The sequence below is a fragment of the Tenrec ecaudatus genome, chromosome 18, assembly GCF_050624435.1.
Source record: "Tenrec ecaudatus isolate mTenEca1 chromosome 18, mTenEca1.hap1, whole genome shotgun sequence".
NCBI lineage: Eukaryota > Metazoa > Chordata > Mammalia > Afrosoricida > Tenrecidae > Tenrec > Tenrec ecaudatus.
The window spans coordinates 57,540,222-57,648,710 of record NC_134547.1 but is presented as its reverse complement, the minus strand read 5'-3'; the positions used below and the strand labels follow the sequence as shown (position 1 = coordinate 57,648,710).

The window sequence follows — 108,489 nt, the reverse complement described above, 5'->3', positions numbered from 1 at the left end:
CTCTGCCCTTGGGCCTGGGTCATCTGCACAAGGGGATGGGCTGCGGGCTGGAAGTGGAGCCGCAGGTGAAGTTAGGGATGAGTCCACTGCCCCAGCAGGTCCAAGCCCCCTTGCGCTTCACACACATGAATGATTGATAAACACATCGTAGGGGGCCCATTCAGAAAGGCAGAGAAAGGGGGGTACTGGAGAGGACACCATTAGGCTGGGGCGTAGAACCACTCTGGAGAGCCGTCAGTGAATTCCTGCCTCGGGTCTTGGCTGCACCCCACACACCACCGATGGACCTCCAACTCCCGACCCTGGACTGACCCCCTCCAGGCACATGCTGGCCTGTCCACTCTCCCTCCAACAGTCCCTGGGGCGGTGGGGTGGGACTTGCTGTCTCAGGCACCCTGAGCTGCTGAAGGTAAATCACGGGGAAGGGAGAAAAACAACTTCTGTGGGGCCCAGGGCCTATTTTTAGGAGGTCAGCTCGCCACTCCTGGCAGATGCTGTGGGACCGAGGCCAAGCCCAGCCAAAAGGGACGGGAGGGGCACGGGCCTGGCCCATAGGAGCCTTGGCGCCTCATGCAGGGTCCAGACATCCCCCACTGGAGGCTCAACCCCAGTCCAAGGGAGCTCCATGCTCCTCCCAGCATCCTCTGCTGGGCGTGCACACCCTCACAAGTCCTCTGAGTACAGAGCTCTTTGCAGGCAGCCTCCTATCTTACCCTCTGTCTACCCCAAGGGCCGGCTCTCGGGCCCAGCTTCCCAGTGCAGGGGACTGGAGGCCCAGGAGGTTCAGCACGGCAGGCTTGGAAGCAGGGCACAGGGAGGACTGTGGGTGGTGCTTCTCCAGCAGTATCCACAGCCCTCCTCTGGCTCCAGATGCCACAAGGACCCCCAGAAGGGCCTCGAAGACCCCCTGGGAGGGCAGCTCCATGAGAAGCTGGGAAAGCCGATGCCAGCGAGGTGGAAGTACCTTCCTGAGTTTATGCCGCCACCAGCTGAACGGGGACCCTCGCGTCACCCTGCTTTCTGAGTTCTGGTGCTGATGGGTGGCTAGGTGGGCGGGTGGGTGAGCAGGGGGACCAACAAAGCAAAGAATGGATCCAGGGAGACCAGGGAAAATCCAGATGTCTGCCCCAGTTTGAAGGGTTCTCCAGCCCCCAGGCCGCTCCCTGACCAAGGGGCTGACCACAGGTCCACAAACCCCTGCCCCTGGGTCAAGGAAAGACTCCATCCACCTGAGCAGCATGGTCATCAACTCCCCCTTCCCTCCTGTGGGTCTGGGTCTGCAGAGGAAGTTGAGGGTCAGGGATGGCACCTGGCGTGTCCCTAGGGTGCACAGGGCGTGGAAGCTGCGGCTGTTACTGCTCTCTAGCTTGGCCAGGGGTTCATGAGCGTGAGCCCAGGCCCTGCGAGGACAAGGTGGGGGGACAGCTTGGAGGAAGTGAGCGGTTCTCCCTTGATCTTGCTGTGCACGCCCAGGCAAGTCTCTGTACCTCTCTGAGCCTCGAGTGGCTTGGTAGAATGGCTCTCACTGCAGGGACTGCAGAGGGAGGGTTGCATGCCATTGTCCTGCAGTGCAGTGCAGCGCAGCAGATGTCCAGTACATGTGGCCGTCCCCACTGCTGCTTTCAGGAGGAGGCATGCGAGGGGCCCTTCTGGGTGAGACACCTTCCTGCCTCCAAGCTCAGCTCGCTCCTATTCTGTGGTCCCCAGGGGTCTCCCAGTCCTGGAGCTAGAAGGGGTCATGGGGTAGGCCAGCCCGGGGCTCCCGCTCCCTGTCTCCCAGGCCTTTTCCAGAGGCACAAAGCCTGATCAAAGGGACCTGGCACTGGGGCGCAGGAGGCAGGCAGGGAAGAATGTAAACACGAGGGTATTTTTAACCTTTATCCAGCCCCTCATGAGTAGGGCTCTTGGAGGGAAAGTCCCAGGGGTCCTGTCAGCCTTCACTCTCAAAGATCAGGACCTCAGAGACCCCCATCCACAGTCCCCTACAGCTCTTGCCTCACTCCCACTCTAGCTCGGGCCTCAGCGAGGAAGTTCTTTCTCTGATCTCACCACCAAGCCTCCTGCTGCTGCAGGGACACACCTGGGTTTCTAAGAGAGGGCCTCAGAGACATGGGAGGACACACAGGCTGCAGAGGTAGCGGGGGTAGGGGGGTGGGGTGGGGCTATATGGTCAAACCAAAGTTCCTGCATCAGCCCCATCCCAGGGCAAGCATTCCAGCTTGCCCTGCTGAGCCATTCTGAAGGTCCCAGAGACGCTGTCTGAGAGCGGGGCTTGGAGCAGAGTCAGCGAAGTAGGAGCAGCAGGGGCAGGGGCCAGGCCATGGGAGCTGAGGGGCTACTGACCTGCGACTGGGGACTGGACTGCCACCCCAACCCCAGGTGCCATGGTGACTTGGGAACTTGGGAACGAGGCTCCTTAGGTCCCCCTCCCCTTCCTTCCGGTGTCATGGTGATGCCCACCGTGGGTGCCATGACAACAGAGTGACTCGGCCGCCCTCGCACACTGGAACACAATGGCGTGTAGCCACAGGGGACGCATCAACGCAGGGACTCAGCCACACGTGTCCACCCACCCCATGATATCATCCAAGGGCCCCCATGAGTGGGGGCCTTCCATCCATCCACCTCCCTGCTGACCAATCAGCCAGCATTCAGCAGCCAGGCCAGCTGCTGCCACCAGGATGACAAGGGACCCTCGTCCTAGCTCTGAGGCAGGCTGTCTCCCACCCACCAGAGGACGTCTGTCCCACCTCAGCCTACTTATGGGCCCAGAGACTGTCTGCACTCCTCACTGGGGGCAGGGCTCGGGCCCCAGGCTGGCGCCCCTCCAGAGTCAGCTGGGGCAGGGGACAAGCTCCTACTGTACCACAAGGTACTGTGGGTCTTTGAGCCCAGAACAATGGGGCTGGACTGATGGGGAAGGAGGTCTGGGCTGCTGGCGTGGATGCTGCTGGGCCCTGCATGTGAGCACCCTAGCCTGCCCTGTTGCTATTCTTACTGTCGAGGCAGCAGCAGGGTCAGAGATAGTGGCTGGGTGGGAGGGAGTCATGAGCACCAGGCCTTATCTGACACACTGCCTGGAAACTTGGCAAGGGCTCTGAGGCTCTGGGGACCCTGGCAGGGTAGGGAGAGGAGGTGGCCACAGGGACAGAGGGAGAGGAGAGGTGGTGACTTCTGCAGCCAGGCAAGGGTGTCTCCAGGAGCATGTCTCTCCCGGTGGGCATTGGGACCCTTCAGTCATCCTCAGCCTGATTGCCCTGTGCCACCTAGAATGTCCGGTCTCTGAGCGCCTGCCCAGCAGAGGACAGGTGTTGGCTTCCCCTTGGGTGGGGGCTGCCTCTCTCAAGAGCCCTGGACCGTGAACCAGTGGGGAGTGGGGATCAAGGCCACTGTCCTAGCCGTGTGATCTCAAACAAGTCATGTCCCCTCTCTGAGCTTCAGTGTTCTTGTCCTTTTCTCAGGGGTTGTAAGCATGACAAGGTCCAGCTGTGAGGAAGACAGGCTAAGTGTGCGCGCGCATGTATGTGCCCACATGTGCATGCATGCGTGCACGTGTGTGAGTGTGCACATCTCCGTGTGTGCTTGCGTGTGGGTGTGTGCATACATGTGTGCCCGTGCGTGTGTACATGTATGTCTGTGTGTGCATATGTGTCTGCGTGTGCTCAAGTCCATGTACTCAGGGGTGGGGGGCTGGCTGAGGAGAGGGGACACGTGGGACTCCCACCTGGAAAGTTCCCACCCCATGGATTTTCCATTGGCACGTCGGCACCTTCTCCCCGAAAATAGGCCCTACGAGCCGTGCGCGACAGAGCCCAGACAGAGGAGCCTGTTTTTAGCTGCCCTTTGATTGTCAGCTCTCCAGCAGCAGCTATTTCCAGCCCCAGTCCCTGGAGGAGCAGGGCCAAGGCGGGGGTCGGGATCAGATCACCCGGCCTGGCTGGCTCCCTGAAGGCATCCCCGAGGGGCCCCCCTGCCCTCTCTCGCCCAGCCTGCTGGCCGCAAGGACACAGCATCTCTTTGGACTGAGTCTGTGAGTTTACCTAGCCACCTTCAGGGACGCCGTAGACGTGGCTGGAGCCCACCACAGTACAGCACCCATCCACGGGCCACTAGTCACCCCCTTCCCTCCAGAGAATAGCCCGTTGTGGAGAATGACTGGGATCAGACAAGCGCAGGCCTGTCACTCAACAGCCCCCCACACCATGGAAGCAGCTCCTGAATTGTTGTTGTTGCTACAGCAGCAATCATGTTTGTTGGTTTTGTTACCATAGCAACATGTTTTTTTAACCTGGTTTCCTTCCAGTCCCTTTTCTTTCATTTTAAAAAAATATTTTATTGGGGGATTGTTCAACTCGTATCACAGTCCACACATACACCCGTTGTGTCAAGCACATTTGTACATTTGTTACCTCCAGACTTTTTTCTATGCATGTATCTTATGTAGCTGGGTTTAGGTCATGACATTACACACACACACACACACACACACACACAAATGCCTCAGTCTAGGCATCCCGGGGTCCCACCCCCTCCATACATAACCTTTGGGGCTGTAGCTCCTGAGATTGCATTGGACCTCTCGGGGGGTATGTGGCTGTGCCTACGGCTTCTGTCATCTCAAAGGGGCACGGGATCCCCATATGCCACCAGCTCCTGCCCTGTAGAATGTCAGGATCCCAGATTCTGACAGTCCACTTCTAGATGCTGTATTCCCCGCAGCCCTTTCCCTGGGGCCGCAGGACCCTCAGCTGAACTGGTGCCTGAGGACTGGGCTTGTCTCGGAGCTACCTATGAGATTGTCTGGTTGTCCAGGTGCAGAAGACTTGGCCGTGGATCATAAGGACAAAGGAAGATGCTTCTGGCTTTATGGTCATCGTGTGTGTGTGTGTGTGTGTGTGTGTGTGTGCATGTGAAGGGCGGAAGCATGCATCACCAAGAAGAGGGGACAAGAGCGAGGAAGCCAGATTCAGGGAAGTGGTTGGAGCAGGGAGCAGGAGGGAGCGTGGCGGAGCCAGTGGAGGCCACTCCCCAGCAGGGCAGTAAGGTCAGCTGAGAATGGGAGGTCACATGACTCAATCCCTGCTCCCAATGGTTCCTGAGCCAGGTGTCACCATAAAGGCAAAAATAGGTCCCAGGTGATGGCCTGAACTCCATGCCCACAGCTGCCAGGGTTATTCTGGGGTGGCAGGCAGGAACCAGGCCTCGGTCAGGTGGGACTGAGCTGGAAGTAGCATCCGTAGCCTGTGGGCTCATGCTGCCCTTCGGTGGGGGGAGGGGGAGAGGATCCTGCTGGCAGATGGGTAGGGACTGCAGCCACGAGCAGGCTGACTCTTCATAGGTGGGGGCTCGAATCCTAGCTCACCTACCTGGCCTTGGGCCAGCCTCTGCCCCAAAAGATGGGGACCCTGGTCCCAGCCTCTCAGGATGGCAAGGGAACTCCCTGAAGCTGACCTCCAGTAGACCCAGGGCTTCAGAGAGGGCAAGGAGCTTGCCTGTGTTATCCAGGAAGACTGCCTCCCCTCCAGGTCCAAGGGAGCCTGAGTCAGGCCCATCAGCACGTTTCTGGAAGGACTTCTGGGGATTTTTCCAAGGGTGACTCCATCTAGCTGGAGAATTCCATTCCTCGCTTGCTTGGCTTCCCAGAGCCCAGCCTGAGGAGAGAACATTCCAGTTCATTCTGGTTCTGCCCAGCGCCAGTTCCTTGCTTATAAGACCTCGGTCCAGAATGCCTCAGCCTTGTTCCCCAGCTATTTGCTGTGTGGCCTGAGGGGCCGCAGGCCGTGGCTCAGGTGCACTGGGCACACAGAGGGTTCCCCTCTGACCCTGCTCCTTCCTCCCCTTCTTCCACCCAACATGTCCTAGAATTTCCCCTGGATCCAGCCCCTCCCCTCAGAGTTACCCCTAAATGCACTTGGACAAGCCAGCGCTGGTGGAGAGACGCCCCCGACCCAGCTCCGACAGAGAATGTGTGCAGCAAACACAGCTGGAGAGGGAAGTATGGCCGGGCTGGGCGATGGCCTGGTCCAAGGCTCCGAGGTGGGCGAAAGCTTAGGGAGGGTGGGAAGCATTGCATTTTTACCCTACGGCTGGAACAGAGGTTTGAGGGAACCTCGGGGGCCTTGAATTCGGGAGCACAGAGAGGAAGTGGTTGGCTGCTAACCAGAAGTTTGATAGTTCAAACCCACCCAATGGACTCTGCTGGACAGAGTCCTGGTGACCTGTCTCCATGAAGTGTAGAGCCTTGGACACCCTAAAGGGCTGTCCCACACCGTCACACAGGGTCTCTGGGAGTTGGACATGATCCAATGGCATACAGCATCCACCTGGGCTGGAGGCCAGGGGTGGGAATCGCCCTCAACTCTGTCATCTGCCGAGCTGGTGCAGATGCTGTGTCTCCTCTCGGCCCAAGCCTCTTCCCTCCAAAGAGAGCCCCCCGCTGGGGTTTCTCTGGGTTTTCTCCTGGGAAGGCCAGGTTGGAAGACTTCACCCTACCAAAGCTTCGAAGGTAGCTCAGCTCCTCCCAAGAGGGTTGCCTTCTCAAAGATTCCTGAGCCCACAAACCCCACTTTCTTCTCACGCACACTCTTGGACACACCCATTTTTGCTGGGGACAAAGTCCTCCTAAGGCTCTAGCAGGACCCCGGGGACCCCCAACCTCATTTGGCACTCGATTTCAACTCCGACCCAGCAGCACCCATGCCCGTGGAGCTCCAGCCCCTCTCTCTGCCCCTGAGGCGGGAGGGGACCTTTGTATCCCCCGCTGGCTGGCGCCAAGGTTTACGAGCTAACTCGAAAACCTCTGCGAGTGAGCACAGCCGTGGAAAAAGTTACCCGGTTCTAAATCTGCCTCTCTCCAGTGACCTCATCCCCTTCCCAATATAGCTGTGCCGCGACCCCCTCCCCCGGCCGCCAGCGGGTGGGCCAACGGGACGAATCACATGGGAGCTGAGGGGGGCAGTGTGGGGCTGGGGGGAAAGGGTCCCACGGTCGGAGGGGGTGTGTCCCATGGTGCACGCTGCTTAGAGGCCCTCCCCCTCCTCCAGGTACACAGCATGCAGCATTTTCTGAGTGATACCTAGCCTAGCTATCGTTAACAGTCACCGGGATGGAAGGGCCCAGCACTCTCCGTGTCCCCTGCCCAGGGGTGTCCAATTTCTCCCTTCCAAGCCTCAGCAGCCCTGAGCAAGTTTGTGACAAGCCCCTTGGGAAGCTCTCGCTCTCGCTCGTGCTCTCTCTAGCCCTGGCAAGTACCAGGTGAGGTGGCACGGCAGGCCCCACCCACTGTGAGACTAAAGAGCTCTGGGTGCCTCCCCAAGTCAGGGGTGCCAGGGCTGGGAGAAGCCAGAGATCAGTTCAAGGCCATGAGGTCAGGGGAGTAGGGCAGCCTTGGGCATGGTGCTCCCAGCCGCCTGCTTTCCACTGGCACACCGCTGCCCCAGCATCCCTCTCTCCTCTTGCTCCCAGCCTCGGAGGCAGGCGGCCTGGGCCCTGGCGAGGAACTATCTGCAGGCACTGTCTGACCTGGGCTGGAGGGGCTGTGGGTCCTCGGGCCTCTCCCCCACCAGGTGCCTGCGGAGAGGCCAGCCTCAGGCTCCCCCCGGCTTCTGGGGGTCACATGAGGCCCGTGTTCTAAAAGAAGTACTCCAGCTTGTGCCTCTCATTCTTTTCAGCAGCTCCTCCCCAAATGCTTGTGCCCTGCTGGGGTCCCTTGAGGACCCAGAGGGGAATCCGCCAGCTCCTTGGTGCTGTCGGAAGAGTAGAAGAGACGGACAGACAGCTAGCTATCTGAGATGGGATGGAGGTTCCCCAAAAACCCAACTTCCTTCTGTCGAGTCCATTCCGACTCACAGGGGCCCTGTAGGGCAGGGCAGAACTGGCCCTGTGGGTTTCCAAGGCTATAATTCTTTACCGGAGTTGAAAGCCCGGTATCACTCCCTCAGAGCAGCTGGTGGTTTCAAACTGCCGACCTTGCGGTTGGCAGCCCAAGAGTAATCAGGACCACTGGGGTTCCTTGATGGGGCCCCCAGTGGTACAGGAATCAGAGGAGGTATCCGCCCCTCCCAGGGAGTCAGGAAAGCCTCCCCGAGGAGCTGATGGGTCCGTGGAATTGCACTGAGTAAGCCAGGAGGAGGATGGGGCGGTGGGTGAGGAACACTAAAGCCAAGGCCTGGAAGGTTCCGGGGCCATGGAACCCCGAGTGACCTTAGTGTTCACACACCCAGGAAGGGGGCTGTCCCAGAGAAGGGGTGTCTTTCTGGGCATTCTCCCCAGGGTGAGTGGAAGCCCTCCAGGCTTCTGAGCACAGAAGTAACAAGATCAAGTTTGAGTCTGGCCCAGCTCGGTGATGGGTAGAGTTGACTAGAAAGGCCAGCCATTGTTTGAATGGGAGAGGGTGGTGGGGGCAGGAAGAAAGGGACCCCAGGACTGGAGTGTGGTGTGGGGACTGGCTACAAGGGTGGGGGTTGGGGTGGCATTCAAAAGTGTAGGCAGCTTGCAGAGGGGAACACACACATTGGGGGATACTGAGAGAGTCTGGACAAGGTGGTAGCTATTCTCCCACCATCTATAGTCCCACCCACCTCCCCACCCAGGTGCCCTTCCTCACCAGGTAGGGCTAAATGGCCACGTAGGTGGGCATTTCCTTCATCCCAGCCTCTGCCCCATCCCTGAAGACATCTGAGCCCCATTGACACCCTGCTGAGGGCCACATCTCCCCAAGAACTGATTGTCCTCTGCATTCCGGCTGCAGGGGATTCCAGCCATGGCGAGATGTCGCCATCTAATGGCACCTTCTGGCCTCACACCACCACCGCTGGAGTTCACCCAGCCCACTGCCACCCAGTGACGCTACTGTAGCATAGAGATGCCCCTCTGTATTTCTGAGGCTTCAAATCTTTCACTGGATTGAAAATAATAAGAATGTTTCAAGGGGTCACCAGGGTGGGGATGGGGTTTAGTCCAGGTAGACTAGAGAAACAGAATTCATAGACCCTCATATTTTATGAGAGAGCTTTATATAAAGGGTAAGTGTACATTAAGAAAGCATCCCAACCCAGTGCTGCCCAAGCCCGTAAGTCCGACATTAGCCTATATGTCCGACACCAATCCACAAAGCCCTCCTCCATCTCACAAAACACATACAATGATGTCGACTGCAGGAGGAAAGCCGAATCAGTGAACCTGTAAGAATCTCAGCGCTGGCAGGGGTCTCCACATGGCTGCTCCAGCACCCAAGGCTGCATCAGGGTAGGTCCATGTGGCTTCTCCTCAGGGATGTCTTGCAGGAAGTGAGCCTTGCCAGCTGAAGCAGAGAACGAGTTAAAGCACCCGCGCCTGGTTCCATCATCAAATAATGATGGCAACATATGTACAAATATGCTTGACATCATGGATGTATGGATTGTTATAAGAGCTGTAAGAACCCCCAATAACATGATCTTTTGATTAAAAAAAAGCTTCTTTACCAGAGCAGAAAGCCTCATCTTTCTCCCTCACAGTGGCTGATGGGCTCGAACTGCTGACCTTGTGGTTAGCAGCCAAACCCATAACCCAGTCAGCCTTCACCAGGGCTTCCACCAAGCTCAAGGGCACCCCTTTCCTACCAAACCCAACGAACTCCAAAGCAAGCTGCCTAGGAGGGCCCCTCGGGCTGGGCCTCTGAGAAGTTGGTTGACTTCACAGAGTCCCCCCACCCCACCCCACCCTACCTATTGCCCCAGAAGCCCTAGAGAAGACTCTATGGGCACACCCACTGAGCTGTCTTAGTGAGTCATTCTGGAAGCTCAACCAAGCCCTCCTCCTGTTGGAGAGCTGTGTTCTACCCCCATCTGGCCACCCAGGCCCCTGCTGTGTCCTGGGCCAGTTTCCCCTCTGCCTTCACTGCAGTTCACCCCCTCCCCACCCTACCCCACAGTGTTCTTGGGTGCTGCCCTGTGCCTCATGGTCTGCCTCTTCCCCTGGTCGACCTCTCCCTATGCTCCTTGTGCCTCATGTCCCGGGCTTTCCCACCCTTGAAAGTTCCACTCGCCGGGTCCTGGGGACTGCCAGGGTTATGCAGGGTGGACTGGGTAGATCAGCAACCTAGGGCGGGCATTCCCCTGTTCACAAAAGGAGCACCACTGGACACATGGGGGGATTTCCAAACCCTCAGGGAAGGCAGGTAGAGCTGTGATCTGAGACAGATGGGCTTTGGAGAGTCCCAAGGCCCCGGCTCTCACACCCTCTTGTAACTTCCAGCAAGCGATCGGGAGAGGCCATGCAAGTGATTGGTCGGTTTTGTCATCCCACGAAGCTTACAATGAGCCATCACAGAGGTGGGAAGGGGGACCAGAGCCTCACAATCACCAAAGAGAAGAGATGGGAGTGGAGTTGGTCCTTTGATCCTGGGATTCCTGTGCCGAGGACTTCTGGATCCAGGAGACAGAGATACACAGACAGAGGGAGAACTAGAGACGGTGAACTGGCCAGCAGAAATATGCCAGAGGCAGGTGATACCAGAGGCAGCAGAACCAGGATATCAGCAGGAGAGAGCTCTGCACCTTTGGGCAGGAGGGAAACTTATCAGTGGAGATAAAGAGCTTTGCATTACTTGCTGAAGAAGGGCAGGAACACACCAAGGGGCTGATGGGAAGAGGGGCCAGGAAGAGGCATGCCTGCAAGCCTGGCTGAAAAAAGCTGTCGAAGGAAGGAAGGATGGGAGAAAGGGAGGGAGGGAGATAGTAGCTGTCCTAATGGAAGAGCTGTATCCTGAGTCATTTCTGATCATAAATTGTAACCCGTTACCTCCCTCATTAAACCATAACCATGAAGCTGTGAGTTATTTGTGATCATTGCAATGAATTACTAAACCCAGAAGAAAAGTAGAAAGTGCCGCCATGAGAAGGATGGTTGGTGTCATTGGGCAGAGAGGTGGGTGGGTGGTGGCATATCTGACCTCTGTTTCGCAGGCATCATGTGGTTGGTGCTGTGCATGGTTCTGGCTCCCCGATCATGCAGGTAGGAGATTGCATGTCCTGCCACCACGCCATCCTAAGGCCCTCCACAGGCTTTTCTGGTGGATGAGGGTCGGTCACGCGCCCAGTCCGCTTACTCCGCCACTAGCATGTCAGAACTGGAAACCTGGTCCTCAAACTCCGGCTTCCTCCTTTGTTCCTCCCTGTCAGGGGATTTTCCAGACTAAGACACGTCCCCTGGTAAATAAGCAAGGCCAAGGGCCAACACTTGGACCCATAGGAGAACCAAAAAGGCTTGATTACACTTGAAAGGATGGCTTGGAGAGCTGTCTGTCCACAAGCCTTCAGGTCAACCGGTGGTTACTGCGTTACTATTTAAGGCCATAGACTAGCCTCAAGTTAAATGGAAACAAAACTAACTGAACACTGTGCCATGGCGGTGCGCTCAGTTCCAGATCTGATGGGCGACTGTGTTAGGCCAGATTAACCAGAGAAACAAATCCAGTGACACTCATATACAAGAGACAGCTTTCCCACAAGAAGTAATTGTATATTAAGAAAACATCCCAACCCAAATCCAGATCAAGTCAAGAAGCCTGACACCAGTCCATAATTCCCTCCTCAGACTCACGCAGCCACATACAACAATACACAATGCAGGAACATCACAGGCCGGTCCGTGCAAAGTCTTGTGGATCCAATGGCGGTGGCAGCATCAGAGGGCTCCAGCAGCTCCCAGTGTGCTTCAACAGGAGGTTGAAGGAGAGAGAGAAAGAGAGAGAGAGAGAGAGAGAGAGAGAGAGAGAGAGAGAGAGAGAGAGAGAGAGAGAGAGGAGGTTCCCAGGACACGCCTTATGAGAAAGCCACACTCACAAGAAGACATCATTGTCAGGCTAAACTCCGCCCCTTCACACTTAAGTGGCAAATTGACAACAGATTATGTAACTACTACAGCATGTGACTCAGTTGTTGTTTGTTGATAACGAATCCCCTTAGGCTCCCAATGAAGCTATGTCTAACAGACCCAAACACCTCCCGCTCCCGCACCATTTTCCCAGTTGTGTTTGTGCAAAATTGTTGCGGCCCCTGTGTCAACCCATCTTGTTAAGTGTCTTCCTCTTTTTTGTGGATCCTCTACGTTACCAAGCAAATGCCCTTTTCTAGGAATTGGTCTCTTCTAATAGCTTGTCCAAAGCACATGGGACAGCTCTGTGCATAAGAGTCGCAGAGGGGTCTAGGGGAGGAGATGAGTCGGTCAGGGTGCGACGTAGCACCGATGAAGAATACAGCTTTCCCCCAGATCCTAAATGCTTTCTACCCCACAACTACCATGATCTGAATTCTACCTTGCAAGTCTGGATAGAGCAGAGGATGTACACTGGTGCAGATAGGAGCTGGAGGCACAGGGAATCCAGGGCGGATGATACCTCCAGGACCAGGGGTGTGAGGGGTGATACTGGGAGGATAGAGGGAGAGGGGGGTTGGAAAGGGGAACCGATGACAAGGATCCACATGTTACCTCCCCACGGGGGATGGAAAACAGAAAAGGGGGTGAAGGGAGACGTGGGATAGGGCAAGATATGACAAACTAATAATTTATAAATTAAATTATCCAGGGCTCATGAGGGAGGGGAGAGCAGGGAGGGAAGAGGAAAAAATGAGGACCTGATGCAAAGGGTTTATGTGGAGAGCAAGTGCTTTGAAATTGATGAGGGCAATGAATGTACAGATGTGTTTTACACAATTGTATGTATGGATTGTGATCAGAGTTGTATGAGCCCCTAATAAAATGTTTAAAAAAAAAAAAGAGTCACCTCAGACAGAAAGAATTCCCAGGATCCCCAGAAGAGTGCATTCGAGAGCTGTGAGTGTGTGCCACCGTGGAGGAGACCAGAGGCACCAGCAACTGCGGCCTGGGACCTAGAGGGGGTGTGCTGAGACATGGGAATGTGAGAGACACGACAGGCAGGCTGGCCTCCTGGCCCATCAGGGCAAAAACCAAGGGACCATATGGCTGAGAGGACAGGAAAGAGACGGGGCTGCTGGCTGAGAAGAGGTGTTGCTTACTGGTTACTGATCCTGACTTGGGCAACCTGTTTTAAGTTCCCCAATAAACTCCCTTCAAAAAGACACTTGCGAAGTCTCCCCATCCTGCTTCTAGGGAGGATGCTTCTGGCAGCACTTCCTCTGAGACAATGGCTGGTCCGGTTTTCTGGCCGTCCCTGGTACTTTCAATGCTCTAGACAAAAGTGCAACTTAAAACACATCCATTCTTCCCTGATCCTCCTCATTCGCTTCCCGGCTTTCACAGACACTGGTCCAACACCAAACCTGCAGACGGGAAGGAGGTAACTGCCTGAAGATTGGTGGGAAGGTGATTGAAAATATCCTGGTGTGCATCAGGCACATTTTAGTCTTCAGAGTTTTTTAATGGACTGTTCATTGTGAATTAGGGGTGTGTGTGTTACATTACAGACCACCAACTAACTCTACATTCAACAGTTCAAACCACTCTTTAAACCCCCCCCTCCACCGATTTCTATCCCCAACCCCACCCTACTCCGGCTCCCCCCCCCCCATTTCACTTCTCTCACCCCGTTATGGGCCTCTATCCTGCCAGTTTGGAATTCTTTTTTTTAAACATTTTTTTACACCATGTTCAAAGATGATGGGACCTTGAAATGTGTGACCATTACATGCAGCTTGATTAGTAAGGGCTCAAGTCTTCCTCAGAACTGACCGACACAAAGACCAAAGTCCCGGCCCTGTGTCAGTTCAGGACTCACAGTGACCCTATAGCTCATGGTAGAAGCACCACAGCAGGCTTCTATGAAATGGCAACTCCTCACAAGGGTAGAAAGCCCCACGAGGCCACTGGCGCTTCCTCATTCTCAGCCATGGCCATTAACCCCAGTTTTCGAGCACCACCAACCTTTCCTCCCACCCCCAGCCCTTAGGGCAAACTTGTACCAGGAGTGTTTTCAGACATTGCCTCCTTCCCTTCTGCAAGTTCAGTGTTGAAACAAACACACACGCTCTGAATTTGATTTAAAATATGGTCCTACATGGGATCCAGCATCCATGCTCATGGGAGCAGCAGTCAAGAGATCAAAGGACATTGGGGGAATCTGCTGCACAAGACTTCTTTGGAGTGTTGAGAGGCAAGGGTGTTACTTTAAGGACTAGCCAGGCATCTTCAAACTACGGCCCGCAGGCCACATGTGGCCTTCCAAGGACATTTATCCAGCCCACCGGGTGTTTTTGCCCCGTTTCATTTTTACTTCAAAGTAAGATATGTGCAGTGTGCATAGGAATTTGTTCAGTTTGTTTTTAAGCTATAGTCCGGGCCTCCAACGGGTCTGAGGGACAGTGAATTGGCCCCGTTTAAAAAGTTTGAGGACCCCTGGACTAAGCAGTGCCTGCTCCGAGCCAGGGTGCGTTCACTAGCCTCATCCGCTTGTGAAAATTAGACGTTGAATAAGGAAGATTGAAGAGTGAATGGATTTGAATTATGGTTGTGGTGGTTACATAATCTCCTGTTAACCTGGGAAGGGGTGGAATCTAGCCTGTCAATCAGGCCATAGCCAATGAGGCCTCTTATGTGGGCATGGCCTTCTGAGGATTCTGGGAAGCCCTGTCTTTCTCCCTGGAGGGGGGACACAGATTCTCTGCTACACATTCCTGTTGACAAGCAGGGTACACACTGATACACACTGATGAAGTCAAAGCCCTGGAGCTGGAGCAACCACATGGAGATCCCTGCTAGCACTGAGATGCTTCCACTGCCACTGGATCCACAAGACTTTCTATTCACAGGCCTGTGATCTTCCTGCATGTGTTATATGAGTCTGAAGAGGAATTTATAGACTGGTATCGGACATATGGGCTAATATCAGACTTACACTGGATCTGGACTGGGCTGGCATGTTTTTTCAATATTTAATTTCTCTGGTCTATAAGGTTCTTTCTTACACACACGAGTGTCTGAGAATTTGTTTCTCTAGTCAACCTAGACTAACACAAACAGGTGCTTCTTGAAATGCAGCTCCACCTAGGCTTGTCCTTTTGCCCAGAACAGCCTCTGCACTGAATATGAACTCAGAAGCCGGCCTTTATAAACTGGTTTTCAAACTCGGCGAGATAACATCAAAGTCCAGCAGGCCTTGCGTGGAGTGTTCGGACCGTAACCAAGAAAGTTCTCATCTTTGTCTTGCTCTTTTCAGGCCCACACAGCTGGCAAATGGATGGTCAGCAGCCCCCAAGCCACCAAACTCCTCTTCTGGGTGGACACCTGGATAAGCTATCTGGTCCATCAGGGCCAGATAAGGTTGGTGACCCACAGGATGACTAGATCTAGTACCTTAAGGTCTCTTTAAAATAAATAAGTAAATAGATAGATAGATAGATAGATAGAGGAATAGATAGATAATAAATAAATAAATAAATAAATAGTATTCGGACCCAAAGCAGCCTTCATTTTTGCTTCTTTTATTTACAGGTTGTATTTAAATATCTCTAATAGTTAGAAATCAGTGTCAAGTACAAATGGTGGTATACTGCTTAAAACACAAATGTCAGTCATTATTAAAGAACATGGTTAATCATTTCCCCAAGTAGATGCTTCAGAAATATTTTTTCAGGAAGCAAGGTGCCCAGGGTGAAAGGGGCTGAGTCTCTAGCACCTCCCAAGTAGGCGTTTCCACTCAAACGGTACCAGCAGCCTCCATCACCCAGTTCCAAGATCCTGCAGGCCTGTTTGCAGTCACAGTGAGAGACCAATGAAGCTCGGCTCAGTTCCGGCCACTCTGGCTTAACCTGGGAAGAGTCACGCTGGCTGCACTGCAGGCACGCCTCCACGCGTGTATTTGTTCCACACAATGAATTATCCCAAGTTTTAACTCAAGTCGGAGCTGCTAACATGTAATCTATGCAGAAAAGGGACCCAACCCAATGGTCTCCAAGCAGAATTTTACCCAGCGTACCTACCTGAAGGATCTTTCAGGCCAGACCCACTTCTCAGAAAACCATGTTTGTGTTTAGCAAGCACGCTTCAGAGTTCACATTTCCATCATGAATACCAGTCTATGTCACAGAAAGCAGCTTAGGAAGGTGAATCAAAAGAACTTGATTAGCATATTCCTTTCGATTGTGAATGCCCATTTGGATCAAGTCCCAGAATCAGTAGGGCTGAATGATTTATACATAAAGCATCTAAATTATGCCAGTATTACCAATGTTTCTCACCTAAAATGATAAATATGCCGTTTGAAGCACCAAAGCATATATATTGTCTTCCCAAGTGTGCCGTCTCTATTATTAAAACACTTAGTCTTCAATTCAAGCATCTCCACATTGACCTTGCTGTCGATTAAAGGGGTGATGAATCATCTGAAGGAGCTGGGACGTGTGACCAACGCTCTCAAATCCCAGGGACCTCAGGAAAACCACAGGGCAGGATCCTGGCTCACCCAGGAGGGAGGTGGGGCGCCAGGGAGCGTCCCTGGGAAGAAGGGGCAGGCCTCACTATGAGAAAAAGCAAGCCAGTCCAACTAGCCTTTCTCCTCTCAACCTATCAACTAGAACAGAGGAAGAGAAAGAGAAAGCAAACCAGACACACTTGAAGAAACTGACGGAGTCGTCTGGATTGTCTCTGTGGTCCCATATGCTGCTGAATCAGATATATTGGTGACCCCACATTAGACTCCAAAACAGAACTCAGTCACTGTTGTCTGGGTAACTGCTCCAGGGGCTGGTCAGTAGAAAGAACAGAAGAGTTGGCCTGGTCCTTGGTTCTAGCAGTCAACTTCTCTGCAAGCAGAATGGCCATGATTCACATTGACTTCTGAGTGAAGCTCAAAGAGGTCAGAAAGAATCCTAATGACTTTGGAAGGAAAGAGCCGGAGGCATAAGCCCTGGAGCGGGTTTCTTAGATGAGGTCCTAGGTCCTGAAAGCCTTGCTTCAGGGAGCCCACTGCTGGATGTCAGCTGGGTCAGACTGAAAGGCAGTCTCCATCCAGTTTAGTCGGTCTCCCAATTCTAGGAGCAGCGAGGTGAGCGGGAGGGGACCGACTGGTATGGGCCAACTCAGTCCCATGCGGTGCAGGAAAAGAACACTCTGCCTTGTGGGGGGTTACTTGTCATTCCTTCCTGTGTTTAAGCACCCACGGGCTCTCCCAGAAGCATCCAAATGTCTCCATTTCTGCGTCGGTGCAATGACCCAGCTGCCTACAGAAACCATTACTCGCTCCGTTTTGTTCTGTCCCAGTTGCCAAGCTACGCTGGTCAACTTCCTGAGAGAGGAGCAATGAGGCTGTTCTCTCCCCGGATCTAGACTGTTCCTCCCGCCTCTCCAGGGAGCCTCCTTCAGTGATTGGTCTCCCCCTTCGAGGTCTCCCCTCTTGGCATTTAAGCGAGGCCCCCAGCGTACTGGCTAAGTTTGCCCTGCCTACATCCATGTGTATCAATAACTACCGAACGCAATCACAACCACTAGCTCCCGGGAACCATTTGAAAGGAGGGCCTGCGAGCACATTTCCCCAGAGTCTTGTGCCTGCAGCTGGGGTGGGTGGGGGTGGGGAGGGGGGTAATCCCCCCACCAGAGGTCGGAGGATGGCAGTGAATTTGGACTTCGCAGGACTTTGAGAGGCAGCATCAGAAAGATTAAGAACAACACTCCCATCCCATCCCTCATCCCCGAGGTAAAATCCAGGAGGCAATCTTCCCCTGCAGGGAAGACCAGGAGCGAAGGAGTCACAGGCGTCTTTTTCCAAAGGCTCAGGGTCATAGTACTCAGCCAAGGGCAGCCCCAGGCCCTCCTGCCCCTCGGCTGACAGCCAGGACAAGCCTGCTTGCAGCAAGGCAAGGGCGTCCTGGCCACAGGACTTGTTTTCTAACGAGAATGCCTCATCGCCAAGGGTTCTGCAAATGGAATCAGACTGGCGGTTCTCAACCTGTGGGCTGCGACCCCTTTGGGGGTAGCAATGAAAACAATTGTATGGTGGGGGGGGTCACCGTCACATGAGGAACTGTATGAAAGTGTCGAGGCGTGAGGAAGGTTGAGAACCACTGAGCTAGACTATTGCATAGAAGAGAGCCCTGTGAGATGGCTTGTAAACTGAGGCCACAGCTGGGAAAAAGCAAACATGTCCCCCCCCCCTTTTCCATGGCCAGACGTCCATGGCTGTGAGATCAGAATGGTGAGTGTGCAGGGTTTTCGGCAAGACCACAGAAGGCCCGGCAGCATTCTTAGATGGGTGATTGGATTTCCACCGGGGGTGGGTGAGGGGGGCCCTGTTTCACGACCAAGTGGCTCTTTAAAAGGACTTAGGCTTTGTGACACCCCCCCCCCCAAGCCATTCCCATGTCTCTCCTCTCTGCCTGCACCGCACAGAGGGCTGACCCAGGTCACCCATGCTTTTGTCTCGAACCCTAAGTTCAGTGTATGTCCCTCCTGTGAACCAGCTTTTCCACAAGCTACGTAGTCAGCCGCCCTGGCTCAGAAATGTCTCAGGAGAACAATTTACCATGGCCTTGGCCGTTGAGCGGGCAGCTCCTGGCGCCCCCTGTGATGGGCATCAATCGAGTCAGAGTCGAAATACACCACGGTGATGGTGATGTCGTCCCTGTACATGCGCGCCAAGTCCTCGGGCAGCGTCAGCATGGCGGCCAGGCGCTCCGGCTCCAGCTCCCCGTACTCATTGGTCCCGATGGCGTGCCGGATCAGGTGGGTGGCTGCGTTGTGGTCGGCGGCATGGAGCCCCTTAGCTTTCCTCTGCAGCAGCAGGTCCTGCATGAGGCCCAGCTTGGTGGGTCGCTGGGCCACGTCGGGCTGGTGGCAGCCGGCCTCGGTCAGGTGCTCCACCACCAGCCTGACCACAGCGTCATTGTCCAGCACGTCCCACAGCCCGTCGGAGGCCAGCACCAGGAACCTGTCCTGGGGCCTCAGCCGGTGGTACGTGACCTCGGGCTCTGCCGTCAGGTAGGGGGGTGTGTAGTAGTGGGGGGGCGTGAACTGGTAGATGTTGAGGGCCTCAGTGTCGAAGCCCCGCTCCAGGACGCTGCGCTGCAGCTCTCTGCTCCACTTGAGCTGGACGTCGCCGAAGGCCCTGCAGGGCATGAGGACACCAAGCAGCCGGTCATCCATGATGATGGTCCGGTCCTCCGACTCCGGGTGCTCCCTCTTGAGCCGTGACAGCTCAGCCTGGTTCCAGGCATTGTGGTCCTGGGTGAGGGGCACGCAGGACCACCCACCACTGTCCTCCTGGACGCCCAGGATGGCCCGGCAATCACCAGTGTTGGCCACGTGCAGGTGAACCCCCTCGACGTGGGCCAGGCAAGCCGTTGCCCCCGAGAAAGCCACCTGGAGCGAGAGGTTCCTGGTCACCTCGTCCTCCAGGGGGGCCTGGATCTCCAGCGAGATGTCAGAGTCCAGCCTCCGGAAGGAGTAGGTGAGTGCCTCTTCCATGCCCAGCCCCGCTTCCATGTGCAGGTCCAGCAGCTCCTGCCAGTAGACGCGGAGGTGGTCGAGGTGCACCGACGTGACATCCTTGTAGATGCTGGCCCCCGGGTGCTTGTGCCACTGCAGGATGGGCAGCAGGGGCTTCATGCTCTCCATCGCCGCCTCCATCTGCTCCAGGGTTTGGTGGGACATGAGGGACACGGCCACGTAGTAGAAGAGCCTCTCGCTCACTGCCTGGGCACACGCGTGGCCGCCATGTCCATCGAAGATGCCAAACATCAACCCACCGGTCTGCAGGCAGGCGGCTACCCCCCGCCGGTCCTCCACGGGGGAGTTGGCGGCCAGCTGGTTGCTCTCAAACCGCAACACTGCATTTGGGGCTCTACGGTCAAGGTCGAGAATCTTGAGGGCCGACTCCCCAGCACGCAGCACTTCATTCACCTGCGCAGGGCTCAGCTGCAAGTGGAAGTCGTCCTCCTCCGTGGACGTGTGCCTGTAAGCTTTCGGAGTCCCGAAGCCGCTGCTGCGTGGGGGCATGATTCTCGGCGGGGGCAGCGCCTGGGAGAAGAACCTGCATTTTGACTTAGTCCTACTTGAGATCCACCTGGAGTAGAAACGCCTGCTCCCCTGGACGGTGGCAATGCTGTTCCGCGCAGAATTGAAGACCCAGCAGGACACAGTGGTGCACATTCTGCAAGCAGGCTAGTCCAGATGCTCCTTCAGCAAGAGGGATGTTCTAAACGTCTGAAAAATGAAAGGGTATAGAGGGACGTTTCAGACTGGATTTTGGTGAAAATATTACTGGCATCCTGAACAAGAGTGATGGAGACTATTGCAAAAACCTCACTGCTATTAAAGTCGATGACCCTATAGGACAGGGTAGAACTGTCCCCCATGCATTTCTAAGACTGTAACTCTTTATGGGATTAGGAAGCCTTGTCTTTCTTTCTCCCTTGAAGTGGCTGGTGGTTTCGAACTGCTGACCTTGCAGACCGCAGCTCAATAGGTAACCACGCCACCACTAACTAGGGTGCCTCTGTTATAAAGAGTTGACTAAATTAAAAATAAGTCAGCCTCCCTTACTCAACCCCACCCTTCATTATAACATATTCTAGAAAACTGGGAGTTTCTTAGCAACTCCCTGCTCTTAGAGGATCTTAGAGGCCTTCTGCACAGGGCCCAGTCTGTCTCCTCGGCTGGCCAAGGGACCTTTTTTCGTCTGCCCAAAATCCTTCCCTGCATGGAGTCTACTTACTGTCTAGCTCCCAGGCCTGCACTCACCTCAGCAGATGAGCTAAGTGTTTAACAATCTGCTGCCCCACCGGTCTATAAATTGCCAGGTATCAAGAACTATCATTCTCTTGACTCAAAAACACCAAACTCACAGACAGAGAACTGGGTCGCAGTGACCCTGTAGGACACGGTCGAACTGCCCCTGTGAGTTTCTGAGACTTTTTACAGCATGGAGAGCCCCCTTCTTTTGCAGAGCAGTGGAGTCAGTGACCACTATGCCACCAGAGCTCCCTTCTAGAGTTGACCCTAAAATACTGGCTAAATTGGGCATAGTCAGAAGTCCCACAGCATACTGGGACAACACGAGCATCTAGTCTACCATCGGCCACCTGCTCATTGAAGCGCCCGTTGTCCAACAGCAGGATGGGAATCACTCAGCCACCTAAGGCTCTAGGACAGCGGTTCTCAATCATCCTAATGCCACGACCCTTTCATGCAGGTCCTCATGTTGTGGTGACCACCCCCCACCCCGCAACCATACAATTATTTTCGTTGCTACTTCATAGCTATAATTTTGCTACCGTTATGAATCGGGCAGTCCCTGTGAAAGGGTTGTTGGACGCCCAAAGGGGTCTCGACCCACAGGTTGAGAACTGCTGCTCTAGCAGGATTTCACACAATATGACCATCTGCCCAGATCACAAAGGAAGTTCTTATTTTCATCATTAGGTACATGCCCCTCTAGGCCTTCGGTATCAACTTTTACAGAGTCGTAAGCAAGCACAGTTTTAGAGCCCTGAGGGTGAAGGGAGGTAATCATTCGACGGCTAACCACAAGGACAGTGGTTCAAGCCAATTCATCGGGCTCCTGGGAGAAAACAGAGGCTATTGGCTGCAGGAAAGATTTACAGCCTGGGCCATCAGTGTAGTGTCACCTGCTATAAGTCTGAATCAAGTCTGTGGCAGTGGGTGCTCTGGTTGAGCAATCTGGAGGCTGGGATTCCTCCAAGGGTATTTTCCATGTTACATTGAATGACTGGCCAGTCCCCCAGGTCAGTAGAAACGTCCCGATTCTCTAACTCTTCTTACCTGTAAGGAGAAAGACCAGGCTTTCTACTCCCATGAAGAGCTACAGTCTCAGAAACCCCAGGGGCAGTCTGCCCTGTTCTGTAGGGCAGCTAGGTGTCAGATTTAATGACAGTGAGTTTTGGGGGGCGGTTCTGCACTGGGGGCTGGGAAGTCACAGCTGGTTGTTTACAAAGCACCTAGGTGCAGGCCTTGTGCAGTATGTCGACAGCTACCTTTTCCCCACTGAGGTTCATGCTGGACTTATTTCCTAAGGAAGGAATCAGTAGGACAGAGGGTGCTCACTCCTACTGCCAAACGGATTGCCAGAAGGTTCTACTTGCCCTCCCAAGGGCATAAAGGAACCAGTTCCCAAGAACCTCCAACAGCCTCCAGGGCTTCCCCTTAGACCTAAAAAGATCACGGGATGGGAGGGTGGTTGGGGGAAGAGGGGTGGTTGGGGAGGAAGCGCTTCCCACGTTTTCCGAATTCATAAATGAATTCTGCCCTCCCAAAGTCCAAGTCCACCTGCCGGAGCTCCCAGCACTGAAGAAGCCCCCTCCTCAGCTCACCCCACTGAGCTTGGGGAGAAGTGGTCAGGCAGGAGGGCGCCTGCTGCGAGGGCGCCCTGCAATGTCAGACTAGAGGCTGTCCGGGCCGATTTCAGCCGCTTATAAAAATAAACGGGTCCCAAGTTCAAGTCTCTGGCCATAGCCTAGGAGATAGAAGCGGGTGCTCATGAGACCACTCAGCCAGGTCTCCTCCCAACCCAGTCACGTCCCTGCAAGATGCTCTCTGGCACCCCCGGTTCGGTGTCTAGAAGCCTGACCTGTAAAATGGGGAGACCCAGTGAAGACACCGAGTGAACGGGGCTCACTTAAAGAGCTAACCTTGCGAGTCCAGTCGGGGTGGCCGGCAAGGACCACGGGCGAGTACGCTAGCCCACGTGGCGCGGGAGCGCAAGTGGGGTGACTGCGGCCGCCGACCCGCCCCCTCACCTCACTTCCACTCGCCCCACCTGGGCCGGGGCCGCGGGCCCGGGGAGAGCCAGGTGCCGGGAAAGCCTGGCATGGGTGGAAGTGTCCTGACCCCGCATCGTGCCCTTACCTACCTGGGACGCCCGCCGTACTTTTTCACCAGTCTACACCGCCTCCACCCGGTCCACCCCGTCAGCCCAGTTCGCTCTGCGCCTGCGCAAAGCCACCGCCGGCGTTTTCGGGGCTCGGGACTCACCTTCCTGAAGCTGCCCCTTGGCAGGACACAGATGGAGAAGGAAGAGCCCGCCCGACAGCCTTGATTGGTATATATTCAGAGGCGGTACCTTGACGGACAGCATGACTGCCCAATCACTAACGAAAACGAAAAAAGCAGGCAGAGAGGGGCTGGGCGGAGCCAAGTCCCGCCCTTCAACTCTGATGGCTCGGAGCCTGAGGCTGCTGGAACTAGTAGCCTGTCACGTGTTAGAGACCCCCCACGTGACTGCGCCTACTCTGCAACCCCCCCACTGCGCGATCTTCAATTGCTTAGTCCTTAATCCTCCTCGCTGGTCTGAGGCCACCTCTTGCTGACCAGGGAAGCCTCATTTCCCAGGACCTCCTTTCTACATGGGCACTCACAAGACATCAGGTTTTCACCAACTCTCCCAGCATCGGGGCAGATGTCATGGCAGACGGAAACTGGCTGCTGGCATCTCATGCCCTCCAGACTCAAGAGCATTCCAGAACCCAGCTTCCCCCACACTCCATACGAGGTCTTCCTTAGGGCGCGAAGGAGGCCGAGGCTCTCGCTGGAATCACCAGCGAGCACCTCTGCAAAAGGGCCCCCCCCCCGCCCCCACCACAGGTCGTTCCGTTGTTTCAAAAACCGTTTTGCTTCCTTCTGGTTTCTCCTCTGTATATAAAAGTGATGCTAAAGCAGAGTGATGTAGATTGTTTAAAAAAAAACAAAACCAAAATTGAGATGTCTCCTTTTGACTGGCTTTTTAGGATAAACTAAAATAAGTACAACGAGTGGATCGAAGGTGTATGATCATTAAGGGTAGCTTCAATTCAACTTCCCCTCATTGGCGATGCCCACTCACCCACATGAGGTATTGCGGGTGGTTTCGTGTTTGTCAGGATGATTGACAAAAAGGCAATAGTTCATTTTCTTAGTTTTGAGGGAGGCTAAATATCTAGTTCTACACATCTTTTCAGAAGATTCCAGTTGAACTGCGGGGTTTGAGTTTGCAAAGGAGAAGTTTTTTTCCTGTAATTTTTTTTAAAATAAGGAGTTGGTCTGGGCATCATATAAGTATTTGCTGAGGCATGTAAAGTTCTCAAGGGTGCATTTTTGCTTCGGGGGTGTCGTATGTGTGGTAACCCAGCTAAGCCATGTGGATTCAGACTTAGCCAGGTGATAAGCTGTGTAGTGGTTTTTTATTTTTAAAGCAAAATGGCTGGGCAACCATCTGTGTCTCTCCATCTGTGTCTGACACCGTGCAGGCCCTCCCAGAGGTCTCTAAAAAGATTTAATGAACCCCGACCCACTGCCATCAGGTTGATTCTGACTCATAGTGACCATATACGCAGTACAGGATTTTTGAGACTTTTTAAATGCGGGAAACAGAAAAGTTATTCCCAAGATGACCCCCCATAATATATGCCAAAGCTAAGGTGCTGACTATTAAAGGTGATCTGCCTGAATGTTTGTCAGCCATCTAAAGCAATCAGACCCTATAACCTGTCCCACCCTAAGTAGAGCCCACTGCCTTCTAATAAGGATACTGGATTGTTCCCCTGAAGGAGAACCCAAAGAGTGTAAGGTCAAGCCAACTCAGGGGTGACCAAGGTTAGGCTGCCATCTTGACTCTAGAGTCTGCCTGGCTTGTATACCTTCCTGTCACATGTATGGCTCTAGTTCATCCCCTTCCTGTCCTGTGTATGCCCACTGTACAACTCCTTCCTGTTATGCATATGGTTACCTGTAACTAGGGGGACTGGCACACCCCTAGAGTGTTTATAATCAGCCTTGGTAGGAAATATATTCTGTGTGTGGATCTAGCTGCTGAAATCATGATCTTCCAAGAGGTGAGAATTTGCATGTTTCATCTTGTCTCATGTCACTTTAATTTTACCCCTCATTTATACAACCGCCCCCTTGGACCCAGTCAATTGTGGGGGCTGGCACCCCACACTTAAAGTCTTTACTAGGGCAGATAACTCCTTCATCCTTGAAGCAGCTAGTGGTTTGAACTGCTGACCTTGCAATTCAGTGTTTGACCTCCTGTGACCTACCCAATAAACTATCTGGGCAAGAGATGAGTGATTCTCAGTTCTCTTACACGCATATATTTAGAATCCCTTGGAGTTGGTTCCAGTTTGGGTCTGAGATGCCTCATTAGCCAGCAAGGGTGAGTGGCAGAATAAGGATCGTACAGGGGAAGGTCTAACAGGAATAATTTGATTGCAGGCCACTCGCTGGGCCCATGTAGGCTAGCCTGGCTTCTTAGGTAAACCAATGTGTTTGTGCTGCCGAAGACCACAATCTCTGGGGTCCATGTGTTCTATTTTTTCATCTCCTATCTTTCTTGGTCCCCAGGAAAAGTCTGCTTAACAGACCACCTGGAAGAGTGTCAATAAAATACAAGGAAGCAAGAGGCAATGAGAATCATGTTGGGACCAACAGGAGCTGAGGGTATATGTGGTGTCCTGAATCTCCGCCTTTCTCAATCTACCAACCATTAACCATGCTGACATCACCGTCAGCGCCACCAGGGCAGTGTGATTGTCCGTTCAAGGTCCAACGGTTCATGAGGACTTTAGAGCAGGAAAGGTTTTAGGGAGTTGTTCTGGCTGCTCTGTAGAGGAAGGAGGCTGGGATCAGTCCAAGCTGAAGGAAGGTAGGGAAATCAAGTGAGGGCTTTGGGATAGAGGAGTGGGGGAGCTGGAAGCACAGGGGAGGTTGGAGACTTTTAGAAAACAAGATGGACTTAGATGCCTGAGAAGAGTGAAAGGAGTAGGTTGTGTCCAAATGGGTGGATGGTAGGGAGGCAAGGAAGAGCAGGTTTGGCAAGAAGATGAGTTCAGGGTCAACGTGGGTGTCAGACAGCCATGGGCGTACTCCCCACTGCAACTGAGTCCATTACGACTCAGAGCGACCCCCAGAGTACAGGGTAGAACTGGCTCTTTGGGTTTCTGAGACTTGAAATCTGTGTGGGAGGAGATCTCACTTTCTCCCACTGAGCAGCTGGTGAGATCCAACTGTTGACCATGCGGTTCACAGCCCAATCCGGAACCCATTCTACCACCAGGGATCCTTGGGGGTCCTCCTCGATGGCTGAGTCATCAGAGTGGACAGAAGGGTCTTGGGAAAGGAGGCTTCCCGGGTTGGCACAGAAGTGGAGGGGGTGCTGTGGAGCTGGGCGAGAACCAGTTACTGACCAACAATCAGAAGGGTTGGCCCTTGCAGGGGTTTTGAAGGCCTTTACACCGCTGTAGTAGTTGTTAGCCTGACATCCTTTCAGGCTCAGTTTGATTCCAAGTGTGAAAAGCAGACAGCTTCGTGGGAGTTTCAAGGCTGGGGTCTTTCCAAAGATCTCCCAGGTCAGTGTCAGATTGCCCGCCAGAAGCAGCTAAGCATGGACTGACTTGTGCTTGCTTAGTCATCTGTAGTGAGCCATTCACCATTTTCTGGGTTTTTTTCCCCCACCATCATCAGAGAGTGCTTCTAGGTTTCCCAGCCCCACAGCAGCTTCCTACATACCCAAAAGCCTCCTGTCCAATGGAATCCCAGACAGGGAATGAGGTAAAGTACCTAGTAAGCAAACGCCACATTTTCCCACTACAGAAACTTGGGACACTTCACAGTAGACCGATAAAACACAAATGAGCATAAATCAACGGATTCATCCATCTGTAGTGAACAGTTTCCCATGTTTCTGTGGTGGGAAAAAGGTGAAGCGATATGGGTGAGTAAATAAATAATTACAAGTAAACCCATGTTTACATCACCACCACCACCATCACCCCCACCCTCATGGGGCCTCTGTTGGGAGGCTTCTGGATGAGTATATACCACGGAGTTTTAGACCAGTAGTGGAGCACATGACTGTGTCACTTAGAGACCCATCATTCCACTCCTAAAATGTAGTCAGTTACTTACTATGACCATAATCCTTCCAGCCATAATCCCTTATGTCTGTGGTTATAATCCCATTTTGGAGGGAGCTCTCACCATGCTAAGGACCCAGATTAAGGTAGGTGTAAGTCTCTATTTAGTAGAGGGTGTGAACTGGATCACCACCCTTCGGGGTCTAGTCTCCTCAAAGGCAAAAAAACCACACCTCCATCAAAGCCGTTCCTCTGTGTCTCAGCGCCATCTCAGAAACAGGAACCCAGGAGAGAAGTCCAAGGCCATCTGCAGTAGAGAGACTGTGTGACATCTCCATCCGAGACCCCGGGGACTGTGGCACACAGCCCAGGAGCAATGTGGAGACTGAGGCAGAGAGGCAGAGCACTGGGCGCAGCACCATTCCAAGCCAAGGAGGCTTCTTGGCCCCTGGAATCGTGTGGCTAAGAAGCTGAGGACAAGAGAGACTTGTCTAGGGTCTGAGGAGGTGTTGCCGTGGGCCAATGGCTACTCTTAATGTTTACTGATCCTGACTTGGGGTTTCCATAACTTCCCTCATGCAAACAAAATCCCTTAACAGCACTGCTTTGAATCGATGCCGACTCGTAGCGACCCTGTAGAACAAGATACAACTGCCTCCGTGAGTTTTCAAGAGTGTAACTCAGCATTGTACAAATGTGCTGGACACAATGGATGCATGGATGGATGGATAGATGGATGGATGGATGGATGGATGGATGCATGGATGGATGGATGCATGGATGCATGGATGCATGGATGGATGGATAGATGGATGGATGGATGGATGGATGCATGGATGGATGGATGGATGGATGGATGGATGGATGCATGCATGGATGCATGGATGGATGGATAGATGGATGGATGGATGGATGGATGGATGGATGGATGGATGGATGGATGCATGGATGGATGGATGGATGGATGGATGGATGGATGCATGGATGGATGGATAGATGGATGGATGGATGGATTGTGATAAGAGCTGTATGAGCCCCCAATGAAATTATTTTTTTAAAGAGTATAAGTTTTTAAAAATTTGTTTAAGTGTTTTGGTTTTGGTTTTTTTCTTTTCTTTAAGTTAAAGACCTTCATGGCACAATTTCTTTCTAGCAGTCATGTTTTTAGTTTATATCAGTTACAACACAAGGACAACCAGTGGGAGGTAGGGGAAATAAACACCCTTCAGACTTTGTGTTAGACAGGACAATAAACTATTGCAGATTTCAAACCTAAAAAAAAGGGGGGATTCAAACTGTAAAACACCCACAAAACCTTTCAGAGCTCATTGCCAGCACAATGGTCTCATATTGGCATCAGACTTCTTGCCATCTATTTAGACACAGGGAGTGCTGGGAAGACTAACTCCTTCTAGGAGCAGAAAGTCCCCTTTCTCCCGTGGAGTGGAGTGGCTGGTGGTTTTGAACTGCTGACTTTGCAGTTAAACAGCCAACCTCATAACCACTATGCCACCAACGCTCAATTTCCCGAATGTTCTTACTGCTGGGTGCCATCAAGTTGGCTCCAACCCACGTGACCCTGCATGCCACACAAGGAACCACTGCGTGGCCCTGTGCCATCCTCGCCCTTGTACCCACGGTGCAGCCACTGTGTCAATCCATCTTGTCCAGGGAGGGCCTTCCTCTTGTTCGATGCCCCTCTACTTTACCAAGTGTGATGTCATTCTCCAGGGACTAGTCTGTCCTGAAAACATGTCCAAAGTCCACCACACAAAGTCTCACCACCTTTGCCTCAAAGGGGCATTTCTGGCTGTACTTCTTCCCGGACAGATCGGTTTGTTCTTTTGGCGGTCCGTGGGACTCTTAATACTCTTCTCTGGCCTTCCATTCTCCAGTCTTCCCTGCTCCAGCCCCCGAGCCGCGTTGACTTCCCTGGACCTGAGCAGGGAGGGGCCAGCACTTAAATGGAGCTGTTGATGGGGACAGAAGATCCCATGGAGAAGGCCAGGTACCATGAAGCTGGGGTGCTCCCATAGTGATAATGATGGTGCTTTGTTTAGGGATCTATCCTCCTGCCCCCCATCTCATGCTGCCAATGGTTACCAGGACTTGTTGTTGGGTCATGAAACTTTGGAGAAGTTTTCCTAACCTTTACCTTTCCAGTTATGTGCTTAAAAACAAAACACCTCTTAGCATGTACTTAATAATCTGGCGGGGGGGCGGGGGGTGGAGCAAAGAATAACAATAATGACATCCTATCCACATCCTTTCTCTGACCCTCTCTCTGCTGTACTAAGCATGACGCCCTTTCTCCAGAAATGAGTCCCTCTTGAAAGTGTCCAAAGTTCATGATAGCCAGTCTCTCCAGTCTCAGGGCTACAGAGCGTTCTGGCTCTACTTCTTCTAAGACAGGTGTGTCTGGTCCTCTGGCTGTCGGTGGGAGAGGCAATCTGCTTTGCCGATGCCATAACTCAAACGTGCCACTTCTTTGTTCTTCCGTGTTCATTCATTATCAGACTGGGTCAAGCAGGGTCGGTGAAAAGAGAAGACTCCAAGAGCCACATGGTCAGCGGCTGCCCACAGTGGGTGCCAGCACGGTGGGGATGGTGAGGGCGATGCAGGATCGGGCAACGCGAAACACAGGGCTGCTAAGAGCTGAGTGCACAGCGTCTCACGACAATCACAGACCAGGAGCCGGCTAGCCTCTACTGTGAACCACAAGGTGGGCAGTCTGAACCCCACCAAGTACTCCACAAGAGAAAGCCTGTGAAATGACCGTCTAGAAAAACCCTACCTTCACCTGGATTGCCCTGAGTTGGACTTGACCCCACCGCCCTCAACCCCACACGTTTGTACCCATAAAAGTGAAAGGGTTACGTATCTGGAGTGGCTTTGACCTCTGTTCTTGCTTTGCAATGCTGAAAGAATTCGTGCAGAAGCACTTTTGTAAATGCAAGGGACTTTTATGAGGAAAGGAGAAGTTTCAGGTATTCACAGGAGATCCCAGGTGCCAAGAGCAGGAAATCCCAAATGAACGCCCCGAACGGGAGCTCTGGCCCCAGGGCTTGGGTGCCTGTGTGAGCACCCCACCCCCACCCCACCTGCAAGGAAGCACGGGAACAACAGAGGAGTCCAAGACACTTGGCCTACCTGTGACAGGCTCTTATCTCAACTGGTGTGGTTGAAAGTATTGGCTGATCTCATTGGCTGAGTTTGAAGAGCACCTGTGTGACGTCATGTGGCTGGGCCTAGTCTGTGCACCCAGGTGGACCTAGGGGACTTGGGTGTGAGCATGCTCAGTTTGGATCGTTCCATAGGTGTCTAATGAACATGCCTGATTCCTTTCCAACCCCTTTGTTGTGTCCCTATGCAGGCGCTGGGGAGACAACCCCCACAGAATAGTCCCTATTTTGGCGACCTAAGAAAAACTCACTGCCATTGAGTCAATCCTGGCTTACAGAGATTCTAAGCAGGGGTCCTCAAACTTTTTAAACCAGGGACCAGTTCACTGTCCCTCAGACTCATTGGAGGGCCGGACTATAGTTTTAAAAAAAAAAAAACTGTGAACAAATTCCTATGCACACTGCACATATCTTATTTTGAAGTAAAAAAACAAACGGGGAAAAAACACCTGGCGGGCTGTAGTTTGAGGTCACCTGCATGAGGATGAAGTAGAACTGCCCCATTTGAGTTTCTGAGCCTTCAAAGCTTCAAGGGAACAGAAAGCCTCATCTTTTCACCTGTGCAGTGGCTGGTGTGTTCCAACAGCAGACCTTGTGGTTAGCAACCCAACGTGAAACCCCACTACACCACACCACACTATGTTAGGTAGGATAGTGCAGGGTTAGGGAATGTCCATTAACGCATGCCCAGAGAGCCAAGCATGGGAACAAAGGAGTGGCCCACTACACATGCTCAGAGGTTCGGATTTCCCGCAGGTAGGCATAGGTGGGCGCTAAACCTGGATTGGCCCACGTAGGCCACCTGGACTAGCCCACCTAGGCCAGGTGAATTCAATTCAGCCAATGGGGTCAATTGGGGGTCGTCCACCACACCTCCCGTGAAATCCTTGAAAAGGCAGGAGCCCAGAGGTAAGAGAGACTTTGTCTGCATGACGCTGAGCAGCTTCCACCAGGCTGCGTGGTCGGGAGGAGTCCTATGGGTGCCGTGTACACCTGAAACTTCTTCTCACTCTCAAAAAACTCACTTGGATTACGAACCAGGCTTCGGCGTGAATTCTTTCTCACGTGGGGCCAAGGACCGAGGTATAGCTCTAGCTCCAGCGAGATCTAGCAATCACACCGAGAGTACAAGGGGTAAGAATGCACTTGGTCACTACCGGACAAAATAGGTTTCTGGGGAGAAGTCTGGCCCACTCCCTAGCACCACAGGTGGGACTGAAGAGGGAGTAGCTTAGATGAAGAACCAGTGCAGGTTCCTCAGGGAAGAGGTCAGGCCACCTGTAGGAAGAGATCTGAAGGACACAGGTGTCTGGGAAGGGAGTAGGGGTGAGCATTCCAAGGGGAAAATGGCAGGGACAAAGGTCCTGGCCTTGGGGGCAAGGGAAGGGCAGACGTTTTATAACTCGGCGCCAACTCTGGGCCAGGAATAGAGAGGCTTTGAGAAGGCATCTCATGCAGGCTTGCTTGCTTGCTTTTTATTCTAAATTTCATTCCTTTTGCTGCTGTTATTGAGAATACGCACAGCAAAACAAACACATTCAAGCCTCCACTTGTTCGCTCTAGGGACGTTGATCATAGTCTTGGAGTTGTGCAATGATGCTTACCCTTCTTTTCTGCACTCTTCCTATCCTTGTTAATGTAAACTCACTGCCCTCCTAGTTCCTATTCTTTGAGTTTCTGTGGTCAATTTGATTCTATATAAACCTCCCAAAGACCAAACCCCCGCCTATCCAGTCAATTCCAACACAGTGACCCCCAGAGAGGGTTTGTAAGACAGTAAATCTTTATCAAGCAGACAGCCTCCTCTTTCTCCTGTGGAGCACCTGGTGGGTGCGAGCAGCAAGCTCTGTGGTTATCAGTTCGTGTTGCCAGTCATGCTCAAGGTCAGCCATTCATATCCACCAGCAGCTTCATGGGAAGTAAAGTTTTCTACACCTGTAATGATAAGCATCTTCAGAAGCCCAGAGGGGTAATTCTACCCTGTCCGTTGAGACACCCTTATACCTGTGTGTTTGTGGAGGTGTGATGTTGGTGGTGTTTTGTTTTGCTCTGTAAAAGGGGTTGGGAGTGGTTGGGCGGGAAGTCTGGAGAACTGAGCTTGTGGCTAAAAGGGATTGGGTTTCTGCTCTCAGGAATGTCGTCGGCAACTATTCCAGGTGTTTCTTACTCACAGTAATAGCCTTAGGGGCCATTTTGTAAACCAAACCAAACTCGCTGTCCTCATGTCAATTCTGACTCATAGCAACAGGACATGACAAAGAAGCACTTCCCCCAGAGGCTGTCAATCTTTACAAGAGCAGAAAATCTCATCTGGTGGGTTGGCTGACCACTCATTCCACAGCACCGCTAGACTTCTTAGGTCCCTCCAGGGCCAGAGGGCAAGCTCATGTGTAGTCCTCCAGGGAAAACGGGTATCTCTCCTTGCCCCTGCATGCTGTGATTTTGTTTAATTATCCTTAGGTTTCCTTAGGCAGGATTCTTAGGGAAAAGAGGTTTCCACTAAAGGCCTGCTGAACAAAAATTAATTGGCCATGCCACAAATAAAGGGCTTCCTTTCCAAAGAAAACTGGGCATTCATTATTTCAGAGAAACTGAAATAAAGACTCACAGCTTGGGCGTGTGAAGTAAGGGCCGGTTATCACACATGCACCTTTATGCACACCTACTCAGCTTGAGCATGCCCAGTATCCACTAAGAATCCACCAATACACACAACCATGCCCTCCAAGTGAATGTGGGAGACCAGTCGGAGCAGGAAGAGGTGGAAAACGGAAAAGGTTATTCCCCAGGATGTCCCCCCATACTACATGCCAAAGCGAGGGTGCTGACTATACACTCGGAGGTCAGCTCCTTAAAGGTGATCCCCCTGAATGTCAGCCAGCTAGGGCACTCAGACCCTATCGTCTGTCCCACCCCTAATAGAGCCCACTCCCTTCTGTTAAGGATAATGAATTGTTCCCCTGAAGGAGAACCCAAAGACACCCAAGGTCATGCCAACTCTGGGATGACCAAGGTTGGGTTGTCATCTTGACTCTCAGCGGTTCTCAACCTGTGGGTCTTAACCCCTATGGAGGCCAAACGACCCTTTCTCAGGGGTCGCCGAAGGCCATATTTCTGGTGGTCTTAGGAACCAAGACATTGCTCCTCTATCCATCTCCAGGTGGGTCTGCCCACCTGCAGATACGCCCACATACTGGCTCACCACAACATGAAGTGTATTAAAGGGTTGTGGCATCAGGAAGCTTGAGAACCACTGCTCTAGAGCCTGTATGCCTCTAGTATTTCTTCTTCCTCTTACGTGTATACCCCTAGCTTGTCCCCCTCCTGTACAACCCCTTCCTGTCACGCATATGGTTACCTGTAATTTGGGGTACTGGAGCTCCCCTAGAGTGTGTATAAGCCCTGGTTGGAAACACATTTCTCTCTCTCTCTCTCTCTCTCTCTCTCTTTCTCTCTGTGGGTCTGGCTACTACAATCATGGCTGTCCAGGAGATGAGCATTCACATGATTTATCTTGCCTCATGTCTCTTTAATTTTACCCCTAAATTAGACAACCACCCATTGGACCCATTCGATTGTGGGGGGCTGGCACCCCACAGGAAGATATATAAGCTAAGTCACAACCTCAGGTTTCTCGCTTTTTGTTGCACCTGCCCCCCTCTTTGTCCACCCTTTCTAGGGATGGCACACTCTGTGGGGTTCCATCTCCACACTCTTCCCTTGTGTCTCCCCACTTACAGATCTGGCAAGTTCTCTCCTGTCCGTTCCACTACCCCTCTTTTCCTGGTCTCTACGTGGCCCTGCATGCTTTCCAGAGACAGCCCATCTTTGTCTCTGAGAACGCACTCTCAAAGGCGTAACATTCACTCATAGAGGTTTTCTTTGACTTGCAGTTGTGCTTCCGCATGGGAACTCTTTCTACACAGAGAATGAAAGAAAACCATCCCAAGCCTAACAGTTTTGGTGCCGTGGCTTGGCTGTTCCTCCTGACTTCCTAATTCCGTCCTCTGAGGAAAGCTACCCAGGCTCAGGACAACACTTTCCTGTCGCTGGAGCTGGGTGTGAATTTCAGCGTCACCTTCTGTTCAACTTCCTTTTTCTCACATCTCATGTTCACCACTTAAGTAGAAACAGAGGAGCTCGGGCGAGGTGGCTGGTTGTGTGTCTGACTTTTAACTGCAAGGGCTGCTTTTTGAAACCTCTCTGTGGGAGGATGAGACTCTCTGCTCCCACCCTTGTCCTGTGGAGTTGCTATAAGTCAAAGTCAACTCAAAGGCAGTGAGTTTGTAGCCTACTCTTCCTGGAGGCACCCGTGCTCTGGCTCAATGGCTGCTCCAGACCTATATCTGACCACCCGCCCCACGTGCCTGCCTTTCTACTCTCCTATGCAGTTCCTGCTTCCATGTATTGCTCCATGCACACCCTTGGGCCTCCTTGTCTATTATGCCTTTGGAAGAAGGTTGCCTGTGGATCTCCTGTTTCCGAGTCCTCCTTCCACCTTCTGTTTCCTTCCTGGGAGATTACAGAACCCCCTTTTGGCTGACTTCAACGTATGTTACTGCTACTGGACTGTGCTGCTTAATTACTATTAGTCTCTCTTTGCGAGTCTACTCACTCCTCCCCACATTATTTTAATCTTCTGGCTTGTCTAAAATTTTACTGGAGAGCTAGGCATATGGTCCTCTTCAGCCTCATTACAAAAATGGACACCCCTCCCCATAGACAGTCACTCACTGGCTCAGCCACCTGCTAGCGGAAGTTAAACTCATTGGTCATCGCTTTCCTGAGCCTCGGGACATCTTTCCTCCAATTTATCACCATGGGCAAGAAGGGGCCTGAGTTTTCCTGAGTTCAGCTCTGTTTTGTTTTGGGTTCTTTCTCCATTAAAAGGTATAGTACCTGGAGCTGGGAGCCCCTCAGCCCCTAGCCCAACTGCACTGCCCACCTAGGCTGGGCCTACAGAGCCTACCCAAACAAACAAAACCACACCCCAAAGAAACCTGGAAAGAAGTTTCCCTCCACAGTTCTACCTTTAGTAGAGATAGATGGAGAATTTGGTGCCTGAATGAGTCATAAGCCCTTCACCCTAGTTCAACTCAAGCAGATTAAAAGTGACCTAGGAAGCTACTCAGATTATCCAGAACAATCTGCAGTTGCCTCTCAGTGACTCACTCTGACCTATGACTTGGCCTGGAAGGATGTCATGATAAGTCTAGGATAAGCTATGACATACTTTGAGACAGAGCGAGGACTAAAGGCTGCTAAGAAATTGGCAGATGGCTTCCATGTGATTAATGAGAAGTGTCCAGTGGGAGACGCAGCTGTGCTCCCAATGGACCCCCATCTGGGACTGGGACGATTCCACTGAACTGCGGGCATGAGAGCAAGTTCTAGTGTGTATCAAGCCTGGACTAACGTCAGGGCAGCAAGAGGCCATCAATTACTCTGAAATAACTCCTTCAACCAGGAGCCTAATGAGAGCCCTGTAAACTTCTTAGAGCGGCCCGGAGAAGCCCTGGTTAGACACACCACTTTAGATTAGACCCCCATGAAGGCCAGCTCATACTAAAAGATAAGTTTCTCACACAGGCTACATCACCTATTCAGAAGAAGCTCCAGAAGTTAGTGCGGGAGCTTAGGGGAGCTACTCTAGACCAGGTAGCTACTATCGCCAATGTTACTTTCTACATACTGACAGAAACAAGAGACTCAGGAGGGGCAATGGAAAGCAACTAAGCATGCGCAGGTCCTGGCCCCCATCGCTAAGCAACGCCCATCTGCTGCCTCCCTGGTTCCAAAGACCCCTGCCCTGGACACAAAGTGCCATTCTGTGCTGGCATTTGGGTCACTGGGTCAGTAGTCTTTCAGGAGGGCCATGCTATCACAGTAAACAAGCTGGCCACTGAGTGGCGCGCTGTCCTATTGGGAAAGACCAAAGAGGAGAGCAGTTTGCCAGTGAATCTCTAACCCCTAGTCCAAGACTGGGGTGGCCTGGCCCAGATGGCTCAGCAGCAAGAAACTGTCATTACTGGTCTGGAGCCCTAGTTGAGCATGGATGTGGCAGGTAAGCCATTGAAGTTTTTCCTAGATGGGGCCACCTACCTCCTTCCTCAGACCCCTTACAGTATCTCAACACTTAGGTCTAAGACCTTACCATCTCCACTCTCCTTGGAGACCACAATCCTCAGGTTAAGTAGAAAGAATTAGTCAACACTTAAGACTGACCCTTAGGAAATTAACACAAAAAACTCAAATGAACTTGAAGAATGATGTATTTCCAGTACCTCAGCTCTGTCTCAGAATTGGCCCATGCCACCCTACATGTTTAAACCCTTATGAAGTTTTCTAAGGGTGACCCTTCCTTGTAATCGAGCCAGCTGTCGATACGAAGTGTCCTGAATACAGCAATAGGCCTTAAGAAGAGCCCAATGCCTCCAGCCCAGAATCAACAAAGCCCACGTGGAAGCAGCACACAAACACGAGTCATCATTAAGGGCCGAGGGAACCAGGTTTCAAGCACCAAAGGCGGCGGGGTGGGAATATCATCGTGAATGGCAGGAGTGTGTGATGAAGACCCAATGCCCATCTGTAGACAACTGGACATCACTTGCAGAGGGGTAGTGGGGAGGAGATGAGTCACTCAGGGTTCAGTGTAGCAATAATGAAACTCACAACCTTCCTCTAGTTCTTAAACACTTCCTCCCGGCAACTATCATGATCCCAATTCTACCTTGCAAACCTGATTAGACCAGAGGATGCACAATGGTACAGATGGGAACTGGAAACACAGGAAATCTAGGACAGATGAACCCCTCAGGGCCAGCAGTCAGAGTGATGATCCCGGGAGGGAGAGGGGTAGAAAGGGGGAACCGATCACAAGGATCTACATATAACCTCCTCTCTGGGAATGCACACAGAAAAGTGGGTGAAGGGAGATGCTGGGCAGTATAAGATAAAATAATTTTAAATTATTAAAGGTTCGTGAGGGAGGGGGGAGCATGGAGGGAGAGGGAGGGGAAAAAGGAAAATGAGCTGATTCCAGGAACCCAAGCGGAAAGTGAATTTTGAGAATGATGAGGGCAACGGATGTATAAGTGCGCTTTACACAATTGATGTATGTATGGATTGTGATAAGAGTTATATGAGCCCCAATAAAATGATTAAAAAAAAAGAAGAGCCCAATGCCAAAAGACATTCGATCCATATGGGCTTACCCAGACCCAAGGGACAAAAAACTCCCCCACCTTGTGCCTTCCTGGAGACCTCGTTGTTAGAGTAGACCAGCCTCTGACATCCATGGGGTCTGTAGAAGCAACTGTACAGTTATGATACATAAAGATCCTAGTAGAGTCATCGAAGAGAGGAGAGAGTGAAATAAAGAAGTCAGACAAATCTTACGGTAGCATGCTGACCTCCCGGACAGCCATGATCTCAGCATCCAGGTCCGAGGAGAGAGCACCTGCTCTTTATTTCTAACCAAGGCCTACACATACTTAGGGGCGTGATTCCAGGTAACCACACACATTACAGGAAGGGTCTGTACAATAGGCATATGCGTCACAGGAAGGGGATGAGCCAAGGGTGTACATGCAATAGGAAGGGGAGGGATTAGGGGTACCCATGTGACAAGATAGGCAGACCCTGGACTCAAGATGGCAGCCTAACCTTGGTCAACCTTGAGTGGGTTCAACCTGGCCTCTAGGCTCTCCTTCAAGGAAACAATCCACTACCCTTATCAGAAGGGAGTGGGCCCTACTTAGGGTGGGACAGACTATACGGTCTGATTGCTCTAGATGGCTGATAACCTTTAGGGAAAATAACCTTTAAGCAGCTTGCACCTTGTACCTCCAAGTGTACAATCATTTACCATGTGATGCAAGCAGCGTCTTAGGTTTGGCATATATTTGGGGGAGACAACCTGGGGAAAACCCCTTTTGCATCCCACACCTAGTCCTTATAAGAACTTGAAAAAATGAGTACCCAAAGTCCCAACTCTAGCCAGTCTGGAAAAGTCTATTCCCAGTAATTCTGTCTACCCCTACTGCTGTGTTAATGTCATGGGACAAAGTGCGTGGATCCACCAGTCACGAGGGAAGTGGTGGAAGCCATCAGTAGTGGTCCCCTCAGACTCGGGCCTCAGATCAAGGTACACATGTGAACCATTAGGTGGCCTCAAGGTGGTGGTTTGTGGGCACCCTGAGACAGATACCGTATATATTCCAGTATAAGCTGACCCAAATATAAGCCAAGGCACCTAATTTTACCACAAAACTGGGAAACTTATTGACTTGAGTATAAGCCTGGGGTAGGAAATAAAGCAGTGTTAGGCAGACAAGCACAGGGCTAAAAGATGTCCATTAACGCATGTCCAGAGAGCCAAGCACGGGAACAAGGAGTGGTGCACTGCACATGCTCAGAGGCTCAGGTTTCCCACTGGTGGGCATGGGTGGGCGCTAAACCTGGATTGGCCCACCTAGGCCAGGTGAATTCAATTCAGCCAATGGGGTTGATCAGGGGTCGTTCACCATGCCTATCATGGAATCCTTGAAAAGGCAGGAGCCCAGAGTCAAGACACGCTTTTCTGCGTGACGCTGAGCAGTTTCCGCCAGGCTGCATGGTCTGGAGGTGTCTTATGGGTGCCGTGTAAACCTGAAACTTCTTCTCTCATAAAACTCACTTGGATCACGAACCAGGCTTCGGCGTGAATTCTTTCTCGCATGGAGCCAAGGACCAAGATATAACTCTAGCTCCAAAGAGATCTAACAGCAGCTACTGGTAAATTTCAAAATAAAAATAGATACCAATAAAATTACATTAGTGGAGGCATCAGTAGGTTGAATGTTTTTTAATATTTCAAAGAAAAACAGTAAACTAGCTCTGTAAGTGGAAAAGAGGGTCAACAAAAACAATGCGGTATCAACAATAACTTTAAAAGTACAAAAACCTTAGCTCAATCAGCAACCAAGCTAAAACACAAGAGTTAAAAGCCTCCAAAACTAGATTTTTCTGTGGGATACAGAAAGATTTATCCCAAGTTGTCTCCCCCAAATATATGCCAAACTTTAGCTGCTTGCTACACATGGCAAGCACTTGGAGGTCCATGAAAATAGGTCAGAGGTTATCCCTAAGGGTTATCAGCTGTCTAGAGCAATCAGACTGTATAGTCTGTCCCACCCTAAGCAGGGCCCCCTCCCTTCTGATAAGAATAATAGATTGTTTCCCTGAAGGAGAGTCCAGGGAGGTCAAGCCCACTCAAGAATGACCAAGGTTAGGCTGCCATATTGAGTCTAGGGTCTGCCCTTGTCACATGTCTGCCCCTAGTTCCTCCTCTTCCTGTAGGGTAGACACCCCTAGCTCATCCCCTTCCTGTGATGTGTTTGCCTATAGTACAACACCTTCCTGTGACATATGTCTTTACCTGTAATCAGAGCGCTTGCAGGCCCCCAAAAGATAGATAAGCCTTGGTTAGTAATAAATCTCTGACTTTCTCCTGCCCTCTCTGCCCACGCTGTGCTCAGACCTGGCTGTTGAGATCATGGCCATCCAGGAGGTGACCATGCTACCATGAAATATGTTTGACTCCTTTATTTCAATCTCTCTTCTCTCTCTTATTCACGATGGCTTTACTATAATCTTTACGTATCTTAACCATACAATTGTGCTTACTGAACGCATGATAGTGAGAGGGGCTGGCTTCCCCCACATTTCCCCTCATCTGTCTGTCCAAACACAGCTTCAGCTTGAGCTGGTGTGAGGTGATCAGCATAGACATGGTCGTCATCACTGAGTTCTCAGTCATCACCATCGCTGCTGTCGTTCTCATCCAGAGCGCTATCTTCACTGCCATCCATAACATTACTAATGCGACATTTCTTGAAGGCGTGTTGCACTGTGTCCTCTGGAATCCCTTCCCGTGCATCACGAACCCGCTCTGCTATCACTTCTATGTCGGACTTCATCAGATTTCCAACTTTTGTCAGTCGGGCTTGACCAGATGACATCCATTCATGCCACATATTTTGCATATGGTTTTTGAAAGGTTTATTTAAACACACACCTAGGGGCTACGATACAGATATAAGCCCACCTGGAATAACGGCCAAAGTCATAGGGTCAACACTGGGTCCAGATAGGGGTTAATAAGAAAATAAAAAGTAAAATATAACAGACTAAGTACTGTAAATAAACGTACTGTGTATCTAAGATCAGAGATATACCAGTATTGTATTCAGCAATGCTTGGGTGGAGCAAGGGGGCGTGACCAAGCACTGTAAGACTGGAAAGGCTACTCACTGGTCACAGCCCTTGAGAAGAGCAGGAGAAGAAGAGCGGTAGCCTCCGACATCTGACAAGGATGCAGTGCGCCTCAGGTACCAGCACACAGAGGCGGACAGGTTCTTCCCCAGTACCGCAGACAACACAGAGGCTGCCGGCGTGCGGGAGCAAAGAGTGGCAATATCAGCAGTCATTGGACCACCCACAGAGGATGCAGGCGCCTGCTGATGAGCAGGAGAGACCAGAGAACACCCGCTCTGCACGGGAGAACAGATAAGTGGGACCCTCACTCGAGTATAAGCCGAGGGGGCTTTTTCAGCATTAAAATGTGCTGGAAACCTCGGCTTATACACGAGTGTATACAGTAAGCGCTGTGTTACTCTGGGTAAACTAGAGAAACAAATTTATAATGGACATCAGGTACACGTTAGAAGGCTATGGGAAGACAGGTAGGCAGTAAAAGGCCCAAGCTCGGCATGTGCAGTAAGGAACGGTTACATCACATGCATCCTGATGCGCTGCTCACTCAGTTTGGGCTTGCGCAGTAAGAGATAGCAACACTGTACCACACACATGTGGGAGCATATCCACTAAGAATCCCAAATACACACAACCCCGCTTCCAGTTGCATAAGCAAGTGAAGTAGGAGACCAGTTAGGCAGGGAAGGTAGTTAAGCAATGAATTGACCTCAAGTCTCTCTCTTGGTTTACCTGGCCCTGCCCCTTTGACTCCACCCTTTCTGGAGACGGCACTGGCTATCACTCCTTTCCTGGTCTCTTTACGTCTCTCTCCACGTGGTCTGGCATACTTCCCAGAGAGAATCCATTTTGGCTTGTGAGAATGTACTATCAAAAGCTTAACTTTCACTCATAAAAGTTTACTTTGACTTGTAATCATGCTTCTGCTATGTGAATTCTTTCTGTGTAGAGAAGCCAAAACCAAGGAAAACCAGCCCAAACCCAACAGGTTGTGGCTATAATTGAAAAGCATCTTCAGCCTCCCTTGGTGCTAACAATGTACAGTTGAACCCCAGAGCTGAACACTAATCCGTTCTAGAAGGACCGTCGAGCCGCAACATAGTCGAGTTTTGAATCAGTTTTTCCCGTAAGAAATAACTAAAACTGGATTAATCCATTCTCGGCCACCAAGTTTGACCCTAACCTTCCCTTTTTATGCAAAACACTACTCAGAAATTTCAAAGTAATTAAGTTCAGCGTTAAATAACATAATTTAAATAAGAAACACAACATTAGAAAAATTTAAAACAACTGCGGTATGGCCCATACTTTGAGATTGATGAGGATCTGTATCTGTGGACACAGATGTGGAGCGGAGGGATGGAGAGAGTCATTGCTTGGAAGGGGAATCCCCTTCCATAAAATCAACTGGTAGCTGCTTTTCAGGAGTTTCCCCCCCATTTTTTTGCCTTTTCTCACTAGGACCTGGCTTCCTTTGTCTAATAATAATAATAATAATGATCTGCCTAATGTGGTCTGCTGTTGGCATTTCCTTAATTATTTTCATTTTTTACAAATTTTTTTTAATTTACATTTTTTTCTTTTTTTTAATCGTTTTATTAGGGGCTCGTACAACTCTTATCACAATCCATACATACATCAGTTGTGTAAAGCACATTTGTACATTCATTACCCTCATCATTCTCAAAGCATTTGCTCTCCACTTAAGCCCCTGGCATCAGGTCCTCATATTTTCCCCTCCCTCCCCCCTCCCCCGTCCCTCATGAGCCCTTGATAATTTATAAATTATTATTTTGTCATATCTTGCCCTGTCCGATGTCTCCCTTCGCCCACTTTTCTGTTGTCCATCCCCCAGGGAGGATGTCACATGGAGATCCTTATAATCGGTTCCCCCTTTCCAACCTACCCTCCCTCTACCCTCCCAGTATCGCCACTCACACCGCTGGCCCTGAAGGGATCATCTGCCCTGGATTCCCTGTGTTTCCAGTTCCTATCTGTACTAGAGTATATCCTCTGGTCTAGCCAGACTTGCAAGGTAGAATTCGGATCATGATAGGGGCGGGGAGCATTTAGGAACTAGAGGAAAGTTGTATTTTTCATCCTTGCTACATCACATCTTGACTGGGACCACAGAGCAGCGCTGCCCAGTCCTGCATAGTCCCCACACCGGAGCCTTCTGTTGCCATGGCGTGTCAACTAACCCACAGCAACCACCCAGTCCTAGAGCCTCCGTGTGAGCACCCAACTTCTAAAGGGTTGGTTCCCACCTTTCTAATGCCACGACTTTTTCATAGTTCCTCACGTTGTGGTGACCCCCAGCCATAACATTATTTTCATTGCTACTTCATCACTGTCATTTTGCTATGGTTATGAATCAAGCGACCCTTGTGAAAGAGTCGTTTGCCCCCCCAGGGGGTCGCGACCCACAGGTTGAGAACCGCGGTTCTAAACCTTCCCAGAATGAATGGACTGAACCTTCCCAGAATGAATGGGCTGGGAGCTTGCTTCTCCTCTCTTGAGGTCAGGGAGGCGCCCAGGGTGGGGGGGCGGGCGGGGGCACAGTCATGACACAATCCGCTGCTAGTGAAAAAATCAGTAGTCCAAACTCACCAGCGCCTTCTGCGGGAGAGGAGGTGGCCGTCGGCTTCTGCGAAGCCGAAGCCTGCCAGCCTTGGATGCCCTGTGGGGCAGTTCTGTTCCGTCCTGTGGAGCCACCAGGAGTCAGGCAGTAAGGGGTCTGGAGGACTGGGAAGACACTGGGGCCTTGGGCTCCTTTGTAAAGTGCCAGCCCCCCCCCCCCCCCCCGCCGCCCGCATAGTTTGTGCCCACTTTCCCCAAAGGCAAGCGCCCCCTTGCCAGTGGGGCTATGGGTGGGGCGTGGAGAGGTGCTGCTGGAATCAAACAGGCAGCGCATGTCGGCACAGCCATGGACTGGATGTGGGACTTGGAGCAGGCGTCGGAGGGAAACTTGGAGTCTGTTTTCCGAGTGTTGAGTGGGGCCCTCCTTCCCTTGTATGCCATGGGGCAGACTCCCTTCTAGTTGTGTAGTGGCTACAGAATGGGAGCAGGGAGTGGGGGGAGGTGAGGGGTGTTAGTGGGGGGGGGGCACAGAGAACTGTCCTCCTTTCCTCAGCTCCAGGGCTATTTCTGTCTGAAGAACTAGGACCTGTCGCTGCAACTGGGGCAGCCTCGTCCCCGGCTGCACTGAAGACTGGGTCAAGCTTAATTCTGGTCTGAGTCCCATGGAACCGCCTCCAGGCCTTTGTGCTGATGCCCTGCCTAGGGTGCCCTCCGTTGCCATCTCTGCCTTCGGGCATCAGCCCTCGTTCAGTGAGCACCCATTCCCCGGTAGCTCAGCGGTGCTGACCAGATGTCCACTCTGCCCAGTCAGGATGTGGTCCCCAGGGCTCAATTGAAGCAGGAGCACCAACAATAGCAAAGATACCGTAGTTGATGTTTCACCAAAAAAAACCAGTGACCTCGTCACCTGCTGGGCTGGGGTCAGGGTGCTCCCCAGTGCAGCCAGGTTTGACTCTAGCCCCTCCAAAACACGAAGCCCACTACCAACGAGGCAATTCTGACTCATAGCCCCTCTGTAGGACAGAGAAGAATCACGCCTTTGGGTCTCAGGCTACAAATCTTACAGGAGTTTAAAAAGCTCCGTGGCCAAGCTCCGTGGCCACTAGTTAAGAGTGGACCTGAGAACAAACTCCAGTTTTACATGCGGCCACTAGGGTGCGTAACCAGACTGTGTGAAGCACCAGAGCCGCTTCTTGGCCCAGGAGAGGAGGGAGAGGAGGGGAAGGGAAGGGGAGAAGAGAGGGAGGGGAGGAAGAAAAGGGTGTGTGCGTGTTTGTCCGTGTCCAACCAAGACCTTTCACAGCACAGTCTGACAAGTGACAGGAGTGACAGGAAAGCCCACTACACATACACACTATGGGGCAGCTCTATTCTGTCCTATAGAGTCTCTAATCAGAATTGACTTGACAGCTGTGGGTTGGGTGTGTGATTTTAGGGTGTGATGACCAGGCCTAGCTCTGACGTAGGCCAATCCTGGTCTCAGCAACTCCTGCCTGTGTGACCAAGAGCAAGTGTCTCAACCAATCCGTTCCTTAACACCCTCAGCTATAAAATAAGAAGACAGGTAAGCACCCCCCCCTCCACTCCGACCCACACCCCCACCGGCCCCACTACACACACTGCTTACAATGTATTCAAGCCACCATGAACCTCTCTGTGTTCGGCTTTAGTACATTCTTTTTAAATTTTTTCAATCATTTTATTGGGGGCTCATACAACTCTTACCACAGTCCATACATATATCCATGGTGTCAAGCACATTTGTACATTTGTTGCCATCATCGTTTTCAAAACATTTTCTTTCTACTTGAGCCCTTGGTATCAGCTCCTTGTTTTTTTTCCCTTCCTCCCCCACCCTCCCTCCTGAACACTTGATCATTTATAAATTATTACTTTTTCATGTCTTACATTGACTGATATCTCCCTTCACCCACCTTTCTGTTGTCCGTCCCCCTGGGAGAGGATGATATGTAGATTTTTTTTTAATCATGTTACTGGGGGCTCGTACAACCCTTACCACAATCCATACATCCATCCATTCAGTCAAGCACATTTGTACTTATGTTGTCATCATCATTCTCAAAACATTTGCTTTCTACTTGAGCCCTTGTTATCAGCTCCTCATTTTTCTCCTCCCTCCCCGCCCCGCTGTAGATTCTTATTGTCAGGGATATGTGCTACATCCAAGGCTGCACTGTGCAACTTGCCAATGATCATAAAAGCTCATGATAATGAAAACCTTAATACAAAAATAAGGTATCATTTGACTTCTGTGAGAACTGGCTTAGGGATGAGTCCTTGGAACTCAATCTTGTCACAATTAGGGAGTCTCTGTAGGACCTCCTTGAAAGTCCTCGGTGTGATGATGTGAGTCAGTTATGGGTGATGTTCATTGCTGGGTCCCTCCATAGACACGTGCTTGTTCTTGGGGGCCCCAGAGGTAGATGCTTTAAAATAATTTGCTATTTAATGTTTTAACATTTTATTAAAAAAATAAAATCAGAATTATGTTTATCTGTAGTGTAGGAGCCCTAGTGGGCTAAAAGAGAAGCCCTGGTGTAGGTATTCAGTTGCTAGCCCCAAGGTCAGTAGTTCAAAACCACCAGCTGCTCCTCAGGAGAAAGATGAAGTTTTCTGTCTCAGAAAGCCACAGGGGCAGTTCTCCCCTGTCCTAGAGGGTCCCTTTGAGTCAGAATTGACTTGATGGCAGGGAGTTTGGTTTAGTTTTGAGTGGGCTAAGTATTAGGCTGAGATTTAAACCCACCAGCAACTTCATGGAAGAAAGATGAGGCTCCCTGCTCCCATGAAGATTACCACGTCAGAGACTCTAAGGAGCAGATCCCCTCTGTCCACGAGGCTCATTATGAGTCAGAATAATGGACTTGTGGCAGTGACTTTAGCTTATTTATTTATTTTTAGTTGTTCGTAGCTATCTGCTGGTTTAGTACATCAAAACCTGCAAGAGCCAGAACTTGTGTAAGAGATTCCATCAGAGAAGGAAAGCTAAAGTATTTTCTACTAACAGCAAGTGACAGAAAAGTGGTTTGCCTGCCCCCGTGAGACCTGAGTAAAGAAAGCAGTGTCATTGTTGTATAATTCTGTGTGGTGTTCTGTTTAATGACACACGGACCCCAAACCCAGTGCTGTGGGGTTCCCTCCAACTCAGCCCGACCCTGGGGAACAGAGGAGAATGGCTCCTTGCGGTTTCTGAAATTGTAATTTTTTAATTTAAATGCATTTTATTTTTAGACAACCTACACAACGTGTTTTTCTCCCTTTAAAAAAAATGCTTCCTCTCTAAATAAATCAAGGTCAACAGTACATGAAGAGCTCACGTCAGTTCCTTAGGAAGACCGGCGATCGATCCAGGATCCGTTAGGTGGTCCAGCAGGGCGACCACGCCATCTGGATTCCCGTTTTCATTTTTGAAACTTGTAAGGCTGTGCTTGATTTGTTGTGCAGCCCCTGTCATAAAAGGTTTGACTCCGGTTTCTGTGCTTTGAGTTTGCCTTGGTTGACTGTGTCCGCGTCTAGTCTTTGCTGTACAATATATGTTCGTGTAGGCTTCTTTTCGTGTGAAGCTGGGTTCCTGCAGGCCATGATCCCTGACAATGTCAACCCCAGTGATCACCGGGCTTTCTCATCCAATGCCAGGGGGCCTTCAGTGGAGGCATTTCCACTGATAAGCGACTCAGCAAGGTTACCTTCTGTCCTACTGACCATCTTCCCCTCCACTTTCAGGCACAGTCCTCGAACTCCCGGATCTTACAAAGGTCCTTGTAGATGTTGAGAGCATTCCATCCTGGCTGATGAGGTCCCGCTGGGTAATCCTGTTGACCCCTAGAGTGGGATGGAAACAGGGTTAATTTAGCAGGAGCTGCAGCTCAGAGCCACCACTGTGCGGCCGAGGTGACACTGTTGGGGGGTGGTGGATGGTAAATCTTTACAAGAATAGATAGCCTCGTCTTTCTTCTTCAGAGTGGCTGGTAGGTTTGAACTGTTGACCTTGTGTTTAGCTGCCTGTCTAACCAACTATGACCTCAGGGCTCTTTAAGGGTCTCTGGATCTTTTTAATATGTGGTTTGAGGGGATTTACAGCCCATGGTGGTGCTCACTGGGGCCATAGCTGACAGACCTCCACTGCTGTTTGTTTGTTTGGGGGAGGGGACGGTTGTCCCTGATGATCCCAGAACAGTTGTGCAGACAGATGTCACCAAATGCCCCATCCTGGGGATGAGCCTGTTTTTCCAGAAGCAACTATCAGGAGGCCCTACCTCAGTCTCCAACAGCATTTGCTCATCTTGATGTCTCCGCTGCTGCCCTCTCAGGAAAGCACCCCCTTCCCTCTCCTCCCCATTCCCACTCCCACCCTGCAGTGCCCCAGATGTTCACTGACCTCCTCCTTCATCCTCCAGACTTCCAACTCTGGAGAACACTAAGGGAGTGGGGGGAGTCTGGGAAAGGGTGGTTTGTCATCACATGATTGGGAAGCCCCCTCGAATTTGGGGTGGTCAGTCAGAAATGAAGGGACCGGTCCTGGCAGGTTCTCAAGTACCCAAGGGGTATCGACTGTAGACGTCTTCACTTTAGCTTAACTTCTTCTTCCTCAACCCAGGCCCTCTCTGGGTTAGTTTTACTCAGTGGGAATGGGGGCTGCCCCGACAGTATGACCTCTGACCTCAAGGGGCACCTGCCTTGAAGCAGCTGCCCAACTCCTCACCCACTACCTGGGGTTCAAAGGGCACCCAGCAGACCAGAACTTTACAGGGCTCAGTAGTTCCTTCCAGGTCCCCTCCTCTGCCAGCCCTGTGCCACAAAACTTCCAGATTTAGTGCTGAGGCAGGGCTCCAAGGCCTGGGGGCATCAGGTGTAGATCAGGTCTGTTCTGTGGTCACTTGTCCCTGCCTGAAATGACACACCGGAAGCTCAACTCTGCTAGGAGTCAAGTCATTTCAAGCACCAATTCTAACTGATCCCTAACGTCAATCATCTAAGTCTAGCCCTGAGCCCCCAGTACACTGGGCTGGTGGGAAACTCAACCCAGACACAGGCAGGAGCGGCTTAATGACCATTAGGTCCACCCCACCACTCTCCCATTCCCCCAACTGGTCCATAACCTGCAAGAGGCAGGAAGGCCCCTGCTTGGGCAGGTCAGCAGAAGGAAGCAGCATGTTTGACAGCTCCTTCTAGACCCCAGGACTGTGGTCACACACATTGCTGTTCTTAAGAACTCAAACACCTTGCTTTCCCACCAGGTGATTCGGAATACCCTGTCTCCTCTTTGGGGTTGTTCTATCTGGATAGGGCGGTCAGACTGGGAACTCTTTTAGTCCGATTGTCCTGGGAGTCCAGTCCATGCAGCTTCTTCTGGCTGAGGGGCTGGCCGCTCGGAAGCACGGGACCTCAGCAGCAGGATCAAGGAGTCTGTCCCCGAGTTCCCTGCTGGAGTAACTAGAGAGGCAGGACCGTGTACCCTCAGGAGGACCGGTGCCCAGAGCAAAGTGGGGACTTGTCCCTCAGAGCAGACGAGGGGCCCCTGAGAGCACAGCTGACCCTGGGGGAGCGGGGATGGGAGGGCTTCCTGAAGTGCTTGTCTCTGGCAGGCAATCAGTGGGAACCACAGGAACCAGCTGCTCATCCGCCATGTCCCTGAGCCCCTGAAGACAGAGACACTCGGCTGAAACTGGAGGGACAACGATTGCACCCATAGGCCGCCGAGCTGGGGAATGAGGAGCTGAGCCGGGGCTGGAATCCATCCCTTGGGACCAAAGAGGGACAGCTGGGGTGAGGGGTGAGGGTGGGAGTGACTGATGAATTGGACCATCAGAATTTGCACTTGCTCCCTGCTTTAGCAGATGAGTGGGACCTGGCATTACCCAGCCCTCTGAGCCCAGGGGTGAGTCTTCTTCTTCAAACCCAGGAGCCCCAAGCCAGACCTCCAGGGCTCCCCAAGAACCTTGGGTGCAATGACGAATCTCTGCCTGGAGCTTGTGGTCTGCAGAGCCTGGGGGGCCCACTCACACCTCCCTCCTCTTCAGCCTTGCCTGGCTACTGAGACACCTGTGCCTCCCCTTGGATGGCAGCTACCCTACACTCACCCCTCTTCCAGGAAGCCCCCCGGATGCACCCAGGTGCTCGAATCAAGCTAGTTCCAGAGGACAGTTCCTCGCTGAGGGTCCTGGCATGCCTCCCTTTGGAACAGCAAGGGGCTGATGGGTAGCCTGGGGCAGGGCCAGTGGACTGTGAGGTGGGTCTAGAGAAGATTCCTGAAGCAGGAAGGTGCTGACTGACAGGGAGAGCCAACTAGATATCAGTGTCTGAGCCTGCCCTGGTAGAGGCCACAGATGCAAACCGGCTCTGCCTCACCCCCGCCATGCCTGATGAGGCTACGGGCTAGCAGGCTCAGACAGACTGCTGGCAGATGATCCTGCAAGACCCAACATCTACCTAAGACTGTACAGCCTCAGGTGGGGGCCGCTGGCCATGTGCGGCCTTGGAGCCCTTAAAGGGTGGCTCATCCGAATGGAGATGTGCATTCCTGGATGGAGGAACTTTGGAATGGAAAGAGAATGCAAGACATCTGCGTAATTGTTAGATGGGTGAATATAAAAAATAACAAGCTTCATACTATTCATAGAAATATATTTATAATTATTTATAAACTTTATATTGTGTTGAAATGATGCTCTGGATCATTGGGTTCCGTTGAAATGCTTTCATTCGTTCACTCATTGCTGTCGAGGCGATGCCGACTCCTGGTGATCCCATAGGACAGGGCAGAACTGCCCCTGTGTGTTTCTGAGAACGGTAACTGCTCACCAGAGTAGAAAGCCCTAACTTGCTCCGTTGGAGGACCTGGTGGCTTTGAACTGTTGACCTTGTGGGGAGCAGCCGAAGGAAGGCATCACCACTGTGCCCCCAGGCCTCCCTTTAAAACCTTTAGAAAGGAAAAGAAAAGATTACATTGATGTTACAGGTTTACCTTTACTTTTTTTAATGTGGCTATTTGGAAACGGAACCAGTCGACGTGGCTCACGAGATGTCATTTCCATGTTCTGGACGAAGGAGGCTGACATTTCAGGGGGCTTCAGGGAGGTGATGCAAAGCCCAGGAAGCCACAGGTGTGGCCCGGAGGAGGGCCAGGTCAGATGCAAATGAAGACAATCCCTGTGCAGTGGGGGTGGGCTGGCAGGCATGGCAGCGCATCGGGGAGAAGGCGGCCAGTGGCCAAGAGCAAGAGGTTGGGGCTTGGAGTCAGGTGATGGAAGAGGTGGGGGTGGGGAAGATGGTTGGGAGCACTTTCAGAGGGAGAGTCAGAGAAAAGGGGGCGTGGCCCTCCATGAGGGAGAGTGGAATCCGGCCATGGAGGGGGCGCAGGGGGACAGACTGTGGGGCCTCCATGCCCGGGAACCTTGAGGCACTGCCTTATAGCTTGGACACACATGTGGTTTTCAGGCAGTCAGGGGAGTGTTGGGGAGCAGTGAGATGTTGGGGGTCTGAGCCCAGGAGAGAGGAAGAGGATGGAGAGTTTGGGGAATCATTTTTTAAAATCATTTTATTGGGGCTCATACAACTCTTATCACAGTACATCCATCCATCCATCGTGTCAAGCACATTTGTACATTTGTTGCCCTCATCATTTTCAGACCATTTTCTTTCTTTTTTTTAATTTAATTTAGTGTTTGGGGAATCTTGACTCAAGCTGTGGCTTGAGTCTACAGGGCTAGAGGGAAGTGTGGTGCAGAATGAGAAGGGGGGGCAACTGAGCTGGAGAGGGAGGAGTGGCATGGTGGCACCACCTTTGACTCAACCCCTCCTGGCGGGGTGGGGGGCAGGGGGTGGCACAGAGGGTCTGGGGCTGCAGAGGACTTCCAAAATGGGAGCTGCTCTTGTCACTGTCCCCAGGCAGCCAAGAATCCTTCCTCGCTTTCTTAACTTAAAACTCTTCAAATGTAAAGGGTCCTCCTGAAAATTATACTAGCAGCCCAGGTGGGGTGGCCCTCCTGGATTCTAACCGCCCCCAGAAAACGGGCCTCCTGAACCCCAGTGCTGCGTCCAGGTCCTTGCCCAGGGCCAGGTCGCCTCCTGGAGGCAATGAGGGCACATTTGGGGCACCTCACATGAGATCACCTTGCTGCCACAGATACCGGTGAGCAGCCATCAGAGAGGACCCGGGCAAGGTGGCCAGCCGAGGCCAGTGGCTGACCATGTTGAGTCCACGGCCAGGCAAGGGCTATGGGTTCCTCCTCCAGCACACCTCCTGGAGGAGCTGGACTCTGAGCCTCAGAAGGCCTCCCTTCTCCAGGGTGGGACTGTGAGGACCCAGCCCCTCTGAAGCGACCTTCCCCAGAGAACCAGACCCCAAACCCACAGTTACCATCAGAGCTACCACTGCAGACACCTGGCAGGGATCCCGAAGGACCAGAGTTACTGCAGAGGGTTGGGGTCCTCTGAAGAACTGGCCACAGACACCCACCTGCCAAGGCCTCAGAGGTGAGTAGAAGTGCCATCTAGGGTGTTCAGGTGGCAGAGTGGTTATTCATGCAGCTGCAATCTACAAGGTCAGTAGTTCAGTTCCACACCCACGGTTCCTTGGGAGAAAGACAGGACTTTCTACTCCAGTGAAGAGTCCCCATCTCGGCAACGCTGTCCTACTAGGTTGCTGTGAGTTAGCTTGGACACGATGGCTGGGAGTTTGGATCTGAGTTTAATCCCAGGGTTCCTCCTAGGGCTCCCAGTTAGCTGTGGCTGTTGACGTGAGGCACCATCAAGTCTGGTCTGGCCCATAGCGACCTCATGCCCAACAGAATGAAGCATGGCCGAGTCCCATGCCATCCTTACAAGTGGTCTCATTCACGGTGTCCATCCCAGCAACCCAGCTGCTCTGGAATACTGAAACCTCATTTCCACAAAGACAGAGTCTAGGTGATGCCCACTCGTGGAGACCCCAATCAAGGTAGGGGCCCCCTTTCTTCTGCGGCCACAGCTCTGTCGCTGTAACAAAACTACTTTGTGCCTCTGTCCCTCCCAGCCGTGTTCTGAGACACCACCGTTGGCCCCTGATGCCAAGAACAGGATTTGGCACATCACAGCGCATCTGGGACTTGTTTCGTGAATGAGTCGATTTATTCATTAAGGTATGAGATGGCCCGACACGGGAATGGCTTTGGTGGCTGGGCAGGGGACTAGGGAGAATCTGCATAAGCTGGAGCCAGGCCTTCCCGGCATGACCAGGTGGCCAGAGGAAGAAGGCCATGTGACCTCCAGCCGCGGGGCCTGGATCTTAATGGCCTGGCAGTGAGGTGTGTGCATGGCGGAGGGGCCTGCTAAAGAGGTAATGGTGAAGGGGCGGCTCTGCCCGCCTCCGATTATTGCTTGAGTCTTTCTGGCAGTGCCAGCCGCCTCCCCCAGGAATACAGGCTTGTCCATCACAGTGTAGGCTGGGGTGTGTGGCTGGGGATGGGGTGGGATGGGGAGGCTGTTGCCACTGCCAGTGGGGAAGACAAGAGAATATTCCAGAGGACTTGGGATCTTGGAGAGTGGAGGCAGCCCCCTGGGTTTGGACCTTGCTCAGCTCCTGCCTCCAGGACCATTGAAGGGAGAGCCCTTAACTTGAAGGTGCTCTCAAATGTTTCCAGAGGGGTCCAAGGAGCAAGCTGACTAGGGAGGGTCCACAGCACCCCCAGGCTGGAGCCTAGATTGTTTGGTGTCTGCTGACATGGAAGCCCTTGGGGGGGAGTGGGGGAATGGTGCCCTAATGGCTGGTGGGGCAGGTGGGTCGCTCAGGCCTGGAAGGAGGCCTTGACTACCCGGCCCTTAAGTGGCTGCGGTGGCCGGAAGTTGTTCACCATGTGGATCCTCTCGTCATCCTCTGAGCTGAAAAGCAGGCTCCGGAACTTCTCCATCTCGAGGAAGCAGAGAAAGGATGCTCAGGGCAAACAGGGCCTGCAGGGGTCTCGTCTGACCCCAGGGGCATCTTCTGGTGCACGCTGCCCCGCCATCTCTGCCTCCTCCATCCCCTGTACTTCGTCTCTTTGGACCCCAACCTCACTAGGATTGGGGCTCAATGAGAGGCCTCTGAGAGGCCTCTGAGACAGGGACTCTCTTCCTTCTACGACTCGCCTGATGGACACACAGTAGGGGTGGCCCCAGGCTCCAGGCCTCCCCGTTCCTGGCCCGTGTCTAGGTCCTAATGACTAATAACAAGGTCCTCCATGGACTAAGAACCCGAGTATTTACCAGCGACAGGTGGCTGCCTTGATGGCAGGACACTAGGCCATGGCTGGGGGTGGGAGAGCCAGGCCCCCCGAGGGTGAGCTGCGTGTGCCCCCTTCAGCCTGGTGCCCTGGGAGGACCCACCTGCCTTTCAGAGACAAGGATAGGCTCCCGGAGCACGATCCAGGTGACGCTCTCGCTCAGCGGGGGTGTCGTCAGGGAGCCGGGGTAGGTCCAGTAGTGCCGGCTGGTAGGCAGGAGGCACTTAGGGTTGAAGCAGCTGAACTGGGCCTTGGTGCCCTGGGGCGGGGTGGGAGGGACCCAGGGATGAGCACAGACCTCCCCGCAAACCCCAGGACCGGCCCAGCAGCTCCCCACCCCACTCCCCTCTGTAGGCTATGTTTGGTCACTCCTTGACCTGCTGATGCAAATCACATGGGCAAATGTTTGTGATCCTGGATGCCGCCTTCCGGTCTGGGGTGACACCTCCGCCCATTTGCTTGTGTCTAAAGGATGGAAATCTCTCTGAGCCTTAGCTTTCTGCTCCCTGAGCAATGGTTCTTCCTATTCACGTGACTAGCGGCAACCAGTCCTCCAGGCAGCTGGACTACGGGCTGGGCAGCTAAGGGGCCACTGACCAGGATAAAGAGGAGTCAGCTGCCAGGCACTGCAGGTGCTAACCCACACCCTTCCTCTCAGGGAGGGCTTGCTGCCACCAGCGGAGGGGTGGCTGGGCCTGACCTGGCAGCATGTCTTCCTCCCGTCCCACAGGCTGGTCTGGGCCTGGTCTCACCTTAAAGCGGACCATGTAGAGCGCGTCCGTCAGGCGGTTCATACCGGGGTGCTCGTCCCCTGTCTGCGAAGGACACAGGCAGGATGAGCACAACACTGATCATTCTGGAACTGGGGGTGGCACCAGGCCTCCCAGGGTCCCCTAGGTTGTAGCTAGTGACCACTCACCTCCAAGAAGACCCCAACCACAGCCAGGCCATCCGGTGCTGAGGCCGCCTCCCCAAAGGTGCTGTACTTCTTGGCATTCCAATGAACCAGGTGTAGCTATGAGACCGACAGCAGGCCAGACCTGCACTCAGCACCCCTGGTGAGTTAGGCCGCCCTCACTCCCTCCAGGGGTTCTGATCTCGATGCAAAGCCCTCCCCACTGCCTGCCAGACCCCTGTTAACATAGAAAAGAGCAGGGAAAGGAGAGTATCCTTTGCTCTGAGCCCAGGGGACTCAGAGGACCCTGGCTCAGCCCCCTGGCCTCCAGCAAACAAGCTGTGAGGTGGTTGATGGCCACAAGGGGATATGTCCTTGAGGAGGTGGCACCTGCTACAGAGAAGCCAAACCCTGGAGGTATGAAGGCAAGGCCTTGACTAAAGGCTCAGAAATGATTACTGGTGGAGAGGCTTCAAGGGGTTGTCAGCAAGGGCCTGGGGCAGGGGCCTGGGTTTGCCTTCAGAAATGGCCTGCAGGCCTGCAATGCAGGAACACAGTAGGCAGAATGGGGAAGGGGCCTCTCCCCTGGGTGTGCTTGCCCGCCCCAGTCAACCCTCAGGGATCTGAGGGCCCCTGGAGCAGGGGGTGGGGGCCTTACCTCGCTGGGGAAGGACTTGCCGTCCACTGTGTGTTCAGAGCCTGCACCGTGCTTCTTGCCCCAGTGGAAGTGGAACTGCTTGAGTCGGTAGGGCCCATCCAGGGGGCCCCCGGTCACCACTGAGGGCAGAGAGGGGCAGGGTGGCATTGGGGCGAGAGGACCCACATGCCTGGAGGACAGATAGTCCGGGAAGGGGATACACTGTTCATTGGGAAAATACATTGGGCTGTCTGGACTTGGGTCTGTCCCTGCCCAGCTCCCACCCTTAGTTGGCCCAGGGACTTCTGGGGGCTGCAGAGAACACTCCTCCTCGTGCCCCCTCCTTAGTCCTCCACACTTTCTCCCAGAGGCAGGGTCTACACCTCTAAGCCCCTTTCCCACTAACAGTAGGCTTTTCACCCATTCGGGGTCCTGGGCCAGGGTGGGGCGGGGCGAGACAAAAGTTCACTTGTTTAGTTAACATAGCCCAGGAGGACAGAACCTGTCATAAGCTCTCGTTTATTGTCTTTTATAAAGGAGAAAACAGGCACAGGGAGGGTCAGGTCTCTGGCCAAGGGCACACATCAAGCACTAAGCAAGTCATGAGTCTGGGGCCCAAGAGGCCAAAGCCCAAGTCCCTAATCACTAGGCTGCACTGCCTCCCCCAGAACATTGGCTCCATAGGAGAAGAGAGGGATAACCGTGCCCCTCAGGGCCCAGTGTTACTCCACACATGGACACCGTAGGGTCTCTACTCTCCTGGCCAGGATTCCTCCTCACCTCTCTGGTGGGTTCCTACTTGTGTTGGTTTTGTGACTTTCCCACCCCAGTGTCCGGTGAGCTGGGGCCATGCCTAGTGGCTCCTGAGACAGATTGAATTTCCACCTGAAAAGGATCTGGGCCATGAGGGCCCCCAGCCGGCCTGAATGTGAGCCCCTGGATCAGGTGACGGTACCCAGCTCAGAGTTCCGTGGGGCCCCTCCAACCCGGGTGACCAGGGCAGGGCCTGATCTCTGACTGGAGCTCAGTGGTCACTGGGGGACAGCCATGCCCTCTCCAAAAGCTCATTGTGGGAGCCTTCGCTGGGACTCAGTACCAGCAAATGTCTCTCTGTTGGACCTCCTCCCTTTCGCAGCAAGAACCAGAACCGATCCTCTTTCCTTCCCCCACGGCCTGCTAGGGAACTCAGAGCTAAGCCATTAAGACCGGCTTCATCCTGAAAGGCCTAGCTTGCCCTCTTCTCTGTCTTTTTATCTTTCTATCTGAAACATGGGTGTTTTCAGAGTGTGTTTGGGGGGGGGTGAAGGGGAAGAGGGACTCCCTTCACATGAGAAACTAGCAGGTGCTCTCCTCTCTCCACGCCACCCCCTACAGGCCTGATCAGAAGGACACAACCCCTTCATGAGGAACCCTCCTGGGGCCTCTGCCTGGACAATAATCCCAAGGCAAAGAAGTGGCTGGGAGTTGCCCTTGACCTCCCGGGACCACCGGGGTTGGGACCACCTTGTGAGAGGGTCGAGAAGAGGGGCCTTGCGGGCTAGGTCAGACTGGTTCTGGCCCGCCCCCATTCCTTAAGCCCCCACTTGCCCATCTGGGAAGTAGATTCTTGAGAGGAGAAACTCAGCTGCCTACGACCTTAGCCAAGGACTTGGCCATCTTGGCCAGAGAGGAAGTTTGTCCTATGGTCACAGGGCAGGCCAGGGAGTGAAGGCCAAGCTATCTGACAGCACTCTGTGGGAGGGATGGAGGTGTCCTGAGCACCCACTGTGTGCACCTTTTCACTCTCAGACGTTTCTTCTCCATGACCCTACAAGGTCAGATTGCTCCCATTCATTGTATGGATGGGGAGATTGAGGTTCACGCAGGGACTTTACCTCGTTAGCGAGGGAGCCAGTCCCCTTTCCCCCTCCTAGCAGGCTGCCCCTCCTGAGCCTGCCCAACCAGGATCCAGATGGGGGTGCCAGGTCCTGGCAGGGGCCACTCACCGGTGCGGTCGTCGCAATCCTTGAAGTCCACCTGGACCGAGTGGCCGTTGTTGGTGATGCTGAGGGACGTGCAGGCCTCGTAGGAGAGCTCCAGGGGCCGCAGGCTGGGCGAGTACACAGCCTGGCTAGACACGATGTTGATGGGTGACTGTCGGTCGCCCTGAGCAATGGGATACAGCTGGTGCCACTGTGAGGGGCCTGCAGGTGGGGGGGGGTGGGGAGGCTCAGGCCAGCTCGGCTCTCCAGTGGTCCTAGGGTGCGTTCCCTGGCATCTTTCCAGAGGGGAGCTCCAATCCCAGCGTTCCACCTCCCCCCTCAGCTTCTGATTTCTTGTCTGTGATATGACCTCACAATTGCTCATATCTGGGGCTGCTAAGACAGCCAGAGAAGCAAGGCCTAAACCAGCTACTGGCTCAGGAGTGACACTGGGAGACCCCTAGTCCTCTCAAGTCCCTAGCCTGGGGGTGGTCTCCACTGGCATTAGGCATCATTGTGACAAACACTCCTGGCTGCCCAGCTTTCACTCTGTCACATGCATTTGCTCCCTGACTCCTCACAGCCACCCTGTGAAGGGAAAATCCCATGACCCACTTCACAGAGGAGGGAACTGAGGACAACATATGCACATGTATGTGCACACATACTTAAGTTTTAATACAAACAACCAGCATGTGCATGCACTGCCCTCTGCCGCCCCCACCCCCCCCACCCCCCGCTCTCCCCAGGCAGAAGCCCACAGGCCCATAGAGCGCTTCAGATGGGCATGCATGTGTGTACAGGACATCTGGGATCACCAGACCCAGCAACACACACACCTGACTCACGCATATGCACCCTTACAAGCCCCCCTTGCTGTGAACCCAGGTCTGTGGGAAGGACCCACCCCTGGCACATGCCCGTGCACACCCACACCGGCACCCACTCTCGCCCACCACCTGCCTCCCAGGGGCGCCATCTGCAGCCGGAGGCTCGGCAGCTCCCTGGGGAACATCCTGAGATGCGGCCTATTTTTAGCGTCACTGCCGGCTGGTGCTGCTCCCCACTTTTTGGCTTCTTAAGTTTTCCTGGGAAAACAGCAGCAGGTGCCGACAGAGCATCGTCCCCAAAGCATGACTCAGACTGGAGGCCCAATGGGCTATTTTTGAAGCCCTCTGAGCCCTGCCGCACGCATGCACGCCGGCCCCTCTGTTCTCCCACTCCCCCTTCCTCACTGTTCCTCCACAGGCAGGTGGCTGGGTGTGTGAGGGGCAGCACTGTACGGGGCACTGGACACTCAGGACTGGTGGGCAACACCAGGAAGCAGGGCAGGAGCAGGCTGGCTGGGAGCTGTGCCTGCAAGTGCAGGGGGCAGTGTGCGTGTGCGTGTGTGTATGTGTGTGTGTGTGTGAGAGAGAGAGAGAGAGAGAGAGAGAGAGAGAGAGAGAGAGAGAGAGAGAGAGAGAGAGAGAGAGAGAGAGAGAGAGAGAGAAAGAGAGAGAGAGAGACCTTCTATGGGTTCTGTCCCCTGGCTGTTTCTTGACCTCTTCCAGTTCTTTGAGCTCTGTGGCCACTCTGAATGCCTCCCCCTTCTTTCCAGCTCCTGCATGCTCAGAAGATCTGAATGGAGCCCCCCCCCCCTTTCAGATCTGGTGGACTAGAGTCCCAGGGTCTCAGCACCTCACAACTCCTTCTGGCCACCAGTTGCGAACTCCTAACCCCCCACTCCAATCCAGCACCCCCCAGCATCCCTCAGAGGGGGTACCTTTTCCCAGAGAAAATGGGAGGGTGCTTCTCCCACTAACACTTTCTCCCCGCCCCACCCATCATCTGTCCGACCGTGCCCCAGGGCCGAGCCCTGCCCCTCATCCTTTCCAGCCCCCACTCCTTGATTGATGAGAAGTAGCCCCAAATGAGGTTGGCCTGCCCCACACCCACACTCAAGTCTCCCCGCTGTCATCTTCTTTGGGCCTTTTCTGTCTTTTACTGCATCCGAAGGAAACTGAGGCAGGATCAGACCAGGTGACCGGTGGAACCCACCGGTTCCCACCACTCCCATCAGGAAATGCTCAGACACCCAGGAAGTGTGGGCACCCTACAGACAAGCCGGTGTCCCCAAGTGCCCCTTTCCCTCCCTCGCCAGCTCGCCCAGGGCCCCGGGACACGGCGCCCTTGCCCGCGCGGATCCCAGTTCCCCGCCAGGTCCCCTCCGCACGCCGTGCGCGCTCCCCGCCGACACCCACGCACCGCGCTCCACCCCGGCTGCCCGAGGCCACCTCTTCCCGCTGCACGCGCCCCGGTGAGTGAGCGGGGGGTCCCAGTGAGCGCGCCGGCGGGGGCTGCGCGGAGGCGGCGGCAGGACGAGCTCCGCTACCCGCCGCTCGCTTGCGTCGGGGGCCAGGGGGGCGCAGCGTGGATTTTGCGCCCCGCGCCGGGGAACCAGGGGTCCGGCTAGGCAGGTGGGTGGGTCGGTCCAGCTCTCGAGGCTGGACCAGAGCGAGGAGGTAGTGGTCTGGTCCCGCATGGAAATGGGGGCTGGAGGGTCCAGCATCCCCGGCGAGGCATGTGGGGATCAGGGGAGAGATCGAAAGGGTCGCGGGTGGCGCCAGGGTCTGCGCCTACCGTCCTCCTGGCCGTAGCCCCAGCCGTGGTGGCCGGTCATGCCGCCGCCGTCCCCGCAGCGGTGCACCTGTCCGCTGGGCTCGGTTCCGCTGCCTAGGACTGCGGCTCTGGGCCCCGCTTGCAGCGCTGAGCTGCCTTTTAAAGCGGCGGGGCGGGCGGGAGGAGCAGTTCCCGGGAACCCTCCCCCCCTCCCTAACCCCCCAGCAAGAGAGAGTGAGAAAGAGAGAGAGAGAGAGGCCCCGCCCAGCCCCCATTGCCGGCTGGAGTGGAGATGGGAGTCAGGGATAATAAACTTGTCCCCTGCCCTCCTGGCAGGACGACTGTCCCCCTTTCCCCCCTCAGCAAGTGGACCAGTGCTCAGAGCTGGCCGGGACCCTCAAGCTCCGTCCTCTCCCAGGGGTGCCCTAGAGCCTTGCATCCCACCACCTGGACCCTGGGCCTCAGGCCTTAATGGCATTGACCACCATTGACCGAGCTAGAGTGCCCCCTTTGTGCCAGGCACTTAACCCTCCTTGGCATTAGGCATGCAGAACTTCCTGAGGCCCAGCGATGCGAAGTTCATAGCCTAAGATCATGCAGTAAGAGGGCAGGGGGGTGGGGCACTCACACCCAGGTTGTCTCATTTCTCAGGGTAAGGGGGTCTAGGGAGTGTGGGGGCCTGGGAACTCTGGGGTAGAGGCTTGAGGCAGGACTATTGGAGTAGAATGAGGGTCCTCCAAACCCTGATGCTGGTGGAACCAGGGCCCCCAAAAGAGTGGAGAAGGGTGGCATCCATCAGTGGGCATGGGAACCGAAAGGTGCCAGCTGACTTCCCACCTAACCAGGTCTGATGCCTGCCTCCTCCCTCCACCCCTCTCATTCCCTCCCATGCTTCTCCCGGCCATCAGGGCCCCTGCCTGTTTATAGCTGCTATTTGTCTTCCTCTCCTTGATGCCTCTCGACCTTCAGCACCCTGCCCAAGGCTCCGGGGCCCCCACCCTGCACTCCATCTCCATGTGCCTGGGTTGGCCCAGCATTTTCCCACCAGCGAGTCCTGGTCCTTGTTGTGCCCTCTACCTGGGATGTCCTCTGCCTCTGTCCCCCACCCACTGGCTCCAGCCAGTCCAATCGGATGCATTGTAGGATGTGGCCCAGAGCCACAGATGGGGCTTGTCTTTGGCTCTGGGAAGACAGATGGGTGGATGAATGGACACAGGTTCCTACCTGGGCCCCTGGGCACCACAGAAGTAGGAGGGCTGTTTGAAGACTGTCCACCAGGCAGACCTTGATGGGACATTTCAGGGCCCTGCATGTGGTTGACCTTGTCAAGGAGCCTGGCCGACTGTGTCACATCCCAGGCCCCGAGCTCCAGCTCCCGAGATGGAGTTCTGGAGATTGATGGCTGGTTGTCTGGGCTGAGGTCTCTGGCCCAGGAGCCAGAGAGACCCTCGATATAAAATATTAGAGGCAGGGATGCAAGGGGGTGGCCCTCAAACCAGCATGAGCCAGAGACTCACTCCAACACTGGCAAGGCCTCCAGGCCAGGAATGCTGTCTTCTGGCCACCAGCTATCTTTCTCCTGGGGACACCAAGGACCCTTGGAAGCCAGGAAATGCATTCACACATGTCAGCTTTGCTGTACTGACTCATTTGTCCTCACAGGGACCCAGGCCTTGCCAATATCTATTTATGGAACTTAAAGGAATGAAGTTGGAGTTATTTAGATAGTTTCGTGACCAGTTTCATCCACAGAGCAAGCCTGGGAGGGAGTTTTGTCCCATTGTATAGATGAGGCTATCAGGGCTCAGAGAGGTTGAGTGTTGGGCTAGGAGATGCACAGTGAGTGACAGTCTGTTCCACCTTGTCTAAAACCACAGGGAAACAACGGATTTGGATTTTAATTTCTCATCTGCATAGGTGTACACAAGGACTCTGGAAGGAGGAACATGGGAGAAGTTGTTGCTGTGAGGTGTTGTCAAGTTGGTTCTGACTCCTAGGAACCTGGGCAGCACAGAGCACAGGACTGCTGGGTCTGTTCCATCCTCACAGTCCTGCTGCATTTAAGCCCGAGGTTGCAGCCACTGTGTTTGCCTCCAAGGAGGAGACCTGACCCGGAAGGGTGGGAGAGGGTGGGGAGAGGGGTAAGAAGGCCATTCTTTACTGCCTAGGCCTTTGTTACCCTTGGAAAGATTTAACAACCAAATAAAACATGATCCAGTTCTTTCCTTCCTGCAATCTCTCTTCAGCTCACCTGCTCTGGCTCTTGGGAGCCCAGGCAGATGATGGGCACCCACAGAGTCTGCTCTTTCCAGGTGAAGCCCATTGCCCCTGAAGTTCACTCCAATCTAGAAGAATTGGTGCCCCTGTTTAGGCACCCCTGCCCTCAACTGGGAATTGTCTCTATGCCCAGGAATCGCATGGGCACTGGTGACTGATGGCTTTTGCTGTTTATGGGGGTGAATGTGGGGAGCAGGTGTGAAGTTCAGGGAAGAGAACATGAGTGGCTTATCCAGCCACACCTCACTTGTCAGACAACACTTGACCGGATCACCCTGCCTTTCTTTGAGGTAGTGTCTGCTCTACAAGGAGGTACCCATTCCTGCCCTGCCCACTTCCTGGGTATATCTGCATGCATTTTTGACACAAAAGATGTCCAATGCTGTACCAATAGGCAGAATCATACCTCCTTTTCCTATTATATATAAAGCCAGTGGGCCAGACTGGAAGCCCTGTAACCTGGAGATTCTAACAGTTCCTTATCTTTAAAAGTATTTCCATTGTGTGTGTGTGTGTGTGTGTGTGTATTTTCATACAGGGAGATGATGGAATTGGTCTGGGGTGTGGACTCAAACAAACCTGGACTTGGCATCCAGCACCCCGGGCTGTGTGACCTGAGTTTCCACATCTATAAGATAGGAATAGGGAACCTAGGGTGCTATTAGGAGAGTCAGATAAGGTGACATCTATGAGATTCCGAATGCCAAGGACACATTACTTAGACCTTTGCTCTTCTCTTCCCGTTAGTTCTTTGGGGCCACATTTAAAAACCAAGGCATCCCTTTCCCAATTATAGTAATGACACATATTCACTGTTACTATTGAAAGAGTTGTGTAAAAATGGCATAGTAGCAGTATTCTCTAACAAGGGAGAATTATGAGCTTTCATAGCCTAAGGCAGATAGCTATGAGGCAGAAGTCAGACTTAGTATTTTTCCCAACCATGTTATCAATTCCAATTCCAACTCTCCCTCCTACAGCCCTCTGTTATTCATTCCAATGGCCACAGAGGACTCACGGACAATATTCAGAGTTATGGGGCTGACTAGGGAAGTAACGATTTACAACTGTAGGCTCAGGAATGCTTAGGACACAGTTCTTTGATCAGGAACTCTCAACTGGGACTTCAGGCAGGTGTCTCTCTGGCCTTTGGCCCTTTAGTCTGACCTATGCCCTGTGTGGGGAGCGTTACAAAGCCACTTTAGTTCTTGTGATCAGTGCTCAGAAGGACCCCATTCCACCAGTAAGCCTCAGTCCACAGGAGGCACTCAGTTCTAGCTCTGTGGGTTGGCAAACCCATCTCCACCAAGTGCCTGGAGGCACCCTACTCTGCCAACAGGCCTCCTGCTTAAACACACCCATTTTTCTCATGGGCCATGAAGCTCATCTCCTGCCCCTCTCCTGGCTCTGCTGCCATTCTTTCACTGTCATGGCCTCTCACCATCTCTTCCAACTCTCTCTCTGTCTCCTGGGTTGAGGAGGTTCTGGGCACAAGGACCCCAGGTCCAAAAGAATGTGCTCCATCTCTGCTTTATGGTTGTGAAGTCCCCCTTCAACCTCTGAGCTGGCTCATTTTAAGCTAATGGGTGGGAAAACAGACCGTCCCCCTCATTAAGGTGCCATACACCATAGTTACATGGCCCCACACCCACCAGGGTATCATGCACCTTATTTACATTATTTGCATATTACCCAGTCCCCTTGGTGGGCCACGAGCACCTCATTTGCATAGCCTCACCCCAACATTTGGCGGAGGTACAGAGATGATGCCTAGAAGAGCCACTTTGAGGAACGTGCTGTGCTGCAGGCCATTCCTTGCTTCTTCTAGCCATTGACCTTTTTCTATGTGAAAGATTCTCCTCCCCTCCCAGTGATTTTACGAGCTGATCATGGTTATTGGCAGTTAGCCCTTCCACAGGGGAGAGAATCTTGAGGGTGAGATTACTCGGGTACTGGTCCTTCAGGTCTGCTGCAGGGGACCACTTGGTCTGGTCGGGTCATTTTGGCTTCACTTTCTCTGGCCTCTGATACAATTGCCCTGACGCTCCTACGATGTCCACACAGCGAAGCCTTTAAGAGACTTTATGTTCAGCCACTGGGTTCTAGTCTAGTAGATCATCCTTCATTTCTTTCATTTTGAGTGCAGTCCACTTAAAGAAAGTAGGTAAGTCAGCCACTTCATGCCTTTACTTTCTTCCATTTTACATAATTTCTAAGTTGCTCATCCCTTATCAAAACAGCATTGTGAGAAGAAAAAGCACACCTTGAACGGAGGAAGTTTTGTTTGGAGTAAACTTTGAGTATCTGATCTATTTCCAAAGGAATGGGTAGTCCACAGCAAGCCATCAAATTGCAGCATCGATACTAGCTCACACTGCTAAGCGTTTTGCTTTCTTCAGTGGGGTTCTGGTCAGCGTGTCCCTTGCTCCTGCAGGCTGGGCAAATGGGTACCAGTCACAGCCTCTGAAACTTACACATCTTTTTTTTTTTTTTTTTGCACATCAGATTGGCGAACCTGTTCTCTCTTATTCTTAGCTTCTGTGGAATAGGTCAATGGGTACCTCCCGTAGGCTCAAGAGTTTACTCAACTTCCTGTACCTCCTACCAGCCAGCCTTTTTGCTTTCCTCCATTCCTAGTCTCCATGGGCCAGGCCAATGAGTGCCAGTGGAACATGCCCCCAAAGTCAGCCTGCCTCTTCACTGTTATGCGTCCCCTACTTTTACCCATTGAGTGGATCCAAGTGGTCACCACAATTGAACATGCCAGCCTGTCTACTTGCTGGGTCAAGGATTCTTTTGAGTGGCACTGACTTTTCCTGCTTCCATGCACCTAAAGACAAACAACTTGCTCAAAAATTTAAAAGTGAAAAATTATTTCCGCCCCCTAGGCCCTTCCTTCATATGCAAATCTCCTGCTTTGTCAACAGTTCTAGGTAGGACTGCATGTCTTTTCACATGCCAATTTCCAGACTGGAAAGACTGGGTGGGGCTCCCAATAGGTTATACACAGGGTTATGACCTTCAGACTAACAACCTGTGGAGTTTGGGGGGGCAAATCTTAGTTCCTCTTTTAGCACACCTTCTTAAATATTGGCTGAAGGCGGAGTTACATGCTGTCTGTACTCTCTAATACACAATGTGTATTCCTTTTTAAAAATTTGTATTCGATATATATTCTATCATACATTTAGATTGGTTTTACAACATGAGGTTGGGGAAACATTCAATATCCATAATACATTCAAATGAACACACTTAACTTTTTTTTTTCTTTTCACACTTAACTTTTTAAAAGCATTCTAGCTTAATTTTCTCTTCTCTACACTTCTCATTCATGTGAATATGGCTTGGGCCTCTTATTGGGTGAGACCAGTAGACCCCGGCTCCTTCTCTATCAATTATCTTGTTTAACTGCCCTGGCTTTTGATGCAAGCCATTCCAGAAGCAGCGTTTCCCCCAAGACTGAAGCATAAAATCTCCTACTTCACTTCAACCAGTGAGTACAACCACCACCAAAGTAATTATCTGAGTATTCATGAGCCTACTAGCCAGTGCAACAAATCCCACTTCTGACACCAACGGTAAAATGGCTTGGCAGCAGCAACAACTCACCTCTTCTAACTTTATAAGGTTAGGAGATTTCCATTGGGCACAGGTCAGACATATCTCCTTCCTTTGATCTTTTTCTAATCCTGATACCAATCATCCCTCCCACAGTACTATACTTCTCTGCTGGATTCCATAATTCGTTGCAATGGCCACATTCAGATTATTCTCAGTTATGGGGTTTACTAAGGAAATGGCAGGCTGCAATTGTAGGTTCTGCAATGCTTAGGATAGAGCTCACTTATCAAGACAGCTTATTTTCAGCTCTGCCTACAGAAAGGTGCCTCTCTTGCCCTCACCCTCATGGTCTGGCCCTTGCCCTGCACAGGCAAGCATTACTAAGCTCTTTAATCCTGTTTATAAGTGCCCAGAGGCACCTCACTCTGCCAGTAAGCCTCAGGCTGAAGATATTCAAATCTAGGTCTGTTGATTGGCAATCCTAGCCCTCCAAGTGCCTCCAGTAGTACCCCACTACACCAGCAAGCCTCCTGCTCTGAGGTGTTTAGCTTTCTCACTCCAAAGGCCTGGAAGCCCACCATGCCATCTCCTGCTAGTGTCCTAGGCTAGTTCTGATGCCTCTCCACCATTTCTCTGCCTCTGGGTCTCACCATCTTTTTACATGCTTGATGTTACAGCTCTTTCTCCAAAGGAGACATACTCATTGCCATTGAGTTGGTACCAACTCATAGCAACCCTTTAGGACAGGGTAGAACTGCCCCTGTGAGTTTCCAAGACTGTAACTCTTTATGGGAGGAGAAAGCCCCATCTTTCTCCGGAGGAACAGGCTGGTGGTTTTGAACTACTGACCTTGTAGTTAGCAGCCCAACTCGTAACCCTATGCCTCAGGGCCCCTTCAAAAGAAGACGGGCAAATGACTAATAAGCACATACAAAATGCTCAACGTCATTAGCCAGTAGGAAAATCTGTATCAAACCCCCATAAGCTGTCACTTCGCAGCCACTAAGATGGTTGTTAGCAGGAAAAAGAAAGGAAACTAACAAGTGTTGTTGAAGATACGGAACAGTTGTGACCGGTGGGAGTTGCTGGTGGGATTGGTATATGGTGCAGCCCCTGTGGAAAACCATTGGATGCATGAACTCTGAAGATGGTAAATCAAATACAAAGGACAAATATTGTATGATCTCACTTGTGTGAACCTGCTAGAGTCAGCAAACACAGAGAGACCCACCTGGTACCCACCAGGAGCCGGAGGGGGGAGGTATTGAGAGTTGTTGCTGACGGCGGGCTGGATTTCTGTTCTGGGTGAGGAAAAACATTTGAAAGCAAATCATGGTGCCGGCAGCGCACCATGGTGACCGTAACTAGTGTCACCGACTTATGCTCTTCAAATGGCAACAAGCAGCAAAACTCCTGGTGACATAAATTTCACCACCATAAGATAAAAAATATTTTTAGTATAGACAATATGGTGGATGTCATTGAAGACAGTGATTCTTTTATTCAACAAGCATTTGTGGAAGGCCTATTAGGCACAGCAAGACAGCTGTGAACGGTCTGGCTCCACAGTGGCCTTAGGGAACTTACTGGGTGGGAGGGAGAGGCAGGAGCCAAGGAGCACAGACGTGAGAGGGCTAGTGGCCGAGGCCCTGGAGGTTGTCCTCAGATTTGACTCGTTCTTCCTGCTTGGTTTCCCACAGAGCACAAGGTCTTTCAGGACAGAGGTAGCCCCCAAACTTCTCACTCTCTTTTTAATTTTTTTTAACCTTCGCTCTCTTTTTTAAAAGCCATTTTATTGGCACTTCATCCACATATCATACAATTCAGTAGTTCAACCATGTCATGAAGCCCCCAACCTTCCTGTATGCTAAGGATCCAGTCTCTCCTGGCTGAGACCAACAAGGATGGGTGAAATAACACACCTGAGCTCTGGCCTGGCTGGACTTCTGGGGGAGTTTGTTTCTAATCCCCACACTTTGCAGCTCTAACTGTGACTTAGGGACTTCACCACCTCTTCAAGCCTGCTTGCTCATCCATTAAGTGGGCTGAGCAAGGGTGTCTACCACATCAGGTAGCTGTGAACCAGAAGGAGCCACTTTCTGTAGTAAGTGCCTAGTCAGTGGAGAGGTGCGCAGTTGTGAGCAGTCCCTGGTAGGGCAAGTAGTTAAGCACTCAGCTACTACCTGAAAGGCCGGTTCAAGCCCACTCTGAGGTGCCTCCAAAGAAAGGCCTGGCAATCTGCTTCCGAAAGGCCACAGGCATGAAAGCCCCAAGGCAACACACAGAGTCATCATGGGTTAGAATCAACTGGCATTGTGGCTCTGGGGCTCACGCTTCTAAACTGCTTGTGGGGCAGGCTAGCCCAGGGCAGTGGCTCTCCAACTTGAACTTGTATCTGAGCACCAGCAAGTTCTGAAGCGGGGCCAGAGAGTTTGCATTTCGAGGTAATAGCCGAGGTGATAGCCACGCTGTATGCCCAGGACCACACTTTGAAAGCCTGTGACCCAAATGAAGTGGGCCATGGCTTCTGGGTCTGATGCCTCTGATTCTCTGCCAGCCTTAATTGGGGGAAGTCACCTGCCGTCCCCAGTTCCTGCGTGGCAGGAGCCGGGTCTGATCTGCTTCCTGACTCCAACACTGTCACCTTACTCATGTAGGACTGCTCACTGGTGGGGAGTGAGGGAGTAGGCAGAGGGACACAGTGCTAGGGGAACTAAGCAGAAGCACTTTGTGTCCTCAGTCCATGCTGCTGGGGGTGGGGCTCAGGTCACTCGCTGGGTGGCCTTGTGTCCTGTGCTGAGTCTGGCATTTTCACTCTCCGTAGCAAATCTCCCGGGGGAGTTTGCACATAGGGAAGGGCAGCCTGGGAAGTCTGGGAGTGGCAGGAAACCAGGCGGTGACCTGCTATCTACCTTTCCAGGGGTTTCTCCCACTGGAGCCACAAAGACTACATACTCAGCCCTGGTGGAGCGGAGGGTGGGCTGCTAACCACAAGGCTGGCAGTTCACACCTACCAGTTGCTCCTTGGGAGAGAAATGAGGCGTCTACTTTTGTAAAGATGTCCAGTCTCAGAAACCCTATATGTAGGGTCATTATGGGTCAAAGGGGACCCTTTCAGGGACTGCCCAGACCCAGACCCCTTTCATGTTAGCTGTCAGGAAAGAACCAAGTAGCTAGTGCCCCTGGTAATGTACCAGGTATGTGTTATATACATGATCAGAACGAAGTCAATGGCAGGCTCTCACACCGCAGTATCATTTGTAACCAGCAGCCTCACCAAATGAACTATGCTAGCCGGAAGGCCATCGTATGTATTGAGTTCTTACTGGGTTTCAGGCAGGTCCTGGCCCGTTTCACACATACCCTCTGCCCCCCCACAGCGGTCCCCAGCAAGTCTCCATAAGAGCTCCATTAAAAGTGTCAACCCATTGCCATCAAGTCGATTCCGACCCATAGTGATTCTATAAACTCTATAAAGCAGTAGAACTTCGCCACAGGGTTTCTAAAACGGAAGTCTTTACAGAGGAAGACTTTGGTAGAAAGTAGTACCTTCCCGCTGCAGTGGCTGGGGCTCAATTTGAGTATTACCACATCACTAGGGCTGCTAGGACAGTATTTAAAACAAAAGGAAACAGACAGACAAAACCCTAACTCACTGGCACCCGCTGGTTCTGACTCAGCCACCTGTAGGACTGAGTAGACCGATCTCTGGAGTTCTGGGCTGTAAATATTTACGGAAGTAGAGACCTCATCTTCCTCCCTAGGACTGCATTTGATGCGTAGTGGTTATGGGTTGGGCTGCCCACTGACAGGTCAGTGGTTTGAAACCACCAGCCATTCCACAGGAGAAAGATAAGGCTTTCTACTCCCTTAAAGAATTACAGCCTCCAAACAAACAAACAAAGAGTTACAGTCTCAGAGACCCCAGGGGCAGTTTGATCCTTGTCCCACAGGGCCGCTGTGAGTCAGAATGAACTTGAGGAGTGAGTGTTTGCTTTTTTGCCTGTTTCACCACCCATCTGTGAGTTTGTTGGACTGTGATGGAGTTGGAAGCTACACCACCAGTACTTTATATACCAACAGGGCCCTGCATGGTGGAGAGGTTTCATAACATTCTCTACCTTCTTTAGTCTAGCTTCCAGACTAAGACAGACTAGGAAGAAAGGCCTGGTGCTCTATTTCTGAACATGAGCCAATTAAAACCCTAGAGAATACTGAGTCACTTGCTTTGGACAGGTCACCCGGAGGGAGCACTCACTGGACAAGGGTGTCACCTATGGCAAAGTCGAGGGCCCACGAGGATTGGAGCTCCTCCATGGAGGAGGATTGGCACAGTGGCCACCATGAGGAACTCAAGCCTCTTGGTAATTTGGGCAACGACACAGGGCTGGGCATCATTTTGTTCTGTCGGACCCTGACTTGGTGGCAGCTAACAACACCAACAGCATTTTATAGAGGAGGACTATGCAGCTCAGAAGAACAGGGGAGGTTGCCCAAAGTCACACAGCTTAGAAAAATAGGTGAGATGAGCCATGACCCAGGAGCCTGCTCACCCCGCCACGCAGATACTGTTACACTGAATTGTGTTGTTGTACAGATAGCACCCACAAAAACCTCCTCCAAATCATGCATTTCTTCAGGGGCAAAAAGATGTCCCTCCACCCAAATTCTGGGGGTGTTTCCTTTCATTTAGCCCTGAGACTGCACTGACTAACCCTCACCTGTCCCTCTTTGACCTTCCTACAATCCCCGGGTGTGGTTTATTATCCCTTATATTTCATCTGTCCAAGTGGAGATGGACGCAGACAGCGTGAGCACTGGAGGAGCTGGGAAAGCCTCAGATCTCTGTTTCCCATCAGCCATGTCCCATAGGTGCCGGGTTGGGGCCAGGGAAGTCATAGGGGTGTGGTGCCCCCTCCCCTGCACACTGTCCAGGGGCAACTATATTCATCACTGTCAAACTGTGTCTCCTCCGTAACCCCCCACCCAGGGTGAGGTGGGGGTAGAGTCTGCATTCATTTTCTCCTGATTTTTTTTCATTTTCTCCTGATTTCAAGCCACTATTAACTTGAAGGGATATAGGAACTGGAAAGTAGAGGGAAGGAATTGTCTGCTGGTCTCCTGACCGCCCCCCCTCCTCTTCCCCTTTCCCTGAGGCTCCTTCCTTCCCACCCAACCCCAAAGAGCAGACATCCACTTCTGGGAAAGTGGTTCCCCAGGAAGTAAATGGCTTTCACTTCCTCCTTGCCTTGTTCACAGGCCTCACAACCTGTCCCCACCCCCACTTCCCCCACCCCCAAACCTCTCAAACCTCCCTTGCCCACTCCCTACTCTTCCCTGGGCTTCCCAGGACATCAAAGGCACTCTGGAAGCTACAGCTCAGCAGCCAGGTTTTCACTGCTGCTCACAGATGACACCTGCTGTTCCTTTTGCTTAAAACACCTTCCATCCCAACACAGTCAACCCTGGTGGTGTAGTGGTTATTCACTGGGCTGCTGACCCAGTAGTTCGAAATCACCAGGCACTCCAAGGGACAAAGACAGGGCTTTCTGCTCCAGTGAAGAATTACATTCTCAGAAACCCACAGGGTCGGTATGCATTGGCATCAACTCGTTAGCAGTGAGTGAATGAGTGAGTGAGGGATCCCAACATAACGGCTTCCCGCTACCTCGGTCTACGTCCTCTGTCAAGCAGCTATCCCCTCTCCCATCACTCGGTGGTCTAGGGGCTATGCCTTGGGCTGCAGTTCGAAGCCTCTACCAGGCACTCCTCCAGAGGAAGACTCGCTTTTCACTTCCGTCAGGAGTTAGTTTGAGAAACCCACAGGGGCAGTTCTACCCTGTCCTATAGGGTCGCTATGAGTCGGCATCAACTCCATGGCCAGTTGAGATCCTCTCACTGGTCCAAGGAGACCCCACGGCCAGGGCCTCCTGACTTACTGGTATGAGCTGGGGGCAGCTTGTTTGGTGACAGGGTAGGTTTGTTGCATGGGAGACTGGATGAAACGGAGGAACATTCAGGAAAACCATGAACGCTGTTCCATCTCCCAGGGCTTTTTGTCACTCTGGCTCTGTGCGTCAAAACGCTCATTTAGGGCTGAAAAACGCACGGCAGGCCCTTTTGCTCAAGTGAAGCAACAGAGAGCTTGAGAGGTAAAAAGTAAATGATTAAAATCCAAGTCGGCCTGATTCCAAAGTCCAAGCCCCGCACTGGGACTGCATGGGCAGAGGGAGAACCTGGTAGACCAGCAGACCTACGAGGGCCTTCCGGCCGCGGCCACGTTCCGCTGGCGCGCGCGCGACGCATGCGCAGTGCAGGGACGGCGCCCCCTGCGGGCGGCGCGCGACCACAGCCGCGACGCGGCGCTCAGTGCGCCTGCGCGCGGGCGGACTCGGCGGTGGTGGTACCACGGTGGTGGTGGCAGCGCCGCCGGACTGGGTCCGCTGTTGGCGCGGCCATGGCGCAGCCCGGGAAGCTGCCCAAGGAGCAGAAGTACGACCGGCAGCTGAGGTGAGCCCGGGACTCACCGAGCGTGGCGGGCGGGCCGGCGGGCTCCCCCGCGTCCGGGCCTGAGCGCGCGGGCTGCGAGGCTGGGCCTCCTCGGGCCAGGCCGGGCCGGGCCGGGCCTGCTGGGCTCGGAGGACCGGCGCCCCCGGGGCGCTCCCGGAGCCCCGCGAGGCCCGGAACGCCGCCGCCGCCGTCCTGCGGTGTGCGGCCCCAGGGCCAGCCTGGTCAGCCGGGCGGCCGCCGGCCCCGCCTTGCCATGCGCAGGCCGGCGTCCACGTTCTGGACTCCCGGCTCGCCCGCCCGCCGGCCGAGAGCGAGATGGAGGGCTAGGTATTGTCCCAAACCTGCACTGCCCGGTAAAAATACCATGTTGGCCACATAGGCGATTGTGACATTTCTAGAAGGCACATTTTAAAAAAATGGTAGAAAGAGACAGATGGAATTCATTTTCTCAATATAGTTTATTTCACCCGACAGATCCATTTCAGTAGATGCCACTTGAACACAGCATCAATGTAAGATAGCTTAAGACACTCTCTCGTACTGTTGGCAAAATCCAGTGCCTATTTTGCACATACTAACAAACCCCAGCCCGTTGTCATGGAGTCGTTTCTGACTCCTGCCCATCCTAGAGGACTGAGTAGAACTGCTTGGTGGAGTTTCCCAAAGCTGTACATTTTTCACCGACACCAGTTCCAACAGCGTTCTCCCGCTGCATCCTGCATCCATTGGGTTAGAACTGCTGACCTTTGGGATAGCAGCGCAGTGCTTAACCACTCCACCATCAATGTGCCACTTTATACTTAGAAACCTCCTTGCTGCCAAGACGGTTCCAACTCTTAGTGACCCTCTAGGATAGAGTAGAACTGACCCTCAGGATTTATCAGGCTAGGTCTCTCTTTTTTTAATAGTTTTATTGGCCTAAACTTCACATACTGTATAATTTAATCATTCAGCCCCACTAAGAAGAGTTTTGAAATCATCACCACAATCCATTTCCGGACATTTTCTTCTGGGACATCAGGTTAGCTCCCTATTTCTCCCATCCTCCCCTGCCATGCCCCTAGGTAATTATTAATCCAGTTACTGCCGCTATAGAACTCCCTATCCTGGATATCATGCAGAGATTCCTACGGAACATGAAGCAAGCAAGCAAAAAGGACCATCAGCGAGGACAAAATAACAAAAGTCCACCAAAAAGAAAATATGAAAGACGGAAACAACTTTAAAATGGGTCAGGAGGGAGATCAGATGATAAGGTGTTAACATTTTAACCTGACCGCAGCTGCATTCGATCCACTTTACAGTGCTCTCTAATAGCACGGCTGTTCACGGCCCTGGACTGTCATAAGCCAGAGGGGACTCACTAGGGGCTTCATCCATGTGGAGCCCTGCTAATGGATCGTGGGCTTCCGCTGTCATCTATCAGTGCTGACTCATAGGGACCCCACAGGTCAGGGTAGACCTGCCTTTTCGAGTTTGAGAGACTGTAAGCCCTGTCTCCCATGGAACAATGGAGGCTTTGAACGGCTGACCTCACAGTTAGCGAGTTAACGGCTACGCTTAAAAACCAGGTGTTCAGAATTTAAGCTCTGAAACCGTTCCCTCCTTCAGATTTGGATTTCCTTATTCCTAATCCTTGGATCTTGAGCCTAGTCATTATGGAACCGACAGCTTCATCCTTCACCACAAAGAGCAGCTGGGAAGTTTGAACCAAAGACCTTGCATTACCAGCCCAGTTCCTAACCCACTGTGCCACAAGGGCCCCTACTTTACACTTAGTACATCTCTATTTGGACTGGCCATGTACTTTGTGCTCAGGAGCCATATGTCGTGGTGAAGCCACAGCTCAACCTGCTGTGCAGTCGATGATTGGGGTTCAAGGTAACCCCCCCCAGTGTAGGACTGCTGAAAGGGTATTTGAGGCTGTCATCCTTAGAGAACCCCTTGTCAGACCTTTCTTCTGTGGTGCTGCTGAGTGGGCTCAGGTGGTCAGCCTGTAGCACAATCAGCAGTTGATACCCACCTGCTCAGAGGGAGAAAGACAGCCTTCCTACTCCGGTGAAGACTAAGTCTCAGAAACGCACAGGGGCAGCCCCGATCTGTTCCATGGGGTCGCTGTCAGTTGACATCAACTCAGTGGCCGTGAGTCGGGGGTTTCTGAGTTTGAGGGGGTTTCTGGTGAGGGTCCTATTTCATAACAGTCTATAGCTTGAGCTTATCGCCAAATGAAACTTCTTTTTCAAGTAGCAATGAGTACAAGAAGAAAATGTTCTAAAATTGATTGTGGTGATGATTGTACAACTCTTAAATACAATTGAACTCTTGACTTGTATATGTAAATTAAGGCCAATAAAGCTCTTACATTTTTTTTCTATTTAAAAACTGGTTTGGGTGAGACCTGGTGGCTCATCGGGTTAAACATTGGCTGCTAGCTACCAGGTTGGCAGTTCAAACCCACCAGAAGCTCCTGGGGAGAAAGATGAGGTTGCCTGCTCCCATAAAGATTCACCGCCTGGGAACCCCGACCACAGAGCAGTTGCTGTATCAGAATGGACTCCCTGGCAGTGAGTTTGCTGGTCTGGGTTGGTTTGCTGGTCTGTAAGGCGTGGTGGGCTGCTAGTCAGAAAGTCAGCAGTTGGAACCCATCAGTTGCTCCTCAGGAGCAAGAGGAGGCTGGCTGCTTCCATAAGCCTCGGAAACTCAAAGGGACAGTTCTACTCTGCTGTAGGGTCACTGTGAGTTGAAATAGACTTGTCAGCAAGGAGTGTGATGTGGTTTGGTTTGGTTTGGGGAGAGTTTGACGCTTGGCAGGGGACATCCTTTGTCATGTACCTGTCTCTAAGGGTTTGATTCAGCAAAAGCAAAGATGGAGTTGGGGCTCAGAACTGGCCTGGAGGTGAGTCAAGCACCTCAGATTTGGGCACTCAGACAGGCTGGTCCTTGGCGACCTGCCCTCATGCCCTCCACCCCCACACCACCCCCATATCTGTTGTGCTGGAGAAAGGCCTGGGGTCTGCTGCTGTACAGATTGCAGCCTAGGAACCCCCCTGGGGCAGTGCCGCATGGGGGCGCTGGGTGTCAGTCAGCCCTGTGCAACCAGTAAGCAACTTTCACAAGGGCGGTTTCACCGAGTCCCTTCCAGTTAAGAACCACACTTGGCCTTTTATCCTGAGGTCTGGTGATTGCCACATCTTTGAAGAGCCCTAGGGAAGCAGCCGGAAGTGAAGTTGTGCCAGCCAGCCATCAGTCAGCAAGGCCCTGGCTCCCCTGAGCTAGGCAGGCAGGAGAGTGGAGAGGATTGAGTTCATGTTTGGCCCCTTTCTGGAAACACGTTGCTTAGGGATGCACCGTGATCCTGACTCTCTGCTGAAGCATCCCTCAAGCAAATGTATTGGAGTCTGGTGCATGAGTATGCGTTCACACAGCCCTTGTGCCAGGCAGGGGGCCCTTAATGGCCCTAAAAGCCAGATTCGGCAGTTCCAGGCTATGGTAGGCTCTGGGGCTGCACCGACTGCCCACAGAGGAAAGCCGCTTTAGGTCAGGTGGTGAGGCCCATCTGCTGACTGTTCGACTGCTAACACCGCCCAGCGACGGCAGTTTCCCGATGACGTGGGTTCTCCCTGCGTTAGGGCCATGGAGCAGTGTTCAGCTCATCGCCACCCTGTGTGTAGGACTGCCCCACAGGCTTCTCTAGGGAACAGATTGCCGGGTATTGCCTGGCATTAGAGCAGCTGGTGGGTTAGACCCACCAAGTTTTCAGTTATCAGCCAACTGCCTAACCAGTGCACCACCAGGCCTTCCTAAACGAGAAGAGAAAAAGATGAGCAGGTGCCGTGGGTGACAGGCACCAGCTTGGCCCAAGTCCTCTGCTAAGTAGGTGACTTGCCCTCTTAGTGATGTGCTGGTGTGGGTCAGATTATAATACGCCTCTCTGGTTGTTAGTGCTTCCTGGTGCATGTTCGTGTGTGCATTTAGTTATCCTGTGACTAGCACGTTCATCATGTGTTGGATCTTAAAACACTCCCTAGAAGTTGATGGGAGGCTGAGGACAGAGTCGTTTTCTGCTGACCCGGTTGTTACTCAACGTTTGCAACTGCTGCAGCGATCAACGTGTGTCCGGACCCTACATGCGCTGGGTTTGTGTGGCTTGAGAAGTGAATTCGAGAACAGGATTTAAACCCAAGGCACTTCAATGTTGATAAGCTGTGACATCGACCTACGCTTCCTGTGGTGGGAGTGATCTGGCTGGAAAAGAGTAGTGAACAGGGAGCCAGGACACAATGACCAGCTTCCCAGTTCTGACCTGGCCCTCAGCTGACTCTGCAAGGCATCACCCTGTGTCTTAGACGCCTCAGCTGTCTCACCCCCTTAGGAAGGCCCACTGTTCCTGTCTTGTACCGTCGCCATGGTTACCACGGCAGTCACGCTATGCAGGAGCACGTTAAAAAAAGCTCGCCCAAATAGGATCTTTTTGTGGAAGTTTTCAAAAATGTCGAGTGTGTGTCTTGTCTTGCAGGCTGTGGGGCGATCACGGGCAAGAGGCCCTGGAATCTGCTCACGTGTGCCTGATCAACGCCACCGCCACAGGGACCGAAATCCTTAAAAACTTGGTACTTCCAGGTAATGCAGCTTGGCAGTGGTGCTCTGAACTTGCTTCTCTAAGGGTGTGAGCTAGAAACACAGAGCCTTGACGGACGGTTTTGCCTCGCAGGTGTTGGCTCGTTTACAATTATTGATGGAAATCAGGTCAGCGGAGAAGATGTGGGAAACAAGTAAGTGCTATTATTTCAAGCAGAAGCACGTTAAGGAGGCCACAGCGCTGGTCCTGGAGAGGGAGGCCCCTCAGCAGAGGGGCTGCCCACTCAGGTGGAAACCGCTCCTTCCTTGGGGGCTCTAGTAAGGGGCGTGTAAGTTCATACCACGGGGCTTCAAAAGTTCGTGGGAAAATCCCATTTCAGTTTTCCTGGATAGGCAGAGTGCTAGCCTGGTGTCTGACAGATAGGCTGTTAATAAAAATACAGTTGTTCCTATTATTATTATATCTCTAGGTTGCACTGTGTAAGAATGCCGTTTTAAAGATAGCCTGGATAAGGCTTCTTTAAAGCTCGTTCTATTAAGACTCTCAGAGCATCCCTAGAATTGAATTTCAAGTTCGCCTCTTCAGGGATTTGGAGTCCAGGGTGGGCATCTCCTAGGATTTGCGAGGAAATAGAAGGGAAACTGGTCTGGTTCGTTTTGAGCTTCCATGTCTTCTCTGGGTGGCTGTATGTTTCCCTTCTCCACTACACAGCCCCCCTCCCCCCGTGTTTCTGCATGTGTTCTGAAAAAAGTCCTGTTGTCTTTGCGTGCTTGCTTCAGCAGCGGGGTGATTTGCTTGACTGGTCAACAGGATGCGACAAGGTTTCTGTGTCTCAAGGGCCTGGAGGTGGCACGGTAACTCTGAGAATGGCTTCCTCCATCTGGGTCCGGGGACTTGACAGAGAGAAGCCAGAATTAATCTCTCATAGTAAACTACACACTCAAGTGGTTTAGTGTTCAATGTAGCATTTCCCAAAGTGTGGCCGTGGGTCTAGGTGTGTTGTCTAGAGAAACAGACCGGTGGCGCTTACAAGGAGGAACTTTCCATCAAGAAGGCACCCCGGCCCAGTTCAGCTCAAGTCCAGAGGCCCAGTGCTAGCTAGGGTCCTTGCCATCAGCTGCAGGCTGATGGTGCAGAGAGGTGAGGCGGGAAGCAGGGAGGTCACAGGCTGGTGAGTGTAGTCATGTGGATCCAAGGTCGATAGAAGCATGGCAGAGTGCTGGCAGCGAGCGCTCAGGACCGGGCAGCCCGCATGGGGCCACCCCTGGTGGCAGACCCAGAGTCCCAGTGAAGTCCCAGGGGAGAGGAAGGCCGAGTGGCAAAGGGGATGGTCTCTGTTTGAGCTTGCTCTGATACAAAGCACCCCCCCCCACCCCGCCCTGGAGGTGTCATCAAGCTACCACTCACTTGACGAGTTGGACTCTGCTTGGTTGACAGGATATCTGCCCGCGGTAGTGCATTCTCTCGTCGGCGGTTCAGGAGACAGATGAAATGAGGTTAAATATTTCACTCCTCTAAGACTTTCATATCGTGTGTATTACGTGTATTTTGAATGTGTGCGCTAGACACCTAGCAGACGGTGCTCCATAAGCTTTGATTTCTTTTAGCTCTCGGGCTCTCTTAGTTCCGAGCCTCCTGTGGAGTGTCTTAGGCCGTGGCATACACTTGCATTTACTCCTCACGTTTTTACAAGCTTCATCCTGGGCGCTTCCTCCAAAAAGGACTTTACAACTTTAATGAGATTACAGCCCTGTGTTGTGAAGGAAGGAAGTACACCTGACATTACAAACAACCTTGTCACTGTGGTTCACTAAGCCTTTGTCTGTTTTCCTGCTCATTTCAGTTTTTTCCTTCAAAGAAGCAGCATTGGCAAGGTAAGCCATTCCATTTGTTACAGAGTGTGGTTGTGTATCTGATGAAGCCACTGTGCTTTGCCTGCTTGAAAGCCTTTCACTTTAAAGAGCCTATTTCTCTGAGAAAACAGTTGAATCAGCTTATTTTTCTACTCTTGTTAATCTTTATTAGAAACATTAGTTTGGAAACTTAGCAATGCTGTCTGTATTTTTATATCGTATCCTCTATCTTTCAATAACGCTAAATCCTGAATAATGATACTGTTCAGAAAATGAAGCATTCTGCAGAACACACTTTTTTTTTTAACAATTTATTAGGGGCTCATACAACTCTTATCACAGTCCATACATATACATACATCAATTGTATAAAGCACATCTGTACAGTTTTGGCCCTAATCATTTTTTTCTCCTCTTTTCTTTTTTTACTTTTTATTAGGGACTCATACAACTCTTTTCACAATCCATACATATACATACATCAATTGTATAAAGCACATCTGTACAGTTTTTTTTGTTTTTTGTTTTTTTTTTAATTTTAACAATTTATTAGGGGCTCATACAATTCTTATCACAGTTCATACATATACATACATCAATTGTATAAAGCACATCTGTACAGTCCCTGCCCTAATCATTTTTTTCTCCTCTTTTCTTTTTTTACATTTTATTAGGGACTCATACAACTCTTATCACAATCCATACATATACATACATCAATTGTATAAAGCACATCTGTACAGTTTTGGCCCTAATCATTTTTTTCTCCTCTTTTCTTTTTTTACATTTTATTAGGGACTCATACAACTCTTATCACAATCCATACATATACATACATCAATTGTATAAAGCACATCCATACATTCCCTGCCCCAAGAACACACTTTTAAAAATCATTTTATTGGGGGCTCATACAACTCTTTTATCACAATCCATATATACTTCAATTGTATAAAGCACATTTGTACATTCGTTACCCTCATCATTCTCAAAACACCCACTCTCCACATAAGTCCCTGGCATCAGCTCCTCGTTTTCCCTCCCTCCTTCCCGCTCCCCACTCCCTCATGAATCCTTGATAATTTATAAGTTATCATTTTGTCATATCTTACACTGTCCGTGTCTACCTTTATCCACTTTTCTGTTGTCTGCCCCCCAGGGAGGAGGTTATGTAGATCCCTGTAATCGGTTCCCCCTCTACCCCACCCTCCCAGCTGCAGGACACACTTCTTAAGAGCTAGTTGGAATACCTCTTATTTTTATGGCTCATATGAAAACATTTGCAAAATAGTAAATGTAGCACACTACTCTGAATGGAGAACGAGTGTTACTTTAATGTGTGGCCTCTGTTGTCTGGGGTTATAGAAGCGGGAGGTTTATTTGAGTGTGAAGTTGATTCAGGACATCCCTGCTTGCTGACCAGGGTTTTCTGGTCATTTGCCTATCAGAAAAGTTATGCAGTCTTTATGAGGGCTCTTGGTAATAAAGTTTGAGCTGTTTTAAGTAATAGACTTGTTGAATTCCAGTTTGTACACTGCAGAAAGCGGAATTGTCATACAGATGCAAAAATTCAAATAGGCCTCCGCTATGTTCTCACAGGCGGGCGCTGTTTACGTTGTATGGACATTTTCTCTAATCAAGTCAAATCTTCTTTTTTTTCCCCAAAAGAACCGAGCCCAAGCTGCCATGGAATTCCTACAAGAATTAAACAATGATGTCTCTGGAAGTTTTGTGGAAGAGGTACCTGTGAACAAAGATTATTTCTCTGCTGAGATGGAATTGCTTCAGTGATTCACAGTCCTAGGCACATAGAATTGTGATTCTTTATAACACTTAGGTTTATCTGAGAGTTTAATTCCTTTAACTGTGGGTCTAGTATATTGCTTCATTTGTTTTTAAATAACCGTTTCTGCCGTGTGCAATATGAATGTGAAATTTTGGATCTTTTTCTCCCCCTGTCTTAGAGTCCAGAAAACCTTCTAGACAATGACCCCTCGTTTTTCTGTAGGTTTACCATTGTGGTTGCAACCCAGCTTCTTGAAAGGTAAATTATTATGTTCCTCCGCTTCTATTGTAATCTCTTTCCTGCAGTCACATACGTTTCTTTTTTCTGCATAACTTAAGGTTTGCTTTTAGAAATGTTTAAGCTTTCTAGAAACCTTTCGTTGGAAGCCCTTAAAAATCTTCCGGCCCTGAAGACAGGGGAGAGGAAAGATCTGGGCTGCAATACATGCCTGGCTCTATTTAAAGCAGCTAAACGGAGCACTTGTTAGTTTGTCGGTGACGAACACCCATCAGCCTGGATTAGGGCCGTGTGCCAGGGTTTGATAGCACTCCCTAGGGCTTGCCTGTGGCTCCTCTCGGAAAGGCTGGCGGCCCAAGACCCTCCTGTGGTGGCTCAGGAGACACAGCTCAGCCAGTGAAAGCTTCTGGAGGCCAATTGTACTCTGACGTCCAGATGCCCTTTTGTCAGACTTGCCGTGACTGCCATCAGGTCAGCTCCCATTCCGAGTGACCCCAGAAAGCACTGCGCTGTGGGTTCCTGGACGACAGGACTCGAAAGCCTCATTTCCCTAAGGGCTGGCGGTGTCTTTCCACGGGCTGACCCACTGTGGCACCAGGCTCTGCGCTGTTTTGATTGCACCTGGGCTTGTTTGTTTGCTTCACTTGAAAGGGTTTCACAACCGGATCCTGGCTCAGCATGGAAATGTTTAGGAAGAGAAAGCTGAGACTCATACTTCTAGAGTCCAAAAGATAGAGTTCTTTAAAAACTACCCACTGTGGAATCGCTTGCTTTCCTGCACATGTTTTATCTGCCTATGAGACGCGGTAGCTGGAGCTCTCTCTCTCTCTGTGATTTGAATAGAAAGTTGCTCTGTTTGAAGGCATCTTCATGCTTACGATGGTCTTGTTTATCTTGTTTTCCTTTACAGTACATTGCTACGTTTAGCAGATGTCCTCTGGAATTCTCAGATCCCTCTTTTGATCTGTAGAACATATGGACTAGTTGGTTATATGAGGATCGTTATCAAAGAGCATCCAGGTAAAGGTGCTGAGCATGTGGGTTTGCTGTTGTTTTCTCCAGCAGTTTGAGGCCCTGGACAATATAGAAGGCCCACTCCAGTGGTAAAGTGTGCTTGTACTTGGGCAGCTCTGCATACAGGGTTTAAAGTAGCACTCAGCCGAAAAGCCATCAAGAGGCCTTCTTCTAGTATTTCTTTACACAGCCATCACACTCAACCGATCGCGACCCTACAGGACAGAACAGAAGTGCTCTCTCAACCTGGGTTTCCAAGTCTATGCCTCTGGGAGTAGAAAGCCTACCCCTCATCTTTCCCCCTTGGAGAAACTGGTGATTTGAACTGCTGACTTAAACGATTAGCAGCCCAACATGTGACCCACTACACCACCAAAGCTCCTTACTTAGCTTTCTAGAAGGATAAAAAGCAAGTGGTGATAGCAGTTAGAGCTGCCTCATCTTATTCGGAGGCCCCACAGCTCCACAACATCCTAACCCCTTTCGTCCTTCCCTTACCCACAGTGAGAGCCAAGGGAAGTGGCTCTCTCTGACACCCAGAACTCGTACTGTCCTTTGCCCATCAGTTGTGGTTCCACTTGTGTGCCATGTCAGAGCAGCCGCAGCTCAGCTGGGGTTCCACACTGCAGCCAAGGACACGGTTCTGTGGGTGCCCAGCCCAGGGCTGGTAGAAGCCCTGGGCTTAGGCAGATTTCCTCGTAGACCACCAAACATTTTCTTTCATTATTCAGAGAAGACTGCTCACTGCCCTAGAGAAAGTCCTCATTGGTGCCAGCTGTGGGCCAGGCACTGTGCAGTGCTGCGGAAGCCCTCGTGACCGTAGCCTCACCGAGGAGCGTGTCTGCGCCTGTCAGCTTCTGGAATGTGGTGCTGAGCTACTTAAGAATTGGAACTGGCAGAGGAAAAGTAGGATTATTTTAAATAAGTTGCTCTGAAATTGGGTTGAGAAAGTTTAAGGGGCAAAGGCTTGCGGTTAGGCGGATTTCTAGTGACCTGGGTGAGAGGGCAAATGCAAGCCCATGGCTTAAATTAAAGCAGGTGTCAGGGATAAGGAAGAAGACACAGATTAATGAGGGTTCATGTAGGTAGCTGTGTGCCTGCGTTTACGGTAGAAATTTTCACTTAATCTCTGTAGAAACTCATACCAAAAAGCCAACCCCAACCCACTGCCAAGCCAACGCTGACTCACGGGGACCACAGAGGACAAAGCAGAACTGCCCCATGGGAATTCCAGGGCCTTCAGTCTTTGTGGACGCAGAGTGCTACATCTTTTCCCATAAGTGCCTGCTGGGCTCAACCATCCATCTTTGGGTTAACATCCGAGCACTTAATCATTGCACCACCAGAGATTCTCAAAATTCCTTGTAAGGGAAATTCTATAACGTCTGCTGAAGCTGTGGGGAGAGATTAAGTGACTTGTCTAGGTCACACAGCTAGTGACAGCACTGAGCTGCAACCTCTGATCACTGAAGTGATGCACTCTCTCACACTTGCCCCTGTGGAGAGAATTCAAGGTGAGATTGGGACATGGTGAGTGACTACGGTTGAGGCCCTAGAGGCAAGATGTCAAAGAGGACCCGAAGGTCTCTAGGGAGGTGTCCAGGGGCAGGTGGTGCTGTCTGCTGAAGACCACAGAGGAAGACGCTTCTGGCGCTGTCGGGCTTTACATTTTATTGGTGTTTATCCAAGTGTAACCCCAAGGTGGTTCTGCTCTAATGGAATGTTAGGTTTAGTCTATTTAACATTTGCACGTTTTCTATATGGTAAAATTGTATGTCAATAGCATGCTGGGGTTGGGGGGAAATCTGTAGGCCCTGTGCCATCCGAAAATGCTGCGAGGGCCTTGCTGAGCTCCTGTAGGGAAGTGTTCATCGCTGGCGTATTGACCTGTGGGCGTTTTCTGTTTCTCAGTAATAGAATCTCACCCAGATAACGCGTTAGAGGATCTTCGACTGGATAAGCCGTTTCCTGAGTTGAGAGAACATTTTCAGTCCTATGATTTGGATCATATGGAGAAGAAGGTTGGTAGTCTTCCATCTGGTTTCCTAACATGTTAACATTGCACAACAGAGAACACTATAAACCTCCTTATACCTGTCATCTAGATTACACTGTAACAGCATTTTACCTCTTTTTCCCAAATGAATCTATCCACCGCCCCCCAAAAAATAACTTCCAATTCTTTCATTGAAGACAAACAGATTCAGTGAAGCAGTCCCTCAGATCAGGAAAGTAACATAAACATGGCCGAAGCCCTGTCCAAACAGCGCACTTTAAGAGAGAGCTGGAATCGGTGCGTCTTTATTGCGGTCGACTTGTCTTGAAACTTATTTGACGTGTTGTAGTGCTGCCAAGGCCGTTTTGCATATTTCATCAGAGAATTAATTATACTTGTAATCAGACTACGTAATTTACGGAGCATAGACGATACTTGTCCACAGACAGGGTAATTAAGATGTACCATGTATTCTCAAGTGTAAGCCGGGTTTTCCAGCACATTTTTTATGCAGCTTTTGTGGTGCCATCCGGTGCCTCGGCTGATACTCGGGTGGGCTTGTCCTCGGGCATGTACAGTAAGTGTTGTTTCATGTGAGGATGCAGGGCAGACCGTCTTTTCTCAGGCTGGCCTAGTACCCGAGGTCACGAGATCTGAGCTGCATGGTAGGTGACGGGCCTGCGGACAGTCCTCGCTGTAACCCTGCCGTGCCAGCAGGAGGTTGGACACTGCATGTAAACTGATGCATACAGCTTATTTTTCTGTGGATAGTGGGAAATGGCTAGTAAATACTGATGAGCTTGTTGACAGCGAGCGGCACTGTGAGGAATGGATAGCATTGCTGGCATTGTCACGGATTTCTCTCTCATTTTTAGGACCATAGCCACACTCCATGGATTGTGATCATAGCTAAATACTTAGCACAGTGGTGTAGAGAGGTAGGTCTTCTCCAAGTTTCACTTTTTCAGGTATTTCATAGGCACCTGTTAATTTTCATTCAATACTCTAATAAGAATTGAATACTTGAATAAAGGATTTTATTGGAGGGGGCAGGAGATTAATTTTTTCCCTTATGGAATTATAGGGAAGGAGGATGCTTTTACATTTAAATGTAACCATTCCTTTTTTGATACTAACTTTTTTTTTTTTTAAGTACAATTTGAGTGTCGTTTTGAACCGGAGGGAGGGAGCCCACGAGGAGACGTGACTGACAGATGGTGTTTTCTGTCCAGTGTCGCTGTCTGATGAAGGGAGTCTCTGTGGGCAGGGAGTGGGGAGACCCTTGAATCTCATTTTGCATCTTTTGAGTTTTCACAAGCAGATTAAAACAGGCTTTCCAACTGTTTCAGACAAATGGCCGAATACCTAAGACCTATCAAGAGAAGGAGGACTTCCGAGATTTGATTAGACAAGGTGAGAGCCTGAGGATGATTGAAGGCTGGGGGGACTCCCTGTAGCACCTCTTCACTGGTTGCTTGGCTGGACCTTCGTCAAATGATGCACAGTCATGAGTTTCTATTTCTCCTTTCCCTCGGGCAGCTTGGGGAGCCTTTTCTAATGATAAGCCTTACACTTTCTTGAGAGTCTGTATTCTGAGCATTTCTTTAGAATCTGGCTCAGTTATTTCCATGATGCTGGGCGGGGACAGGGAGAAGGAGCCAGAAGAAAGGGCCTGTCGATTGCTAACTGATTTCTACCTTGATAGGAATTCTAAAGAATGAAAACGGATCTCCGGAAGATGAAGAGAATTTTGAAGAAGCAATTCGAAATGTGAACACAGCGCTAAATACAACTCAGGTACCGAAAAGCTTGACGAGGTGTTTCCAGTAAGACAGGCACTTTTGTGTGTGTGCGATTGTTGAGCCTGGGTTTTTATTGTAATTGCCTAGCTGGTTAGAACACGATTTTCTGGTACAGAGCAAGTCTTGTCTTCGTGCGGTTCTACGCGTAGTGCTGGTTGCGTGGGATGCCAACGGCACTGGACCGTGGTTGAAGGACCTGCTTTGGGGCTCGGGACAGCTGGGAGGCAGGAGTTAGCTAAATCAGGCGGCATTTTGCTGGCCCCACAGCGTGGCTGGAGAAGTTAAAGCTTGTTACCCTGCGTTTGCTTTGGTGGCAACTGCTTGAATAGAATGGAGCATGGAGACAACTCAGGTTCTGTGCCCGGGGATTTGGTTTGGGGCTGAAACCGCGCCAGTGAAGCATTGGAGGCAATCGGGAACAAGAACACTTGGTCGTTTCGGTTAGCATTTTCTGGTATTTAAAATGCTGCCTTTGAGATACGAAAGCTCGTGAGCTACCTGCGCAGACTTTTAGAGAGCGTGAGGCAGTGTTGCTCGGTGGGCACGGATGCAGTGGTGGACTACGGTCCCTGTGTAGTAGACAGAGTTCGTTGCACATGGAAGGTCTGTGTGTCACAGAATCTACAACTTAACAGAATGCAGACAGACAAGCAGTTTCAGTGGTCGGATGCGACAGTAAACACCAGCCCCAGAGTGATTAGTGCTCTGAGCACAATGAGAGGGGACGAAGGGTAGCAGAGGATGATGAAGAGGGGGCCTGGGTGAGAGGCAGCCTTGGACAGGACTGCTGGAGAGAACTGCAGAGGTGGGCTCTGTCGAAGTCTGAGCGCAGCCACAGCGGAGGGCTGAGTCAAGAGGTCAGGGGCAAAGCCGTGCTGACATGGGTCCAGTCTGGCGTGTCCGCAGTGAAGAGACCAGGGGGGGAAGTCACAGGAGAGGTTGGAGTTGAGAAGCAGCAGGTGAGAGCCAGGTCCTCGCGGCTTTGTAGGTTTTTGGAGTGTTAGAGCAGGGTGTTGGAGTGACGTGACTTCTATTTCTGGAAGGCCGTTCCGTCTGTTATAAGAATAGGCTGACTGCATGGGATCAGGAGTGGAAGCAGGGAGACCCGGAGAGAGGCTCCCACTTGGAAGTTTCTTTTCCCACACGTCAGCAGAGTCGTTGCCTGTAATAGCTCACATTTTGGTGACATTCTTTTGCTCGTTCCGACCGTCTCCCCCACTGTCATTGAGTAGATCCTGACTCACAGCCACCCTGTGTAGGGTCTCCGAGCCTGTGCAGGTTGCATGGAGCAGACAGCTGCATCTGCCCCAAGGCACGGGTGGTGGGTTTGTGCCCTCGAGCAGGTGGCTCACAGCCCAGAGCTTCCCCAGCAGCACCACCAGGGCTCCTTTGCTAACAGCTCACTGCCCAGGGTGTGTCAGTGGTGGCTGTCCTTTCATCCTCACACATCGGGGTATTCGGTTTCTAACAAGGTAAAATATGAAAAACTAGAAATCTAGTCTGACATTCATCATGTCTGTGGTCTTGCTAGATATCTTCAAATGTAACTGGACTGAAAAAAAAAACAAACCTCTTTAGCCCTTCTCGACTCTGATGTATGAATAATAGGCCCGTTTTCTAATGAAGGAGAGGGGGTTCATTCTTTCTTTCCCAATCAAAATCTCCACATAGTGCCAATGCTGAGTAAAAGCCGACATAAATCAAGCTTGTGTAGATTATAATTTGAGAATTCCAACAACTTGCTTGAAGACATAGCTTTGAAGACAAAGGAGGGAAATTTCTAAATAAATGTAAATGTTCTGTGTTCCTTTGTTAGATTCCAAGTGGCATCGAAGATATTTTTAATGATGATTGCTGTCTAAATATCACCAAACAGGTATGCAAAGAAGAGAAGGGGGCATTTACTGCTGACTGAATACTTTGGATCCAATTAAAATTAAAATGTCCCTCCATGCGTTTTTCCTTCTTCCTCCTTTTAGACACCACCGTTTTGGATTTTAGCTCGTGCCTTAAAGGAATTTGTGGCCAAAGAGGGTCAAGGAAATTTACCTGTTCGAGGCACAATTCCTGATATGATCGCAGACTCAGGCAAATACATAAAACTGCAAAACGTGTAAGTCATTCTTTTCAAACCATGTGGCAGACGTTCTTGTCTGTTTATAGTAAACAATAGAGGGGGGATTGTCGAGTCATGTCTGTCAAAAACCAACGGGAGCCTTCTATAACCTTATCGTTTACAAAAATAAGCTAAAGGCTGAGGGGCCCAATATTTCCCTCTGACATGACATGTGAGTCTTGTGTACTAACGAATGCTGACGACGGCCTTAGACCGTTTAGGGAGCTAGGGAAAGAGCACCTGCTTTGAGAGCCAGGGCCACTGCGGCAACTTACTACTTAGGTCTGACTGGGGAAATGGCAGAACCAGGATTTGAACTGGCAAATCTTCCTCCAGAGCCCATGCTTGGAACTACATGCCATACTGTCTCTTATCTCTAACTTGAAACTTGGAAGTCTTTGGTTTTGATGTGTGTGTGTGTGCGTGTGTGTGTACATTTCATAACGTAGAGAATCTTCAGCTGTACGCACAGGTCCAGGTGCGTACTAGCCTGAACCCAGAGAGGCGGCCCCAGGATGGGCTCCATGGATAGGACTGGTGTATACTTCAGGCCTGGTGCTGCTCAATCTGGGGTCACGCAATGCTGGCTCCTAGCCGGCCTGGAGGACAGGGGAGACCTGCCCCTGTGGGTCTCTGAGACTGACTCTGTGGAGGAGTAGAGTCCCGTGTCTCCCACCGAGCAGCAGACACTTTCAAACTGCCGACGTGTCACCGCTGTGCCACCGGGGCTGCTGTGGTCTCCTCGAGAGCCAGATGATGTCCCGCAGAGCTCTCTGCTCCTGGACGGTGCACGCTCGTTTCAGTGTTGTTGTCCCGCCTGAAGGCTCAGTTACTTGACGGGGAGAAAGGGTGAGTGGAGGATAGACAGTCATCAGCTTACACGCTGGTCCGTCTTCAGGGGAAAGGGTATAATCTGTCGGGTGAACTTATAGAAGGACGTTGTAACTTTGAAGGATTTGAGGGAGATACACCAGTGGTTCTCAACCTTCCTCGTGCCGTGGCCCTTTCATTCAGTTCCTCAGGCGGTGGTGACCCCCAACCATAAAATTACCTTCGTTGCTACTTCATCACTGTCATTTTGCTACTGTGATGAATCAGGCGGCCCCTGTGGAAGGGTGGTTCAGGTGAGAACCGCTGCGACACGCTGCGCCTCGGCCCTGGTGTGGCCTGCCTGTGGTGTGGAAGGTGAATGCTGTCAGTCATAGTGGGCTTCTCGAGAGCCCCCGACCACGGACAGCCGCTGCTCACGGCATCTCCCCAGTAGCTTCGCGCCTCCTATGTCGCCAGCACCACAGAGGGGTCTTGGGTGTGCTCCATGGGGCGGACTTGAGTTTTGTTCATTGTAAAATCGTGAATCCTGGCTTTTCTGTTGTTCACTGCCAGTTACCGTGAAAAAGCAAAGAAAGATGCGGCTGCCGTGGGTCATCATGTTGCGAAATTGCTGCAGTCCACGGGCCAGGTGAGTGGTGGGCAGGGGCCTTGGTGGGCAGCTCCCAGGGGCCTGCAAGGCTGCCTGCAAGGGCGTAGAGCGAGAGGGAGGCTCGCCCTGCACAGCCCGTGTTTCTCTAGAGGCGCTCCCTTCTTGCCTGTCTAGGGAGGCAAGCCCACAGTGAAGAAGCAAGGCGGCATCTATAAGTGCTCCCCCTCAGCAGTGGGCTGGTTTTGGCTGCTCCCTCGGTGAGTCAGCCCGTTCACACGAGAGGAAACCCCATGTTTATCTCTTTACAGGCACCAGAATCCATCTCAGAGAAAGAACTGAAATTACTCTGTAAGTCCTCTTGACGCAATGTCCTTGTTTTGCTTGATAAAGCTGTGCAGGCCTGTCCCAGTCAGTAGGAGAGGCTGAAAGTGCAAGTGCTCCGTGGTGTGGCTGTGCACAGCGACTGGCAGGCTTTCCTTTGCGGAGCGTCAGCCACGGCGCGTGTCCCATCACGAGCACGCTCGTTCACGGGACTTCTCAACAGGACGTTTGGGTCCATTCACTGAAAATGGAAACATCATTAGTACAGAATTATTTTCAGCTTCCTGATTTTAAGAAGGTTCTACCTGAAGATGGTTGAGGATAATCTCGAGTCAGACGTACTTTGATGGTACTGGTTTAAGTGCTCATTTTCCTCTGTGCCAAACGACGGAGGTGATTTGGGGATTTTGCGTGTTAGTTGTGGGGTTGCTGGACGTCTGAGGCATCTTTTTCCCAATTGTGGAAATAGGAATGTTAAGGAAACATTTTCCACGGAGCCTTCTTCTCCGTGCTGTGAGCTCCCGTGCTTTTCTGTCAGCCTTAATGGAACCTCGGCGGGGTCACTTGACATGGTGCCAGGGCCGGCGACCTTTCCTTTCTGTGAGAGTCCGCTCACCTTGTGTGACTGCTGAAGGGTTTTCTCTGTTGCTGCTCCTGCTTTCTGCAGGTGTGCATGTCACCTGGTCCCACTCTTAAAGATGGAGCCCTGGTGGCGTAGCGGGTTTCACTGGGCTGTGATCCACATGGTTACCAGTTCGAAACCGCCAGCAGCTCCGTAGGAGAATGACTGGGCTTTCTATTCCCATAAGCCAGTGGTTCTCAACCTTCCTAATGCCACGACCCTTTAACACAGTTCCTCATGTTGTGGTGACCCCAACCAGAAAATTATGTTTGTTGCTACTTTATAACTAATTTTGCTACCATTATTAATCTGGTGACCCCTGTGAAAGGGTCGTTTGACCCCCAAAAGGGCTCGACAGCTGCCATAAGCAGTTATAGTCTCAGAAACCCATGGGGGTCGCTATGAGTCAACATTGATTTGATGGCAGTGAGTTTGGTATTTTTTGGTTTTGTCCTTCAAGAATGTAGCCAGCGACCGTTTCGTGGCTCTTGCACCATGCTTACGTGGGCTAAGCTCAGAGTGTGTTCCACGCCTCACTGTGAGAGTGTGTTCTACTAGATCACACAATCCCAGATTACAAGTTAGGTGTTGGGTACACGGGGGTTATTATTCTACATGTTCTACTTTGGTGTATGTTTGAAAAGTTCCTTAATAGAAAGTTAAAAAACAAAACATAGACACCAGCAGCACACTATGTAACACACATCATTTAGGACTATTTATCAGTAATGGTCACAGTAATAGCGACGAGGAAAGCTACTGTGTATCGTGCTGACGGGCACACGACTGGGGGGCTGTGTCTCATTCTGTTACATGTAGCATTGCTCCGACTCAGAACAGACTCAAGGCACTTAAGAACAACGACGACTTATTGAGTCACAAATGGTATCTATCGTTCCCCTTTCACAGTGGAGAAACGGAGCCTCAGCAAGGCTCCAACGCCTCCTGAGTCCGTGCTGAGTGGGTGGTGCTGAGGGTATGAATTTAAGGTGATGGGCTTTCTTGGCTAGCCACCAAAGCCCAATAGGAGACATTTCGTCCCATTCCCACTCTGTTGTTAAAGTCACCTGGGATTGAGACCGCTCATGTGATGAAGCCATTGACTGACTTCCATCATGTTTCCTCTGTCCAAGGTAGTAATTCTGCATTTCTTCGAGTGGTAAGGTGTCGCTCCTTAGCTGAAGAATATGGTTCGGATACAGTTAACAGGGAGGAAATTAGTAAGTATACTAACCTACTGGTGGTAGGTCATTTGTTTTAATTACTTATAAAGACACCCGTATTTTATACTGAGTAGTACTGAGTATATGGTGATAATAGGTAATGCAATATAAATAGCTATGTCCTAAATTTTATTCTGCCATTATCATTTCAAAATTGAAGCCTTAACATATACTTAAAGTCGTATTTAGGTCACAGAATCAGTTGTATGGTAATATGGATTTAAAGTCAGCATGTCACTACTTTTAGTAGAGATTGTGTGAGTAAATTTAATAGCCTGTGAGATTACTCAGTTTCATCTTAATGTGTCTCCTGTATTCTTATTTACTGTTTTCTATTTTACCAGTGCAGAATATTTAAATTCTATAGTTAAAGTGTCTTGGATTCTGAAACTGGAGTGTGCAGTAAATTCAATTCTTTACTGTTGGTGTGTTGTAAATTGCCCAAATTGTACTTTAATTTTAATTTGTTTTCCCTTTCAGTTTCTAGCATGGACAATCCAGATAGTGAGATAGTATTGTACTTAATGTTACGGGCAATTGATAGATTTCATAAACAACACGGCAGGTACCCAGGTAAGACTAGCCAGTGAATTGTCAAATATGATAACATCTTGAACAGCTACGTGAATTGAATTGAATCATAAAATAATAGCCTCAGAGCGTGGATAATGGTGGTGCTTAATTAGACATTATAAACCGTTTTCACGGAGTTCAGTCCAAAGAGGAACAGGGTTTTTTGTTTGAGGAGCAGTTTTTATGTATTGTTTCCTCTGACAAACTATTATTCTGCCATTGGTCTTCATTTTTGGGTAACGTCTTGTTTATTCTGTTGGTGCTCGTGTACAGGGCAACCCTTGGCCCAGTTCACCAGGTTCTACGTGTGCACTTGAGGGACAGTGATGGCATTCCTCACGCTCTACAACCCTCCTGCCCGCCTGCTCCAGCCATTTGTTCTCAAGTGTACGCGTTTTAAAAGAATATCAGAGCGTTGGGTGAATAGTGACAGCTTTATTTTTTTTCATGGCAATTTGCTTCTATGAGACACAGTGAGTTTATCTGGGGAGTATGCCATTGACGTTCTGACTGAACTCGGAGGCTGTAGGGTTTCATTGCTTGGTATCTGCTTCTTGCTGTCTACAATTGTGGGCATTGGCATAATGTCCCAAAGCTACAGTTGCCTCTAACTCTTTTTTTGGTCTGATAATGTTACCTGCTCAGTATCATTATTTGCATCTCAGGAAGCTGGGGTGGCCGGGGCCTGGCCAGGCATGTAGGGCTTCCTTTTAGGGTGATGTGCTCTCAGGGCAGAATGCTCCCTGGTGGCTGCTTCCCCATAAGTTAAGATTCCGAAAGATCAGGTAGCAGGCGCAAAGCTGCTTGTGACCCAGCCCTGGATTCACACAGCATCACTTAGGCTGTAGTTTGGTCTCACAGACCCACCTCAGGTAAGGAGTGGGTGGACCAGTGTGCATCAGGGAGACTAGCTGCCTGAGTCTAGAGCTGCCGTTCTCCACCTTCCCAATGCCGCGGCCCTTTCACACAGTTCCTCATGTTGTGGTGACCCCCAACCATAACATTATTTTCATAGCTACTTCATAACTATAATTTTGCTACTGTTATGACTCGTTACGTAAATATCTGATATGCAGGATGTATTTTCATTGTTATAAATTGAACATAGTTAAAGCATAGTGATTCATCAGAAAAACAGTATGTCATTATATGTTGTGAAATAGTTATTTACAATTGCAAATCAATGAAATTTTGTCTTGAAGCATGGTGCAGCATGGGTAACAGTCTTCACTCCGGGCGGTCTCGTAGGAGAGCGCATCTGCATGTGCGAGACCCACCTGGAGACGGATAGGGGAGCAGTGTCTGAGTTCTTAAGACCATCGGAAATATGTTTTCTGATGGTCTTAGATGACCCCTATGAAAGGGTTATTCGACCCCCCCCCCAGGGGTCTGGGCTTTGGAGTGAGACCTGGCTTCAGCTCAAAGCTGTAGCGCTTACCATCTCGGGGCCTGTAGTAAGCTGGCACTTCCCTCCAGTGCCCTCGTGTATGGGTGTGACAGGAGTGTCTGCTCCATGGCATGCTAAGGATGAATAGGGGATGCTTAGCATCTTGTACGTACTCAATGGAGGGCAGTAGTGCTGTCGTGAAGCAGAGTCGTGATCCTAGTACTTCAGCAAGTTTTTAAATACCTGAATATTATGGTAATTTTCCCTTTCAGTAGTGGTAATAATAGGTTTCTTTGGAGACATTATAATCATAAAAAGCATTTGTTCTGCAGCAAACTGCATAGATTTATATTATAGTATTGCTCCTTCATAACTAAGTAACTCAGACGAGTACCTCAATCTGCTTCATGTTTTCTTCCATCTGTAGAGTGAGGATGATGATAGTACTTACTTGGGGGGGTGGTTGTAAGAATTAACTGTGTGTAGAAACCAAGTGCTCCGAGCCATTTCCTCGGCCTGTTGATGTTTGAGCTTTATGTGCTCCGTTGCATCGTTTCCTAGAAGTGGATAGTAAAGACCGTCCTGTTTTTAAAAGGTCTGGGTAGGGCATTGCTTTCTCAGTGATTCAGTTTGTTCATCAACAAGTACTGAGTCCCTACTGTGTACCACGCACTGCTTTGGACACTGGATAAGGAGCTGTGAGTAAAACAAACTAACCAAACTGGAATTTTTAGTGTCTTACTTGTACACTTTGATTGTTACAGGTCTCCAATACCTATAAATAATATTAGTCCTATACCGTCCATTATGTCACACTTTATTGTTTTGATTAGAATACCTGAAGCTGGATTAAAAGGGGGTAGCCATTCATTTTAAATCACATAGGTACGGGACACAGGCTGCCAGCCAAGCTCAGCCGGGCAGCTCTGCCCACGTGGCATCATCACATCCAGCCTTGGTCCCAACAGCAGAAGCCCTCTGTCATCTGGGAATGTCTGCGTCACACTAGAGACGGCTCAGAGTGACAAATTGCACCACACGCACGCACACACAGAGGCACAAATTTAACACAAACCACATGCCTAAACTAGACTCTAGCTCTTCACAAAAAAAAAAAATCACCTAGGTAGTGTAATGAAAGGTGCCCTGGTCATACCGTGAGCTAAGCATTGGCTGCGAATTGCAAGGTCAGTGGTTCAGATCCACCAGCTAGCTGCTCCTTGGGAGAAAGATGAAACTGTTTGCTCCAATAAAGACGTACAGTCTCGGAACCCTTGTGCCGTTCTGCATTGTCCTGCATAGAGTTTCTAGGAGCCAGAATTGACTTGATGGCAGTCAGTTTGCTTTTGGGTTGGTTAGTGTATATTTTATTTATTTATTTATCCGTTCGTTTTTTGTTTTTGCAGGCGTTTCTAACTATCAAGTTGAAGACGATATCGGAAAGTTGAAGTCCTGCCTGACTGGCTTCCTTCAAGAGTACGGCTTATCTGTCCTGGTGAAAGATGACTACGTCCATGAATTGTGAGTGCTTCCTAGGGCACCGGGGGAGAGTCCCCTCCCTGTTGTGCGCTAAGCTGAGTTGGTGTCTCAATCCTCCTTTCAGTTGCCGATACGGAGCTGCTGAGCCACACACCGTTGCTGCGTTCTTGGGAGGTGAGCCCCACAGACGAAAAGACTTTCACTCATCTGTTTTATATAGCAGTTGCTACATTAATGTTAATTTTTCATTTCTTAGCAATTTTAGTTGGAGTTGTCAGTGCAAGATGATTTAAAGCTTAGATTCTCCAGTAACCTCCATACTGGTCTCTCTGCCTTCCACGTTGTCTACTCCCATTCATTTTTTTCCCCATCCATCTTAATGTCATGAAGAATCACTAATCTTTCTAAAGTATAGCTCTGGTTGTATGTCTCACTTAGTTAACTCTAGCCCTACTAAAGCACACACACGCTCGCTCTCTCTCTGTCTGTCCAGCCCTCTTCTACGTGCTGTCCTACTGTGTGGGTTTTATGCTGATGATATATTCCCTCCAGATTACTCATGTTTTGAAAGTGGAGTCATACTTGATTACAGTTCAGTGTTGAACATGTAAACGAGTGACACAAACTTAGGAAAACCGTATTCTAAGTAAACTCAGAACTCGTTTCTGGATCATTTATTTTCAGCGACAACCAGGTCTTATGCCAACATAGCAAAGTTACCTTCCAAGGTACGGAAATGATCAGCTGTAAGTCAGATAGACACAACTAGTGAAATTGGCTGACTAGAAAACTTGCCAGTCCAGATTAAAACTGGTGCTCATCTACCAGTCAGTTCCAACTCATAGTGACCCTGCAGGACACAGTAGAACTTCTCCATAGAGTTTCCAACCCAGTAATGTTTCCAGAAAAGACATGGTGGTAGATCAGTGGTTAAAGTGGTTGGCTGCTAACTAAAAGGTAGGCGGTTCAAACCCACCAGCCACTCTATGGGAGAAAGACGCAGTGGTCGGCTTCTATAAAGGTTTACAACCTTGGAAACTGTATGGGGTAGTTCTCCTTTGTTTTACGGGGTCACTGGGAGACAGACTTAATGGTAGTAGGTTTGGGAATCTTTTCAGAATCAAACTGCCACGTTTTTGTCCTGACAGCAGCTAGTGGGTTCAAACTGCAGACCTGTTGGTTAGCAGTTGAGTGCTTCACTACTGCACCACCAGGGCTGCTTTGAACTTGACACCGTCACGCAGGAAAAATAGCTTGAAATACTTTGCTTTTGTATATTCTGTATGCGAAGTGGGAAGACCCTCAGTGAGCTGGCTTGACACGGTTGCTACAACATGACAGCAGTTGTGAGGCTGGTGGAGGACCAGGCAGCGGTTCCTTCTGTGGTGCACAGAGTTGCTATGAGTTGGAACCAATTTGATGGCACTTCAAGAGCATTCTATAATTGCTGGACACCCTCGTTTCCTCAAGATTTTATTATTGTTTTAATCATTTTTGGGGGGGATCATACAACTCTTATCATAATCCAGATACCCATCCATGTGTCAAGCACCTTTGTGTATTTGTTGCCATCTTCGTTTTCAAAACAGTATCTTTCTGTTTGAGCCCTTGATATCAGCTTCTCATTTTTTCCCCTCATGAACTCTTGAAAATTCATAAATTGTTATTTTTTCATGTCTTACACTGACCAATGTCTCCCTTTATCCACTTTTCTGTTGTCCATCACCCTGGGAGGAGGTTATAGGTAGATCATTGTGGTCAGTTCCCCCCTTTTCCCCCCACCTTCCCATTACCCACCTAGTATGGCCACTCTCAGTATTGGTCCTGAGGGGGTTATCTGTTCCTGGATTCCCTGTATTTCCAGCTCTTATCTGTCCCTGTGTACGTGCTCTCGTCCAGCCAGATTTGTGAGGTAGAATTGGGGTCATGATATGTGTGTGGGCCTGGCGGGGTGGTGGAACATTAAAAAACTAGAGAAGAGTTCTTTGTTTCATCAGTGCTATACTGCACCCTGTCTGGCTCTTCTCCTCCCTGCGACCCTTCCGTAAGGGGATGTCCAGTTTTCTTCAGATGGGCTTTGGGTCTCCACTCCGCATTCCCCCTCATTCACAATGATAGGATTTTTTTTTCTGGGTCTCAGTGCCTGGTACCTGATCCCATAAACACCTCATGATCGCACAGGCTGGTGTGCTTGTTCCATGTGGGCTTTGTTGCTTCTCAGCTAGATGGCTGCTTGTTCATCTTCAAGCCTTTAAGACCCCAGATGCTATATCTTTTGATAGCCAGGCACCATCAGCTTTCTTCACATTTGCTTATGCACCTGTGATGTCTTCAGCGATCGTGTCAGGAAGGTGAACATCATGGAATGCCAAATTAATAAAATAAAGTGTTCCTGCATTGAGGGAGTACTTGAGTAGAGGCCCAATCTCCATCTGCTACCTTAATACTAAACCTATAAGTATATGTACATAGATTTATTCCCCCGTTGTCATATATAAATATATTTATATATGTACATGCCTGTATTTAGAACTCTATAAATGCCCTTTGCCTCCTAGTTCTTTCCCCTATTTCCTTTTACCTTCTTGTCCCACTATCATGCTCAGCCTGCATTTGTGTTTCAGTAATACCTCTTGGTTACATTGCCCTTGATCAAGCCCTACCAGGCCTCCTACACCCTCCTCACCATTGCTTTTAGATCACTCGTTCCTTTGTCCCTGGGTTTGTTAACACCCACTTCCTCCCCCCCACCCCCTTCTCCTTTCCCATGTTCCCCTGGAACCACCGGTCCAGTTGTTTTCTCTGTATTGTTTATCCCGCCTTCTTATCTAGATAGACATGCAGAGATAATAATACACACAAAAACAAGACAGAGCAAAACAGAGCAACAAAAGAAAACAAAATAACAACTCAAAAAAACAACAAAAAGCCTATAAATAGTTCTTCTGTTTGTTGACCTTTACAAGTGTTTACAGTTGAGTCTGATGGGGTGTCACACCCTCGCCCCAAAGTCTTAGTTTTGGTATTCCCCAGGGACTTCCTTGCTCTGCCCTCCTTGCTGTTCTGTTGCACGCCCTTAGTGTTTCGTCAGTGTGGTGGGGTCAGATGGGGCACAGTTCCTGCACTGTGTCTCCAGTGTTGTCCCCCGTAGCACTATGGCTCAGTGAGGGACGTCCTGTCTCCTGGTGGGGCCAGTCATATGGTCCTCTGTGCACAGAGGTCCCTTTTCCCCTGCTCCTCCCTCCTCCCCTTTCCCCTGCCTCTCCCTCCCTCCCTCCCTCCCTCCTCTAGATCTTTACTCAAATGTTACCTTTTGGAGGATCATCCTTGACTCTCCTGTTCAAACTTTTTTTTATCATCCTTTTCTTCCTAGCACTTAATGTCATTTGACAAATTTAGACACTTCATTGATTTGTAAATTATCTGTCAGTACGAAAAAGTAAGATCCAAGGAGGCAGGGATTTTGTTCCCTACTGTCAGGAACTGGGACTTGTGCTTCAAACAGTATCTGGTATCTAGGAGAGGCTTAATTATTTATTGAATCAATTAATAATCGTGAAAGATGAACCTTCAGCCTATAAAGGAGAACCTTATTTATTTATTTTGATCTTTGTTTTGAGTGGCTACAATGGCTTGTTGGTATTTTAAAGATCCTTTGATAATTACAGTCATGGCATTTTATTACCTGTTCATCGGTGTACAATTCCGTGACAGTAATGATATTCATCGTGTAGTGGAACCATCGTTACTCTCCGTTTCCATTTTTCCTCACCCTGAAAAGAGACTTGTTACCCCTCCAGTGACTGTACCTCATCCCCTCCGCGTCCTTGATTGGGATGTGTTTTAGTAGCCATATAGGTTTGAAATGCCTTTATTTAAACGTGCTTGCTTCCGTCAAAGAACACGCTTGCTGTATAAGATGGGCCTATAGCACTGGACACTTACCTCTTCAGATAATGCGTTTCTCCTCGTCTGCTTGCAGGAGCGGCTGCTCAGGAGATTATCAAAGTCATCACCAAGCAGTTTGTGATCTTCAACAACACCTACATCTATAGCGGCATGTTGCAGACCTCGGCGACTTTCCAGCTGTAGAACAAGCACCCCATGTCGGTGTTAGTCAGGGACACCGTCATTGCTGTCACGTGGCACCCTGGTCTGTAAAACTCTGCTCGGAAGAGCTGTTAAATTGTTTCTTAATAAACTTTTTTCATTTGTAATCAGGTAGTCTTGCATTTTTTTGAGAGAATGGAGGGGGCAGGAGAGATAAGCAGTCTCATTTTCCCAGAGATTAAAAAGTACTCCTTTTACATTGACATCATTTTTACTGACTTGTTCTTTCGATGTCATTTATTACAGCAATCTCTTGAGTTTCACTAGAAAGAACTTAAAGTTTTTGGTTTGTTTTAACAATATTAAATAATGGATTTAAGCCATGTATAGATTTTAGGGGTAGGCATTTTCTGACCATGGACTTCTAACCACAAGTTCAGAACTGCTACTCATCTACGAGGGGGAAAGATAGGAAGCTTTCTACTCCTGTAAGATTTATATATATATAGCCTCGGAAGCCCACAGGTGGGGGGTGTTCTACCATGTCAGGAATTGGATTGATGGCAGTGAGTTTGGTTTGGTTTGGTTTCCTTCTTCTAGATCACAACTCAAGCTGCCACCAAGTTGATTCCAAATCATAGTAACCCTATAGGACAGAGTAGAACTGTGTGGGTTTCTAAGGCTGGAAATCTTTATGGAAGCAGAAAGCCTCATCTTTCTCCCACAGCACATCTGGTGAGTTTGAACGACCGACCTTGGGGTTAACAGTTCAATGCATAACCCACATACCACCAGAACCCTTATCTATAATAGACAAGACCTTAAATTTTATTTTAAAGAGCAGTCATTGAAGTGATAGCATTCATTAGCATTAGAGTCCAGCCCACCCCCAAATTACCCAAAACACCCGAAAATGAAATTGTTAGGTGCCAAAGAGCTCTGACCCATAAGGACCCTGTGCACAACACAATGAAGCACTGCACGGTCCTTGTTACCTTCACCATGATGCCTGTGCCTGGACCCGTTCGTGCAGCCAGTGTCAGTGCATCTTGAGGAGGTTCCCCTTTCTCCTCCACTTCACCAACATGAAGTCCTTCTCCGAGGACTGGTCTCTCCTGGCAACATGTCCGCAACATGTAAGACAAAGCCTTGACATCCTTGGCTCAAAGGCGCACTCTGGCCTGACTTCCAGTGCAGACAGGTTTGTCCTGTTAGCAGTTCGTGGTCTCCAGCACCATAATTCAAATGCATCTATTCTATGATCTTCCTCATTCAATGCCCGACTTTCCCATGCATTTATTGCAATGAAGAATACCATGGCTTTGGTCACATGGACCTTAGCCCTCAAAGAAACATCCTTGTTCAGTATGCTAAAGGTCTTGTGCAGCAAATTTACCTAATGCAATATGGCTTTTGATCTCGACTGCTGCTTCCATGAGTACTGATTGTCAAGACAATGTCCTTGACAACTTCAACCTTTTCTCAGTTTTTCATGATGAAATTAGAAACATAGAAGCTACAAGAGTGGGCTAGTTTGTTTATTTATGTCATATGACTCAGCTCCTTAAACCCCTAACCTGGCTGTGTCAGTCCTAGTACATTGGCCTTGTTGAGGACTTGTTAGACATGCCAAGAGGGGGCTTCGCAGGTTTTCCTTGTGCCCTAATGGGTCAACCCTTCCTTGGTGCCCTTCCAGCAAGCGTGCCCAGTATCTCATCTCCACCTCCCTGCAGCCCCATTGGGTGGATTTTATTGAACACAAGGAGGCAAGGGAGCCCTGGTGGCATAGTGGTTAAGAGTTGGGCTGAGATCTGCAAGATCGGCAGTTTGAAACCACCAACCACTCCATGGGAGAAGGGAATTTTCACTCCCGCAAAGAGTTATTAGAGTCTCAGAAACTCACAGCAGCAGTTCTACTCTGCCCTATGGGGTTACTATGAGTCAGTACTGAACTCATAGACAGTGAGTTGGGTTTGGGAGGTCATCTGAGGAGTGAATGGGCTTTGATCTTACTTGAGACCATTGTTCTAGGTTGAAGTGCACCAGCATCCAGCTGTTGGGTGAGTGGGGAGGGAGGGGGACTGGGGACGGGGTGCCCTTTAATGAGTTGCCCAGTGCATGCACCCAACTAAGAGAGAGGTTGGGTGAAGAACACAATGTGCAGCTACTGACCCGGATGGTGTCCTAACTTCCGGGGGGGGTGGGTTCTGGAATGGAAGCCCTAAAAAACTAGGGGCGATGGGAGCAGAGAACTATTAATCCCTTTAAGGTTTTACTCTGCCACGAAAAACCTTACCATTTATATCACGACGACGTCGTGATGTCCACGTCGACGTCTTTGGTGCCACAGGCGGCCAATCCGCCGCGGGGGGCGGGGCCAGCCGCCGGAAGTTCCGCCCAGCGGAAGTAGCGGCTCGTTGGGACAGCGAGTCAGGCGTCGAGGTAAGTGGGCGGCGAGGCGGAAAGGGAAGGCGGTCGGCGGGGTTCGTTAAATACAGGTATTGGCCTCAGCTCCGGACACGTATGATTCCAGCCCTCCACCGAGGCCGGCTCTGCCCTCCACAGCGGCTCGGCTGCAGCCCCCAACTGCTGCCCCTTCCTGGGTGACCCCGGGAGGTGGTGTGCTGACCTTTGAGGAGAAGCCCCCCCCCAGGAGGCAGCCGACCCCCACTGCAGTCCCCCCGACAGCCCGCGGGGAGAGGGCATGGTCACTGGCCATTTAGGCGGGCGTCTGAGGCCTGGCTTGTTGGCGACGCGCCTGCGCGTTTTGAAAGCTTCGCGGTGGTTCTGATGGGTAGGCGCCTTGAGAATCCCCCGGTGAGGTCTTGCCTCCAAGCCTCGGGGACCACGAGTTCGAAAACTACCTCAGGGAGCTGGCCTGTTGAATGCGCTTGTGAATTGCGCCGATCCCTCGCTTTTCACCCCCCAGGCCCGGTCGTCTATACCCCAACGTCCGACTCGTTACCACCCCACAGAGCGGCTGGTGGGTTCCCGAGGGGCCACTTCTGGACTCTTGTAAAGGAATTCTTCCATGTCTGTGAGGTGAGCCAGCTCCGGGCGGGTACAACGGAGCAAAAACTGAGGAAACGGCTGAGTTAGTCTTGTCCCTCTGCAAAGGTCAACCGTTAGCTGGATGAGGCTTTATCGGAAAGGGCTGCTCCCCATCTGGCGCGATTGGGAGAGTTCCTATTGCAGCATGAGCTAATTACTGGTACCCACAGCAAGCTTTCTCAAAGTAGACTCTTAGGTCTCAAATCAGTCAGATGATGATAGCAAATTTTATACCCCACGCACTTGCCTATTTGGCCTTTCTCCAGATGGGCTTGCTATGACTTAGAAATGACTTGACGGTGCCCCACAGGGACCCTTGCATTTCCTACATCGGAGGAAATTCTCTGTATAAATGTGAGTATATATCATTTCAAACTGGATGTCTACTGGCCACAACTTACTGTAAGATCTTGAACTACAAAAAAAATGCCAGTGCTGGTATTAGGGAGTGATGCTTACATTTCAAAAAGCTCTTGATGTTAGCATTGCCTAGCACAGGTGAAAGTCGTGTTCAGTGAGTTAGTTTTCTCTTGCTTAGATTGGAGTTGAGAGATGGAATGACACCTGTTCAGTGAAGTCGTGTCTTCATTATTTGGAGCAACATTTTTTTTCTTTCTTTTTTAAAAATCATTTTATTAGGGGCTCGTACAATTTTATTTTTTTATTTTTTTTCGTACAATTCTTATCACAATCCATTCATCCATCCATTGTGTCAGGCACATTTGTACATTTGTTACCATCATCATTCTCAAAACATTTGCTTCCTACTTGAGCCCTTGATATCAGCTCCTCATTTACCCCTCCCCCCCTTCCTCATGAACCCTTGATAATTTATAAATTATTTTGTCATATCTTACACTGTCTGACGTCTTCTTTCACCCACTTTTCTGTTGTCCATCCCCCATGGAGGAGGTTATAGGTAGATCCTTGTAATCATTTTTTTCTGTTTTAATGTGAGGGTAAAGATGAAGAGATTTCACGAATAATGACAATTGGCTATATTTATAAAGTACATTTGGCCCTCAATAAGTTAGCTAGAAGACATTATAAAAATTGTGAGAAAAAAATAGAAGACAATGGAATAAAACACTTAGACCCACCACCTACAGATTGTTAATTTTGTTTGCTCAATTGAAATTATACTGAAAATAAAACTCTGAGTCTTGCTCTTTTTAGTTTAGATTGTAATGTAGGCATTTTTCTTGCTGGTAAACATTTCTAGCAAATGTAAATATTTTTGTAATAATACAAGGGGATACCCCCCAAAAAAAACTGGGAAAAAAAGCTCCCCTGGGCAGAGCCTTTGTAGTATGAATTTTTCCTGCGAGGTGATATCCAGCAATTTGTGCTGAGTTAGTTTACCCAGAGGCTTTGCCTGGGAAGATTCTCTAGTCACAGTGAATTTTTTCATAAAAATGGTTTCGATCAAATCTACTTTTTTGTGATAGCTGATTCCTTCTCAGGAATAATGCCACAAAAACTGTTGTGATGTTGAACACAGCTTACAAGGACAGCACTATGGGGAAAAACTCAAGTGTATGAGTGGTTGTCTCATTTCAGAAAAGGCGAAATGTCGATTGATGACAAACCTTGTTCTGGATGACCGTCATGTTCCTGAATGGATAAAAATGTTGACACAATTTGTGCACTTGTGCTTGAAGACTGACAACGGACCGTTGAAGAGATGGGGACGTTATCTGGACTATCTTGGAGCTCAGTTCAGTGAATTTTAATGGAAGATTTGGGAGTGAGAAGGGTCTCTGTGAAATATGTGCCTGGGGTCTGACTGACCAGGAAAAAGTGTCCAGTGGAGACAAGAATAGCTCCGAAGTGACTCAGACTTTTTTTCCAAGGCCATTACTGGTGACAAGACTTGGTGCTATTCTTATGACCCCTAAAGCAAACATCATTCAAGCCAGTGGAAGATGCCATTGTCACCTCACCCAAAAAGTCATCAAGTGAAATTAAAGATCAGAATGATGCTTATTTGTTTTTTTATGTGAGGAGGATAGTGTATTTAGAGTTCATTCTACCAGATCAGACTGTTAATTGAGCTTTCTATTTAGAGCAGTGGTTCTCCCAGTGGAGAGGTTCAGGAGGCTGGCCCCAGTACCAAATATTAAGTGGATACCTGCCCCTCCCCCCAGAAGAATTTGTTTCAAAGGACGATCTTGATTATGCAGCTCTGGGAGAGGGACATATCTGATTGGAGCACACGGGAGCAGATGAAGGGGGAGGAGGAGAGAGTGGAGCACAGCCTGACCCACCAGGCCGTGAGGATGATGTTCCTGATTTGAGCAGCCAGTCCACAGAGAGGACAACATGGCTGGCCCCACTATGAGACATGATGCCCCTCACTGACCCATGGCACTACAGGGGACAGCACCGGAGACACAGTGTGGGAATTGTGCCTGACCTGATCCCACCACACCGAGGCAAAGCACTGGGGGAGTACAGCGGCACAGCAAGGGAATGGAGCGGCAAGGTCCCCAGGGAATGCTGAAAGTGGACTTTGGGGCCAGGGCGTGGTGCGCCAACAGACTGGACTGGAAAACACTCCTAAAGGCCAGCAAAAGATCCCTGAACTAAGTACAAGCTTTTCTTTCCTGATGATTTGTTCTTTGTCAGTGGTTTGTTGTTGTTTTGTTGTATACTGTTGCTTTGTTTTCCTCTGTCTTGTTTTTATGCATGTTATTATCTCCACAGGTCTGTCTAAATAAGATAGGCTGGATGAACTATCTGGAGGAAAAACAACGGACCGACAGTTCCGGGGGGACTTGGGATAGGAAGAGGTGGGGGGTAAGAAAATGGTGTTAACAAACCCAGGGACAAGGGAACAACATGGGATCCAAATTGGTGGTGAGGTGGGAGTGGCAGGCCTGGTAGGGAATGATCAAGGGTAAGATAACGTAAGGAAGAGGTATAGCTGTAACCCAGGTGGGGACGGAGCATGACAGTGGGACAAGAGGAAAGTCAAGGGAAATAGAGGAAAGAGCTAGGAGGCAAAGGGAATTTATAGAGGTCTTTGTCTTGGATGGGTAAATAGATCTATGTGCCTAGATTTATAGGTTTAGTATTAAGGTGGAGGAAGGACCTTGGGCCTCTATTCAAGCACTCCCTCAATGCATGAATACTTCTATTAAATTGGCATTCTATGATGCTCACCCTCCCGACACAACCGCTGAAGCCAAAGCGGGTGAACAAGCAGGCATCTAGCTCAGAAGCAACAAAGCCCACATGGAAGAACACACCAGCCTGTGTGATCACGTGGTTCCGAAGGGATCAGTTATCAGGCATCAAAGAACAAAAAATCATATCATTGGGTGCACACCTCCATGATGCGATCTCCAAGGACAAACAGGTGCAAAAGCAAATGTGGCGAAGAAGGCTGATGGTGCCCGGCTATCAAAAGAGATAGTGTCTGGGAGCTTGGGGGTGAGCAAGCGGCCGTCTAGCTCAGAAGCAGTGGAGCTCACATGGAAGAGGCACACCAGCCTGTGTGATCACGTGTGGAAGGGATCGGGAATAAGGCATCATCAGAAAAATATTAAAATCTTACCATAGTGAATGAAGGGGGAAGTGCAGAGTGGAGACCCAAAGCCCATTTGTCAGTCACTGGAGGTCTAGGGGAGGAGATGAGTCAGTCAGGGTGCGATGTAGCACCGATGAAGAATACAGCTTTCCCCCAGATCCTAAATGCTTCCTCCCCACCAACTACCATGATCCGAATTCTACCTTGCAAGTCTGGATAGAGCAGAGGATGTACACTGGTGCAGATAGGAGCTGGAGGCACAGGGAATTCAGGGTGGATGATACCTTCAGGACCAGGGGTGTGAGTGGCGATACTGGGAGGGTAGAGGGTGAGTGGGTTGGAAAGGGGGAACCGATTACAAGGATCTGCATGTGACCTCCTCCCTGGGGATGGACGGCAGAGGAGGGGGTGAGGGGAGACGCCGGACAGGGCAAGATATGATAAAATAATAATTTATAAATTACCAAGGGCTCATGAGGGAAGGGGGAGCGGGGAGGGGGGGAAAAAGACTTGATGCAAAGGGCTTGGGTGGAGAGCAGGTGCTTTGGGGGTGATTAGAGCAGGGAGTGTGCGGACATGCTTTATACAGTTGATGTATGTGGATTGTGGTGGGGGTTGTGTGAGACAACAAAATGGGTAAAGGGAGACACCGGATAGGGCAAGATATGACAAAATAATAATCTATAAATTATCAAGGGCTCATGAGGGGAGGGAGTGGGGAGGGAAGGGAAAAAAGAGGACCTGATGCAAAGGGCTTAAGTGGAGAGCCAATGCTTTGAAAATGATTAGGGCAAAGAATGTACAGATGTGCTTTATACAATTCATGTATGTATATGTATGGATTGTGATAAGAGTTGTATGAGCCCCTAATAAAATGTTTTTTAAAAATAGAGCAGTGTTTATCAACCTTTTTAATGTCATGACCCTTTAATACAGTTCCTCGTGTTGTGGTGACCCCCCCAAACATAAAATTATTTTCGTTGCTACTACTTCATAACTGTAATTTTGCTACTGTTATGAATTGGGCGACCCCTATGAAAAGATTGTTCGACCCTCAAAGGAATCATGACCCACAGGTTGAGAACTGTTGGTTTAGAGATTCGGAAAGATTGCATAACACTGTGTGACAAAAAAAAAAAAAGGGCCTGGTTTGTGGCAGAGGATGACTGGTTTTGCCACCATGACAATGCACCTGCTCACGTAACCATCTCAGTGAGCCAGTGTTTGGCAAAAACCAATGTGGCTTTCTTGTCCCATGCACTCAACTGACCTCCCTCTGTGTGACTTCTTTTGTTTCCTTGAATGAAGAGGGACAGGAAAGACAGTGATTTGATGACGTAGAAAAGGTGGGGGGAAAATGAAGGTGGTGCTGTCAGCCATCAAAACCGAAGAGTTTGACAAATGTTTCCCACACTGGAATCAGATTTGACAAATGTATTAAATGTAATGGAGAGTACATTGAAGGTGATAAGGTTGTTTTGTAAAAAAAAAAAAAATTGAACACATAACTTCGAAAAAAATTGTGGGTGGGTATCTCCTATAGGTATCAAGTACCTACCAACACACTTTAAAGTCTTACTCTTTTAACAAAATATTCAGGTTAGAAAATAGCAAAGCTTACATATATTTGTGCTTTACTTTCTAAAAAAGTCATTAGTGGAGAGCAAAGGCTTTAAAAATGATGAGGGCAAAGAATGTACAGATGTGCTTGTTTTTAAAAAAAGAATGTATTGAAAGAAAAAGTCATAGTATCTACTTATTTTTTGCTTGGGAATTTTATTTTCATTTAGAGATTGAGATGAAAATACAGAAAAGAAGCTGGTATATGTCCCTAAAGGATAATTGACCATGTCTCTTTAACTTTCTTATTTGAGAGATTTAAATAGCTAACTCTAGTGCTGGAGTAAATGAGACTTTCAGAGTTCTACACATCTTGGTGTGTTGTTCTAAGAAGTTACTTGGGTTCAGACATTTATCCGTTTAGCATTTTAAAAGAGAACATATTAGAGGTTATATTACTGTTATAAGCTATTTTTAAAAATTCTAACAATGAGATATTCACAAAAATTTGCACTTACTGGTGAAAAACCATGTCAAAAATAGCCATGGGTTATTGGGGTGGGTGGGTGAGGGGGAACTTTCAGTATTAGACTTATGTTGTGAAGAGAAGTGTAGATCCAAAATGTGTCTTTGTGTGGAAACTTGATTCATGGAGGGACACCCAATCTGGAGCAGTGGGATAAAAATGTACAGGAAAGAGATTGAGTAGGTGGGACTCGAAGACTAGATTGTTCATCATTTGCTTGCTCTGTAAGATTTGTTGAATGCCTGTGTTGCTGAAGAATGCCCAGTGCATGTATGTTCATTTTCCAATTTAATTCTTGTAGTAACCATATGCAGTGGAAATATTTCCCTGTTACAGAAAAGGAAACTGAGCCTCAGAGAACTGAAGCCACTCTCCCGGTCTCACAGATTCCATCTCTGGTTTTCTGGCTTCCGGAGGACTGTTCTTTCCCAGTCCCTTTGTGGTGACCCATCTGGCAGTCTCAAGAATTTATTTCCATTGAGAGAATACTCTTATAGCTGGAGTATAAGGAAAAGCATGCAGCCAAGCATGGAACACTGTGCCACAAAGAAAATCCAAGGTGAGGAATTGGGCATCTAGAATCAGTTTTTATAATGTTTCTGTGGACTGTACCACAGGTTATCTGACAGGATCCAGGAAGCAGTAGTCCCAGCAAAATGTACAGTTATCTGATGAGCCCCTAACCTGCCTGTCACACAAGCCTGGTTTCACGAAACTTATAACCTATTGGGGGAAACAGTAGGCAGATAATGAAAATATTTAATGATAGGTGATTTAATGGAGGCATATACAAGATTTCAGAGTTATCAGAAAGATTAAAAAATGGGTGAACAAACAGATCTTGAACTATTCCCAGCAGTGGTTCTCAACCTTCCTAATGCCGTGACCCTTTAATACAGTTCCTCATGTGGTGGTAACCCCCAACCATAAAATTATTTTCGTTGCTACTTAAATGTAATTTTGCTACTGTGGTGAATCGAGCGACCCCTGTGAAAGGGTCATTTGACACCCCCCCCCCCCGAAGGGGTCATGACCCACAGGTTGAGAACCACTGATTTACACGCTTTTCTTTTTGTTGGTGGTGGTTTTATTTTTTAGTTGCTTTGTTTTGTTCTTTCTTGGGTTTTGTGCATATTATTATCTCTGCAGATCTATCTAGATAAGATAGGCAGCATAAACAATCTGGAGGAGAAAACAATGGACAGACGGTTCCTGGGGGACATAGGAGGGGGAGGCAGGGGAAAGGAAGTGGGTGTTAACAAATCGAGGGACAAGGGAACAACAAGTGATCTAAGATCACTGGCTAGGAGGGTGTAGAAAGCCTGGTAGGGCTTGATCAAAGGCAGTGTAACTGAGAGGAATTACTGAAACCCAAATGAAGACTGAGCATGATAGTGGGACAAGAGGAAAGTAGAAGGAAATAGAGGAAAGAACTAGGAGGCAAAGGGCATTTATACAGGTCTCTGAGGCGGCCAGTCTCTGTGGAAGTAGAGAATCTAATCTGCAGCTGCTGGGTTTGAATGTGGTTAGTCCAGTGCCTACTGGATAGCACCACTCAGGGTCCTCACAGTGTCCATTTGTGTACTGCCCCTTCATCGAGTCAGTTCTGACTCAGGGAGCCAATAGAGCTACTTCTGTGGGTTCCAGAAGCTGTAACACTCATCTTTCTCCCATGGGGCTTTTGAAATGGTGGTTCTGAACTGCTGGCCTTGTATGTGGCCCAGTGTGTAACTCACGACACCACCGGGCCTGCCGTAATGTCCCTTACTCATTGTGCATTGCCACTGAGTTGGTGCTGATTTACAGCAGCCCTGTAGGTCAGGGTAGACGCGCCCCTGACTAGTTCC

At 50.5% G+C, this 108,489-nt stretch overlaps 3 protein-coding genes across 4 annotated transcripts; 1 reads left to right on the top strand and 2 right to left on the bottom strand.

The window, feature by feature from the left end:
* Positions 1 to 15,429: 15,429 nt before the first annotated feature.
* PDP2 (pyruvate dehydrogenase phosphatase catalytic subunit 2) lies at positions 15,430 to 22,979 on the bottom strand. Of its 2 annotated transcripts, none has more exons than XM_075536988.1 (2): positions 22,942 to 22,979; positions 15,430 to 20,154 (listed from the first exon to the last, which is right to left on the bottom strand). In XM_075536988.1, the coding sequence occupies exon 2, from the start codon at positions 20,098 to 20,100 to the stop codon at positions 18,472 to 18,474; it is 1,629 nt and encodes a 542-aa protein (XP_075393103.1). In that variant the 5' UTR covers positions 20,101 to 20,154; positions 22,942 to 22,979; the 3' UTR covers positions 15,430 to 18,471. The 2 variants fall into 2 exon arrangements, with proteins under 2 accessions (XP_075393103.1, XP_075393102.1); XM_075536987.1 differs by having other exon boundaries at positions 22,820 to 22,959.
* A 29,617-nt stretch (positions 22,980 to 52,596) lies between these two features.
* Positions 52,597 to 59,225, bottom strand: CA7 (carbonic anhydrase 7). Its single transcript, XM_075537321.1, has 7 exons — positions 59,186 to 59,225; positions 56,588 to 56,785; positions 54,624 to 54,742; positions 53,990 to 54,085; positions 53,823 to 53,885; positions 53,174 to 53,329; positions 52,597 to 52,719 (listed from the first exon to the last, which is right to left on the bottom strand). Exons 1-7 carry the CDS (start codon positions 59,223 to 59,225, stop codon positions 52,597 to 52,599), a joined length of 795 nt encoding a protein of 264 aa, XP_075393436.1.
* Positions 59,226 to 71,392: 12,167 nt separating this feature from the next.
* NAE1 (NEDD8 activating enzyme E1 subunit 1) lies at positions 71,393 to 98,140 on the top strand. Its single transcript, XM_075536415.1, has 20 exons — positions 71,393 to 71,515; positions 76,032 to 76,135; positions 76,227 to 76,287; positions 77,938 to 77,968; positions 79,616 to 79,687; positions 79,912 to 79,991; positions 80,881 to 80,990; positions 82,896 to 83,005; positions 83,856 to 83,918; positions 84,330 to 84,393; positions 84,686 to 84,777; positions 86,599 to 86,658; positions 86,762 to 86,895; positions 88,282 to 88,357; positions 88,627 to 88,666; positions 90,395 to 90,481; positions 90,965 to 91,057; positions 93,851 to 93,965; positions 94,048 to 94,097; positions 97,906 to 98,140. Exons 1-20 carry the CDS (start codon positions 71,463 to 71,465, stop codon positions 98,013 to 98,015), a joined length of 1,605 nt encoding a protein of 534 aa, XP_075392530.1. The 5' UTR covers positions 71,393 to 71,462; the 3' UTR covers positions 98,016 to 98,140.
* Positions 98,141 to 108,489: the final 10,349 nt, after the last annotated feature.

What these genes read in the sequence shown, in the direction of transcription:
- PDP2 (XM_075536988.1), bottom strand. Translation starts at nt 20,100, where the DNA reads ATGTGCACCACTGTGTCCTGCTGGGTCTTCAATTCTGCGCGGAACAGC.
- CA7 (XM_075537321.1), bottom strand. Translation starts at nt 59,225, where the DNA reads ATGACCGGCCACCACGGCTGGGGCTACGGCCAGGAGGACG. An exon ending in GGATTGCGACGACCGCACCG is followed by an intron (nt 54,743 to 56,587) that starts GTGAGTGGCCCC and finishes CTCTGCCCTCAG; the next exon opens with TGGTGACCGGGGGCCCCCTG. An exon ending in TCCTTGTCTCTGAAAGGCAG is followed by an intron (nt 52,720 to 53,173) that starts GTGGGTCCTCCC and finishes TGCTTCCTCGAG; the next exon opens with ATGGAGAAGTTCCGGAGCCT.
- NAE1 (XM_075536415.1), top strand. Translation starts at nt 71,463, where the DNA reads ATGGCGCAGCCCGGGAAGCTGCCCAAGGAGCAGAAGTACGACCGGCAG. An exon ending in CAGCGCTAAATACAACTCAG is followed by an intron (nt 84,778 to 86,598) that starts GTACCGAAAAGC and finishes TTCCTTTGTTAG; the next exon opens with ATTCCAAGTGGCATCGAAGA. An exon ending in GAAAGAACTGAAATTACTCT is followed by an intron (nt 88,667 to 90,394) that starts GTAAGTCCTCTT and finishes CCTCTGTCCAAG; the next exon opens with GTAGTAATTCTGCATTTCTT.